A 104,983-nucleotide genomic window follows, 5' to 3' on the forward strand; every position below is an offset into this window, starting at 1 on the left:
GTTTCAGTGAAATATGAGGTCATGCGTCATAATTTCATTATTCATTATTTTGGAAAATTTTATTATTGTCAAAACTTTCATTTACCTATCTTAATACTAATTACGGCATGTCCGTCCGTCTCTCTGTCCATGGCGCTATCGCGTTCAGCGCGGTGCATTATCGCGTTCAGCGCAGTGCGTTATCGCGTCTGGCGTGGTGCGATTATGCGTGCTTTCGCGGTGTGCTATCGCTGGTGTGCGCGAGAGAAATACCGCATCCAGCGCTGAAAGCATTACAGTGTGACTAACAGGTGCATCTCATCGTGATCGTACCAATTATAGGCCTATTTTCAAGACATGATTAACATAAAAATCATCAGTTATGGTAAGGCCTATATATAACCCATTTGCGTTCACATACTTTTATATACTTTAGACCAACAATTTAGCAGTTATGAGGCCCCAAAGTTTCCATATTCCCAGGATATCTGGAGGACCCCGGAAATAGGCCTATCACGAGAACCGCCCGACCCGAGAACATGAAATCTAGTTACCTATATTGTTGATGAAAGACAAGCTCAAAACAGGTATTAATGCTTAGATCATCATTAGTATTCATTACAGACATTTTGTAACATATTGAGAAAAAATGTGAATTTGTTTTTTAATAAAATGAAAAGAAATTTGCAATTTTTATAATCATGCACTAGAAACTTGATGAGGTTATCCTTAAATTTCTATTATTTACCACATCCTCTACCCCTACAACTAAGAATAACTGCTGATTAGGCACAAAAAAATTGTTGTGTTGTTCTCAACCGACCGACCCTAAATCCTGAAAAATCAGGGTCGGCATTTTTGTTTTTGTTTTTTTGAATGATGATTTTTACAGATTTGTTCAAAAAATCAATGTTTTTCACTTAAAATTAATATTTTATTGAAAGACTAGTCTTTAATTGATGTCTAACAGGTATCCAGAAGTCAAAATTAACAAATGTCCCTAAATTGGAGAAGCATTATTTAATATTTGTGGGGATTTTTAAAAACTGAAGGTTTAAAAAAAAAAAAAGAAGAAGAAGAAAAAAAAAGAAATCCGACCGACCGACCCAACTTTCCCATTTTCCCACTTGAGGGTAACACAACAATTTTTTTTTTTGGCCTTATGATCAGCAGGGGATGTCAGATATTTTGAGAGTTTCAATTTTGATTATTTCCATCTCAATTTTCAGATAATTGACTTTTTTATGCAAATAATGAATGTTTTGGTCAAATTGAAAAGGTGATGCGGGCAGGTGACAACTAATAATTTCATTACATAGGCCTATTAACGCTCCCGTATCATGACAGGGCATTTATATCCAGCTACTTACCACTTTGTATTGGCTTCAATTGCTTGTGGGACTTCAAAAAAATCCTTCAAATTTAAACAGGAGGTGTAATGAGAGTGGTCGGCTACTTTTTATTTTCAGTGTCGCTTATATGGCCCATTCTTGAAGGAGTTGGGATTTGTCAGTGCCATTGTGTGTGGAAGGTCTATCAGGTCTTTAGATTCTTCTTGGGAAAGAGGAAGATACATTATACACATCTATCTTGACTTGGCGAAGTTTGTCCACATCAAAATCTGTTTAGCATATAAAGTCCGAACTTGTGCCATCATGCCATTTGCACTTGTCTGCAAGCGGAGCGTATTTTGTTCTCATACGTCAGAACGGCACCGCTCCGAGTTGAGTTGAATTCAACTCCCAGTGGTGCTGCTGCCGCGGCAAAGCGGTGGAGTGATCAATATCGGCTTGCCGCTGGTCACCGCTATAGCGTTTCTTATGCCTGCAAAAATTCACAAAAGGCCACATCAGTCATGCCCAGCTGTGTGTACACCGTTCTATATCAAACCAGGGGTGCTGGGGGCCCAAAAAGTCCCCTTTTTGACCCAAAATGTCCCATTTGCAATTGTAGCGAGCAAAAAAATGAAAGGTTTTGTATGCCTTTTTGGTCAAAAAAGGTCCAAATTCCCCCCCCCCTTGTCCACAAAGGTCCAAATTTTGAAAAAAGTCCACTTTTTCAAAATTAGCCCCTTCCTCGGGTCTTAGGCAGGATTTTAAGGTTTGGGTGTGTAAATTCAAAAAACTGGGTGTGTAAATTTAAGAATTGTGTACAATAGGCCATGTGGGCAAAAATGGGTGTGTATTTACAAATTTGGGCGTGTAAAACACTCCCTACAAGCTGGCTGCCTAAGCCCTTGCCCCCCCCATAAATCCAGGTTATGGGCCTGGTTATGAGTCCCACCTATTGCGAGGTGATCCGAGTATAGCTGATGAGTGATGATTTGTTTTGCAATTTTCAGATTAACCTGGTCCTGGATTGCCCTGGAATGAAGGCATCAACTTTGTGGGCAAAACTCAACCAACCCATGCTTCACTACTAATGACTCATGAGTCGATGACCACCTCAGGCTCAGCGGTAGATGAAGAAGAGTTGCAACTCTTAAAAGAAGCAGCCTTGGTTTACTTGGACCAAACATCTCAGTTGCCTCTGATAAAACAGAGATGTGAAGAATATATTCATAATAAAGAGGTAGGCTTTTGACTCGCTCAAATTCAAAGATTAAAAACCGACAGAATCCAAAAGAATTCAACTTCAAGTGTAGGTTTCATATACTAGGGACTCCCCAGCAAACACAAAACGTTTTCGACATCATTCGCAAAAGGTTATAAAAGGTTGTCGGAAAACGTTTAAATGTCGGGTAATATAAAGGGTATATTAAGAGTATAAAACAGTTTCATAACCTTAAAAAACATTTTTTGATAATATACTGCTCAGCAAACAAAAATGTTTTACAGAAAACGTTTAAATGTCGGGTTATATAAAGGGTATAAAACGTTTTGATAACATTCCAAAAACATTCTTGAAAACTTGATACAAAACATTCTAAACAGAATGTTATTTTGGGGTTGATAAAATATTTTGCGAAAAATGTTTGCCCAAAATGTTTGCAATAACGTTTTAAAAATGTTTTCATGACCTTTATATAACCCGACATTTAAATGTTATTAAAATGTTTTGAAAAAACATTTTAAGAACATTTATGTGTTTGCTGGGTTCAAATATTTTAACATAATGTTATTTAAGTATTGACAAAATATTTGGCAAAAATGTTTGCAAAAATAGTTTACAATAACATTTTTTGAAAACATTTAAAAATATTGTTGTAGTGTATTTTTCATACAAAAGCGTTTTAAAAGCGTTATCATGACCTTTATATAACCCGACATTTTAATGTTCTTAAAACGTTTTTACCTAAACCAAAAGCCAAAATATAACTTATTTAAAACGTTTTCAAAACGTTTTTGTGTTTGCTGGGTCATGATCACCTACCTCAGGATCAGCGGTAGATGAAGAGTTATAGAATTGCTACAAGAAGCAGCATGCATTGGTTTAAAAGGACCATACATGTCACTTGCCTTTGATAACAGAGATGTGACGAATATATTCAAAAGTGGTATGACTTTAAGCTCAAAAACCTAAAACCAAAATAGAATTCAACTTCCAGTGCAGTTTTCAGGAAAATAAAGAGCTAGGCTATAGATGAGCAAGACTTCTGACATCAATGCCTGACAGTATGCGCACGCATCATCACAATTTCCATTGTTTTTTGCCTGGCAGTATGCACGCACATCATATTTTGTTCAGGGCTCGTGTTTTTAAAACTCCCGCCACATCACAATAAGACTATTGAACAGTGTAGTGGTTGCATGGGGTTCACTCAAGCATAAAGATATACCAGTCCCTTGCCTTTGTTGATAAACATTGAGGTCAACTCATCTATATGAGTATATTTTGTATCTTGTGATTGTAATAAAAAATACTTTGTGCATGATTTTATTCTACCCTGGAGAGTAGTTCTCTAATTATTGATTGATTGCCCAACATTGTGTGTGGTCGCACTTTAGAGCAGGGGTTTCTAACATTTTTCAGTTTGGACATGAGGGCCAGTCACATTGTACATAAGTTTATAAATAACAATTACATGATTCGCAGCCCACATTCCCAGAGCCTACATTGGGCATGATCTCAAAGTTCAAATGTATCTTGTGCCTGGGCCTGTGTAAGGCCGTGTAAAATTAATATTTTGGTTCTCGTCCCTCCCTCCTCAATTTCTGGGATTTGTCAGATTTTTTTTTTTTTTTTTTAGATTTTTCAATTTTTTAGACTTTGGAATGATTTATGAAATCTTCATACATATAAATAAGTTTATTAGAGAACAAGCATCACTTCCAAGTCTTTTTGTGGTACTCTAGGGGTTTATCCTCAGAATCTCACATTTGAAAAAAAAAAAAAAAAAAAAAGGGTACAAGAATTGAAAAAAGAAGCGGGAGAAAAAAAAAACATATATAAAAAACTGGTGGTCGGGGGGTGAAAAAAAAAAAAAAAAAAAAAAACACCTCCCTCCCTCATCAATTCATGAAAATCCTCTGGACGAGAACCACAATGGACGAGAACCAAAACATTAATTTTATACGGCCTAACTTCTTTCACTATAAATAATTGGGGATTTGTTATCTGTTTTTCCCTTAGAATGTCTCAGCTGGTGTGTTCTTCTTCATGCTGACTGTCAATCCCTTACAGATAGAAGGTATGTCAAAAGTTTGCAGCTTGCATTTCACCTTGTTTGATTTACACACAATTTTTTTACAACTTTAATCACTGCATGTATGAGCTTGTATGTACATATACTGTACGTAGTTTAATGTTGATCTTCCAGAAGTTGATGTACAGTATCATGAAATGTTAATGCCATCTGCAATTTGTAGATATAAAAATCCGGATAAAATCCTGATCCTTGATCTCTCTCCTTATCATGCTCAAGTTCTTTTCTTATTATGTAGGTCTATATCATGTATATGGATGCATTATTCTTCCTTTGTATTCTTTCTTACCATGCTTACGTCTTTGTTTAATTCTTTCTTCTTTCATCATCTTCTTGTGTGTCATCATCTTTCTTTGCTTTATCTTGCTTCTTTGTCTTTGTCTTCTTTCTTTCAATCTTCTTTATATCCATCTAATTCTTCTACTTGAACATATGGAAAAGTTGAGTGCATTTGCTCAGCGATTGTCATGCACGCCGCTTAACCATGGGAAATCATGGGTGAATTCCCTCTCTGCTGTTCTATCTACCCGCATGCTGCTCATGTGTTGATAAAATTTACACGAACACGCCCGGAATTAGCATGTTAAAAGTATCTTTATCAATAAAAACCTCACTTCAAAGATTTCTGATGATGAGAACAGGGTGTCTTTTTAACTTTAAAGCTTATTATTACGCTCAAAATTCTGTGCCGTCAATGGAAAATGTGCTAATTTTTCACTTTTTTCGGGGGCTACTCGCGTTAAATGTAACAGCCAATTAAAGTGACAGGACTTTTTCTAAGAACACAGCTGGTTTATTGACCTACTTGAGCTAAGGATTCTTGTGATATAAAACTTGTTTTGATTGGATAAGGGGAACAGGGTGACATTTGGCCCTAAAATACGTTGACAAATCAGCCGATAGCTACTATCGAGCATGGTGAACCCGGATGTCTATTGACCGGGGTCATTGATCGTCAATAAACTCCCTATGCATGATGTGCGTGCATGCATGCATGACGATAGGTCATTATTGTGCATACTCATAGCACAGTTGACTGGTCAAATCTTTTCTGCACGAAAGTGGGCCTAACTTTTCCATATGTTATTCTTCTTCCAAATATAATTCTTATTCATCTGTCCCTCTTTTTCCTCCTCCTTCTCTTTCTCCATGCAACTTTTCTCAATACATGCAGATACCATCCAATGAGGTAATATTCTGTTATTTTCAGATCCTCTGAATGATGTTGTTCTCCATAATCCCAAGTTAGCAAAGAAAATCTTCCAACAAGTAAGTAATCAAAATTGATGAGATTCATGCTAAAAGAAACGCAATAGCCCCGGCATTGGCGGCACCAGGAGTTTTTTGGGGGCATTGAGGGGCAAAGCAAATTTCAGGTGGGGAAAAATCAACAAATTTTCCTCAAAATTGCCGCTAAAAGAGAAATTTTTTGTAATTTTGGGTTTTTACTGGGGGAAACGGGGGTGGGGGAGGGAGCAAGAGTTCTACATTTGCCTCCCCCTCCCCCTGTGGCGCCGCCACTGAGCCCCTGCAATAGCAAGCAGGGAAACTGAGAACAGACAACTTCACAAAGAGCTACAAAGTATCTACCATTTTTCACCCTGATGTGGCAGTGTTGTCAGTGCGCATTTCATTGGGCGCATGCAACTTCATTCACTAATATTTGCTCACAACACTGGCCTACACGCGCACACGCTTAAAGAGCTTTAAAGATGCCTGCGCGAAACAGCTGCCTCAACGCGTTGACATCACTGTCACATCAGGGTGGAAAATGGTAAATAGTCCATTTGACTTCTTCAAGACAGTAGCTTCTGCAAACACACAATGAAAGGTGGTGTGTCTGTAGGGCCCATCACTACTTTATGATGCATCGCAAGCTACAGATGCTCCCGATCACCTTACCCCTCTGCTCTTTGGGTCTAAACTCTATATCTTAATTTTGTCTATTCTGAAAATATTGATCACTTGGCAAATGCTTGACAAATTAGCAAAAAATCTTGCTAAAGTTAACTATAATTTATAAATCCTGTCATGCCTGTTGGCTTAACTTTATTTTGTTTAGTTTTTAATGTCACTAAACATGCTAAAAAACTCTTTTGTTTTCTTTGTTGCAGGTATGCCTGACTACAATCCAATGCTTGTCATTACTTCCAGGTGATATAAAGAGCAGCCAAGTCATTGTCAACCTAAAAATAACACATCTACCTCCTTTTCAAAGGTTTGTACTTCTACATAAATCACTTAATCCTCTTTTGGGGTTTTCCTAAGTGAAAAAGAGGAACAGTCCTTCATTCAGTATAAGGTAAATTCAAACATATAGGAACAGCAAAAAATGATGCAAATTTCACTTTAAATTTTTAGTCTATTGTGATAAATATAGACCTGCAAAACCATGTACAAGGTTTTGTCCTCATCAATGTCCCTCTTTTTGACTTTGCCCTCCTGTTTGCTGTACCCCATGAAAAGTTCTGGCAATGCCACTGGACAAGTGACATTTATTACACTGTCACAATATAATGGACCATTTTAACAGCCTTTTGAGGATAGACACCATAGGCGTACATCCCGGGGGAATAGGGGATAAATCCCCCAATATTTTGCTAGGGGGGATGGTCCATACAATAATCCCCCATGTTGACACCTGTATGTTGGTTTCTGACCAAATCAACCTCATATTTGGCCATCTTAGCTCCAAAAGTGCAATTTTTTGCATGCTTCACGTACATTTATTCCACTTTTACACCATATTTCATAAGTTTAGCTTCAATATTGCTAAACTTTTTGTACACTTTGCGCGCATTTGTACCATAACCTTATTCTGTTGCCAAAAGGTGCTGGATTCACTGTACTTCAAGCATTTTTTCCCAACCCCATCCCCGATGTCAAAAAGAAATCTATATGCCACTGATAGACACTGTAAAGCAGAAATGTTCCTGTGATTAATTTCTTTGTGTTTTGGTAATTTCAAGCTGACGGTGGTTTTATTATCTATAGGCATTGACAGTTCCACAACCTCTTTCTAAACTTCTTGGATGAGAAGATAATAGAAGACAGATATTGAACCGAAGGCCTACATATGTAATTACAACCCAGCAAAAACAAAACGATGTACAGAAAACATTCAAATGCCGGTTTATATAAACATGATAAAGGTATAAAACATTTTGATAACATTCAAAAACATCTCTTGTTTAAGAACTTGCTGCAAAATATTATGACATAGGTGATGCAATCAAGCAAAATGAGTCGGATGTCGGGAATATTGATTTTTAGATATAATCAATAATAGTATTCAACTTCCTTTGTATTTTATTGTTCTGAGCAACACTAAAATGGAACCATTAGTCTAAAGCAGTATACAGACTTTTTATTGTACGTACAATATTGTATGTACGTTATTAAATCTATTGCCATTCTATTTCCAGTAATGTTTAAGTTCTAACGAATGTTTGATGACGTAAAATCGATAATATATTTCTGCTAGATATTGTATGTAACATATTATCGATTTTTCGTCATCAAACATTCGTTAGAACTTAAACATTACTGGAAATAGAATGGCAATAGATAAATAACGTACATATTGTACATACAATATTGTACGTACAATACTGGAGTCTGAAGCCCGCTTAATTATGATGGGGTTTTCAGCAAAATAAAGCTCTGAGAATGGCTCATATAATGATATATTGAAAACGGAATTTTGATTTTGATCAACATCAGACTCATTTTGCCTGATCGCGTCATCACATATGACAAACAATTTGCAAAAATCATGTCTGCCAAAACTTGAATATTTTTAACATTTGGCAACATTTTCTTGACCTTTTTTTATATAACCTGCAATTGACCATGTTGACTACTCTACATGTACCTGACATTATTTTTACAGCTATCACATACATCCATTGGACTTGGCTGCATGTAGGTTTGATTCTCGTTATTATCAATTTAATGGAATAGTCATAAGTATGACAACACCAACGGAATACTCGTAAGTAACACCACTTTCATTCTTTCAATTATGAAAACTTATGAAAACTTTTTTTATGATGCGCTTTCAAAGTATAGCAAGAGTTTAATAATATGACAGGCAAAGATACTGCAGCAGGATTTAATAATAAGGGGAAGAGGTAGCCAAATTGTGACTTTGCATTAAAAGGTTTCAATGCAATCTCCTCAGTCTGAGATGGGCATCCATAGATAAAAGTGTCTACAGTCAAATCCGAATTCGGAAAATGATTGCGAAGTGAGCACATTTCTTGTAAGTGCAATACCCGGTGCGGCGTTACAGAGCGCTCATGACGCGATGTCGATGACGTGTGCATTTAGGGCACTCATGACAAGATGCTGTCTGTGGACTATAGAGGCGATCACATTGAAATGCATTTGAGGACAATTGTGCGTATTATTGCGGAACCTTCTTCTCGTGTAGAGTCACCAAATCTCTCAACTGATATTTCTGACTGAAGCCAAGAATGTTGTATTAAACAACTGCTGATACCCATTTGGATGACTTTTTGTTATTGGTATATTTGATTCAGTCAAGTGGCCAAATATAGATGCCCTGTGAGTGAATGTGTTGGAGCAACAGATAACCAGTACATCAGGCTACATACAGCAGGAGCCAAGGAGACCAATACCATCAGGTAATTACACCCATATTGGAATGTGACTCATGGGGACTAAAATTGTCTCCTGTACTTTGTTGTTATTCATGTTAAGCCTTTGGCCAATGGAGATTATATCATTTAAAAAGGTATGATTTATTGCAGTGTCAAGAAAAATTACGATGAAATATGGGGTAATGTTTTTTGGGGTTTTTTTTCTTCAAAAAGTTAATGAATTATCCAAATTTTTATGGAACTTGTTATCAAAAATAATTATTTTGTTGCTGAATGGTTTGCTTTCATTTTGGAAGGAACCTCATACTAGTTTTGATTTATAGAATTGACTCTGTGATGGAGCCAGGTTGTTTTTTGGGGGGCATTGAGGGGGCAAAGTGAATTTCAGGAATCAACAAATTTTGCGCAAAATTGCCGCAAAAAGTGGAAATTTTCGTAATTTTGGGTTTTTACTGGGGGAAACAGGGGGGCAAGAGTTCTGACTGGGGGAATTTGCTCCCTCATGCCCCCCTGCGTGGCACCGCCACTGATTGACTTCACATCTGCACTGCCAAATGTTTGCTGTTTCATTACTTTCCCTTTTTGCATTTTCTTCAACATCTCTAGGAGAGATTTTCACTGCGTATACTGTGGTTCTACACTCATTGAAGATGTCAACTGCAGAGTTTTAGGAGGTACAGTCTGAATACTTTGAATTACCTTTATATTTATAACATGTAGGCATACTGGTTGTACATTACTTGGCACATGCTTTAGGGAGCACAACACTAAATAAGCATCCCATAGGATAATGTGTGATTTCGGCCTACTTCAAGCGTCATTCCTGGCATCCCTGCAATACTTGGCAAAATAAATTTGGTATCAAATTAAAGTTCTGTTTCTAGCTGTTTCTGTAGATTCCAAAACTTTTGTCGGCATATATCGATGACCGTTGACTTTTTTCGCTAAAAAAAAAAAAAAAAAATAAGGTCTAAAAATATACAAAACACACCACTCACATTTCAAAATCGGAAGTTGTCTTAATCCACCACAGAGAATTTTGAGATAAACTGTCCGTTTTTTTTCTGCATGTTATCATTGAAGACACTTGTCAAATTCATATGAGCTGATATTGAGTGATTTATAGTAAACATGTCGGTAGATATGGTCGCTACAATCTCATATTCACTATGGACTATATTAGCCGAATTTCGTTCTTACATAAAATGCATATAGTGATTTAGTGTTGTGCCCTCTTTACTGAAGTTAGGGCTGACATTACTTGGCACATGCTTAAGGTGCGCTTCAGACTCCGTATTGTACGTGCAATATTGTATGTACAATATTTTTCGTGACGTCAGAAAGTATTGCACGTACAATAAAAAGTATGTACCGGGAAAATATATATTTTGCCACAACGATTTTGAATTAAACATGTTATTTGTGATATCTTAATTCCCCTAGAACACCACAGTTAAGCGTCCGAAATTGTAAGTGGGTTTTCTTTTATTTTGCCTCATTATTTCGTTAAAATTACTCGAAAACCCTCCTAAGAGTTGTTACTAATAAATATTTCATAATTTTGGGCAAAGAATAGCCAAATAGTTGACCGAAATCGTATATTTGCACCAATATTTGACTGAAATCGTATATTAGCATTACCGTCCCTTCGTGGCTTTATTGCAAGCCAAAGTGCTGCTAAATGTGAAACGAGATTACTTGAAATATATATTTCAGAGTTGAAAGAGTTTCAGCTACACGAACATATTTCTGAATATGTCTCTCTGATTGGTTGATTGTCAAGAGGATTACGGCATCCTCAAAGCCTCCTGCTGTAATTCTCTATTTGATATCTATTATAGGACCGATCTTTTGAAATCCATACAAGCGTGTCAAATGAAATAGTCTCGAATCATTATTTGTGCACGATACAACGTTGATAGGCCTACCGTACGTCATATTTCGGAATTTTATTGAAAATAGGCATAAATTATATTGAACAGGTTGAATGCTGGCAAAAGTAGACAAAATAACTATGGGTCGATTTACATTAATCAGTGTCCTGGGCCTGGGTAACATTTAGGACTCCTTCGCATTCTAAAACAATACTTCACCAAATGTCCTTGCTTTCATTTTCTCATTTAATTTGTTTTAATTTTAATTCATTTCTATATCCACTGGCTCTGTGGTAAATCCGGCGGTATTGCCAAATATTTCTCGTCCGTTATCCGTGTTAATCTATTTATTTATTAAAATCCTGTAATACAATGTATAGGCCTAGTGTATTTGATAACAAAGTTGTTTTTATTTTTGATTGGAATTTGGGGTTCCATAGCTTTACAAGTGGTCTGTTTTTACACGATTTCATATATAAAATATGTTTGGGCATGGCGGAATTAGTATATGATTAAAAATAGACATACTCTTAGGCCCCCTTTTTTAATGTTTGTACATTATTAATATTAATATTAATATTAATGTACAAAATGCAAACGAATGTATATATTTGATTGTTTTGTAAACATTAAATTTGATGTTTACTCATAATTATGTCTGGAAAGTCAGGGATAAAACTAAGGAGTATATCGGTATTTAGTTTCCTGGGAAAGTGGATCAGATGAGCAGTGAGTAAAAACATTCCCTCTAAATGTTTATTTTATTTTTATTTGTTAATGAATTTATTAGGCCTACTGGTTAAGTGCAGAAAAAAACCCAAACGCACTCTAGGATTTTTCATCAGCAGCAGTAGAAATTTCTCTTGCATAGATTTTCGGGTGACCTCGCTTGGATTTAGCAAACAATGAACCGTCAGGGTTATAGCTCGTTATTTAATCTGATTCAACTCGTCAGTGGCACGTATATTTATTGGACGTGCAATACTTTTTGACGTCACAAAAAATATTGTACATACAATATTGCACGTACAATAAGGAGTCTGAAGCGCACCTTACTGAATTATTTCCAATTCACCTTTTTTTAATATCCTCATTTGACTGGTATGCAGTGACAATGTGTGCATCCACAATGACATAATACCTATTTCACTTGTGTTCAAGGCTTTCAAAAATTACCGAAATGGCCTATTGGGTAGTAAGTACCTTATAGTTTAAAGATTATGGTCTAGGATTTCACTTTTTCCTGATATGCCATATGCCCCCACCCCCCCAAAAAACCCTGAGAACTCTGTCTCTACAGGACTTTCTAAAACTTGCAACATATCCGTCACATATGTATAGCATACACAGCGTAAGATATAGTCTACTTGATAATGTTATCCAGGAGCGTGAGTTGGTCAGATCTGCAAAGGTTCCAGCTATGTTTGTAGGCATGGGTGCCGGGCATGGGTGTTGATGCCTGAAAAGTTGCACACATCATGATGGGATAGCAGATGGACATATAATTAGTGCAGGGATGCAAGTTGTCAGGTTTTTGCCTGAATTCAGGCTTTTTTGTAGTCCAGATTGACATCATTTGTTTTATTTTCAGTCCGTTTTAGGACCATTCTGCTCATTTTTACACTGTTCTTCAGGCTAATTTAGGCCTTTTGTCAAAAGTGGACTTTCATCCCTGTTAGTTGAAAGACCTAGCAAGAGTTTACTTTTGCGTAAGTTTTGCTTTTGCCAGAAAACAGGTAGCGAATGCATGGGATATCAAGCATAATGGTTAAAAGAGGTGGTGGCCGGGCCACTGGTGCTATTTTCATTGGAAATGACATTTTCACTCATATCAAATTTGCTTTTCACTGCTCAGAGTGAACATTAGTTAGTGGTGTGTGTAGTATGTTATTCAACAACTCTTCCTATACCTTTGTACAGGAGCCAACCGTTGTTAATCCGTGATGAATCCACAGTCCAGTAGCGTATACGCGAACGCAAGGTTACGCGTACGTGTTACGCATGAGCGCGTAAAATTCGTCATGCCTGGAATATATGTGTAAACATGAACTCGATCTCTTATGTTGGCGATACAGCTAAATATTACCGCTTTATTCTTTAGTTTTGTTGCTGATATCAACAGAGAAATACCGCGATCTTTTTGTAAGGTTGAGTGGCAATGACAAAGCGGACATTCGAATGAAAGAATCATGTAAATTAGACATCTTTAGCTTGTTTCGTTGTTGAAAGGGATTCAATCATGTTTCACCGTTGTTCATCACCGATTAACAACTCGCGTCCGGCACGTATGCATGATTTACTTCGCTCGGGCAAGTAAACCACTCGGACGACGCGGATGCATCGTTGTTAATCGGTGATGAACAACGGTGAAACATGATTGAATCCCTAATTATATCATACATAAAACTTGCCTTCATGTATAATTATTTTTATATTATGTATCTAAAAAAGCTCACAAGTACTTGTTTAAATCACAGAAAAAGTGGTGGTAGAGATGATAGAAAGTACATGCTTTTCACCAGAGAACCAAACTTGTGTAGCACGATACAATCAATCGATGAGTGTATTTTTGAGAGGTAAGTATTGTTTTATTATAATTGTTTGTGTGGGTTTATTTTATGTTGGTTGGGTTAGATCAGGCCTTCTCAACTGGCAGTGTGCACGCCATTTGTGGTGCTTGGAGCCTGGCTTGGAGTCAGTCAAAGCGGTGCATGTTCCAATATCTGTGGGTGCACAAAGTGGCACACGAAGTGTGCACGGTAATTTTAATAATTTTTTTCAAAAATCATGAACAAAAAAGGGGTGAAAAATACCCAATCTGAGCCTTTATAAACCCTAAAATCAAGGAGCTTCTGGGGTGCTCACTCCTTCCAGAAGGCGGGCCCCTAGACTCCACCCAGTCGTGCACACACTCCCTCACAAAGTCCTCCCTTAACATGTTGGGAAGTCATGATCACTAACATATTCTAGTACTGGCAATTGAGATCTAGTTGAGATCGACTGTGTTAGATGTTGGAATCAATTGTGTCTTTCCCCCTCTTCAGTGGCGTGCGCAGCACAGAGAAAAAGGGGGGCCAGGTTGTTCAGTTCCCCCCTGCCCCCCCTGCCACTGCCCCTCTTACCTCCCTATGGGTTGCTGGCCGCCCTGATTTTTAAAGCCACATCGTAACGTTTGCTGAGGAGGCGCCTGAATGTTTTTCAAAATTATGTTTTTTTTACGTGATTATAATGTACTTCACACTACGACAGCAAATACCTTTTACAAATATGCAACAATCAGATGTTTCATATTTGTTTAGATTTTGTGAATCATCCAAGGGACCGTTCACAGACCCTTGTTAGGGGTCTCTGATGCAAAAAAAAATTCATTGCAAAAATTTTTCGGGCCCCTCCTTTTCAGCTCTCAAAAATTTTAGGGCCCCTCTTTTTGACATGAAAATTATGGGTCAACCCCATATAGAAAATCATATAAATTGATGGTCATTTTTTTCAAGCCCCCTCCACCCTTAGGAGGGTCAACATTTTTAAGGCCCCCTTATTGCATCAGGCCCCACCCTTAACAAGTGTTTGTGAACAGTTCCTATTGATCAGAGGTGTAAGTCTTCCGGAAATTCCCGGAATTCCGGAAATGTGGCAACAAAAAAAAATCCGGAAATGTAAAAAAAAAAAATTTCCGGAATTGGATGATGATAATTGGTCATAAAAAGAGCAAAAACAAATTCTGGAAATTTGGCGAGGTGCTCGCTTTAGGCTCGTATGTTTTTCAGGGAGTGGATCGTTACCTCACTTACACCTCTGTAATGATAGTCCCTTTGATGTGATGTGTTGTAGATACTCTCATGGAAGACATACAAATAGGCGGCAGTTACACTGTCATTGGGATGCCTGTTAAACAGATGACGACTAATGCTAAAGTGTCTATTTCATTCGAGGTAAGGAAGTATTTTAATGCCATAGGCTTCAACATCAAAAGTCACAGTTTTGAGATATTTTCTCAAAATATCAAGAGCTATCTCAAGAACCACTGGACCAATACTAGGCTTGTACTCATTTTAATGCATTTTGCATGCTGATTCCAAGTATGGTCATGAATATGAACAATTCTTAAATTGTTGAATTTTGAATTTTTTTTTAAACCTGTCGTCTGCAGTCGACACCAGCGTGGAGAGAGTTAATGTCTTTATTTGGGAGCAAGTTTTATGGTCATAATTCTAGGTTTAGAATAGTGGTCCCCACCTCCAACCATAATCCTAGGCCTTTACCCTAATGTCTTAATCCTAACCCTAAAACCTAACTCTAATCCTTATCTCTTGGGTAGTTCCAGTTACTCTTAACCCTCTAACGCGGGTGTCAACTGCAGACGTCAAGTTTGACACAAATTTTAAAACTTGAATTAACAGAGGTGTACATTGTCATGACCATATATGGAATCAGCATAAAAAATGCATTAAAATGAGTACAAACAAGCCTAGTATTGGTTCAGTGGTTTTTGAGATAGCTTAAGCTTGTGATATTTTGAGAAAATATCTCTTTTTATGCTGAAGCCTGTGGCTAGCATGCAGAGCAATAAGTCTTGTTGCTTTCAAAGTTGGTTCCTTCTTGGCGCAGATTTGCATAAGAATGTTTTATGCATTTCAATTTTGCCTACTCTAATCACAAAATATCCAGGGGGAGAAATTGCAGTATTATTTTCGTAACGTGGCACACAAAACATGCAAAAATGTGCGATTTCATATTAATATGGCCCAACAATAGTTTTGGCCTAAAATAGGTCTAAGTGAATATGCCTACCACAAGTAGTTTTGGTAAATTTTTTACTATTTTACTATTCAATTGAAAAAAAATGTTGCATCAGTGTAAATGTTGAAAGAATATTTTACCCTTGGTATTTTACATGTTTTGGATTAGGGTAAATCAAATCATGAAATTATGGAGAAAAGAACTTGTCATAATTTATCTGTAAAATAAAAAAAGATTATCTTTGTTTCATTCTTTGTTACCTGGTGAGTAATAATGCTGTGCCAGAGAGTACAATTTGAAAATTAATGATTAAAATGTCTGTATTAAGATTAGAGTTTATATAACACATATAATTTTATAATAAAACTTTTGTTTAATATTGTTTTACAGGCAAATAATATTTATAAGGTAAGATGCTGTTGTTATAATATCCCGTATAATATATTCTACTTTGAAGTTATTATTTGTTGATTTTATTTCATAGGGTTTAATTATTTGTGTCCAACCACTCTCTATTCTTTTCATCCTCTGTCATTAAATTTTTCCTTTTCCTGATAACTTCAATTTGGAATGATAATTTAATGCCATAAACTATGATTTTGGTCAAATTTTAATTTTGTTATTCTTTGCCAAAAATTATTATATAATATTAGTAACAACTGTCAAGGAGGTTTCCTAATCATTTTAAGCTGAAATAATTAGGTAAAATTAAAAAAAAAACCACTTAGTCGTTTGCCTGTGGAGCACTATGTGGGAACTGACGAATAAAACCAGGGATCTAAGGTAATTATTATAAAAACTCTAAATTTTACTGTAATTAAGACTTAGTCTTTTACATGGTATTTTAGTACAGCATTGGACATTACAATCATGCTAAAAGTAGAAATTCACGAAAAATTAAGAGCGCCGCTGTGGAGCAAATCACACATTATGGCTGTAATTAAAATATGTTAAATGAATAAATGTATATCATTTGTCAAATACCCATATTGGCTTAAAAACTTTTGCAGACACAGACACCACTGTTCTCTTCATTGGCCGGTGAAATTCCAACTAGCCTAAGTGATCTATACAGAGGTAAATAAAAAAATGAACGTCTGTGATAGTTGAAATCAAACAATTAGGTTATTCCATTACAAATCCACACTCCCCCTGTAGAAGATTTGGGAAATATCTTTCACAGGGGGAGTATGAATTTTAAATGGAATTACCACATAAACCAACTCTATTTGAAACTCGCCCTCCCTATGTGGAAGATTCAGAGTGAATTTTTCTCAGAGGGTGTATGAAATTCAAATAGAGCTGCCTAATGTGTTAATTCCATTTGAAATTTATACTCCCCCTGTGCAATATAATTCCAAAATCTTCCATAGAGGTAGTGTAGATTTTAAATAGAATAATCATAATGCATATTTAATTTTGATATTAAGAGGCGTGTGACCCTAAGACTTTTTTCATCTTAGAGAAACTTAGATTTTTAAACTCATAAGGCCTAAAAAAATTTTTTGTTTGATTGCCGTAACCCGACCTACCCTAAAATTAGGCCCGACCCTAACTTTTTTTTTTTTTTGCAAAAAAATAAATAAAAATAAATAAATTTTGAAAAAAAGAAGAAAAAAAGTTCCAAAGCCTTTATCAAACAATATTTACAGCTTAAAAAGTAAAAAAAAAAAAAAAAAAAACTCCCGTCATACTTACCCTAATTTTTTTTTTTATGTTACGTAATCAAACAATTTTTTAGGCCTTATATAGTACATAGATTGTACATCTAGGTGTTATTCCAGCTAGCATTAAAGAGTTCTGGTAACTCAATATTTTATCCCACTTGCTGTGAATGTCTTTGAGGGCAAAAAAATCACATGGCATAGCACAGCTGCAGCAAAGTGTCAGGATAACATTCACGAAAAAAAGTATTGCACTGATCAATATGCATAAATTAGCGTCGCATGCAGGTCCATAGCCCGCATTTATTTTGGTGGGGTGCTGACTTTCAACGTTTTCTACAGAAAAGTGAACCCTTTTTCCGGATTGGCATGGGGGGGGGGGGCATGGCTACAGCTTTGGTTGCATGAGTGCAGTGCAAACTTGAGCATAGTGGCCAAACCTTGAAAAATATAATAATAATTGCATGAGAAAGGATTTCAATATTGTTTGCCACATGTCTGTTTCTTGACTCTGATAACATTGATTCTTGAATTTACCACGATACCCCAGATCGTGTGTGTTCACCATGGAGCTTCAGCGCCAGTTTAGCCTATTTATTTGGTGCAGATATTTTACCACCTGGGACATTCCACAAGCTAAAACTGATCATGCTGCTGAGTCTTGTTGATTCTATGGACAAAACAAAGGTAAATTCCCCAGGAGGTCTTTGGGAGCTAACAGTAACAGCGTACCGGTAAAAGGGGGTCTTTTGGAGCTGTGAACCAGGCTGTGAACAAGTAAAATGGGGACTTTTGGAGCTACCAACAGTCAAAATCAAGGGTCTTTCTTGGCCTTTTGGTTGAAAATTACCTAAAAAAACCCAGAAATATGAGGAATGAGCAATTTTTGGGTCTTTTAGAGCTTAAATTATAAAAATCAAGGGTCTTTCAGAGCTCTATTTTGGTCAAATATAGGGGGTCTTTCGGAGCTGCGAAATACAAAAAGGGGGGTCTTTCTGGGGGAGCCTACCCATATGGTCATTTGTGTTAAGTGTCCCCCGGTAAATCATGATCAAGAGAATTGCCATTCCTAATAAAGAAAATGTCATCTCTAAAAGATTTTTAAAAAGAACTGAACCACAATGCTCTCACTTCCAATGGCACACCTAGGTTTCATTATCATTGAGGTATAGGACTTTTTATTTTTAAGGAGAAGAGCAGGTAAGGCAACTATTTGATTATATTTCTACATGTTCATACTACATACTCTGAAAATTTTAGAAAATTCGCACGAGTCCGTTTTTTTAAAATCACATTTTTGTTCCTAAAATGGGGTTATAGCGCCCTCAACGGGCACTCTCTCCATAGAGCTACATGTAAAGACCAGTTATAGACAAAATGGCCCTAAAATAAAACGGACTAAATTTAATTTCTTCAAATTTTGCATATGATGTAGATTTAACATCTGGAATGTAATGCAAGTGATGTCGTTGCTGCTCTTCTAAATTCATTTTTAAAATGTCCGCCCCAGACCAAGGTGGGCAGGGTCCAACAACCCTCATATAACAAATCTAGCTCAAAAGTTGACCTTAAGTCATGAGTATGAGTTTTTGTACCCAAATATTCAAAGGTCATTCTATGAATGTACAAGCATATTGGGATTAAAGAACTGTGTCCAGATGGATGAGCATGTTTCAGACCCTAACATGTTATTATGGTCCACTTTGTTGTGACACTTTGTCGTCTGCTTCCGTGTCACAAGTCGTCATCTGCTTCACATATTGTCGTATCTCAAAAGGCTGCCTGCTGTGATTTTTATTATCATTGGTGCATAAATTTATATTGCTATTTTACATTTCAGCATGCGTCTTTCTTTTATGAATGGACATGAGGATGTAATAGTGTGATAATACCTCAAAATTAATAAATAAAGTTACTTTTACAGTGTATCTCATCATAATTAGATGACAATAAGAAAAAAATCACACAAGGCAGCCTTTTGAGATACGACAGTATGTGATGCAGACGACGACTTTTGACACTTAAATTACATGATATTTTTTTTGTCTGGTTGGATGTGAACAGGACACAGAAATGGCAGACAGGCTACACATCTATGTGACTGGCAAGGACACATTGGCAATAGGCAGGTTACTGATGTATGGTGCATCATTTGTTGATAGGTCAATTCGACATTCAGCTGGGTTACCGCTGATGGCGACTGTTAATAAAGATGATCATGGTACAGGAGCATGTAGTATTGATGGTAGGTTACTATCTGAACTTATATTATGCCAGGGTTTGGGTTATGATGTATCAAAATAGACCTTCTCATATTGTTGCCCTAGCTGGGGTCATTTGACCAGGGGTGTGAGAGTTCCTCTTTTCAGCTGATTTCCTCGTTTTTGTTGCCAAAATTTACACCTTTTCTTTTATTATCAGTCCATATTTGGCATTTTTACCCTGATTTTACGCTGTTTTTCAGCGTTTTTAGTAATTTTCCTCGTTTTTGGTTTGTGGCCTCTCACACCCCTGTTTGACAGGTTGTGCCCATTTGAAGTCATCAATATAGACCTTGAATCAATTGTATTTATCACCTTGTGTGCTCCTATTCTAAGTAACACTGTGGAAGAGTGCATAATCTGTGGAAGTCACTTTTCAATGGTGCAAGAATTGTCAGCTGCTGATGGATAATGTTGCAGCATCAAGGACATGTTTTATTCTGTTTTCAATAGAGGTTATCTGTGTTCTATAAGCTGCATATCCTATCAGCGACTGCTATACCTTGTTTAGGACTTTCAAAAGAAGTACCTGCATGTGCAACCATGACTGTTTCAAAATAGCCCGCCAAAGTCAGGAAGGTAACTCTGAGGTCGTGCATTCAATTGGTTTGAATGAGGAATACTACGGGAACCGGCGCCTTTTGTTAGAAGTCACACATGAGTGAAGTGGATAACCTGTATTGAAAAGGCGTTATCCATGGTATTCGCTACTTGCACGGTTCCGCCATTATGCACTATGTGCGGGGAGAGCCTCGAACTGGCAGCATACATGAAAGGAAGAATTATGTAACCTTACACAGAACATTATGACTAGTTCAATTCCCATTCATGTATGCTGCCAGTTCGAGGCTCTCCCCGCACATAGTGCATAATGGCGGAACCGTGCAAGTAGCGAATGCACTCCCCAAGCTCTAAATAAGGTCCAGTTCCCCGATCTATTGCTTCCTTTTGTAGGTGGTTCTCTTCTCCTTGCACATGAAGGTATTTGCTTATTAGGGGATGTTGCTAGGTTCAAGAAGGATATCATTGAAAGACTCTATCATGGTAAGTACTATTGGGCTGTTCCAGGTGAAATCCGTACACCTCATATGGAAGACATGACCTTAATCTTCCACACAGTGTGTATAAATTTCAAATGGGGTTACCTGAAATCTACACCCCCTGTGTGGAAAATTGATGCATTCATGCACAGGGGATGTATGGATTTAAACTGGAAAGTCCAAAGTGGCAAAAAACTCTCCCAACTAAGGTGCTCAAAAATTCCATTTTGTGGACAAATTATCTTGATTTTGAATAAATTTGCTTAAATTGCCATATCTCAACAGTGCAAGATGATAATTTCACCATACTTTTGGCAAACACTTTTTCAAAGGCAATATACTGTAAGAATACAAAATTATTTTGACTGTTGACTTGTTGCTTGCTGTGTGCTTCACATCACTGAAACTTACTTTGCCCACACAGTTTAGTTCTATGCATAGCCATCAAATCCTGCTATACCACGACTTAGCATGCTTAGTGCATAGGTATATTAAAACAATAAAATGTTTGCCAAATTCTCGTAGTAGACGATAATAAAATGTTTATTTGTTTTCCATTTATAATATTTATACATTATGTAGCAATGGAAACAAGGAAGTTGACGATAGAAATTCCCAAGAAATACAGCGACCAATCCATCCAGCACCTCATGATGCCAGTCAAATGCACAGTCTGGGCCTATGGGGAGAAAATGGCTAACAAAAGTAGTGTAGATGTGTTTGCACCTTTGGTAAGCTTGCTGTTGTTTGCTTGTTTAATGCACTGCATGCTAGCCATAGGCTTCAACATAAAAAGTTCTAGTTTTGAGATATTTTTTCAAAATATCAAGACCTATCTTTTAAAAGAACCACTGAACCAATACCAGGCTTGTTTGTACTCATTTTAATGCATATTTCATGCTGCTTCCACATATGGTAATGAAATAAACAATTATGGAATTTTTGGAAAAAAAAGAAACTTGTCGTCTGCAGTCGACACCCGCGTGGAGAGAGTTAAAATCAAGTTGAATTGGATACTCAAAACATGGATATATGACTACACTGGGTTTCGGAGAAGAACGGCAGTACCTTGCTCAGATTGACGCGAGCGCCCTGTTAATGAGAGCGACATATGCGGAGCTTTGCATGTCCGTCAAGGGCGCCGATCTGCGTCGACCAACGTTTGGGCACATAATTGGCCAATCAGATAATAGGTCTGTTGCTATGATTGTCAGACGATTGATTCAGCCAATCAGAACCCCACGTCTGTGGTTACTCTCTGCACGCTCTCAAAATGTAAACAACTGCTGTTCAAGTCTTCTCTGACAAAAACTGTAGGATATAATATTGGTTCCAGTTGCACCACATACACCCCCTGTGGAAGATGTGACTTTCAATATCAGATGTGATTTTCCACACAGGGAGTTTGATTTGCAAATGGGGTTACCTAAATGAGTGACTCCATTTCAAATATACACCCCCTGTTTAGGAGATTAAGGTCATGTCTTCCATACAGGGTGTATGAATTTATTTATTTATTAACTTTCAGCCGAAGCCAGGCAAAGCCTGATAGTGCTCAGAGGCTATTAAATTAAAGGGATGCAACCGAATATGACAGGACACGGATATGGGAAGAGGTCCGATTTTACATTTCAACTAAAATATTCCAATAGCAATACTTGCAGTGTGCATCATACTTTATACCCATTCAAGACCAAAGTTGTACCTAATTGTTTAGGCCTATAGACCAAGTATAACAACTTTTCAATTTGCAGCTTTCAGAAGCGTTGCTCCATCTACCCCTTGGCCCAGGGAAATATACATGTTTGGTTTTATAATGTTCATAGGCCTGTTTAAGTGTGAGCTCTTGCAGACATGTCTACTCTACCTATTGATATGGTAGATATAAAAACTTTCTATTGTTCAATTTGACACAAGTGGTGGCATAGAGTCCCCTCCTCCACGTGGGATATGGTCCTCTCCCTGTCATAACAACAAATACCCCCCCCCCCCACCCCACCCCAAAAAAGCACCACTATTTACAATGTTAGTCAACACATACAGGTTATTTCATAAAACCCATAATAACAGAAGATTTGGCTGATAAATTGACTAATTGATTTGAGTAAGTGATCAACAAATATGCCCATGAATCATTGGTAAAATGATCAATCTGTTTGTTTCAATCCACAGGAACCAAGTAAATCTAGTACAAGTCTACTAGAAGAGTAAGTATATAATAGAACAAAGAATCTTGCAGCATGTTTCTACTGAGCTAAAGGTTGCCAGGGTGATGTGAATGTGAATGCAGGGTGATGCAAGTAAAAGCTCAAAAACCTCACCACCTATTTAACGGTATAATATGTGCCATCAATCATTTTCATGTCAAACCATGTATTAATTTGTTCAGGTAAATGTAAAATGATGCATTTGTCATTTGTTGAAGAATTTTAATTCAAATTATCTTCAAACTCTTTGTCAGATTATGTGACAAACAGTTTTTAATTGTTATTCTGTTATATAAAAAGAATGAGAAAGAATGACATTTATAAAAGAACACTTTATTATGATAAAGTTTGCCGATTTAGTTAATGAAGCACTGGCAACTTATTGCATTGTTAGAGGTGAACAAAACAAAGCTGCCAATTGTTTGTCCCTTCTCACATGTTTGATCTTGCTTCTCTGCTTTCTACCAGCATTTAAAATCTAAATTCTTAGACAAAACAAAATTGCACATCCTATAGAGGTTATCTGTGTTTTATAAGCTGCATATCCTATCAGCAACTGCTATACCTTGTTTAGGACTTTCAAAAGAAGTACCTGCATGTGCATGAATGTTTTAAAATAGCCACCCAAAGTCATGCAGGTAACACTGAGGTCATGCATTGAATTGGTTTGAATGAAGAATACTACGGGAACCAGCCCTTTGTGTTAGAAGTCACACATGAGTAAAGCGGATAACCTCTATTTACCCAAAAACAAATGCACAGCACATAGCTGTCTGACAAAATATTTCTGAGGCAGACCTTTTTTTTGGCCTTCCATTTAAATTATATTTTGTCATTTAGGAATTTTTAGGTATCTGTTTAATGTTCACTCAATTGGATGGATAAGTCCTTGTACAGTGTTCGAAATATGCCTCAAAAAGTTACAGGCCAGCCGGGCTTGATCTTGAAAAGTTACCGGCCAGCCAGGCCTGCAATTAGATGCCAGTCAGAAAAGTTACTGGCCAATGGCCGGCTGACCGGCCCTATTTTGAACGCTGTCCTTGTACCTGGTAAATTGTTTTGTTCCGTAGGTGTTTTTCATTGACTGTGTCATGCAGTAGCAGTGATAGATCTAAAGATGATTATGCTGAACAGTGTCTGTTACACCACACATTGAGACAAGCCATTTCTGATGAAGATGGTGATGACCAATTTCAAGATGCGGAGTGTCTCCTTGATATGCAGGATTTAAAACAGGTAAATACTACTCACTGACTTCTTTATCTTAACCATGTTAACCCAAGATTCCCCACAGCAATATTTTAATTGAAAATTGTGACCAATCAGAAAGAATGAACTACCTCTGATCACTTGTACTGTTGAACTGCCTCTGGTCACCTCTACCACTCTGATCACAGTTACTGTTGAACTACCTCTGATCACTTGTACTGTTGAACTACCTCTGATCACTTGTGCTGTTGAATTACCTCTGATCACTTGTACTGTTGAACTACCTCTGGTCGCTTGTACTGTTGAACTACCTCTGATCACTTGTACTGTTGAACTACCTCTGATCACTTGTACTGCTGAACTACCTCTGATCATTTGTACTGTTAAACTACCTCTGATCATTTGTATTGTTGAACTACCTCTGATCATTTGTACTGTTGAACTACCTCTGATCACAGTTAACTGTTGAACTACCTCTGATCACTTGTACTGTTGAACTACCTCTGATCACTTGTACTGTTGAACTACCTCTGATCATTTGTACTGTTGAACTACCTCTGATCATTTGTACTGTTGAACTACCTCTGATCACTTGTACTGTTGAACTACCTCTGGTCGCTTGTACTGTTGAACTACCTCTGATCACTTGTACTGTTGAACTACCTCTGATCATTTGTATTGTTGAACTACCTCTGATCATTTGTATTGTTGAACTACCTCTGATCATTTGTACTGTTGAACTACCTCTGATCACTTGTACTGTTGAACTACCTCTGATCATTTGTATTGTTGAACTACCTCTGATCACTTGTACTGTTGAACTACCTCTGGTCGCTTGTACTGTTGAACTACCTCTGATCACTTGTACTGTTGAACTACCTCTGATCACTTGTACTGTTGAACTACCTCTGGTCGCTTGTACTGTTGAACTACCTCTGATCACTTGTACTGTTGAACTACCTCTGATCATTTGTATTGTTGAACTACCTCTGATCATTTGTATTGTTGAACTACCTCTGATCACTTGTACTGTTGAACTACCTCTGATCATTTGTATTGTTGAACTACCTCTGATCACTTGTACTGTTGAACTACCTCTGGTCGCTTGTACTGTTGAACTACCTCTGATCACTTGTACTGTTGAACTACCTCTGATCATTTGTATTGTTGAACTACCTCTGATCATTTGTATTGTTGAACTACCTCTGATCACTTATACTGTTGAACTACCTCTGATCATTTGTATTGTTGAACTACCTCTGATCACTTGTACTGTTGAACTACCTCTGGTCGCTTGTACTGTTGAACTACCTGTGATCACTTGTACTGTTGAACTACCTCTGGTCGCTTGTACTGTTGAACTACCTCTGATCACTTGTACTGTTGAACTACCTCTGGTCGCTTGTACTGTTGAACTACCTCTGATCACTTGTACTGTTGAACTACCTCTGATCACTTGTACTGTTGAACTACCTCTGATCATTTGTACTGTTGAACTACCTCTGATCATTTGTATTGTTGAACTACCTCTGATCACTTGTACTGTTGAACTACCTCTGATCATTTGTATTGTTGAACTACCTCTGATCATTTGTACTGTTGAACTACCTCTGATCACTTGTACTGTTGAACTACCTCTGGTCGCTTGTACTGTTGAACTACCTCTGATCACTTGTACTGTTGAAGTACCTCTGATCACTTGTACTGTTGAACTACCTCTGATCATTTGTATTGTTGAACTACCTCTGATCATTTGTATTGTTGAACTACCTCTGATCACTTGTACTGTTGAACTACCTCTGATCATTTGTATTGTTGAACTACCTCTGATCACTTGTACTGTTGAACTACCTCTGGTCGCTTGTACTGTTGAACTACCTCTGATCACTTGTACTGTTGAACTACCTCTGGTCGCTTGTACTGTTGAACTACCTCTGATCACTTGTACTGTTGAACTACCTCTGGTCGCTTGTACTGTTGAACTACCTCTGATCACTTGTACTGTTGAACTACCTCTGATCACTTGTACTGTTGAACTACCTCTGATCATTTGTACTGTTGAACTACCTCTGATCATTTGTATTGTTGAACTACCTCTGATCACTTGTACTGTTGAACTACCTCTGATCATTTGTATTGTTGAACTACCTCTGATCATTTGTACTGTTGAACTACCTCTGATCACTTGTACTGTTGAACTACCTCTGATCATTTGTACTGTTGAACTACCTCTGATCATTTGTACTGTTGAACTACCTCTGGTCGCTTGTACTGTTGAACTACCTCTGATCACTTGTACTGTTGAACTACCTCTGATCATTTGTACTGTTGAACTACCTCTGATCATTTGTATTGTTGAACTACCTCTGATCACTTGTACTGTTGAACTACCTCTGATCATTTGTATTGTTGAACTACCTCTGATCATTTGTACTGTTGAACTACCTCTGATCATTTGTACTGTTGAACTACCTCTGGTCGCTTGTACTGTTGAACTACCTCTGATCACTTGTACTGTTGAACTACCTCTGATCACTTGTACTGTTGAACTACCTCTGATCATTTGTACTGTTGAACTACCTCTGATCATTTGTATTGTTGAACTACCTCTGATCACTTGTACTGTTGAACTACCTCTGATCATTTGTATTGTTGAACTACCTCTGATCATTTGTACTGTTGAACTACCTCTGATCACTTGTACTGTTGAACTACCTCTGGTCGCTTGTACTGTTGAACTACCTCTGATCACTTGTACTGTTGAACTACCTCTGATCACTTGTACTGTTGAACTACCTCTGATCATTTGTATTGTTGAACTACCTCTGATCATTTGTATTGTTGAACTACCTCTGATCATTTGTATTGTTGAACTACCTCTGATCACTTGTACTGTTGAACTACCTCTGATCACTTGTACTGTTGAACTACCTCTGATCACTTGTACTGTTGAACTACCTCTGATCATTTGTACTGTTGAACTACCTCTGATCATTTGTATTGTTGAACTACCTCTGATCACTTGTACTGTTGAACTACCTCTGATCATTTGTATTGTTGAACTACCTCTGATCATTTGTACTGTTGAACTACCTCTGATCACTTGTACTGTTGAACTACCTCTGGTCGCTTGTACTGTTGAACTACCTCTGATCACTTGTACTGTTGAACTACCTCTGATCACTTGTACTGTTGAACTACCTCTGATCATTTGTATTGTTGAACTACCTCTGATCATTTGTATTGTTGAACTACCTCTGATCATTTGTATTGTTGACCTACCTCTGATCACTTGTACTGTTGAACTACCTCTGATCACTTGTACTGTTGAACTACCTCTGATCATTTGTATTGTTGAACTACCTCTGATCATTTGTACTGTTGAACTACCTCTGATCACTTGTACTGTTGAACTACCTCTGATCACTTGTACTGTTGAACTACCTCTGATCACTTGTACTGTTGGACTACCTCTGATCATTTGTACTGTTGAACTACCTCTGATCATTTGTATTGTTGAACTACCTCTGATCACTTGTACTGTTGAACTACCTCTGATCATTTGTATTGTTGAACTACCTCTGATCATTTGTACTGTTGAACTACCTCTGATCACTTGTACTGTTGAACTACCTCTTGTCGCTTGTACTGTTGAACTACCTCTGATCACTTGTACTGTTGAACTACCTCTGATCACTTGTACTGTTGAACTACCTCTGATCATTTGTATTGTTGAACTACCTCTGATTATTTGTATTGTTGAACTACCTCTGATCATTTGTATTGTTGAACTACCTCTGATCATTTGTATTGTTGAACTACCTCTGATCACTTGTACTGTTGAACTACCTCTGATCACTTGTACTGTTGAACTACCTCTGATCATTTGTATTGTTGAACTACCTCTGATCATTTGTATTGTTGAACTACCTCTGATCACTTGTACTGTTGAACTACCTCTGATCATTTGTATTGTTGAACTACCTCTGATCATTTGTATTGTTGAACTACCTCTGATCATTTGTATTGTTGAACTACCTCTGATCATTTGTATTGTTGAACTACCTCTGATCACTTGTACTGTTGAACTACCTCTGATCATTTGTATTGTTGAACTACCTCTGATCATTTGTATTGTTGAACTACCTCTGATCATTTGTACTGTTGAACTACCTCTGATCATTTGTATTGTTGAACTACCTCTGATCATTTGTATTGTTGAACTACCTCTGATCATTTGTATTGTTGAACTACCTCTGATCACTTGTATTGTTGAACTACCTCTGATCATTTGTATTGTTGAACTACCTCTGATCACTTGTACTGTTGAACTACCTCTGATCATTTGTATTGTTGAACTACCTCTGATCATTTGTATTGTTGAACTACCTCTGATCATTTGTACTGTTGAACTAGCTCTGATCATTTGTATTGTTGAACTACCTCTGATCATTTGTATTGTTGAACTACCTCTGATCATTTGTATTGTTGAACTACCTCTGATCATTTGTACTGTTGAACTACCTCTGATCATTTGTATTGTTGAACTACCTCTGATCACTTGTATTGTTGAACTACCTCTGATCATTTGTATTGTTGAACTACCTCTGATCATTTGTATTGTTGAACTACCTCTGATCACTTGTACTGTTGAACTACCTCTGATCATTTGTATTGTTGAACTACCTCTGATCATTTGTATTGTTCAACTACCTCTGATCATTTGTACTGTTCAACTACCTCTGATCATTTGTACTGTTGAACTACCTCTGATCACTTGTACTGTTGAACTACCTCTGATCACTTGTACTGTTGAACTACCTCTGATCATTTGTACTGTTGAACTACCTCTGATCATTTGTATTGTTGAACTACCTCTGATCATTTGTACTGTTCAACTACCTCTGATTACTTGAACTGTTGAACTACCTCTGATCACAGGTACTGTTAAACTATCTCTGATCACTAGTTAAATTACCTCTGATCATTTCATCTGTTTTGACATACTGTCGTATGACGATTTTTGGGCTAAACTTTCAAAATCTGTGAATGAAACTCTATATTTTCGCAAAGTTTTGAGACCTAAATGTAATTAGTTAATGAGATATGGCACTAATTAGTGTGATACGACATGGTTGGTTTTAATGTAACCCCCCCCCCCCCAAAAAAACAACAATGTCATTCGAACATTTTGACAGTCGTATCATGATATGTCGCCATAGGCCACCATGTAACTGCAGTTGCCTATTATTTTGACATACTGTCGTATCACATGACGTATCATTATTAATACATAGGTTGTCAAATTATGCATTATTTTGGCATATTGTCGTATGAGTTTGCAGATTAATTCTAATTAAAGACTGAATGAAACGTTTGTATTATGTTGAGAACAAAGACAGATATATTGTTGATTAAATTCTTTGATAATAATAAACACATTTTACTTTGGGGCTCTCCAGTGGGTCTTCAAAAATTGGAAAAACTTAAAATACGATTTTCTCAAAACTGCATTTTTCGTCATACAACAGTTTGTCAAAACAGCGATGACTTGTACTGTTTAACTACCTTTGATCACTATTACTGTTGAACTACCTCTGATCGTTTGTACTGTTGAACTACCGCAGATCACCTGTACTGTTGAACTACCTCTGTCTGCTTGTACTGTTGAACTACCTCTGAATACTAGTACTGTTGAACTACCTCTGATCACTGGTATTGTTGGACTACCTCTGATCACTAGTACTGTTGAACTACCTGATCACTGGCTGAGGACATTTTGAGGAAGTTATTAGAAGTAACATGGCATAAATACAGCCATTTTGTCATTACAATGTTGCAGACACAAGACAAATTTGTATAAAATGGGATGTATTTGACTTTGTGTTGTTTCAGTTCCTTAAGCATGTATCTCACATTGAAGTAAAGCTATCAGTTGCAGCCAAGAGGCTCATTAAGGGATACTTTGTAGCCAGTAGGCGAGTGAGATCATCAGGAGTACATGGAATGCCATTCCCACAGGCAGCTGTGCACACATTGTAAGTTGACTCAATAGACCTATTCAAATCGAAGTTTTCCGAAGTTTGTTATGGATGACGCTAACGCAAATGCAACTATTATGTCTGAACACAAATCTGCATGAAAGACACGGTCAAGCGTTGGGTATGGCTTGTAAAAGAAATTGATATTTATATTGCAAAGACCACATGACCAAATCAAATGTGCCGCAGACAACAAACATTTGCATTTTTCTTTCGTTTACTGTCACATTGAGAAGTGCCAAAAAGTGTTAGTTCAATACCTTTAGAAAATATTTGTGATGACTCATGTTGACTTTGGCTAAATACGTTGTATTTTCACTCAAAAGAGTATGTGATTCTGCTTGATTCATTGTGCACCAATTTGACCCCCTAGCTTACTGAATTAATACTGCGGGTTTCCGATCTTGATTTGAAAAGGTCTATACTTTTAGCTCTACAATCCAAAAAGGCAGTAAAGTTGTCCAGCCAGGGGCACATTATTGTATAGTTGACCAATCTGGTCTATATTGTATGTGTTAAAGAAAATAGACAACATATGTGCCCATCCACCACAAACTGGTCGTAAAGTCTGCATTTTCCATTTTGAGATACAATCAAAAACAGTATATGGATCTCTATGTAAAATATATTAAGAATTTGACCTTTGATGAACCATAACTTCACTTCCAGATGTCCGATGAAGTTGGCTGAGGTGTCATTTTGAAGCTGAAATTGCATTCTTTTAAAATCTGCAATAAACAGAAAATGATCTAGAGCCGACTTTACTACCACTTTGTGGTGGAATAGATGGTCACATATAGGATTTGAATGAATAATTCGCGATGTTTCTAGTGAGATATCACAAGACAATTCTCGAAATAAAATATATAAATATTAATCCGCGATGTTTAATATAAGGCCCGTCGATTCCAAGCTGATCAAACTATAATTAGTTTATTTCTGTCTGTCTCTTATTTGGGCAACTTTTGTAGCCTAAAGTTAAATTTAATTAATATAATTATAAAATGCATTGTGCCTCAAAGTTAATTGTCACCGTTGGTTCTTACAGCCCCTACAACAATACCATGCTGTCTTAATCTTTATCAATAACAAAGAACTTTAAAAAAAATGGTTTGTTTTGTATCAATTTCAAAAGGAGTGATTTATCCAAGGCCCATGCAAGACTGAATATGCGACAAGAAGTATCAGAGCAAGATACAGTGCTGGCCATTATGATCTATGAAGAAATAGTCACTGAAAGATTTGGTAAGTAAATTTTGACTAGTGCGGAATGTGGTGGTTTTTTTATTTGTTTTATTAATATTATTATTAATGTGTCAGTACAGACTTTGGGACAAGCGTTTTGTGCAGAAAATTTCCGATGTCTGTTGCAAATGTTGGAATAGTAGACAAATAGTATCACTGCTACAAAATAATTCTGTGTTGAAAACTTCAAAACTTGTTGAAAACTTGAAATCAAATAGGTATTTTGAGTTTTATTTTCGCCTTTTGTTAAAAATTAAGACATAAAAAATGAATTTCTTGATTTTCAAAGAGGACTATGTGCATGATTTTACTATACTCTGATCAGCTCTTAATAGGCGGGACTCATAACATCGTGGATTGATATAGAACGGCGAACACACAGCTGGGCGCAGCAGTTACGCGAACTGCGCTTTGCGTAAGTTGGAACTTTATTGTCTCGCGCACTAACAAAAACCGAATAATTTCCGCCTATTAAGAGCTGATCATAATATAATGCGCACGACAGCTTTGAGACTCAGGATTTAATTAAGATGGCCTCATATTATAATTCTCATTTCTTCTAGGCTTTTCTGTTCTGAGTGTACAGCCACGCCCACATTTCAGAGATGATAACATAACTGCTTATATTGGTCCAGAGGTAAGGAACTTCATGCAGAACTTAAGTTTTGATTAATGTTACATATTGTACAGGGCTTTTAAGTCAGTTCTTGTTTCCGTTTTACACCTATTGCAGCAATTCCCAAAATTGTGGGTTTGTGACCCTTTTGGGGTCGCGGCCTCTTCGAAAAGGGGTCGCGGGACTTGGCTGATAAAATTTAAAATACATCTCTGTGCATTTAGCATTAAAATTGCAAATTTTTGTGCGCATTTGTCACGGTTAAGTCATTCTGGCAGCCGGTCAGCAGGACGACTTTTTGAGATTTTGCCTGGTACACCCCTGATCAGTTTTGGAAAGTAACAGAATTTGTATAATGTTGTGGGTCACACCATTTTTTCTTATGAAATTTGGGTCATGGGGATTAAAGTTTGGGAAGCCCTATCTAATTCTGCCAATAATGTGTGCCAAGTAGCTCCATGTGAGTGCTACATACACAAACCTTTTAACGCACAAACTTAGACGCCAATTATCATTTGATTCTCGGGCTTTGCCAATATGTATGCCAGAGGTACACTCTTTGGTTTCCATGTATGACAAACAAATAGGTGGCCTTATGCACAGGGCAACTGTGAGCCCATTCTCTTTGGTTTGAATCTCTTGATTGATTGCTTGATCTTTTGATTGATTGTCATATTTTCTTCATTTCGATCCAGAATGATGCCTACATGCAACAGTTTCACATGCAGCTAGTTCGTTTCTGCAGCTCCCACGCACCGGATTTTGACATACTTGAGGCAGAGTTATAATCACAAGTGTCATCGCAAAGTAACCAGTGTTTGTAAGCTAGCTAATCGGGAATGTATTACAGCAGGGAAAAGCAACCATTTCTATCATGCCCCAGACTGGAATCGTTGATTTTATAAGAACTCAACATGCTCATTGGGCCTGCTTATACAGAATATAATACTTGGTAGCCATGGCCACAATGCAAGTAAATTATTGTACCACACACAGGAAACATGAAAATACAAGTGTGTGTGTGTGGTACAAAAATTAACGTAAAAGTTCTTGCGCCAGATGTGGTGTGCTCCAAGTCTTAGCTAAGACTAAATATGTGTATATTTTGTTGATATTTATTAAAAGAGAATACAGATAATATATTGTTATGATGACATTATTCACTGCTTTAAAAATATATATATTTAAGTATAAAAGTAATTGGCTTTCAGGGTATGCACAGAAACCATTGCAAGGTGGCATGTACATTGCAGGCTAATATTTTATGATTTAGCTTAATCAGGGGGACTCAAGTCCACAAAGCCACTCACTGGTAGTGGCGATGGAAACATTAAAAATTAGAGGTGCCAAGCATATTTTATGCCTTTTTTTCCTGGGCCATTTGCGCATGAACAAATCAATTTCAGATTATTTTAGCTTAAAATTAAGATGAATTTTGGGATTTGATGGGCTAGTGCATGAGAAAGATGCAAAAGTGTGCAATTTTACCCTAGTTCCATGGCTCAAAAAAGTGGGGAATTTGGGAAGTACAAAGATTCAAAATTGTGCAATTAAACATGTGTTTGAAGGCCTATTGTCTGTCTCACTTCATGGAACAATTGGCCCTCGTTAACAAATTTGATGTCCCATGTCAAAACCAGACACTTTTGGGCAGGATCGTTAATGGAGAAATAACCAAAAATCTGCCTGGGGGTGATTTTTTAACAATTTTGGTTTGTTGCTTAATTTGTGATGTTATTAATGTTTAAAATATTGTCTAATAGTTTCAGATCGGAATATAACTGGGATCTTGTATTTTTGAGACATTTTCAAGGTAATTCCTACTCTCAACATTGTCAATAATATTTTAAAAGGCCGATATCTCAATTTCCAAATTTATAATACCATAACTTACTTAACTTAATATATTCGCTTAGGAATGTCCGATTTCATTGTAAGAAAAGGGTGTTATGGAGCAAAATATCTCTGTATTTAAGATATAAAAATGGCCTCAAAATTGATAACCTGCCCAAAAGTGTCTGGTTTTGACATGGGACGTCACAAATGATTCTGTACTTTGCCAGTTGGTAAAGCATCTGTTGTGATTAGTCTATGGTATTTTGTTATGTGTTTGAGAAGACAGTAAAATATTGAAAACCTGGAACTCTGTGTCAATATCATTTATTTATTTAATTAATTCCAAAGTTGTATACAAAATTGATTTGTGATACAAAATATACATTATAAAATACTTACACATACAATCAGAATAGGGTCTGAATCATTAACTAGGCCCTCTAGAGGATGGTGAGGTTTGAGGGGCAGCAAAATTTTTTTAACAACATATCTACCTCTCAGGCCTATGAAGAGAGCAGCAGATTGTGAGGCGCCTGCTTCTGCAGCGGAAGACACTGCAGAAAAATAGCCACTGCATCTGTCGTGCCAGTAAACACCTGCAAGACGTCGGAGTATATGCTGACCTTCACGTGGCCCACTGGCAAAACAACTTGTTAGCCCCTTGCACCAGCACTGATCACACAACCACTTGCATACAAAACGACTGCTCAGTGCCAGAAGTGGGTAAGTGCAATAGCTGCCATGTGTAGATGAGTACAATATACTGTGTGTAAATTGCCAAATGTTCACAGGGCAGCTATTGCACTTCCAGCACTGAGCAGTAGAAAAGACTGCCTTTAGTGATGCATGGATCAGTTTATTTATATCACACCACTATGACCAAATGTGTCACAATCTGGTCCACTATAAGTTACCATTACTAACTAACATTACATTACTAAATTACTAAGTCCCTGGTTTCAAAGTTATGATTTATATGTCATTTTATTATTATTATTTTTTTTTTTTGCTCCTTTTTTGGATTATTCAACTACCCCATGTAAACACACCTGTTCTTACATCAATGCACATGATTTGATACCCCACTCACTGGAGCACACGCATCAATGTCATTCTCAAGAGTAAGCCAAATGGACTTGTCCTCAAGTAACAATTGCAATGTTTTTTTTTCATTTAAGGTTGGTCTGAAAATAGCGGGGTTTTTTTATTAATTTTTAAAAACTAGATAAAAATATCTAGGAGCCGTTTTTTTTATTTTTTTGTATTTTGAAATCTGGGCAAAAATCAGAGGATGTTTAAAGACATTCCCACAACCCAATGGGGTTTCTGACCTTGTATGTCTGGCTTTTGTACACATGTGGTACAGTTGACCATACCTTGCAATGGAATTGTGTGCAAATATCTGGTGTTTTCATCCTATTATTTAACATTCAAAACATCGAGACTTATGAATAAAATTAATGCAGTGGGACAATATGAATGTTTCCTGTAAGAAAATCAAATATCAGTCATAAGTCTCAACTATTAGCTCGTTGGCTGCAGTTTTAAAATTACCATTTTGTGTGTGTGGCAATGGGGACTTTGCCTTTAAAATTAGGTTATATTGATCAAATTTCCCAATCATAGTGCATTGTAGGAATGCCTTTAAGCCTCCTCTGGGCAAAACTCTGGCTTTTTTATGATTTTTTTGAAAATTCAGCATTTTATGACCATTTTGAAGTGGGCCAAAAAAAACGTTTTGGGGATTTGGGGCCAAAATGAGCATTTTGGCCCAAATTTGACCTCACAGATGAACTTATCAAGTCTTTGCCATTCTAAAAATGTAACTTTTATATACTTTAGACCAACAATTTAGCAGTTATGAGGCCCGAAAGTTTCCATAATTCCAGGGTTCAGACCAACCTTAGGACAGTTAGGCCTAAAAAGTTTGATTGGCTTACCCGAACGACCCTAAAAATAGGTCCGACCATAGACTTTTCTTATTTTTTTGCAAGAAAATTAAAAGTAAAGAAAAAAAAACGAAAAAAACAACAAGGCCTATCATACGCAATTTACAGCTTAAAATGTGTGTAAAAATGTTAATATGAAAAAAATTGCGTAATCGACCTACCCAAATTTTTTTTATGTTACACCAATCAAACTATTTTTTCAGGCCTTGGGACACAAAGCAAAAGATTGATGAAGTCATATAAACTTATCTAGTTGTCAACACTGACCCCATTCTTTCGTTTGAAGCGAGACCAGAAGCAAGGTAAAATAACACTGCTGTTTCTTCATCAATTGATTGATCTGTTCCCTGCCTATTTAAAGAGGAAGCCCCAACACAGCAGTTCTTCTGGTGTGAACTAAACCTGCCTTGTTATCAAATTATTCAGTGTTAAGGTTATCTCTGAATTTGACAGGTGCTAATTGATGTTTTAATGTTATTGCATCAATTAGTCAACATGTCAAATTCAGAGATAACCTTTGCACTAATTAATTTGATAACCAGGCAGGTTTGGTTAACCCAGAAGAACTGCTCTGGTGGGACTTCCTCCTTAACATGACTCCATTATAATAGTCAATCTTATATGATAATACAAACATGGTCCCAATCAAATAATTTGTATTTATTAGTGAGAAGATCAAAGGTCAACATTGGGACTCTACGCGGATCTAAGCGGACAATTTCATCAAATTTTGATGTTGGTCTCAAATTTTTGTCTTGTTATAGTAATCCACAAAAAGAATAGTTTGCACTATGTAAGACATTTTCTTACCTACAAAACACAGCAAAATAAGTAACAATCAGTATAATTGGGTGAGTATTGACCCATTTTGCTGTGATACCTAGGTAACAAAACATACTTATTTTGTATTATCAAGACTTTTGTTTATCAAATCGGACATTTTCTGTTTTTTACCCATGTGAAGCCAAAATGCCGACCATGAACCTTTTTGCTTACTACTGATAAGTCATAAGTAGGTCAAACTATGTATATTTTATGAGCCCTTATGACCAGGGGAATGTTTTAGAACTGGTTAAACCAAATCAGAACAATTTGACTTTGGATCCTTGTGTAAACTTTGACCCTGGATATCTCGGAATTCTCAAGGGTGACCAATGGGCACCAGTTATATTCTCATTCTATACATTCTAGATACACCTGAGATGTCAATGCAAAAGCATTTAATGTTAGTCACACCCAACTTTACAATCACAACCAGGTTCTACCTGACTAGTACATCCACCTAGGCAATGGGCACTTCTATTGCAATATAGGAGGGGGTATCAAAAAGTTTTAGAAATCACCCAGAAGTGAAGGAGCTATATCGATGAAATTTTGTCAGTATAATCACTGGTCCTTATGTACATTATGGTCCAAATATGGTCTCATAAGTATGTTTACTTCCTTTACAGGTGGCGCTAGATGTGCTCCTTCACTTCTGGGTGATTTTAAAATTTCTTTTCATACCCCCTCGTTCAACAAGTAACTCCATGGAAAATTACAATGGCTATTCCAGTTGAAATCCATACACCTACCCTACACCCACTGTAGAAGACATGGCATTAATATCCCAAACAAGGGGTGCAGATTTCAAATATTTTAAATGGAGTCACACATTCAGGTAGCCCGTTTGAAATTCACACTCCCTGTGTGGAAGAGTAAGGTCATGTCTTATATTGGGGTTAGGGTGTATGGATTTCAACCAGAATATCCCATTGTGTGAATTGGGTTCAAGTCTCGGATCCTGTTTACACAAGAGTATCAAGTTGACTTCAGTCAAATTTGAGCTTTTAAGCTCAAAGCTTTTACCCTTAAAAGGTTGGTCTTAACCCTGGAATTATGGAAACTTTCGGGCCTCATAACTTCTATTTTTTGTTATTAATTTTTAAAAACTAGATAAAAATATCTAGGAAACATTTTTTTTTTAAATTTTGACCAACTTCACCAAAAATATTTGAAAATTAGGACAAAAATCAGGCTTTTTTATGATTTTTTTTAAAATTGAGCAGTTTGGGTGCAAATTTCTCAAAGTTGGTCTAAATTCAAAAAATAAAAAAACTGTTCCCAGATATTTTTATCTAGTTTTTAAAAATTAATAAAAACAAATTTTGGCCCAATAATTTTTTTGTTACGTTGAACGAAAAAGAAGTGGGTTAAAAACCTGTTTTTTGGAATTTTGGTCCAAATTTGACCTCACAGATGAATTTATCATGTCTTTGCCATTCTAAATATGTATACTTTTATATACTTTAGACCAACAATTTAGTAGTTATGAGGCCCAAACGTTTCCATAATTCCAGGGTTAAGACCAACCTTAACTTCATTTGTGTGTAAATAGGATTGTCATGCTTTGAACTCAACTTCGGAAGCTAACTTGTAATGACGACCCTGAACAACTTTTGTCAAATTCAAAATACGAAACTAGAAGTCGAGTTTTATAAGTATGAGCAAATGCGGGTGTAAAAGTGTAAGCTAATTTTGTTTGAGTCGATTACCTTTGTCGGTTTGGTGTACACGGTGTAAGCATCCCATAAAAAAAAAAATCATGCTATAAATCCTTAGTTGCAATATGAATTTGATGTCGCAAGTGAAGTCAACTTCTCTCTCAGATGTAAATGGGTCTACTCCCTATTCCAGAGATTTACAGCACTATTGTTTTTGCCAATTAGATCTAAGTAAAAGATTAGGACTTAGCTATGTTTCATTTGGCAAAACAAAATAATAATTTTTTCTTTAATTCTAAAATTTTTTCTGGAATCAGGGGTAGATCTTATGAGTGATATCATTTCAGTGGTATGGAAGTACATGATCTCCCACATTTACAATAATCAGTTTATAAATTATCCCCATGAGAATTACCTGCCGATTGGCCAAAAAGTAGTTTTCATTATCAATTAGAGCAATCAGCAACATTGTTAGAATAATTTCACCACACAAAAAAGTTGGGGTGAATTATTTACAAAGCTCCATTCTGATTGGTGATTAAAGTGAAGATATCATGTAATTGACCAATCAGAGGCAATTTTAGATCAGCGGATAGTGCTCATGGGTTTAACACAGGTCTCATCATCAGTTTATTTATGTTTTATTCTTCCAGCAGTCTTTTCTTTTCTTCTTGTTGTACCACCCCCACTTCCACCACTTCCGCCACCAAACCAGTTGGCGGCCATTTCTGACAGGTCCGGCATTTCTTGTTTTTGGTTTAGCATGCTCATGTTTTGCATCTCCTGTTCAAAGAAAAGACAAAAATATTTGAAGTTTAAAAACCACCTACATTCAGACCTGAAAAATAGCTGAAAATGCTTCAATAAAAGCTGAAAAACAATGTGAAATTGGGGGTAACATAAATCAAATTGGGCTGAAAATGAAAGAAAATGCGTAAATTTGAGGTTTCAGGTTTGTACTTTTCTGACAATTAAATGCCAAACAGGTGTGCCGGGTTACAGGTTGATGGTCCCCTCACACACACACACCTCAGGCTGTACCTCTTGTAACTTGACCCGTGCTACCCTGCTCTGTCATATTGACATATCAAAACAACAAAATTATTGTACCATCACTTAGCATTACATGTACATACAACTGGCAGATTTGAAACATCAATTTTTTGTTTTGCTAGGGATGTGTCACCAAGAATCTGAAAATGGACCTATATTAACACATTCGGCAAAATTTCAACGAAAAAGTGAAATCTGGGCTCCAGTTCGATGAAAATGGGGTGTTTTTAAACCAATTTTCTAAGAATGTCCTATTTTTAAATCAGAGACCCAGATTTTTGCTCAAATTTAACACATTCTGCAAAATTTCAACAAAAAAGTGAAATCTGGGCTCCAGTTAGATGAAAATATGGTTTTTTTAAACCAAAATTGACCAAAAAGTGGGGCTACTGTTACACCACAGGCCCAAAAATAAGACTCATCTTTGCAGCATCTGCATATGATCATTTGTACTGAGAACTGAGAATGTTGGCATTATGATTATATGAAATATTGCTATGTGCGTACCTTTTGCACTTCTAAATCTTGTGCGTTGCATTTGACTGTTGACAAGCCTAGGCATGATCCTAAAATGAGACCCATATTTGCAGAATCTGCATATTTGCAATAACACCCCGGTACACAGTGTTGGCATTATGATATAACAAATTGCTATGTACGTACCTTTTGTACTTCTGGATCTTGTGTGTTGACTAGCCTAGGCATGATAACGATGAAGATTAAGGGGACTACCATCATTAGTACCTGCAACAGACAATACGTCAAAGTGCTTCAAGCATTTCAGCCTTTCCTAAATAATATTTCAGAGATTTCGCTTCACATTATCAACGACATGTAGGTTACAGAGTCAAGTAAGTTTGCTTGAGAAGCATGCTGTTAGCATAAGGATTTAAATAGTTATGTTACCATCAAATCTTCACCCTCATAATCTCCCAATTTAAAAAGTACTTCAAGAGTTCAGGAGCACAGTGAATGGGGGGGGGGGCAAAATGAACACATTTTGCGCAAAATTGTAAAAGTTTTTGAAATTTTGGATTTTAACTAGGGGGCAAGTGTTCTGACTGGGAGAATTTACCCCCACATGCTGCCACTGCTGATGCCTAACAATGTTTGCAGAAAATCTGTTTAAAGATTCAAACACCTGGAAACATTTCTCCCCCATTCCCTTTCTGTTTTTATTTTTCTTATGTTTTGTCAAGATAGAGGTCAGCACCTATCCATGGTAATCCGTTTTTATCACATTCCATTCCTACCATTTTTTTCAGGTGCAAGTCCTTCCTCAAACAAAGTGTTTCGATATGAAAAAAATATCGCGAAGAAAGCTTGACCCCACAAAAAAATTTGAAGATCACAGAACAAAAGAACAACAAAAGAATCACTATATACAGCCTTCAAACAAACATAAAAACATGGTCATGACACAAAATCACCATCCAACATTTCTAGAGATTTAATTTGTTTGTATTGCACCTCTTGGGGTACACCTTCAATAGAAAAATTGCCGGAAAATGGTTTGTGCCATCCCCCCATTAGGTCGGCCCCCCCATCATGGTCGGTGCTCCCCAATACAATGACTCATGCTACGTCACTGCTAGTGGGTCATTACTGTCTCACAAGAACGTTAGATTGTATGGCAGTAATGTAATGGAACAGACCATTAGTCTGATGGGTCATTGGTCCAAAAATGGTTCAAGTTAGGATATTTTAGGGTTAAGGTTAGGGTTAGTGTTCACATTATGATTAGCGCTAGGGATAGGGATAGGGTCAGAGTTAGGATTAGAGTCCGGGTTATGGTTAGGTTTACAATTGCGCTTAGGTTGAAATTTAGGCTTAGGTTAAGGATTAGAGTTTGGACTATTGGCCTGTAACCATCTGATCAGATCTGATCATGTGTAACACAGCTTACATAATGTGACACGATCTGCTCCATGGGGGCCCAAAGGAGGCATTTTTTGAAAATTGAGTTACTATAATTATCAACATATATATAAACATTAGGCTATCATCATAATACTGAAAACACCAAAGGTCTAGCATACTTGGTTCTACAGTTATGAAGTTTTGTGATGTGTATTTTCTTATGTATTTTATTGCTTTTTTTTACTCCATATTTTTGCCTTTATCTCAATTTCAAATTTGCTGCCTTTGGCCCTCCATGGAGTAGATCCTGTCACATATTACAATTATTGCCAGACTTACCATTGGATTCTTTAACATATCTGTGACATGGAATTTTCTCTCGTCTCAAAATAGCCCGCTTTTAGTTTGGTTTTGAATTTCAATGGATATGCCATCTGTGTTACTTGTGTGCTCTGTACATTGTTCACCTTCCTGGCCCGCATCTTGCCCTTTGTTGTGATATCGACCCGCGCCGGCTCAAATACGTATGTAGGGTTGGCGATTTCCACGACATAGGAGCCAGATGGTAAGCCGTTGACTTTAAACGTCCCGTCTTGTCTGTAGAAATAACATTTCAATGGATATATAAATGCTGTATGAGGGGCACACTCTATCACTATAAAGGGTCTTTAAAATAAAATGGTGAATCAATATTTCTGAAGATAGCTGCCATTTGTTTATGATGACCCAAATATAATAATATTCCAGGTCATCAAGCAGCTGTGGAGGGCAGCACTTATACTTATTGCGCTTTATGCATGTCACAGGCATTAAGTCGGGCAACATAGGTGGAAGCGGGAGGGACGCAGGGTCACCCCCCCCCCCTAAATTTTTAGGTTGGGGTCTGACCTAAAATCATTAAAAAAAATAAAGCAATAATTGCTCTCTGCATCTTCCTTTATAGCAGGAAAAAGATTTGGTCCAATGCACTGGCCCATAAAATATTAGCAAAACACAAACACCTTCATTTGGGGCTTATAATAGTCTGAAATTGAAAGAGGTCCTAGTAAAACTGGAACAAAATATGCTTGTCCCCTGCCCCCCCCCCCCCCCCCCACCTAAATTGTAATACTTCTGCCACCACTACTGGCAAGTGCTTAAAATGTGAGTCTACGCGAGCCTCCTCTTACCCACCTAGTGCACATGACCTAGTTTTCTGTTTCCAATGTTGAGTTAAAGCATGGAAGACGTAGAGATGGTTAAAGTAATCACATCATTATTTTGCATAGAATATGTTAGAGGAGCGCCCCTTAAGCCAAGGGAGGCTGAACATGGTACATGTTTACCTGAAAAAGCCAACATATTTTCCTCCGTCTACCAAGATTCTTGTAAAAGGCAGCCATTCAGATATCTTCACTCCAGGATAAGCCACCTGTACCTTCCCTGTAAAATGAAAAGTTTCAATAGCAGGGTTACAACAAACAGCTAGTGCCCAGTGTATTATGTGCCGCGGTAGAGTGTAAAGGCCCATAGGCAAGATGTATAGGGGTCAGGGGATGTAGGTAGTTGTATTAAATATAAATTTCCAATGTTTGAGGACTTGTTCTCGGGTTGTAGGAAGTGCTATAGGGTGTCTCCAGTGTAGATTGTTTTCATTAGTTTATGTCGCAAATTGATCAGTCCCGTTGTTGCTATGCGCCTCCGATTGATTCAAATAGCGAGTACGCTGACCCGTGTGATATTGTGTCATATCACACAGGTACATGTACATGTAATTAATATTGTTAATTGACAACCTGTTTGACCTATCCATATATTCATACATTGCTTACCTGTGTTTTCATATCATATTTTGTGGTGAAAAATTATTACAATGTGATTTCTTTGTTCCGACGGCCAAGTACAGATGTGAATGCACGATAAGCTGTGACAATCGACACATACACAGCACTTTTTGGAACTCGCGGCTCCCTGGGAGTTTCAGTTATTGGAACTGGGATGCAGGAAGTTATAAAGCCCTTGAAACTTGTTTTCTTGTTACACGTCACTTTTTTTCAGCTCATAATGAGGCAACTTTTTCATTTAGAGAATAAAGGTTTTTAGCCACTGGAGTGCATCTATCGTCTCATATAACACGGGCCACATCCTTGTTTTACGCCAAAAATAATAATTTCTCCCATGTTATATGAGACGATAGATGCACGACAGTGGCTAAAAACAATACAAATGTACATTTATTCTCATTCTTAAACACATCAATTCAAATAGAAATATCATAAGTATTACAACAAATGTTAATAAAACTAAATCCTACATTTAACAAGGAACTGCCTAGGGCTTAAAATTGATCAGTTCCGTTGTTGCTACGTGCCTCCCGATTGGTTCAAATAGCGAGTTCACGTATCGCGTTGATGCATATGCGCTGACCCGTGTGATATTGTGTCATATTACACAGGTACATGTAAGAACCAATAAGATTGCAGGAACATTCTCAAGTGTTTTTAAAAGAATTCTTAATATTCATTATTTTGGATAGAACTTGGAACTATCTCAAATGCATCAAAATCAGTGAAGCATGACCCCATGTAAAACAATGCCGATCACGACGGGTATAGTGCTCAAATGACACGTCAGTGAATTGTTAGCATGGTTAATCTAGGCGGCGAGTGGCGTTCATTATCGAACCCCAACGGTTTTAGCTTGTATTTTTTATTATTTATTAACATAGGCCTATTTGTTTGTGATATTTCAAGCATTTTAAAATTTCAAAATAATCCCATTCAATTACACGGTTGATGATGAAAATTTACTGAATTTAGAGAATGCACGTCATTCACCACCTGAGTTTACGTGGTGAACTAGATTAGACTGCTGCCCTCAGTCGTCAACCGTCTGGATTGATGACTGAGAAAACTACGTGGAAAAAAAGTGACGGATTTGGAACAGGATTCCTGTGGCATAGAGCTTACTCGAGAACTCTAGCTTCGAATTTGCACACGATAGTTACGCATTCGATGCTAGAGTACTTTACATGTACTATGGTTTTTCGGTCGGACAGCGGTGCAATTTTTTACACCGGTTATTTATTCTGTTAATGTTGAAATTTGGATGAAAGTTATTTCGATGAGTCAACTGTATCTTTTGAGCAAGATTTGCGTATTTTGGATAGTCTAAAATTTTGCGGAAGTGTAATTTTAGCAACATTTTTGATGCAATCGCCTGTTGTGATCGGCTATGTTTACTTCTGAACTTCCATTGCTTTACACGGTGTCATGCTTCAGCAAATCTGACTAGATTTTGAATACAAAGGTCTCTAGCCTAGAATGTGAAGCTATCTGTGATCAAATTCTTGGCTAGAGTTCTCGAGCAACATAGAGCATGCGCAGTTGTGTCCAAATTGACCCTTTGACCGAGTTTGTTGTTTTTAGAAGTTCAGAGTGAGCGCAATTATGTCACAGCGGCGTGGTACACGGGCGCCGCTAGTCAGTCGCGCTACGGCGCACAACCTGGCAAAGTCGCATTGAATAGTTTTCTTTCAGAAGTCCGTCATGATATGGACTGTAAGATAATCAGTCGTCACTACGAAGCATGCACAGTACATGCGAAGTGTAGACGGCTGATTGGAATTAGTCTAGAACTAGATACTGTAAACAATAAATTGTCTAAAACAGGAAGCTTATTTATTAGCAATGTTAGTACAGATATTGCACTCACCTTCAATGGAGTATGTTTCACCTTTGTCGTTACTTTCGCCAGCCTCCTCGCAAATTGCAAGTTTCAGGAATAAAAAGGATACAGTTAAAACACAAGACAACACGGACTTTAAGCGAACTGACCACATTTTGACGGCAGAACTTTAAACCCAAAACACAGAAATGCGAAACTTTCTTTAAAGAAACGTGGCTGAAAATAGTGCGACCTTTCACCTGCTATGGACAACCCTGATTACATCATGATTGTGGGCGCACTCCACTAAATTTAGTACTCTCAGACAGAGCCAATCTTTAGGCCTAAAAAATTGTTTTTATTTATTTATTCGTTATTTATTCAGGAAATTCCATCAATACAAATGTACTGGTCTCCCTGGAAGACCTGATTATAATTCTATATACATGAACATGATAATAACAAGATAGAAATATATATTATACAGTATGAAAAAAACCAGACATAGGCCTAATACAAAACAAAATGCAGGAAATGCAGCAATGTTGAGCTCAAATTATTATACAAAACTTACAGACCAATTGCATTTTTGAATTCACCCAAACTCATTGAATTAAAATTGATACGAAGATTTGGAGGAAGCTTGTTCCAAGCAACTGAAGATCTGTAAAGGAAAGTTTTCTTTCCAGAAGAGGTTTTCCATAATGGAACAACCAAGCTGTTTTGAGATTGACCCCTTGTACATTTAGAATGTGTAGAATGAGTGAAGGTAAAATTAGAAGAAAGATACTCAGGAGCAATTTGTGTGAGACATTTAAAAGTTAAAATAAGTAATTGATGCTCCCATCTACAGTTAAGTTTAACCCAGTCCAGGTCCCTCATCATATTGCCTACTGAAGTTCAGATGTCCGCGGAGAGCAAAACACGGGCTAGCCTATTATGCAAAATTTGGAGCTCATTTTTGTGACAGGTTTGATTGGCATAGGCTAACCCGACCGACCCTAAAAATACGCCCTTTTTTCTTATTTTTTGTGACAAAAAATGTAAAAAATTAAGAAGAAAATTTGAATTAAAAAAAATGAAAGAAAAAAATTGCCGACCGACCTACCGTAGGCTTTATTATCATAATTCCAGAAAAATACAGCACTAATTTTTTTTGATTTCTGAATATTATCCTGTTTTGCCAAAACATAGCTAAATCCTAATCCTTTAGTTAGTCCTAACTAGCAATAAAAGTCAAATTTTAATATTTGGCCAATTTTTGGAAATAAGGGGGCTGGTATTTTCTTCGGAAGGAGGGGAGAGAGGTCCCAAATAGGCCTATGTCGGTGACCGGAGTCAATTTTTTGATGTCCCCCCCTATCGTGGGCAATTTTTTTACGCCCCCCCCCCCCCCTTATCTTGGGTATTGGTTGTTTTTGGCTCTTTTTCAAGAAACTAGGAGTTAATTAATGATTAGGATTGAGCTATGTTTCATTTGGCAGAACTTGATAATATTTTTTTAATCCCAAAAAATTAGTGCTGTAATGGGGAGTAGGCCTAAACCCTAATTTTTTTTTAATGTTACGCCAAACAATTTTTAGGCCTTACTATAGAGCCGATCAACTTCTGTTGATAAGGGACTTTGCAATAATTATGAGTCCCCCCCCCCCCACCCGAACGGCCCACCAAACTCAGCCTGCCAGAAAGTTGCTCCCCCCGGCCTGCCAAAAATCTTTGCCCCCCCTTTACACATGCCAAATTTTTGGATCCCAATTTGCAAAATAGGCCTATATAGGAAAATATATAGGGAAAATATGCATATCAAAGCGTTTCCGTACTGAGAGCGTTTTATTTAAAAGGTACAGCTTGCCAAAAATGTCTTGCCCCCCAATTTTACCCTCCGCCAGGCTGATAATTATTGCACAGCCCCTTATGGTGATGGTACAGGGCAGGGGCGTGGCCAGGGGGTACCGTGGGGGCACGGGGATAAAATATGGACGGCAAAGAGTACCAAAAATTAAAGCAAATTTGACTTTACCCCCTCACCATGCCCACACTGAAGGAAAAATAAAACCCTGGCTAATTGTGGAAAATGAATTAACACAAGCACTTTGGAAAGGGGTCGAAAACTACTAAAAACGCTGGGCAGCCACTTAACACAAATGATTTCCCCGACCAAAAGACCCCACCACATCCCCCTTTATGGTCCGCCGCTCCAGGCCCCCTAAACTAATATGACCCAAATAGAGCTCCGAAAGACCCTAAATTGGTAAAGTTCCAGCTGTAAGACCCCAAAATTTCTCACTCACATTTCTGTTGTTTGGTGGTTTTTTTCATGTGATTTTCAACCAAAAAGTCAAGACCCCATTTTACAGGTACGACATCAGCTCCAAAAGACCCACCACCTCAAAATTTCGGTGGCGCATACCCACCAAAATGTATGATCAACCCCCCCAAATTTGAAAAAAGTCCCAAAATTTAAGAATGTGTGAGCGTAGCGAGCAAAAAAAACAGGTTTTTACCCTTTTGGGGACAAAAAAGGTCCAAATTTTGGAAAGAAAATCACTTTTCACAACATTGCCCCCCTACCCTTGGAAAAAAGTCCACTTTTTCAAAATCAGCACCCCCCAAATGAAATCCTGCGTACGGGCCTGATGATCACTACACCACCCCCCACACACACACACACACCCTACCATACCAGCAAAGCTAATTTTACATCAAGCTGTTTAACATTGCAAAAAAAGCACATCATTTCAAAAAAATCCTGCAGCCAGCTTGCATGCCAAAAAAATAAAAAATCTAGGTATAACCTAAATATCAAGAAAAATGTCTCTTGGCTATAATATTTCAACATCCTGTATAAACTTTAATGGTGTTAATGACGTTTTAAGCAAAATCCTTGTTTATGTCGGCTTTCCAGGACAACTTGACCTTAAAAACCAACAAGAATATGGCTGGGAATATGGCTGTATTTCAACATCCTGTATAAACAGGGCCATATTTATACATTTATGATTATAAACATGTTTTAGCACTTTTTGAGCATAATCATAAGCCGATTCATAGAATTCAGGATATTACAAGTACTGCAGCCAGGATCCTATTTTAGGATCCTAAATAGTTTAGCACTCCCTGTAGGTCTGTATGCCCGGGGGCACTCAACACAAATGACCATACGGGTATGCTCCCCGGAAAGACCCCCTTTTGGGTTTCGCAGCTCCAAAGACCCCTATATTTGACCAAAATAAAGCTCCGAAAGACCCTTGATTTTGATAATTTCAGCTCTAAAAGAGCCCAAAATTGCTCATTCCTCATATTTCTTGTTTTTTCAGGCGATTTTCAACCAAAAAGCCAAGAAAGACCCTTGATTTTGACTTTTCGCAGCTCCAAAAGACCCCATTTTACTTGTTCAGAGCCCGGTTCGCAGCTCTGAAAGACCCCGTTTACCGGTACGCCGTCAGCTCCCAAAGACCCACCACCTCAAAATTCCGGGGGAGCATACCCACCAAAAATTTTTGATGTGCCCCCCGGGTCTGTATGCATGCCTTACAAACAATTTGCACCCCGTAGTTCTGTCTGCCCTCCAAGTCAAAATGATGTTGGTTTGACTTTCAAGCAGACTGATTCAAGACACATCCGGGAAACACTAGTATACATGTTATATCGGCTGATTTACCAACAAAGCCATAGCCAGGGGAGAGGGAGTAAATGAGTGAGTGATGCACCCCCCATGTCAATCCGAACCGAATAAAAGGGACCACTTTTTTGTACAAAACATTGAAAATCAGGCGTTTTTTTGAAAAAAAACATATTTTGCGAAGGTAAATATGCATTGAAATTTGCCATTTCAAGTTTTTTTGAAGGAAAAATTCACAAAAAGACGCCTTTTTAAATAGCCCACTGCACCCCACCCCAAAAAATCCTGGCTACCTACCGGCCGACCTGTTTCCAGATACTACAATGTTACGAGGGAGGCAAAATACTTTTGTGGGGGAGGTGGAACATATGGGGGGATCAAAAAAGTTTGGGGTCCTAAAAAGGGGATCAAAAAAATTCAGTCCTTAAAAAAAAAGGGGGGGGGTCAAAAACATTTGAGGGTAAAGGTCTGGAGTAGGCCTATTACAAGCCATGCACATTGCGCGCTCCGTGCACATAAATGTTAAGTATTCAATTGTGTACTCTCAAGCTTCAAATCAACAAAATTAAAAAATCATGCCAGTATTAATAGGGGGATTTATAATTAAAGGATATTTTAGACATTGTATCTATCTAAATACCTGTCATATGAATACTTTGGAATAAAAGTAAGTTCAAATTAGATTTATTTTATAGTGTTTGTTATTTTTTTGTCTTACAGACATGAGGGGATAAAAAGACCCTAAAAAGGGGGGGGCAGGATCAACAATTTTATTTGTGTTCAAGTCACCAACTTTTCCAACCACCCCCACCTAAGTATTTATGAACACTCCGTATTCTGGGACTGTGCAATAATTCTGACTATATGAGCCAGGGGGTAAAATTGGGGGGGGGGGTGCATTTTTTTGGCATTCTGAAGGAGGGGGCAAGCGATTTTTGAGTTTTTTGGCAGGTCGAGGGGGGAGCAAGAAATTTTTGGCACACATTTAAGGAGCACCTTTTAAATAACATGTTCGAAAAATGCTTAAGAAAATACTACAGAAACGTTCATAGGCCTATATATGCCTGTTTGCTACGGTCGCATCACAATATCGATAGACCATCAAAGTGTGCAAATTAGAAACCCAAAATAGGGGTGGGAGGTTTTTTGGCGATTATTGGCTCCTTTACTAATTTCCTATCAAAACAACCCTGTTCTACGGTCACATGATTGCACAATAGCAATGTTATGCAGTTTGACATAATTTTAATAACAAATAGTTGTTGGAATATATCTTGGGCATAATCGATCAACTTTTCAGGCCTATCGCTCTCTTTGTTTTATTTTCACCGGTAAAAGGACAGAAATTCTAAAAGCTTAAATTGAATTAAAAAATTTCTAATAAATTATAGTTTGACAAAAAGTGAACACCTTGGTCATGTTAGAAGTTGTTTTAGGCATTGATTAAATTCTCAAGCATGTAGCTCTTTTTGTTTTCCTGTCCTTTCCATTTTTCACACGTTACGACGATTACAAAAATTAAGGGGTAGAGGTAACAAACCGTAACATACTACGAGGGGGTATCAACAGTGTTTGAAATATGCCTCAAAAAGTTATCGGCCAGCCGGGCCGGCAACTAGATGCCAGTCAGAAAAAATTTTAAAAAAGTTACAGGCCAAAGACGCTGGGTATCAAAAAGTTTTTGAAATCACCCAGAAGTGAAAGAGCTATATTGATGAAATTTTGTCAGTATAAGCACTGGTCCTATATGTACACTATGGTGCAAAATGGTCTCATAAGTATGTTTACTTTCTTTACAGGTGGTGCTAGATGCCAGTAACCTGCTGCCCCAGTTACTGTGCATAAATTGCAAGATGGAGAAAATTGAGGCAATCAGCGCAATTAAGATCCTGCTCTTGAAGGGTTACAGTCCCCAGAAAATCTATGATAAAATGAAAGCTGTCTTCAGTGGTGATTGTCATATGGCACTATTGCTTTTTGGAAAAGGAATTTTTGTATCATCATAGATTTTTAGGGCACTGTAACCCTTAAAATGGAACTTAATCGTGCTGCATGCTTTAATATTCTCTATCTTGCTGGTTATGCGGTTACATAGGCAGGTACTGGCATCTAGCACCACCTGTAAATAAAGTAAACATACCATTTTTGCACCATAGTGTACATAAGGACCAGCGATTACACTGACAAAATTTCATTGATATAGCTCCTTCACTTCTGGGTGATTTCAAAAACTTTTTGATACCTCCTCGTATTTATGCATTTTTGTTACTGGGTATGTAGATTCAAAATCTGCCTGATGCCAAGAAGGCGCTTGAGCAAATTTGAGTTATTGAGGTCAGAGGTCAAGTGAGGAATTAAATTTTAAAATGCATTAATCAATTATGTAATATCACCTTCCTTTACTCTCATTAAAAAAGCCAATGGTCATATATCTCTAGAATGCCTAATTAATGAGGTTTAAGTAAGTCAGAGGGTTAAATTTGCTATGTTTGCGGAGTCTATATTTAATGTTACTTTCTATAAACATATAAAATTTATAATTTTTATACACACATTTTAAGTGGTATAAAATTGCGTATGATAAAGGCTTTGGAACTTTTTTGTTTCTTTTTTTTAATTTTATCTATCTTTTTTTAATTTTTTAATTTTTTTGCAAAAAAATAAGAAAAAAGTCTAGGATCTGGCATATTTTTAGGGTCGGTCGGGTTACGCCAATCAAACAAGTTTTTTAGGCCTTGAAGAATAATTCTCATATAACAAATAATTTAATACTATAAAAATTCAATTTGGAGCATTTTGAAAATTTGACACATGACATTGTTATTGTACACTTTGACCTACACCTCATTAATTATGCATCCTGGAGATACACGACCATTGACTTTTTTTATTCCTTAGGACCAGATGAACAGCTTGTGATATTTTATAGCTTGATCAAAGCAATTTCAAATTTTCAATAACTCAATTTACTTAAGGGGTGCCCTCTTGGCACCCGACAAATTCTGAATCTACTCCCATTCCAGAAAAATACTCACTAATTTTTTGGGATTAAAAAAATATTACCAAGTTCTGCAGAATGAAACATAGCTCAATCCTAATCATTCATTTAGTACTAACTGGAGATAAAAGAAAAAGTTCATTATTTTACTAATTTTGTGAAAAGAGCCGAAAACATGCATTTTCGGCATGTTTTTTAAATCTTTTTTTGAAACTTGATAATATCTTTTTAATCCCAAAAAATTAGTGCTGTATTTTTCTGGAATGGGGAGTAGATTCAGAATCTGTTGGTACCAAGAGGGCCCCCTTGAGCAAATTGAGTTATTGAAAATTTGAAAAACAATGTTTCCTGTTTGTTCAAAAAACCATGATTGTAAACAAATTCATTGAGCAAAATTGTTTGAAAATGGTTTTATTTCCTTCATGTATATACAATGGGACTTCTAAGCTAAACCGTTATACATTAGCTGATATTTGGTGTTGACAAATTATCACTGTATTATTTACACCTAGTTATGCCACGTCTGTAAACAAGTCATTGTACAATGTACAATTCTTATATTTCAGCTTGCTCCATTACCAGTGGCAGCACTACAGGGTGGTAGGGGGGGGGGGCAAAGGGGCATTTTCCCAAAAAAAACATTTTCTTTCCCCTCCCCCAGTTTCCCACGGTCCCACCTCCCCACTTTTAAGACCTTGTCAAGCTAAAAACTCAAAATTACAAAAATTTCAACTCTTTTTGGCAATTTTACACAAATTTTTGACCCCCCATTCACTTCCCCCCAAAAAAAAATAATAAAAGTTCCTGGCGCTGCCACTGTCTATTACTAGCTCCCAAAAGTCCAACCATAAACCACATTCATATAATGGATTATTCCAGTCCAGTCGCAGTCCTCACACCCCCTCTATGGAAGACATGACCTTAATCTCCCACACACGGGGTTGTACATTTCAAATGGAGTCACCCATTGGAGTCACCCCATTTGAAATTCACACTCCCTGTGTGCTTGATTAAAGTCACATCTTCCATAGGGGGTGTATGGGTTTCAACTGGAATAGGTCAATGTTCATACAGAATGTTCATACCAAGCAAAGGTCATGCTTTGTGTATTTCTTGTATAAACTTGCCCTTCGGCACATTTGGATCAATTGCTCTGGGCAATTGCTATGATTAATAACTTGCCTGACAGCATTTTCCACTAGCCAAGACACTCATACCAACCAACACTCACGATTTATAGTTGTCATTTTTTATGAACTTGCCCGCTGGAACATTTGGATCAGTTGCTACAGTTCACAACTTGCCCGGCAGCATAAATAGATGCCATTTACCAGGTTCATCTTACAACTAGATATCAAGGCAAGCAACATGTATATTGCAACTTGCCCCAAGCATTTACAACTGTAAATTGAGGGGTTTATAGTGCAATAGCTGCCCTATAGACATTTAACAATTTGCTGCATTCTATATTGTACACTACACATAATAAACAGATGACACCTGGCAGCTATTGCATATATGAACTCTTTTCCACTACTAAACTCCCATGGAATTACAAATGGCCAAGTGCCAAATTTGTGTCCCAATTCCATAATCAATATCAGCACTGATACACATTTCTGGAGCAAGTTAAATACTCCATGTGATGGGCACAAAGTCTCTAAAATAGTTTGTACATAAAGTTCAGTACTGGAAACTTCTCTTGGTCTGAATGTTGTCCAGAATTTCTTGCAATTGTTCATCTTCAAATCTTCCTTCCAGACTGCAGAGAGGAGAAAACAAAAAATGAGGAAAAAATGTCAAGCTGAGACAAATAAAAGACGACAAACTTAAATTCAATCATGGACCAGTTTCTGAGATATCAGTATTATCACAGATCAATCCATATCCTGAAGTTTTCTATATATTTCTAAATTAAAGTGGAAAAAGTGCCCAACTCCATCAAAACTGTTTTTGAGATATTAAGAAAACACTTAATAGTTGGAAAAGTTTTATAGACAGAATGTTTTCATCTTCAGGGCACCTTTAACACATGAACATACAGTATTACATACATTCAAAATTATGTTTCCATGGCAATGGTACAGGTCTTCAGGTCTTAATACGGGCTGGAGTTGGGCCCTTCTTCCACTTATATAATGCAAGTGCCAGTTCCGTAAGCAGATGTGTTATAAATGGCTAGGCTACAGAAATTTGGTTATGCATTAATCGCAGAAGTAGAAGCATGTATGTAATATGTTAGCAAGAAAGTTTATTTTAGTGAAAAGCAGATTTCATGGATGAACAAAATTCTTCTTTAACCCAATATTTGTGGATTTAAGGGCCCAACTCCATGGTCAGTATGCACAAAAAAGTTAGACCGGGTCTAAAGTTAGACCTGGTCTAAGCAGAATTTACTTCCACCTGGAATGGACCTTTATTCTTATTTCCTTCCTAATGTAGCTAGCAAATTTTAAAGATTTAAATGCAAAGTTCAAAAATAATACAAAAGAACTTAAGAAAATGTAAAGGAAAATGTCCTTTCTCCTGGTATTAAATTCCACTTAGACCAGGTCTAACTTTAGACCCAGTCTAACTCTTTTGTGCATACAGACCCATGGATTTGGGAATCTCTTCCATGAAAACCATGATTAAGTGTATGTGGAAAACTATTTAGAGAGTGATTTTTGGCTCATCTTTCACACACAAGGAAGAACAGTCTGCTGGCAATAAAGTGCAGAGTCTAACTCATTTTTGTAAAACATTGGAGTTGGGCCCTTTTTCCACTTAGGTATTCAATTTGATATTTAGCAAAGGCTTTTATGCCAAATGACCCTATATGACAGTTAGATAAGCAGAATTCTCCACTACAAATTTAGCAATAGTGTATGACTCTCACCTTGGTATGAGTGCTTTGGCTTCCTCGGCATTCTCTGGACAAAGGTTGGCTAACGATGCCAACTCAAATTTGTGTAATTGGTATTTTTGTAACAACCTGAAATTAATAGAGCATAGAATATTGATAAAAATAGTGACAGTTTTGTAAAAACACATGAACAATCCGGAAAGTAAAGTTCTGAATAAGTGCTTTTATACTCTTTAAGTTGAGATAGCACATGTTTTTCTCTAAAATGTTGCAGTCTGAAATTAAAAATGATATTGTTTGTTGTACCATCACAAAATACAGTCCATGTTTTACATTCGACTTTTTTTGGGGACACCCTGTACATGGAGCTGTCTGGTCCAAGTCGCTTCAAAAGAGAGATGGGCACCATGACCAGTGGATAGTATGAATACGAGCATAAACTTAACTTTTTTCTTTTATTTCTTTACTTTAGGCCAAAAAAATTGCATTGGAGAAACAGGCTATTGCAAAATATGGTAGGGCGGGCAGATTTATTTCCTTTTCCACTTCTTCTAATACATGTATATTGAATATATGAATATACTTGATCTCGCATTCAAATAAATCACAAAATGGTAAAACAACATAAGGGGTATTACACCCATCGATAAATTTTGTGTCTATTTTTGCATTTTTCTCAAAATTAATCACACACTGGTAGCGAAAAGTTATGTATATTATTGGGGCAAGGAATCCAATTACTACACTGGAATTTCAGTGACCCAAGGCAAGCGGTTCGTTATTTATGATACTGAAATAAGGTACCGCTAGGATGTACCTCATTTCCTATCATATGTAATGAACCGCTTGTCTTGAGTCACTGAAATTTCAGTGTAGTAATTGGATTCCTTGCCCCAATAATATACATAACTCTTTTGTTACCAGTGTGTGATTATTTTTTGAGAAAAATGCAAAAATAGCCACAAATTTACCACAGGGGTGTAGTACCCCCTTAAATTGCCAACTCTGAAAAGTAAGCTTTATTTTGTACCTACTGTGTTCTGCGACCACAATTTTCCATATTAATTGTATGAATTACTTTTTGAACAGCAACACCGCATAGCACGGGTTTTTTTTAATTTATTTTTTGAAAAGTCTAGGGTCAGGCCCAATTTAGGGTAGGGTGGTTTACTCCAATACAACAATTATTTTGCCATAATTACAAGGTGGTACTTCAAATATGATCCTAAAATACAATCGAGGTTTAGAAAGTAAGGGTGTGAGTGAGTCCCGGGAATTCGAGTCCCGCCGAGAATCCTATTACCCTGCCCGGGTACCCGAAATAAAAAAAAATTTAAAAAAACAATTTTGGGCTACCCGGTTACCCGCCCGAAAAATGCACCGGGTACCCGGGCACAAAATTACCCGAAAATCACACCCCTATTAGAAAGCTTACCCTCTAATGTCCGCTATAGTTTCCCTATTCTTAAGCTTACCCTCTAATGTCCGCTATAGTTTCCCTATTCTTAAACCTGAAAACCTTTCTGTGTAATTTAACGTCTTCATGAATACTTCGCTGAGTTCTTGCTCCTCCTCTTGGCTCTCATTCTGCTGCTTCCGATGCTCCAAAAGCATCCTCACCTCGGAGTTCAACAGAGTTTCAGCTTGTTCAAATTCTGTATAAATAACAATCAACAGTTAGAAATTAGACACTATGGACCACAATGGCCTCAACCCAATGGCATAGTCCAATAACCTCAATTAAACAATCATAATGCACAATTTGACTTCAACTTGCAGAGTATGAGTTTTTGTACCCAGATTTTCAAAGGTCATTCAATGAATGTACAAATGTATTGGGGTTAAAGAACTGTGCCCAGATAGATCATAGATGAGCATGTTGGGGATCCTAGTGAGTGTTTTGACTAGAATAGAGCCAGGGACAGGCAGTTTGCTAAAACTCTAACCCTAAATCCCTATTTAAAAAGCATGTAAAAATGAACTGTATATATGGTTCTTCCCTGCAAGGCTCCCGCTGGACGCGAATTCTGTAAAATTACATGTAAAATATACCTCACTAAAGGTTTGGCTTACAGTTGGCAAAAAAACATAAAAGACTCTATATAACAGCATGCATTGATATATTAATAGAATTTATTGATTATCATCGATATATTGACAGTCCTTGACCTATAGGCAAAATATCTAATTCTCGAGACCCAACTTGGGTACGCATTGATATTATTTTGCTTTGAGCGTACTACGCAAAAATCGCATGCTTACAAACTTTTGAAAATTGACCAATGATGGTTTGAATAAGGTTGTCGCTAGGCAAGGTTAAGGTTCGGCCATGTATGTCGCGCGATCGACAATCGTTTTATTCAACGAAAAGAGCGCTGATGCAGAAGGTACATCCTCTCATGATCGAGAATTAGATATTTTACCTGAAGCTTTATGAATTTTACGCGAACAAGCGTGAGTTGGAACTTATTGATGCGTGCAGTAAAAACCGAATGATAGATTAAAAACACATAGATTGGTTGGAATAATGTAAAACACTTTTATTTCACTGCAACTTAATTTGGCGATTTCAGCAAGAAGTCATCTTTTTGTGGCAATTCAATTTCACGAATTTGCATCCTCTTGCTATGTAAATTGTAAAACCATTATTTTAAAATCAAACTATTTAGCGGCACTGAAAAGTTTCATCTGTAGGATTGTTCGTGAAATTATTCAACTTTTGATAGGCAAATCCAGAGATTAAAACTTATATGTTTCTTAGCTTTCGATAGTAGAGTATGCCATCTTGATCACAGGTGCTTTCCAGGCTCACTGCATCTCCTGCGGACTTACTGATTAAGCACACATCACATCGTAGGAACGAGACTACCAGTGCCCGCGGGAGATTCAGTGAGCCTGGAAAGCACCTGTGATCAAGATGGCATACCCTGCTATCGAAAGCTAAGAAACGTATGTTTTAATCATCAAAAGTTGAATATTATTTAGCTGCAATTTAGCAATTGAAGGCGCTGCAGCAAAATTAGCAAAATAGCGACATTAAGTTGTTTTACAGTATTCCATGCCTGTGCCCTCTCCATACCTAAATTCAGCTAACGATGTACAGACCTGGCAACATCACTAGTCATCTCATAGATATCATCATAGATTGATAAACACACAGAACAGATTGGAATTTTCCATGTTTGTAGTGTGCCCTCTAACTTAGCGTACTCGAATTCAGCTGACGCCGGTACAGCATTCAGATGGTGAGACCTAGCTAGTGACATTCACATTGCTCATCTTATGTGCGACGTTTCTTTTCAATAAAATACGTAGGTATGCTAGGTGAATTCAAATTTGCCATCAAACTGCATCATTTTATATCAAATTAAAGCCCTTGAGTAAACAAAGCCAAAACTGAAAACCCTTTTTTCATAGCACGTTCCGTAGCAAAGTTACATCTTGTCAAAGATTGACTTTCATCAAACAATGCAATGTCAAAAAGATTCAGCTAGCAAAATTCCCCAAAATGGCATTTCGGGGGTGTTTCTAGATCTTTTGTCTCATTATGATAGCAGGTTTTTTTAATGGAACTGCTATCAAAATCCCTCTAAAATTCCATGAGCGAGTGTCTTATCACCATAAAAAAATCATATATTTGGGTCAAGTGAAGTATACTGTAGTGTAGAAAACATATTTATGTAGGTTTCCTTCTTCGGCCAGTTGTTTTAAATTTCTATGTAAAAATGCATTGACATTTTCGGCGAATTTGGCTGACTAGCAAATGTGTTTGCCTGGCAACATGATCATCTTTGATGTATGTATGCATACAGTGGAAACATGGCATGTTGCCCATGGGGATCGACGCTAAGCATGTAAGTCAAATGGCGCGTGAGCAAACTAAAAAAATAGCGCAAATAGCGCGAGCGTACAGAAAAGAAAGTCATGCTAGGCACTTTTTATGTCGCCAGGTCTGAACGCGCTAACGCTGCTGACACCTGTACTGGTGACGGTGTCAGCTGAATTTGAGTATGCTTAGAAGGCACAGGCATGGAAAATTCCCATCTGTTTACGTTTACTTTTATTTCTTAATCTCTGTAGTGCTCTGTATACACAATTGTACATGATGCATGGATAAATTCATTGATATTGTCGACAAGGTTTCAGAATTCGACAACCGGGTCAACTTAGCGAATCTAAGCTTCAATATTATCCCATCTACGATATAAACAAATACATAAAAAGTCACAAACCCTTTGGAAACTTAAGTTCTGATGCATCCTCTTCTATTTCTTGTTCCTCTTGCCCTGGAATTGTAGCCATTTCATGCGTTTTTGTCTAGATTCTGACCGTGCCGCTGTATTGTGAACAATCACAAATCAAGTGCAGTCATTAGTTTTTTTTAACGTGCTGTCTAGAGTCCGCTTTGTATGTTTGTTGATGTTTCAAAAAGTAAAATATTTCCTATTGTTGTATTAAATCTAATATTAATTACATTATTTATTATTTTAAAAAATATAAAAGCTTTCTAAATATTAATTTTTTTAATTTTATGGCCGAATAATGAAAAACTAAATTTATGTAAGGTGTTGAAATTAAGCATATTTTACAACATCTGCACGTTATGTTCAGAACACCGAAAAGTTCTGATCTGAAGTCATAAAGATCGAGATACATGTAAGCTTACATTTTTAATTTAAAACAGAACAGAAAGCTATTTTTTAAAAAGCTGATACTAAAAAAGGTCAACTGAAGCAGAGGAATGGATTTGTTGGGGAGTATATTGAGTTCGATGGAAAAGCCACCTTCTGTTGGGGACAAGGAGAAGAAACTTGCAAAAGGTAGGCCAACACAAACAGAATCAGAAATCAAGCATTGTCAAGCTTGGGCTTGCCTGCCCTTGGCACTGCCATCATGATCATGCATGTGCCAGATCAGAATTAGATTAGAATATGTATCATGATATGACAAAGATAGATATCATTATGGGACACATTTTTTCCATCCACCATTCCGTTGTGGAACAATCTTCCACGATCAGCTGCTGAGGCCGCCACCGTCATGACCGTCAAGCCCCGTCAAGGCAGCGAGGGGACTATACTAAAATGCAGTAAACCTTTGACGAGCGCGTATTGTAAGGATACATCATGTATTTACTGCGTTGCACGCACTTGTCTATGATTGGCTGCTAAGGCGATTTTTATGAATGAACTGTGCGCCGTATGAATGAACTGTGACCCTCACACCAAGGACCTGTCATCAAAGATCGACATGGTGCAGAGACGCGGCCAGGTTTGTCCTGTCAGACTACCATCCCAGACACAGCGTGACACAGATGCTAAACAAACTCCAATGGCAGACTCTGAGCGAATGCCGGGCACATAGCAAAACCATCATGCTCTACAGGATCGTCCATGGCCTTGTCGCTATTCCATGTGGTCCACCCTATTTCCATCCATCCACTTGTGACGCAACAAGAGGTCACCATCTGCAATTCAGACAACATCACTGCAGAATCCAGTCCTACCAGTACTCCTTCTTTCCAAGTGCCATCTGCCTGTGGAATGTGCTCCCAGCTTCAGTAGTGTCGGCCCCGTCCCTGGAGGCCTTCCGAGCCGGTTGAGCCCACTGCAGCTTCATTAGATGTGGAGAGGACTTTTTACTCGCACTTCATCACCAATCTTCACCTGCACGCCTTCGAATTTGTGTTTCCGCTCGCACCCTTTGCACCGCACACAGTACGACAATACTCGAAAGTTCAACTTTTAAGAGGGATGTACTTACTGGAAGAAAGAAAGAAAGAAAGTACGCGTTGTTAGCGCCGAATTTGCAACATCACGGAAGTCGCGCTCGTCAAAGGTTTGCTGCATTTGAGTATAGTCCAAATTTCAGTCCCAGTCCCCAGAACAAAATATTATTAATTTCTGACATGATCGTGTTCTGGGTCTGAACTGTTTCCATGCAAAATCTTGATGGCAAATTGGACAAAAGAAGCACATGGTTCTACTTGACAGCTTTTTAATTTCATGTTACGTGAATCACGCTATTGTGCATGTGTGGGCCATCCTTCTGATACTTGAGTGTTTGGACGAGCGGAACGGTCTTTTTGTCTACCTGGGCCTCTCTGTTTGTAAACAGACGAGGAGGTCAAAATTGTCATCCTCACCGAATCTGAAAGTCAGCGTAATAATGCGGCACTCTGAGGGGACAAAATTAGGCCATGAAATAGTATTGCAGCGCGTCCACCCAAACTAGTTCCAGTAACTGTAAACTGACTAAACTCGGTGTAGATGTCATTATGTTTATGATAAAAGTCTTGCTTGCAGGCAGTGTTCGAAATAAGTACTTATCCTCTTGTCCTCTTGTCCAAAAATCACTGGGGACAACCATATTGAGCTATGTACTTATCCCCTGGACAATCACTATTACCTCCTAAAGTATGACACATTATGGGGACAACCAAAATGTATTGAGGACAAGCAGAATTTATGCTTTAGTTATCCTCGGGATAACCTCCAGATTTTCCTTATTTCGGACACTGCTTGCAGGACTACCACCCAAACACGCTTATCAAACTGAAGTGTTTGATAAGCGCTGAAGTGTTTGATAAGCACTGTAATTTGCCACCTCAGTGCCTGTGATTGAAGTCTTATCCGATGCACAGCATGGATTTCGCCAGCATAGATCCTGTGGGACTCAACTGATAATCACATTGGATATGACCTGGCCAAAGAATTGGACAACAAATCCCAGATTGATGTGATTCTGCTTGATTACGAGAAAGCGTTTGACAAGGTCTTGCATCGTCACCTCTTGAAGAAAGTTGAACACTACGGAGTCCATGGCAGTACCCTTAACTGTATCAGGGACTTTCTTACCAACCGATCCCAAGTAGTCGCTGTTGATGGTAACAAGAGCTCTGAAGCGCAGGTGACATCTGGGGTTACACAAGGAAGTGTTTTGGGCCCTCTACTCTTCGTCATTTACATCAACTACCTTCCAGATTGTGTGTCTGCCTCTACAACAAGACTGTTCGCTGACGATAGCCTTATCTACCGGAACATTACATCTCCAGAGGACTCGGTCGCTCTCCAACGGGACCTTGACGCCCTCCAGAAGTGGGAATCTGACTGGCTGATGAGTTTCAACGCCTTGAAGTGCCAAGTGCTACGTGTGACTAACAAACGTAAGCCCACTCTTGCATCCTACTCCATCCATGGCCACAGTCTGGAGATCGTGAACTCGGCTAAGTATCTCGGCGTCCATCTTGATTCCAACTGAGCTTCAACACTCATATAGACACCATCACCACAAAGGCGAACTCAACCAAAGCTTTCCTGTCTCGTAACATCAGCCACTGCAGCCAGAAAGTCAAGGAAGCAACCTACACTACTTTCATAAGACCAACTGTGGAGTACGCAGCACCTGCATGGGACACACACGCACAGCGTAACAACAAGAAACTTGAACAGGTGCAACGAAACTCTGCCCGCTTCGTCATGGGAGACTACGAGAACAAGCAGCGTAACCTCAATGCTCCATCATCTCAATTGGACTACCTCACCCATCACTCTTCATCCACCAGAGGCAATTCATCTAGATTCATGCAGCCTCACACCAACTCTTCAGTGTTTGCAAACTCCTACATGTACTTCCTACGTACCATCCGGGTCTGGAATAATCTTCCAGTGGATCCAGCGGAGTACCAATCTCTCAACAGCTTCAAGATCATGTTGAGGGACTGTCCACTGAAGTAGTCTCACCACCAGCCTATTTTTACCCACAATTTGGCACTTGCCATCATTTTCATGCTGTTGCTCCGGCTCATGCTCACCACGTAGTGCGTCTATATACATACATACAAAAGTTTCTTAGGACGCAATTCGCCAAAGCAACATTGCTGTGTAAAGATCTCATAGACATGTCCAACGACTTTGGTCTCGAGCAAGTCGTGGTGGGTCCCACGAGGGGAGACAACACGTTAGATCTGTTTTTTATCAAAAACCCGTCTCTGGTGATTAAATCCACCATATTACCCGGCATAAGTGATCATGACGGGATCCCGTTGCTCCTCATAAACTCTAAACCCTCCACAACTAATCAGAAACCAAGAAAAGTGTACTTGTATAACAAAGCCAATACCACAGAGCTTAAAAACGAAGCTCAAGTAATCAGTAACAATCTCATAGACCGTATTGATTGTGATGGTCAAGAGGTTGATGTAAATGGTCTGTGGAACGAGTTCAAAGTTAATCTGAGCTCGGCGGTTGACAAACACGTACCTGCCAAAGTGGTGCGAAAGAGACAGAGCACCCCATGGATAAGTCATAACTTAAAGTGTTTACATAAACGCAAGCAGAGAGCATACAATAGAGCAAAAAAGACAGGTACCCAAGAAGACTGGGAAAAATTCCGGCAACTGAGAAAACAAATTAAAAAAGCATCAAGAAAAGCATACAAAAACTACATAAACAACAAGTGTTTTGACTCAACTAAACAGCTATGGAGCTTCATAAAGACTCTGAAAAAAGAGTCTACAGGTATCCCAGCACTATTAGACTCAGACACAGGTGATCTGGTTGTAGACAGCAAAATCAAAGCAGAAATATTGAATAGACAGTATCAAAAGCAATTCACACAGGAGAGACTAAATGATATCCCAGTAGAGTCGGAAAGTAACATCCCTGACATGCCTGATATAATAATCAGGGAAGAAGGAGTGACCAAACTCCTGGCTGGTCTGAGTCCCTTCAAAGCAGCTGGACCGGATGAGATGACACCGTGGGTTTTAAAAACAACAGCTCATGAGATCAGTCCATTTCTCACCAAGATGTTTCAGTTGTCTTTGGATACAGGGGTAGTCCCCCAAGATTGGCTCTGTGCAAACATAACACCGATATTTAAGAAGGGTGACAAATCTAAACCCTCAAATTATCGGTCAGTCAATCTGACATCAGTGTGTAGCAAAGTTTTTGAACACATACTCCATACAAATATAATGAATCATTTGGACACACACAGTATACTTTGCAAACAACAACATGGTTTCCGTAAAGGTCATTCATGCGAGACACAACTGATCTCAGCCATACATGACATAGCTATGGAGCTAGACAACAAAAATCAAGTCGACCTGATAGTGATGGACTTTCAAAAAGCGTTTGATAAGGTGCCACACAGGAGAATGCTTTTAAAGCTATGGAGGTATGGAATTAGAGGTAAAATCCATAAATGGATTGAGTCGTTCATTACGCAAAGAAAGCAGCGTGTAGTGATAGACGGAGAGTGCTCGGAATGGGTTGAGGTAGAATCTAGTGTGCCGCAAGGCACGGTCACTGGACCTCTAGATTTCCTACTTTTTATAAACGACCTCCGGAGGGCATTGAAAGCCATGTTCGCCTTTTCGCGGATGATTGCATATTGTATACCAAAATTGCTGGGCCAGAGGACGCTAGCAGACTACAAAGGGACTTGGATACATTGACAAACTGGCAGAATACATGGCAAATGGATTTTAATGCTCAAAAATGTTTTGTTATGCGTTTCACACACGCCAGATCACCTCATATATTCTCATACACACTAAACAATACAATACTTCATGAAACATCATCACATACATACTTAGGGGTAGACATCAGCAACAATTTAACTTGGAACTCACACGTAGACAGAATTTCAGCAAAAGCAAACAGATCTCTCGGGTTTTTAAGAAGGAACCTTTACTCGTGCCCAAGGCACATCAAGGACATGAGTTATAAAGTGCTTGTGCGCCCGATGGTAGAATACTGTTCGCCTGTATGGGACCCCCATACTCAAACCCAAATCAAACAAGTCGAAGCAATCCAAAATCGTGCTGCACGATTTGTAACTGGTAATTACAAAAGGAGGTCAAGCGTAACAGCGATGAAAACAGAACTCGCATGGGAGAATCTCAGCGACAGGAGAAAAACAACAAGACTAACCATTTTTCATCAGGCAATCGCGGGTCACCTCGCAATCCCAGTGCAAAAGGCCCTGCGTCCGGTCAAACGGAGTCTAAGGCACACATCACCTTCAGCAAATAACTTCATCCCCATAACCACAAACAAAGACTGTTTCAAATTCAGCTTCATACCAAGAACCTTAGTTGATTGGAACAATTTACCAAGTAATCTTACAATAATCCCGGACAAAGAAAACTTCAAAGAGGCAGTTAAAGAACATCTCAAGACATCAGCAGCAAGAAAGTAACAACAAAGCAGAAAGCGCACCACCACATCCTGTCCGGTTGACTCCTTTGCAATAGAAGGGGTGTTGGACAGTATACGTAAAGAAGAAGAAGTTTACAAAAATAACATGAGCAAAATACATAAGCAATAACAACCAGAAAGTCAGAACAAGTGTGTTTTTAAGAGTTTCTTGAAAGTGATTGTAGATGAGGCTCCCCTGATGTGTTGTGGTAGACCATTCCATGCTTTGGCAGCAACAACAGGAAACCTGTGTTCTCCAGCAACAGAGTTGAATCTGTCAATTTCAAGACGTGAAGGATCATTTGAAGATCTGAGTGGGCGAGCAGTAACATAATAAGAGAACATTTGAGCAATATAAGCAGGTGATTGATCATGAAGTGCCTTGTACACAAGAAGCAAGATCTTAAAAGTTACTCTGTGTGCCACAGGAAGCCAGTGCAGTTTTGATATTAATGGCGCAGCTTCAGTTCGACGACCAACAGCATATATAACACACGCTGCACTGTTCTGTAGGCGTTGCAAACGGCTCATATTCTTAGATGACAGGCGAGTATAAAGCGCGTTGCAGTAATCAAGGCGTGAAATGACCAAAGCACGAACTGTGTGATGACATGTGTCTGAATCAATAAATCTCGGATTCGCCAGATATTTCTGATGTGGAATAAAATACAGCGGCGAAGGTTGTCAATGTGAGAATTGAGTGACATTGTGCTATCAAAATAGACATGGTGATGTTGCTTCTGATGAAGAGATTCCTACCAACATTCAAAGATAGAATAGACATGCGCGTATTTGGGGGGGGCTTTGGGGGCGCCAGCCCCCCAGGGTGAAAGTAGGGGGCGGCAAAAACGATGGGGCGGCAAAAGGAATTAGCAAATAAAAAAGGGCACAAAAAATTGAAAAAGCATTAAAAAATTTGGAAAAAGGTTGCTTTTAGGGCGCTACACCTTTGTTTCCAATGGACATTTTATTGTGAAATGTCATTGTACAAGGAATACATTAAAAAATTCCACATAGCCCCCGAATGAAAAGTATTTAATTATCTTTGTAATCACTCAAAAAGCATTTTGTGTGAATTTTACATCCGAACTAGAGGCTATTACATTTTTACGAGCCTTTTTATTTTACATGTAAAGCCTATGGGGGTGACGATTAGAAATGGACGGCAATATTGAAAAACCCTCATTTTGGGCCATTTTAGACACTAAAATGCCCATAAAAAAAGAATAGCCTCTAGTCCGGATGTAAAATTCACACACAATGCTACCTGAGTGAGTACAAACATAATTAAATAAATTTCATTCGGGGGCTATAGCAAAAACAAATAATGTCCTATACCTTCATGGTTTTTTTTTTTTTTTTTGCTCTTCACTTTTTCAAACGACCGTGAAAAAATTGGGTCAACCTTTTCGGGCTGATAAGGAAGGGGCGGCAAAATTGTTTCTTCTTCAGCCCCCGGGGTTGGGGCGGCCACGGTCCGCCACTGATAGATGTACATGTAAGAAGTACGCGTATACAATTAACTCAATTTGCATGCATGCTTGAAGTTAAAAGACATATTGAAACTGAAAGACTGTTAAAGTTATTGAAGTATTTGCATAAAGAATAGATTCCTATTTAAATGTTTAGTTTTCACTGATCACATTGTCATGATTGTCCCCTTTTAATTTAGATCCAAACAAATGAAATCATGGAGGTTAGAAACGAAGTCGGAGAAAATTGCTTTTTTCATGAATTCTAATTCGCGGGTGGCAAGGTACAAGTATTTCTAGAGAGAAACATCCCACCATTGCATTGGTTATCATGTGGCTGTCTACTTGGTACCTGGTACTACAGTAGTACTGGCCAACACTGGCTGGAGTCAAACAGTCAGGGTGGTATCTGTGCATGTTATTTTGCTCAAGCTTGATCAATTGCTTGTTACTTTAATTTTAAAAGCATAGACATAGATCCGGGGGTAAATCCTGTACATTACGCGTGGTAAAAGTCATATGGACTCCAATTTGCCAAGCATGCTGTGCGGACTAAACTTTCCTTGGAATTTAATGTAATGTGATTTTTCATTTGATACAGAACGAAAGAAACGAATGGAAAAACTCCAGGAAGAGGACAAGAAAAGGAAGACAGAATTCCAAACCAAAATTGAGAAAGAGGTTAACGATTTTATTAATGACAGCACCAAGACGAGGCACAAATATGAACCAATGGATAACATATACCGAAGCATAGTGTAAGTGACATAACATTAGGACTGGGACAAGTTCCCAGGAACTCAGGAACGGTGGGTACCTGCCCATTATGGTGGTACTACACCCCTGGCCAATTTTGTGCCTATTTTTAAATTTTTCTCAAAAATTATAGTGCATTGGTGACAAGTAAGATATGTTTATTATAGGGGCAAGAACTACAACTACTGCACTGGGAATTTTATTTCAGCACAGACAACAGTTGTGGAGTTACAGTCAAAAATAAGGGAAAACCAATATTTGATCAATAAATCAATAACTACTTCTCTTGAGTCACTGAAATTCCAGGGAAGTAACTATATTCCTTGCCCCTATAATATACATAACTTTTGTTACCAGTGTTTTATTAGTTTTTGAGAAAAATGCAAAAATAGTCACACATTTATCAAGGGGTGTAGTACCACCTTAAGGACCATTGATACTGGGGATAATAATCAAAAAATCAACTATCCATTAATATTGATATCGCCGATATCACTTTCTGAAGAAAATCGATAGTGAAAAAAAAAAGTATTGAAAAATTGGGGGTTCAAGGGCTGAAATTTAGCTCCATAAGTCGCTGGAAGGTGGCTGGCACATTTGTGAGTCCAAATGGCATAGCACTCCATAAGTCAGTGGAAGGTGGCTGGTGCATTTGTGAGTCCAAATGGCATAGTGCTCCATAAGTCGCTGGAAGGTCGCTGGTGCATTTGTGAGTCCAAATTGCATGATGCATACTGTTACATAGGTATGGGTTAAATTTATGGATGAATGTAGAAGATACAAACAAAATGTAAGTAAAATTGGGAGGAAAATTGATTTATCGATTTTTAATCGATATTGAGTGGCCAATATATCATTTTTTTCTAAAATCCTGACATTGATGGACCTCCTTACTGTCCCTTATGTACCCGGTGCGAAGTACCAGTACGGGTTACCCTAATCTGAAGGTTTGGGCTGCAGCCATTTTGTATCCTTGCCCGGCGCCTCAACCCATAGGTACACCACTGCATGGGGCTGTAAGAAACTTGCAAAAGTGTTCCAGCTGATTTTGATCAAAATTGTAGGTTGTGTATTGTGTCATTTATCAACTGTATATTATTATTATCTACCTATCTTTTTATTGCAGGCATGAAGTTGCAGAAGTCGCTGGCTTAACTTCTTTCTCATTTGGTGAATCGGACGACAATAGATATATTATGTTATTCAAAAAGGTAAGCGCACCTTCCAACCTCTGCGATTTGAATGGGCTAGCCCAGTTGAAATCCATACAGATAGAAGACATTACCTTAATTTCCCACATGGGGGTGCAGATTTCAGGGGTTGTATGGATTTCAACTGGAATGGCCAATATTGACTATCTTTAGACTTCATGTCCTCCACAAAAAAGTATCAAATAAGCACAACTTGAAAGAAGATAGAAACAATTGGGTTTCAGGGGTTTGAAGTTACAAATATAGTTAATCAAACTTTTGGTAAGACAGATTATTTAAGTATGACATTTAACCAATATCTATACTGCTAATATGATTCATTACAGGAATTTGCCCCAACAGATGCTGAATTGGAGGCATACAGGAGAGGAGAGGTGGGATCCAGAGAAAGCCAAACAACTTGCCAAACAAAAGGTATGATTCCTGACAGAAACTTCTTTGAATGAAATGATATTTAGGTCCAAACCTGCAGTGTTCACTATGAGACAGGGTCTTAGCTAGGATTTGAAAAGTGCCCGTTTACTGCTTGTCCAAAATTTGATCTTGAATACAAAAACCAGACCTCTGCCCCTTCAGTCTGCTTAAAAAGCTATTTAGTATAGCCTTGGTTTGTGTGTCTGATCTTGTTTTGGTTCACAGAACTTATTCAAGCATTGTTTTTAGAATTAAGCATATTCAACAGGTCTTTTTGGACACTAGTAATGAGTGACCCCCCCCCCCCATGCCTACCCACCCTGGTGGGAGAAAGTTTGCCTAATTATAACCCAATAAGGTGCCACAGCATTGGTACCACTGAATAATCACTGATTATCGCCAATTTCTTTTCTTTTAGGAAGCAACAGAAGAGGCCGACAGGCAGTCCGCTCTAACAAAGAAAAAATTCACACCATCTAGTAATTACCGGGACAAATACAAGCATCTGATAGGAGAAGACAGTGCCAAAGAAGCCGCCCATAATCTAGAGCCTAATAAACAATTTGGATTTGGTAAGTTGACTTTGTATAATACAGCGTGTCCCAAAAGTAACTTAACATCGTGAATTTGCCATATCTCAAATATTTCCTACTTCATACCAAAATGGAGAACATATTCACATAGATTGATCTTTTAGAATTATTCTGATACCAAAAACAGCATTATTGATGACCCCTTGACCTTTCTGTGCAACAGTACATATTTGTGTATCAAACCCACTAAAGCAAGCTCATTATAAATTATGTTCTTTTGTCATGTTTGTTCAAGCACATGAATGATGTGCTTCCCTGAGCAATAGAGTTAGTTCACTCCCTGCACACGCTACATTTAGGTAAGAACATTCATGGATTACATGTCCTAACATAAGCGTGAATGCTGTTCTAGATTATAATTAGGATATATTGACAATATTAAAATTTACTTTAAAACAATTTAAGTGAAGATGAATTTCCTATAGATCAAGAGATTCAGATGGTATGGTTCTTTGCCGAGACAACGTCGGACAAACTCACTCAAGCAAAATTTAAGGACATTTTAATGGAAATTATGCACCCAGCTGAAATACAATCAAGCAACTAGTGCAGAAATTCCTATCAACTGGATCTGTTCATGATCTATCTCGAGCAGGACGTGGAAGAACAGGAAGATCGACTACAAACATCGATGTCATACGAAGAGCGGTGGCGAAAAGCCAAGACGATCAGTACATCGACTTTTAATGGAGAACAACGTACTTCATACAACTGTTCATCGAATCCTCAGAAAAGATCTTAAGCATTTTCCATTATATAAAACCCAGATAAAAATAAAATGAAGATTACGCATTGAAAACAAACAACAAACAAGCAATCAAACAAACACAGCAAAATTAAACAAAACAGATATTAAAACGATAACATGTTATATCGTGTTATCACGTCTCAAATGACGAGACTTATTTTGCGTTTATAAAAGTGGGTTTTACGGTACGGTAGATATCCGTTAATTTCATGCCACAGGGCCATGACCACATAGGCATGTTTGGTATCATAACATTTCTAAAAGAATTATCTACATACTGTGCAATTTTTGTAACAACACTATTAACCCAACGCAAGTTATGGCAAATTCACAATGTTAAGTTACTTTTGGGACACCCGGTACTTAATCTAGAGATTGTAAAAACATACCCTAAATAGCATTTTCCCTTTTGAGCAAAAAAACACCCCTAAACAGGAATTTAGCACGGTTTGCAACAAATTTTATCCCCTAAACAGGATTGTATCTGAAAGATACCCCTAAGCAGGGTTTTATCTGAAAGGGCACCCTTACAGGTTTGCAACAAATTTTACCCCTAAACAGGATTGTATCTGGGTTTTTGATAAAATAAACATGTTTTCGTTTATAATTTTCTAATATTGGGAATCCCCAAAAGGAGTTGAGCTGAGGAAATATTGCAAGGAGACACACTTTATGAAATAGCGGGATCATTAAAATGACCCCTAAATGCACCAACTAGAAGTTAAAAAACAACCTGTTTTCTTGAAAACAGGCGTTTTGACGGGTTTCATACAAATCTCGTTCATTCTCTGAAAAGGACCCTTAATTCACATTTTTCTGGTCATACATTTCTACATTGTGAAACTTTTATGGTCCCCTGGGGTTAGCCTCATCCCATGTGGCTCTTTATTTGTCAGAAGAGATCACCGATGGCTTTTTGACTGCTCTTCCATAATCCACTGTTGCCTTGTATAGTGTATAATTTTGTAATTAGATAATGGGAATAAAGTCGATTGATTGATTGATTGATTATTGATGTAAACTTTCTCTCTATTCTCTCTGCAGTTCCAAGTGAAAATAAGAAGGATAAGCGATCAGTAGAAGAAACAATGAATGCCATCCGAGCCAAGAAGAAACAGAAAGTTGAAAGTTCAGAATCCGATAACCCAAGCACATCATGATGTCACTGTATACAAGCATTGAACTTTGAACTCTGAAGTACAAAGAGCGGCTCATTCCCTGTGATGTGTTAGTCAAGGTATTCTGCATTTACTAACCCCATTGCAAAAACACTAGCCAGGGAAAATGTACTAAGCTGTGCACAGCGGATATGAGCTGATGTTGAACATTTGAGTGATATCGAAGAGAGGTTTATATGGACTAGGATGTGATGTTGTTTACGGAAAGTGTGTACTACAGGATATCAATAGCAACTCTTCGGTTATTTTTTAAAATTGTTGAAACTCAGAGGATAGATAAATGTTGATTGATGTGCTAAGTTTTTGTAATGATTTAGGGATTCATTCATATAGTTTCATGATTAAATGAGTTATAAACAATGTTTAGTCAAGAAAATATGTGAATGAACACCATTCATGCAGAGTCAACCATTATGCTGTTATTTTCTTCCACAACTAAATATACAGTAATTTTAGACTAAAACTACCCCATTTTCCTTTCTTGTTTCTCCATCACCAAGCGAGAGAAAACTTTATTTTATTTTGTTTGGACGTGCACAAACATTGCTTGCCCTTTGTGAAATAGTGCACTACCATTTGTACGTATGCCTGACTTACAAGTGCACATGTGTTATATAGTGTGTCTCGTCTCAAGTTAAGAGTTATGCCATATTGTATTTTGCTGTGGCAGATTCAGATTGATTCAGATTTATTCATTTATGTGGTTGCATTTCCAGCGTATGGACAACTAACACTTTTACCTGTGTGTATACACCCCACGGAATTAGCTCACACAATTCAAATCTGCCACAGTAAAATCCAATATGGTGTTATACTCTCAACTTGAGATGAGACAGACTATTTATAATAGCATGGTTTGTTTATGACCTTAAAACTGGGAATTAATGTTGTTTATACCCAGCTCTCACCAATCATGCATGTTGATATTTGTGTGTAATGAACATGGAATGAACAGTTATTAAATATTCACAAACAGATTTGTTTAATTCTGCACTGGTGTGAATGTAGTTTCCCCCTTTTTTATTCCAGCTTCTTGCTTTCTTTCACACTCCATTGTATATTCACATGAAAGCAAAGGTCCAATTATTTAGATATTAGCACATACAGCCTGCCTTGATATGATAAAAAAAATTGTTTAAGGAGCAACTTTAAAATGGTGGTTGCTCCTTAACATACTACTGTAAACGTTCGCCTAATGGCGCACCTGGGCTCCTTCGCCTTGGGGTAAATTTCATATACATATAGAGAGTTCCCTCCTCTAAAAATCTCAACAAGAATTCTTGCATTTCACAATACGATGGGCCGCCAGCGGTTGCTCTTGGCAGTCAAATTTTTGACTCCAGAGTCGACATTGCCGTTCTAGCTGCTATTGAATTTTCAATGAGTGTGATAATAAGTATGTTGAAAACAGCTCCACAAAGCATTCCCTGTAATCAATAGATAGAAAATGGATCTACTATAATTGTGAATTGTTGTTTTATTGTTCTGCATTCACATGTAACATCATTATAATGACATTTAAATCCACAATGATGTATATTCCTGTATTGTATTTGTATTACGCGGGCTTCGGATGTCGACATTTTCCCATGATGCACTGCATATTTTGGCCTCGACCCAGCAACCGCATCGTATTGTGAAACGCGAGAATGAAGGCTACGTGCCCTTATTTGCTGGTGGGATTTTTAAGGGAGGGCACTTTTAGTTTAATATCTAAAATTCCAGTTATGTCAAGGGAGCCCTTAGCGCCATTAGGCAAACGTTTACGGTAGTTGTGTGACCTTTGTATCTTATTTACTTCACTAACATGTTACTTCCATTTGCCCTAGCACTGTCAATCTTTTCAATGACCTTCACATGGTAAAATGATATAACTTGTAAAGCCAATAATAGGAAGATACTTTCTTTGCTAAAGTATGTGTCATATAATGGGCTATTCCATTTAAATACACACTCCCCTTGGAAAATTTTGGAAATATCACTACAGGGGAGTATGAATAGCAAATGGAATGAACACATTCTAGAGGTAGCTCTATTTGAATTTCATACACCCTAAGTAAGTAAGATTCAACATGAGTCTTCTACAGAGGGAGGGCGAGTATCAAATGGAGCTGCCTAAAGTGTTCCAAAATCTTACACAGGGAGAGTGTGGATTTTAAATGGAATAATCAAATGAACCAGACTATGGCAAAAGATGATAACATTGTTTTTATCACCTTGTATATGACAATTTTTTTCCATGTGAGTAAAATAGAAGTAGACCCACAGCTATGGCAAAAAGAAGCAAATTACAAGTGATCCAAGTAAAAGATATACCCTTCTACCATATTATTACGGCTGATTTTATCTACCGTACTGACGTGAATATAGTCTCACCCCGTTTTTGGGTGAACATTTTTCAAAATTGGGGGTGGGACTATACTCGAATTTAAAAAAAAAAAAAAAAACCTTTTTAAATTTTTTTTAAAGTTATTTATTTTTTCGGCTTTGGAGTGTCCCTGGACCTAGACCTAAATGCTAGGATCATTCATGGTTGATTTAAAAAAAATAATTATTGTAGGCCTATGTGTTTTGAATAAATTTGTACTCATGTCATACTCTATTAACCCTAACACTGACCCATGCTTTTTGGTATCGGAAGTCAGAGAAGATCCGAATTTTTCAAGAAGAAGAAGAATTTTGACTTGGCACCCCGGGATTGAACCTTTGACCCCTCGCATGCCAAGCTTAACGATCGCGGACCGGTAGCTGCTCGGGTTATTGCTGCCCGCCAGCAATTCCGTGAGCATATTACACTTCGGGTGATTGCGTCATCGCAGACCCTGGGATGCATGCATGTTATGAATTTTTCATCGTGGTATTTTGTGGTTTTTACTGGTGTTAGGGGTAATGGACCCTCTAATCTGGAAAAATACATCTTTTTTAACCCTAACACTGACCCATGCTTTTTGGTAACGGAAGTCAGAGAAGATCCGAATTTTTCAAGAAGAAGAAGAATTTTTGACTTGGCACCCCCCGGGATTCGAACCTTTGACCCCTCGCATGCCAAGCATGCCATGTTATGAATTTTTCATTGTGGTATTTTGTGGTTTTTACTGGTGTTAGGGTTAATGATTTCAAATGCATACAAATTTTTTTTGCATACAAATTTTTTTTGAAAATTTGGGGTGGGACTTTACTCGAAGGTGGGACTATACTCGCGTCAGTACGGTAATTTGATATGTAATATTTAGGACTGTTGTTGACAAGCTGTTGTCAACAATATTGTCAACAAAGCAATTTTCCCTGATTGTCGACAAGCAGGGACCAATTGTTGGGGAAAAAATTGTCATTAAAATATTAGAGATAACCAATATTTACCATGAAATAACTGCATCAGACTCAGGGGGCCCTTAAAATTTTTGATCCTCCTAAGGGGGAGGGGAGCCTGAAAAAATGACCACCAATTTTCCTGGGAAAATTGAGTTTATATGCTTTTCTATGGGGTTGACCCATAATTTTCATGTCAAAAAGGGGGCCCTAAAATTTTTTGAGATCGCAAAAGGGGGCCCCAAACATTTTTGCGATGAATTTTTTGCATCAGGCCCCCCTAACAAGTGTTTGTGAACGGTCCCTTACAATCCCAATATTCTTATGCTGCGTGTATATAGGGTATCTGGTAATATTTTGATGTAAATAAACAATGTATAATGTGGTCTCTGAACTTAATAATTATGTTGGCTTTATTTTTGTATTGCTTTGTCGACAACTTGTCGATGTCCGATCTTGTGATTTGATGATTTTTGACAATGAAAGTACTACTTGACAACAGCCCTAGTAATATATACGCTGGCGAAGTTACGTAATTAATCGGATTAACTACCATAGCAATAGGTCAAAACAATTTTGACCTATATCGCGCTGCACTACAAGCAGGTTGAACTAATCACCTGTGTATGTATGCAATCATAGATTGAATACAATACTGGTCTTTTCAAAGACAAGTGATCAGCATGATATGGTTCAAAGCAGAGGTACCAGCGTGAACGTATCAGTGCAGCGTGGTATATTCAAAAATTGTTTTCACCTATGGCTATGGTAGTTAATCCGATTATTACGTAATTTCGCCAGTGTATTGTATGGCATTGTTTGTTGAAACAGTATTTCCTCATTCTGTGCTTATGTGGAGTCTCAAACATTGGTCATAAAATAAATTAATTTACTTTTAAATATTCAGACTCGTCTATTCTCAGCCTCACGAGTCAAGCAACTGCTGGTCTTTATCATAAGGCTATTTCAGTTGAAATCCAAACATTGTACATTCCTATGGAAAACGTGACTTTAACCTTCCACACAGTGGGTATTGATTTCAATGGTTCACTCATTCAGGTATCCCCAGTTGAATTTCACACTCCCTGTGTGGAAGATTAAGGTCATGTCGTCCACAGGGTGTATGGATTTCAGCTGGAATTGCCCATGGCCATAGTTGGAAACAAAAACTTTTAGAAAGAAGGAAAAGTCTAATGCAAGCAAGTCTTAGTTTCACTGCATTTATTTACGTCATAAATACTTGATATACAAATGTGTTGTATCACAAAAGGGAAAAAATAAGGAGTTAGACCCAGGAATCACAAAAGTAGGTTCTGATTCACATATATTTTGGGTGAACATAAAGGGGCCACATTAAGTGAACCAGAAGCCACTTTCAACAATTGTCTTTGATGAACTGTACCTGTTCATTATACATGTAAAACAAAGTTCTATGGTCATCGCGAAGCCATGAAAGAGCACTATAGAAAAATACTGCTTGTTATGTAACTTGGTATCTATTATAAAATTATATTTAAAACTGAACAGGTTTTCATGTTTTCTGAAATGGCTCCTAGCTCCAACTTGTTTTCACCCCGTGTACACATAGATCTTTGTAATGGAAGCTCAATTTACTAATTAACTTTTAACAAAACTGAAAATATGTGATTCCAGGATATAAAATGATCCAAGATCTCTGTTCTACAATAGAGATATGAGAGCAGTCACTTTATACAAAAATTACTTCACAAGATTATACAGTACTATGTTTGTAATGTGTTCAAGCAAAAATGAGTCCTATGTCACTTAAAATTAATTTTTAAGATTTTGCAAATATTAGAGATAAATAGCAAGAACTCTGCCATAAAAGTTCATCAGGTAATTAAAGAATACTTGCAGCTTCATAAAATATGAATTTCTTAGAATACAACAAGTCAAACAGACTGGTAGCTCATAGTCCAGTCGGGACAAAATAACTTATATTTATGAAAACTCTCTTAAACATAGCTTTGGTATAAGTTTACGGATGGGATAAAATAACTTAAACCACATTTTGGTTGATAAATACTTTAGAATGTGGTGTGGTATAATAACTTATATTTATGAAAACTCTCTTGAACATAGTTTTCGTATAAGTTTACGGATGGGATAAAATAACTTAAACCACATTTTGGTTGATAAATACTTTAGAATGTGGTGTGGTATAATAACTTATATTTATGAAAACTCTCTTGAACATAGCTTTCATATAAGCTTACAGATGGGATAAAATAACTTAAACCACATTTTGGTTGATAAATACTTTAGAATGTGGTGTGGTTATATTCTATTTACATTACTCTTTGGGTTAAGATTATTACACAGTTCCTTTTTCATCTTTGAAGCATGCAATTTGGGCATATAATATAAATAACAAGTTAAATAACACATTGAAATATAAGAACCTACTTAATGACATTACTTTTCAATATTTATCAGACATTTGAGTGTTTCTATTTAAACAGGAATTCCTACTTATATTTATCTTGTTTGGGGGCTTTTCACCTCAACTTCAAGACTGAGATAAAACTATGAATTAATATGGATAAAGTATAGCTCATAGAATCTACAAGATGCATTATGTCATTTCCATACAGCATCGGAAATACAGAACAATTGCCAATATAGTGATGTTTGTTATCTATGAATGATTAAGAGTAATATAGGATTAGAACAATTGCATTATATTTTTCAACTATGGATACTGAAAAGATTGTTTAGAGATTCTATACAAAATATTCTAACTGCACCACAATACAGAAGTAACTATTTTCTCTTCATTTTGAGGTAAGATTTTGTCTTTATCAGATTGGTTTGTACTGCTTCCGTAGCACATCTATGCTTATTTCAAAAATTTATATATCTAAATTTAGGGCATTCCGCTTTAGCAAATCTCTGATAATACCTCTATTAAGAGTAAACATATATCATAGCCCCTTGCATAACAATACATCATGGTTATACACGTGTGGCAGATAAAGTTATGGTATAAACAGTAAACAACTGTTGCTATAGCAACATTAACAACATACTCAGCGATTGCATGACGTCACAGCTGGTATGATAAAGATTGTCGATGATATCATAGCCCCTTTCATAACCAGTGGTAAAAAGATATCATAATCCCCTTAACAAAAAGATGGTTATACACGTGTGACAGATAAAGTTATGGTATAAACACTAAACAGTAAACAACTGTTGCTATAGCAACATTAACAACATACTCAGCGATTGCATGACGTCACAGCTGGTATGATAAAGATTGTCGATGATATCATAAGCTATCATAGCCCCTTTCATAACCAGTGGTAAAAAGATATCATAATCCCTTTAACAAAAAGATATCATAGTCCCAAACATTTCAATCAAATAAAACAACTCAAGGTTGTGCATGAAAATCTTTAAATACATGCACACTGTACAATTAAATATTTGTTCTGATTAAGATTAGTAAATCTATCTGTCTGATAAAGAGCTGAAACTATTGTGTTATCAAAGCATTGATTTGCTTGCATTAATTCTAGATTAACTTAATCAAAACCAGGTACCTACATCTTGAATGTAGGTTCATTTTTGCTGGTGATTAATATTGTTCTGAAAAAGATGTGTGTCACACATCAAAAATTTAAGGTTAGTTGAATTTGTTGTGCTGAAAGTCAGTTGAATCTTTTAGAAAAAATACCTACATTTAAACTACTTTGTTCAGAAATTGAAGTACATATTTGCTTATGAATACACCTCTGTGAGTGCATAATATTTACAAAGTTTCTAGTAAAAAAAAAACACATCAAAAATTTAAGGTTAGTTGAATTTGTTGTGCTGAAAGTCAGTTGAATCTTTAGATAAAATACCTACATTTAAACTACTTTGTTCAGAAATTGAAGTACATATTTGCTTATGAATACATCTCTGTGAGTGCATAATATTTACAAAGTTTCTAGTAAAAAAAACACATCAAAAATTTAAGGTTTAGTTGAATTTGTTGTGCTGAAAGTCAGTTGAATCTGTTAGAAAAAATACCTACATTTTAACTACTTTGTTCAGAAATTGAAGTACATATTTGCTTATGAATACACCTCTGTGAGTGCATATTTAATATTTACAAAGTTTCTAGTAAAAAAAACACATCAAAAATTTAAGTTAGTTAGTTGTCAGTTGAATCTTTTAGAAAAAATACCTACATTTAAACTACTTTGTTCAGAAATTGAAGTACATATTTGCTTATGAATACACCTCTGTGAGTGCATAATATTTTCAATGTTTCTAGTAAAAAAAACATCAAAAATTTAAGGTTAGTTGAATTTGTTGTGCTGAAAGTCAGTTGAATCTTTTAGAAAAAATACCTACATTTAAACTACTTTGTTCAGAAATTGAAGTACATATTTGCTTATGAATACACCTCTGTGAGTGCATATTTAGTATTTACAAAGTTTCTAGTAATGTATTCTTTACATTATGAGATATATATACATATATATAGATAATAATAATGACAGGTTTAATACAGCACAAATGCAAATTGCAAATGGCTATAGATATAGGCACTATACACTCAAGAAACAATCTAAAATGTCTTTGAAATACACAAAAATGTAACCAAAGAATTATTTCAATTATTTATTTTACAAATAACAAGTAACTTTAAGTTTGCATTATAGGCATTAAATCTGTATAAAATATTACTATATTATACAATAATTTAAGTTTATCATTATATTACAACATTATACATTAATATAACTACATGTAGTCATGTTAAAGGGACATTTCGTGGTTTAAGCATCCTCTTTTAGATATCCTTGAAAAAAAAAGCTGTATTTCTAAAATTCCAGTTGATTCAAGACATTGCAGTTTTACACATAAATTATATGTACATGTATTACTAGTTGTGAATATTTTCAGTGTTCCATAGGCCACTGTTTGTATTGTATGTCTGTCTGTCCAGTGGACAGACAGACAGACACCCAGACAGACAGACAGGGGGATATGAATAAGATGGTGTCTTTGTCTGATTCTGCAAGAAGTTATGCACACAAAAATTAAGTACTTTCTGATGGTATGAAAATTTTAACTTTTTTGGAGTAAGTTAGGTGGATGGTCATCACGAAAGGTCCCTTTAACCCCCTGAGCACTATCTGCCGATCTAACATTGCCTCTGATTGGTCAATTACATGATCTCTTTACTTTAATCACCTGAATGGAGCTTTGCAAATAATTCATCCCAATTTTTTTTGCGTGGTGAAATTATTGTAACAATGTTGCTGATTGGTCCAATTGATAATGAAAATTTCTTTTTGGCCAATCGGCAGGTAGTTCTTATGGGGTTATGAACCTATAGCTTTTTGGAGCAATGCAGCGGTAGTAATACCTCCAAGAATGTCTAATTGAGATATGGTAACACCGAGCTGATTGGTTGCCCAGTTAACCATCTCCAAGGCAACCAGTGAGTCCACACCATAGTTGATCATAGGTTGGGTAACATCAATGGCGTCTATTGGCATACAGAGTAGGTCAGCCATCTTGGATTTGATCCCATTTTCCATGTCTTCTTTACCGATGGCACCGTCTGCTTTGTCGGTTGCCTTGCTGCTGGTTGTTAGATGGTGAAATTTTAGCATGGACTTGTGGCAGAATTGCTGAGTTGAACCCCAGGCCTGTCAAGGTACAAACAATAGAAATACATGTATAACATCGAAGGAGCAGGAAATAGTGTAGCAATCATTACAACAAACATGTTTGTTATTTTGCTGTAGATTAACTTTGATCCAAAATTGACCTTTCTGTAATGTGTTCAAAATATGTAGTCTGCCAAAATAATCCTATTTTTGAATATTGGTCTTCTTGTATAATTACTCCCAATTCCAGAAACATACAGCACTATTTTTTGGGGGTGGGGTTAAGCAATCATTACAGGTATGAACGTTTGGACAGTATTTATTTTTTGCACATCAGACATATCGAATTGCATTCAGAAACGAAGAATGTCATTCTGATATCAAAAATTGATTTTTGAAATTCGCAATTTAATACACATTTTATGGCAAATCATTGAAAATTGATTTTTGATATTTAACAGTACTTGAAGTAAACTTTATAAATCTGATGTTTGAAAATTTTGATTCAGATTAAAGATATGGATTTTTGTTCCCAAAACACCCAAAAAATTAGGTCTTTTTGGGAAAAAATCCATATCTTCAATATGAAAGGTCAAATTTTCAATTGACCGTCGGCTTTTCCTCCCTGCTACATACACTTTAAGAATATATCATTAGATTTATATAATTTATCGAGGACTGTTATATATCAAAATTTGAAAAATATCAATTTTTATAATTTGTCATAAATTTGTATTATATTGTGATTTTCAAAAAATGAAAATTATTTGATATCAGAAGGACATGCTTCGTATTCAGAATGCAATTCGATAGGTCTGAGGTGCTCTCATCCTAATAAACGCTCATTTTGGAACCCTTAAAAACATATTATCCTGTTTACAATATGAAATATAGCTTAATCCTAATCCTGTAGTTGGCAGTGTTCTTAGGGTGATTTTTTTGGTATGCTGTGACAATCAAACCCAGACTTGTACTTTCAGGTTATGCATTCTAATTTTTGGAAAACACATTTTCCAATATCTTTTATAACCAATTATCAAAATTAGCATAACATATTAAACTTATGAGTAAAACCATTGCATGTTTTGGGGCATAATTATTTCCTCAAATTTCAAATGAACTTGTATTGCCAGTTAGAACTAACCAAAGGATTGGGATGTTTCAATTGGCAAAACAGGATATTTTTTTAATCCAAAAAAGTTAGTGCTGTATTTTTCTGGAATTAGGAGTAGATTGTATTATTGTTTTGAGAGTATGGGTAGAATTAATAGCAGAGTTGAATTTTGTAGCGTTTATCAAGACAGCTTAAAAGCTGTGTGATGCTCTCTGAAAGAAAGGTGTCCACAGCCACATATGTTGCTAATGTGAAAACTTGTATCTTGTTCATCAAAATAAATTGCTAAATACTTTTTGCTTACCTGATTAGCTAAGCACACGACTGGTAGATCTCTCTGTTGAAGTAGTCTTCCAAGAACATCCAGAAACTCATCTACATGAATCTGCAGATTTCCTTCGTTGCCAGAACTTTCACCGTATCACCTTTGTCCTCCAAGTACCCAGCCCCCTGACTGGTGCTAGTTGAATGGAGAGAGCTGGTAAGCCTTCAGAATGGCGCTGTTCAGCAAGACCATCTAAGTAGTTGTTGGCAGCACAGTATATTGGTTGTGCTGGATGACCCCAGACAGCAGAAATAGATGACAGAAGGAAGAATATGTCTAGATCATCTTCCTTGGTCAAAGTATGAAGGTGGTGAGCTCCAGATGCCTTTGCACCAAGGATACGATTTGTTTGTTCGTGGTTTATCTCAGAAAAGTTCTCCTCTTCAATCACACCAGCAAGATGGAAGATACCTTTAATTGGTGGAACTTTACTGTCATCACGTAGACTGTCCAGCATAAGCCTCACAGCTTTTTCATCGGCAATGTCTATTTGGTACTTGTGTACTTTCACTCCATTAGTTTTCAGGTATCTCACCATTCGTCGTGCTGCTGCAGTTCTTGGGCCATTGCGAGATACAAGGACGACGTGTCTTGCGCCATTGTCGCAGAGCCACCTGGACAAAGCTTGACCAATTCCACCATAGCCACCTGTGACGATATATGTTCCTGTAGCTGAAAACTGTTGTACAGCTGGTTTCAATTCTTCTGGTTGGAAGTCCTCGGATACATCAAACACAATCTTACCAATGTGTGATCCCTTAGCCATGAAGCGGAATGCATCTGTCAACTTCTCCATTGGGTACACTGATGTTGGTATTGGACTCAGTTTATCTGTTTCAAATAAGTTGACTACTTTCTGCATCAGCCGTTGAACTGAGCTGGGACTCTGTCGCATGAGTATATCCACTTGACAAGAAATGAAGCTTTTGTTTTCCAGTAGAGCATTCATTGAGAGGTTGGAATTCTGTAGAATATCCCGTTTGCCAATTTCACAGAATCGTCCACATGGAGCAAGAACTGACATGCTTGTAGCTAATAGCTTGCCTGAAAGGGAGTTAAGGACAACATCCACACCTCGACCTTGTGTAAAGCTCATGACATCATCATAGAATTTGGTTGATCGTGAATCACTGACCATCTCTACCCCAATTACATCTCGTAGATATTGCCGTTTCTCCTCTGTGCCAGCCGTGCAGATTACTTTAGCTCCCTGCATTTTGGCGATTTGAATGGCTGCCAATCCAACACCACCACACGCAGAGTGAATCAGAATTGTCTCATCTGGTTGAAGATTAGCACGTTCAACTAGGCTCATGTAGGCTGTTACAAACACCACTCCAATTGAGGCACTTTCCGTCCAATCAAGTTTCTGCGGTTTCGGTGCTGTCAGTTTTGCATCACATATAACATGAGAAGCAAAGCACTTTTGTTAAACGCAATCACTTCATCACCAACTTTCACATTCTTCACCCCAACTCCAACTTCTTCTACAATTCCAGCACATTCAATTCCAAAAGACGGGTGCGATTCTGATTCTAATCCTTCCAGCAGACCCATCGACATCATAACATCTTTGAAGTTCAGAGGAGCTGCTCGTACATAGATCTTGACATGGCCTGGTGGAGTTTCTAGACTACCAATATCGTGGAACGCAAGATCATCAATAGATCCACTGCCTTTCTGTGAGACAACTTGTTCCACTCTCCAACTTGTAGAAACTGTTCTGTTGGTTTGCAACTCTTGGTGAACAATACGAGGACCACATCGAACTCCCTTTCTGATGACAATTTCTCTCTCCGGTACATTTGGTTCCTTCATCAATTTCATCAGTGCTTGAACGTTTTCTTTAAGACTGCAGGTTGTATCAAAATCAACTGAGTAGATGGGAACATTTGGGACTTGGTTGCTGACGGCTCTAGCCAATCCAATAGCCAAGGATGCGTTGGGATAGGCAGATTCCTTGTTGCCTCCTTTTGTTAACACCCAAACACGCTTTACACTTTCTGGATAAATCTCAACTGCTTGCAGAAGCTTCACCAGAGCATGTAGTTTACTATCAGCATCACTGTAGATATACATCACTTCCATCGGTGAAGAGGTGTCACTGAAGAGATTCTCAAATTTTTTTTCTTCAGAAAATGATCTGATGTCAATATCTCCCATGTAGGCTGTCTGAATCTCGTTTTCAAATTTGTTGTTGATTTCTCGGACAATCATCAACTTCGCAGAGTCATTCTTTGCAATGATAAAGTCATTGTCTCTCCTTTGTGGTAGTTTTCTGTTCTCCTCATTCTTTCGTCCAACTACGACACTATGGAAAAACTCCTTTGGTGTAGAAGCTGAAGTGACATCACAAAGACCAATACTGCGCATGACATCAACCCAGCTCTGACGGTCCAACCAACATCTTTCTTTGCGGAAGTCATCAAATACCCAGCACACATCCAGAGCACCAAACCACAATTCTGTCAAGAAGTGAGTATTCGTACCCTCTATGATGAACATGAGGCCATCTTGAGTGAGGAGGTTGGCCATGTAACCTGAGCTTCTTTTGACATCAATAGCGGCATGTAGGGTATCTAAGCATACGACAATATCAAAACTGCCTGGCACAAATCCCTGTTCTGCAATATCCTTCTCGATATCAATCTGTTTGTACTGGATGAAGGGATACATTGATAGATTTTCTTGACCTTGTTTGAAGAATGTAGCACTGACATCTGTGAATACATACTCGACTTGATTGGACAATGCAAGCTCTTTGAGTGGCTCAACGATGAAGCGGGTTAGGCCACCAATTCTTGCTCCTAGCTCCAAAATCCGAACCACGCGTTTTTGCTTTAAACCTTCCATCACAGCTTTGTTGATAGCCTCTGCTGCTGCTTTGTAATGTACCCTTGTGCTGAGAGAATCGTAAAAGTATCTGTCTAACCCTTCCGGAGAAAACATGATTGGAACAGCTACCTGTGGATCTCTAAAGGTGTCTGGAAGGGCTTCGCCAAGACTCTTCGTAAGACTGATCTCCGCATCCAGCTCTGGACAGTGCTTCTGGACTCTTTCCATGATCTCTGGTATTGCATCATATGGTATATCTTTGACTGCAGTAGATGATGCGATAGTTTTGAAACGGGTGATATATTTCTCATAGCTTTGTCCTTTGGATCGTTCTTCTTCTGGAACTGTTTCTAGCGCATGTCTGATGTAGGATGTACACATTCCTTCAATGTCATCAAGTACTTCCTCAGCACGATGAATAGCATCCATCTCATCATCATAAGTGGAATCAAGATGAGACGCCTCAAAAACATCCTCGATGACGGATGATGGCAGTGTACAAGCTGCGATTGGTTGCCACTGAGTCGTGTAGATACACGTATCAATATCAACATCTGAATGACTACCATGAAAGTTTTGGGCTCGAAATCCTGTCACTTCAGCTAAGATCTTACCACTCTCAGTAGCCATAGTGATGTCAGCAGTCAAGATAGTGCTGTCACAGTCAACGATATTGGTGTAAACAAGGATTGACTGTCCTGTTGGTAGAGCTGGGTTGGTCATCTGGAGGGAGTCTATATGGACTGGTAGGTACATCGCTGTACTTGGACCAACGCTAGCCAAAGCAAGTTGGAAGGTGGCATCCAAATGAGGAATGGAAATTCTCTGATTGGAGTCCGTGGTCGGAGATAAATAGGCTATTGACTCGCCATCACCCATGAAAGCTTTCTCTACCATCTGAAAAGCAGGACCGTAAGATAGGCCAACTCTCTGCATCCTTTCATACATCTCTTCTTTCGTCACCTCTTTGTCGCATCTCTCTATGATCTTCTCAACTGGTAGTGCCTCTTCTTTAGACCCTGTATCCGTTTTGGTGTCTACGATAGCATTGCAGTGACTATTGTTTTCGCATTTGACTTGTACACGATCTCCTTCTTTGTGAAGATCTAGATGGAGAACGCCTCTCTTGTCACTATCTTCAGGCCATGGTAAAACCCTAGTGAAGTTCACATCTTTCATACATGGAGCTTCGGTGTCTTTGAAACTCATCTCAGTGATGAACTCTACATAGCCTGCTCCTGGGAAGACAATTCTGTCGTCCACCACGTGATCAGCTAAGTAGGGGAAATTGGTCATGTTGATCTTGCCATTTTGTCCTTTGAATGATCTGTCATCAAGTCCTAAGCGTTGCTTCTTACGTTCTTCCGTCTCCAACCAAAAGCTTTGATGCTGCCATTGGTATGTTGGTATCGGTGCCCATTCTGCAGCTTTCTTCGTGATAACATCCCAGTGAAGATCTACACCAGCAACGTAAAGACTTCCCACAGCTCGCTGAATGGAGTGCAAATCATCCTTGTCTCTGAGGCTAGAATTGACTGTTGAAACACTAAGCTGTGGATCTATGGATCGGACAATCTGCTTCACACATGAGAGCAGTGTGGCCGATGCAGATACTTCTAGGAATATATCAATGTTGGAATCTTGAAGAAGCTCTTCCACTGCAGGTTGAAACAGGACGGCATTGCGGATGTTGTTCCACCAATACTCAGCGTCCAGAGCGTCTTGGTGATAGTGGCCAGTTACCGTAGAGTAGAAAGGAACTTGACGTTTCCCCGACTCTGAGGTAATGATACCTTGCATTGCTTGGTTGAAAGGCTCTTCTATCGGATCCATTTCTGGTGTGTGAAAGGCACAGGTAACACGCAGTTGCTTTGCTTTGCCAGGATTTTCATCAACGATGGCAGCAATCTCATCACTGTCTCCAGCAAGTGTGATAGCGCCAGGACCGTTGATAGCAGCGATATAGACATTCTGGTGCTTTTGACAGATGGCTTTGGCCTGTTCTACAGTAGCTCGTAGTGCAGCCATGCGTCCCGTTCCCGTCAACTTTGCTTGTTCGTGACTTCGATGGTATATCACTGCAATCGCTTCTTGAAGAGTCAAACCTCCACATGCGTAAGCTGCTGCCACCTCACCTAAACTATGACCTACAACTACGTCAGGCTCTACTCCCCAATGTGACCACAGCCGGTACATTCCGATCTGAATGAAGAGGATAGCAGGTTGGATCACCTCAACGCTTTGCAGAGCATCTTCAGCAGATGTGAATGGCGAAGTAGCTTCAGTGATATCTCGGCTACCAAATAGACCACATGACTTCAGCACTGACCATCCACTTAGTTCCTTGAATAGCTTGTCACATTCAACAACACTGTCATGGAATACCTGCTCATCTTCAAACAACTTTCGTCCCATGTCGATCCATTGCTGCCCTTGCCCTGGAAAAACAAAGCAGATTTTCGGTTTGTTTGAATTCGATGTGCCGGTCACAACTGACTCGGATCCCAAGTCCTGAGTGAAAGCTAGAGTAGCGTTGCGGAAGGTTTCAGCAGAGTTTGCTATGACAGTCATCTTGTATGGATGGTGATCCCTCCTTGTTGCTTGCCAACCTGTGACGGAGAGGGCATCCTTGTCACATTCAAATGACTCCCATTTTGCAGCAAGGTCTTTGAGTGCTTCGGGTGTTTTTGCAGATAAGGGAAGAACAATGGATTTGCCTTCAGACTGAGATTCCTTTCCGAAGGACCAGCCAGACTTTTCTTTTGGCACCACATCTGATATAGGTGCTTCTTGGAACACCATGTGGGCAACCGCACCAGCAAAGCCGAAACTGTTCAACCCAACAGTAAAAGGGGAACCGTCGTCTTGCATTTCTTCTATCTCTTTTTGAACTTGAATATTGAGTTCATCTTTGTTGATCTTTGGGTTAAGTTCATGAAAATTGATGGTTGGAACCAGCTGTTTGTTCTTCAACATCAAAGCTACCTTGATCGCAGCTGTGATCCCAGCCGCACACTCGCTGTGGCCAAAGTTGCTTTTTACAGACCCTATTTTGATTGGACTTTCTCGTCCTGCTCCAAAAGCTGCCCCAATAGCACTTGCTTCTATTGGATCTCCAACAGGTGTGCCAGTTCCGTGGGCTTCTACGTACTGCACTGACGACATAGGTACATTGAATCTGTTGTATACGTTGCGCATGACCATTTCTTGTGCTTCTGCGGATGGCATAGTAAGACTCTTGCTGAAGCCATTGGCAGCGATGGCGCTTCCTCTAATCACTGCATAAATGTGGTCTTTGTCGGCCACTGCATCATCCAGACGCTTAAGTATAAATGTACCCCATCCTTCACTTCTTACGTAACCTTTGGCGGTGTCAGAAAACGGGCAACATTTGCCTTCTGGACTCAGTACCCCAAGTGCGCTGAATCCTACCGTGACTTCAGGAAGAAGTAAACTGTTGCAGCCACCGGCAACTGCTGACGTACACTCTCCGTCCCATATAGCGGAGCAAGCCATATGCAAGGCAGTTACAGAAGATGCACATGCTGTATCTACTACAGTACTTGGACCACGAAGATTAAATGCGTATGAAATACGATTTGCTACTGCAGAATGTCCGATACCTGTATGTGTGTATGGGTTGGTCAATGATGTGTCCATTAACATGATGGGGTAATCCATCATGCCAACGCCTATGTAAACACCGCAGCTTTCTCCCAATGTATCGGGAATGATTCCTGGAAATAAAAAATAAAAAGAGATAAATAAAATAATTATTATTAAGTAATTGATAAAGAATAGAACCAATCAATCAATCAATCAGTCAAGCAATTGGCCAATAAATAAATAAACAAACAACTGATTGATTGATTGATTGATGATTGATTGATTGATTAATTAAAAAACAAATAAAATTCTTTTTAGAGCCGGTCAAGGAAAGAAACAGTTTGTCACCCTTGACCATGATGTGAACCTGGGACCCTGCGCATACTGATGTGATAGATTTGTTGTTGATGGATGGTGATACTATTTTCAACTGGTGTGGCTGCTGTTCCCTTAACTTTATGTTACTGTTGATGTTTTCGGTGTTATGTTAAAATAAAGTTGACATACCTGCGTCTTGGAAAGCTTCATATGTTACTTCTAGAATATGACGCTGTTGTGGATCCATGGAAGCGGCTTCTCTTGGAGAAATCTAAAAAATTGTATTAAAGAAATTGTGTTATAGAGAGTTTTGCTGACTAGGAAACAAACAACATTGTATGCAAACTACAACAGGGACTACTTCTAAACATGCTAATCGTGTTTCTAACTTCTTCTTTTTTTAATCTGGAAAGACATCTGTTTTTAGACAGCGCGGCCAAAACAGAGCACTGAAAGAACCTTGATTTTGATAATTTCAGCTTTAAAAGCCCCAAATTGCTCATTCCTCATATCGAAAGGTTTGGCTACAAAACGATACTCTTATAAATGCATCTGTGCACAGTTTCCACCTTGATACACCTGAGTACACAAATTTATCTAAGCACAGTGAGTCTAGCAATGCATTGTCTCTACACATCCTGTGTTTACACTATACGGTTGAGTGTATAGCATTACAAGAGCTGTGTGAGCTTCTAGCTGGTGACTAGTGGAAAATACGGCATCTGTGATTGGTTTTGTCAAAACCCCGATAGCTTCCTTCATCGAATCAGAAAAGTTTTTATATCGAACGAAAGCTAACACTTCCCGCTAAAACACCTTTTTCATTACGTCAACAGATGAGGCAATTCATTTTTAACAAGGCGAATAATGGTCAATCTGTTGAAAACGGCATATTCACGCACAATTTTTGACCAAGATAGGTTTAAAAAGTCAAAAGGTTTTACAATATTTTGCAAATCTTATGTCATTAAATGAAAGAGCACACTTATATTGTCTACACTGTAAAAACAGTGTTTAGCGATTAACCACTTTTCTAAACACAAACCACTTTGTAAACATGTTTTAAACATCATGTGTCAAATTTTCAACATTGTCAGTGATGGTGTTTAATTTTAAACATCTGACATCCATATTCTAAACATAACGTTTCTAAACACATTCTTGCCACCACTTTCTAAACACTGTTTTTACAGTGTATATACTAGATTCGTTGCAATGAGCAATGACCATGATGACCAATTCTCTTCAAATTGCAAATCTTGTGCAAAAAGTTATTATTTTCGCCTGATTTGTCTTTACTTAAAGAGCGCTTAGAAATTAATACGCATTTCTGGGTTTTTTCACACGCGATTTTAACCAGAAACCAAGAAAGACACTTGATTTTGAAGACGAAAGACCCCCCCTTTTTTTTTTGATTTTGACCGAGGAGCATACCCACCAACAATTGATGATGTACCCCTCCCCCCCCCTCTATCTTCTTACCTTAAAGAATGTATTATCGAACTTGTCGATATCATGGATGAACCCGCATCTTTTAGTGACCATCTTGCTGTGATTGGATTGGTCTGGGTCATGGAATGATTCAATTGACCACCGGTCTGGTGGGATTTCTGTAATCATATCTCGTCCATTGACCAACACGTCCCAGAATTCTTGCGGTGTGGTCACTCCACCTGGCATACGGCAACCTTTAAAAAATGCACATGCACATTTTAGACAGATTAATTTACACCAGGGGGTGAGGGAGGTTGAGAGGGGGGTCCGCTGTTTGGGGGGTCTTGAATGGGGAATCTGAATCGATAACTCTGATACGTAATCGATTTGAAGAAAATCCCATAGGAAAATTGCCGATAAACTGAAAAACGACCTGTGCCCCCCCCGAATCCTTGTGACCAGAGGAACACAATTTGAACAGCTTTGGATTTTGTCCCTGTATAAAGTTACCTCTACCCGCCCGCCATCTGCCCGCCCGCCATCTTGGGGGTGCGGGGTGCGACCGCCCCGCCCCCAAATGTGTAAAAGTATACAAAAACGGTCCGAAAATATGACAATTTGCGAGAGTAGCGAGCCAAAAAATCAGGGTTTTTACACTTTTTGGCCAAAAAGGTCCACATTTTTGAGGAAGAGTCCACTTTTTACAAAATCGCCCCCCCCTGGAAAAAAGGTCCACTTTTTCAAAATCAGCACCCCCCCCCCCAAAAAAAAATCCTGTGTACGGGCCTGCTTATTTCATTATTGTAAGCCTCTAAATCGGAGTTTCTGGCGATATAAACGAACATCCCTGTTCAATAGTTTACCAAAATATTAAAGCAAATTATACCCATATTTGAATGGAAAAAAGATTGTCACCCCACTACATCAATACATCATACATGAGCAAAAAAAAAATCTTGGCCTACTGTCACTAAAACAAAACCACTCCCACTTGGCCATTCCTCGTGTATAAACAGTTCCTTTTGATTCTTAGCATCATATCATAAATAAGGTTCTCCAAAAAGTAAGTTGCCCGGCATAAAACATTTTGGTATAATCCAAAAACTATACTTGATCAATTCTCTTTTATAGTTTTTTTGGGAGAAATTTATATCTTCATTCTTCAATACGAAAGGTCAAAATTTTCATTTGATGAACGGCTTTTCCTCCCAGCTACATAGGCCTACAATTTGAGTACATATCATTAGATTTATAAAGTTTACTTCGAGGACTGTTAAATTTTAAAAATATCATTTTTTAATAATTTGCCATAAAATTTGTTTTGTATCACGAATTTCAAAAAATTAAAATTACTTGATATCAAGAAGGACATTCCTCGTATTCATAATGCAAAGTTGTCAGACACACGCCTATGTAGAAAATGCAACTTTTTTTTGGTCGGAAATTTCATAAATGGCTGTATTTCTCAATGAAGATTATAAAAAGTATCAACAAAAACCCGTTCACTTGATGCATAACTAATCATCAGTCTATGTTCCCAACTTTGAAACAATTTATCGGGTAGTTTTTGGATTATACTAAAAAGGTCTTAAAGGAGGACTAACTTTTTTGGGGGCCGTATATTATTATACATGCACATTGATACTGTAAATAAAGGTGTTATTCTGATCATGCATGAAGGATCCCGGACTAAACTATGATTGGAACTCGCCCAATTTCTTCTGGGCAGGCCCCTATTATATCCCAGTTTCTCCGTAATTTCCTATGATTCAGACCCGGGATCCCACATTCTTATCAAATAGTTTAAATGAAGCTCTGATTCTTATCCGGTCAAATTTAACGTGAATTTTTGCCCACCATTTTTGTTCAATCTTGCAATTAAAATACTGGTTACAAATCTAAAATATGACCTGGTATGCCTACATGAGTTTTCTTCAAAATAATACATACTTAGTCTCTCAGTTTTTGCCAATCCTAACGTAATTTATAAAAGACATTTTAAGGGCTGGGGTATGAACGTTTGGACAGTATTTTTTATGTGACATGAGTGCATATCAGACATATCGAATTGCATTCTGAATACGAAGAATGTCCCGATATCAAATAATTTTGATTTTTTTTTATTCGCGATATAATAGTAGGCCTATACACATTTTATGGCAAATGATCAAAAATTGATATTTTTGATATTTAACAGTCCTCGAAGTAAATTTCATAAATCTAATGATATGTACTAAGTGTATGCCTATGCAGCTGGGATGAAAAGCCGACTGGCGATCAATTGAAATTTTTTCCTTTCGTATGGAACTTATGGGGTTTTCAGTTCCCAATAACACCAAAAAAAATTAGGTCTTTTTGAGAAAAAAAAATGTATATGAAAGGTCACAATTTGCAATTGATCCTCGGCTTTTCATCCCAGCTACATACACTTTAAGTACATGTACATATCATTAGATTTATAAAGTATAAAATATCAAATTTTAATAATTTGTCATAAAATTTGTATTATATTGCGAATTTCAAAAAATCTAAATTATTTGATATCAGAAGGACATTCCTTGTATTCAGAATGCAACTCGGTATGTCTGGTATACTCTCAGCTCCCACAAAAAAATATGTGAAAATGTCGAAAAACGTTAATATCAGATCCCTTAATGGGACGAATAACACATTTGTCCCACTCATCCTTTTCCAAAAGAAGCAATATTATTGTGAACAATGTATATGTTTGCAAAAAGCCTTTTCAGCCCCCCCCCCCCACCAGAAGTTGACAACTTTTTGGGTCCCCGTCCCCTGCAAGAGGTGGCAAAAACTTTCTTACCTCTTGCACCCCCCCCCCCGGAATTCTGAACACTCCCTTGCTGAGAATGAAAGTTATAATTCCACATTTTAATCGAGTTATAAATGGGCAAAAACATGCATTTTTACACCAAAACCGTGTCTTACTAAGCAATAGTCCATTTTCACGCTAGTTATTCACAGCTTTACAAGAAAAAAAGAATGGCTTCTATTAAACTTTAAGCATTTCAGTACTCACCAATTCCAACAACCGCAACTGGGCATTTTTCGTTTATCCGATCAGAACTCATGTTATTTTCTTCAATATGTACACTATCAAAATAAAATGATAATAAAAACGATGAAATTGTATTTGTCATAAAGGAAATTTAAGTAGAATGAAAAGATTAATACAAAATGGAATGAGAGAAAGAAGGCAGAAATGAACAAAGAATATATTTGGAGACAAAATGAGAATTTAAAAAACTTTTGGGAATTGGGTCGCATGGTAGGCTAAAGTCTGCGAAATAAACACTTTTATAAAGAATCTGTTTCACTAAATTTGTTTTAATGAAATATGTAATGCATACGTTAATAAATGGTCGTTTAAATATTCCAAGTAGCATTATTGTTATGAAAGAAAACACTAAGTAACGGAAAAGAGAAACCAACGAAAAAATTAGAAAAACCAAAGAGAAAGGATATAAAGAAGAAAGAAATCCATAAGGAAAAAGAGAAATGAAGAAAGAAAACAACACGTCGGTAGAATATTCGACAAGAAATCACAATTACATGGATATCAAAAGTTTGCTGAATTTTACCAAATATATTGAAAATAAATAAAGTTGGGCAATTTCGGATAGTTGTGGTTTATTTGTAAATGAAGTCTTATGAAGAACACTGTAGAATGTGATATCTACTGATCAAGTTTTGTTGGTGTTTGGAGTAAATGCCACGTCACGAAAAGTTTCATATCTACACACTGTTTTGGCAGTCCATGCAAACTGAACACGTTTATTAACTTAGCACTGTGTTTCAAGTTTGTTTTGTAGATTTTTGTTTTATTGCGTGTGTTGTTGTTTGTTTGTTTGTTTATGGTTTTTAGTTTTTAGTTTTATTTTGTTGTTGTTATTGTTGCTGTTGTTGTTGTTGTTGTTGTTGTTGTTGTTGTTGTTGTTGTTGTTGTTGTTGAAAACCCGGAGATATTTTGATTACAATCAAAAGCAAGATTTGGATCACCCTAGACCTAACGTAAAAGCAATATTCTGTTAAATAGAAACGTTATAAACATTTAATGCATTGTTTTTAGCACGATATTGGCGAAATTTACATATTTAATAATGCCTCAAATTCCACCTTAATACAATCCTTGTTGTGCGGCGCGTCTATTTTTGTTCGGGTATGCCTATATCAGAGAAGATGCTCCGATCCGCAAATTGCATTCTTGAATCGCTTCTATAGATTTATAATAACCCTGCGATGAGAATGGACTATCCCATACGATCTATAAAAAGGTCGCTAACACTTTTGGTGATCCCACATTACTGATGTATGACCCACATCTATAATTTGGAATGGCGAACCTCATCACAGATCCTGGAACTGTGACCTCATCAGGTACGAAACTTGAAACTTGAAACTGTAAGAAAAACTTAAGGTGCTACACCCCTTGATATATTTGTGACTATTTTTGCATTTTTCTCAACAATAAAAAAATAATAACACACTGGTAAAAAAAAAATGTATATTATAGGGGCAAGGAATTAAATACTACACTGGAATTTCAGTGACTCAAGACAATCGGAACGTTAATATTTAATATTTATGATAAGAAAAGAGGTACCGCTAGTTCTTAACATGTATATAAGGCCTAAAATAATTGTTTGATTGGCGTAACCCGACCGACCCTAACAATAGGCCCGACCTAGACTTTTTTTTCTTATATTTTTGCAAAAAATATATAATAAGTTAATAAAATAATAAGTTGAAATTTAAAAAATAATTACAATTTACGCAATTTACAGCTTAAAATGCGTGTAAATTTTTTTTTTAATTGCCGACCGACCTACCCTATTTTTTATGTTACGCCAATCAATTAATTACCATAGCAATTTTTGAATGTATTCGCCGGCGAAGTGACGTAATAATCGGATTGACTACCATAGCAATAGGGTAAAACAATTTTTGAATATATCGCGATGCACTATAAGCAGGTTGCACTCATCACATAGGCCTATGTCTGCAATCATATAGATTGAATATAATACCGCTCTTTTCAAATATACTAATCGTACAGGTGCGAGTGATCAGCATGCTTTGGTTCAATGCAGAGGTACCGCGTGAACGTACTAGTGAAGTACGATATATTCAAAAATTGTTTTAACATATTGCTATGATAGTTAATCCGATTATTTTGCTTAATCTTTGATAATCAATTGTGCAATGCAGAGTTACTGCGTACGTCGGGTGCGTGGCGATACATTCCCGGAGGGGGTTCTCCCTTGTTGAAGGTATACGGGGATGTGCCACGGTTTTGGGGTACCTTTTCAGCAATTTTATGATATCGATGGGTGGGTTTTCAGTGAAGACCAATGCGCCCAATTGGGCGCATTTGGGAAAAAGTGCCCCTAAAAGCACCCAATTAGGGCAAATTTTGGTGCTTTTTGGGTGTTTTTTGTGAAAAATTGGTATACTGATGGGTGACAAAAACAGCAAAAAGTAGGTATAGAGAAAGTCAGCATCCGAAAGTCTGCGTGGCACATCCCCGTAAATTTTTTTTGAAGAACCCCCCCCCCCCCCCGGATACATTCAAACATTCATTTATTGCTACTAAAGATGATTAATCCTGTTACGTCACTACTTCTACGGCAAATATTCACCTTCGTAGTGTGACGTCAATATCGATCGTTGCCAAGTCAACTGGTTCACACTGGCTGTGTTCCGAACCACGATCGAACTGACCACAACACAAAGTCAAGGGGTTGCTAACAACGGGTAGGCCCACTGTGCAAACCAAGCATGAACCAGTAACTATAAGGTAGGCCTATGACTTAGGCTAGCTTCAGACTCCGTATTGTACGTACAATATTGTATGTACAATACTTTTCGTGACGTCAAAAAGTATTACACGTGCAATAAATATACGTGCCACGACGAGTTGAATCAGATTAAATAACGCGCTATAACCCTGACGGTTCATTGTTTGCTAAATCCAAGCGAGGACACCAGAAAATCTATGCAAAATAAATTTCTACTGCTGCTGATGAAAAATCCTAGAGTGCGTTTTGAGGTTTTTTCTGCACTTTACCAGTAGGCCTAATAAATTCATAAAAAAATAAAAATCAAATAAAGATTTAGGGCGAATGTTTTTACTCACTGCTCATCTGATCCACTTTCCCAGGAAACTAAATACCGATGCTCCTTAGTTTTTCCCTGACTTTCCAGACATAATTATGAGTAAACATCAAATTTAATGTTTACAAAACAATCAAATATGTGATGTGTCATGTCAAAAGGAGACACTTTTGGGCAGGTTATCAATTTTGATATTTTGACATATCTTACATATAGAGATATTTTGCTCCACAACGCCATTTTCCCCAATGAAATCGGACATTCCTAATCGAAGATATTGAGTTCGTAAGTTATGATATTATAAAATTGGAAATTGAGATATCGGCCTTTAAAAATATTATTGACAATGTTGAGAGTAGGAATCACCTTGAGAAATGGCTCAAAAAATAGAAGATGCCAGTTATATTCCGGTCTGAAACTATCAGACAATATTTTTAACATTGATAACATCACAAATTTGCAACAACCCAAATTGTGAAAAAAAATCACCCCGGGCAGATTTATGGCTATTTCTCCATTTACGATCCTGCCCAAAAGTGTCTCCTTTTGACATGACACGTCACATATATATATACATTCGTTTGCATTTTGTACTTAAATATTAATATTAATAATGTACAAACGGCATTAAAAAAGGGGGGCCTAAGAGTATGTCTATCTTTAATCATATACTAATTCCGCCATGCCCAAACATATTATATATATATGAAATCGTGTAATGGCACCCAAATTCCAATAAAAAATAAAAACAAATTTGTGATCAAATACACTAGGCCTATACATTGTATTACAGGAATTTAATAGATGGTGCATTTTAATAAATAAATAGATTAACACGGGTAATGGACGATAAATATTTGGCAATACCGGATTTACCACAGAGCCAGTGGACAAAGAAATTAATTACAATTAAAACAAATTAAATGAGAAAATGAAAGCAAGGACATTTGGTGTTCAAAGTATTGTTTTAGAATGCGAAGGAGTCCTAAATGTTATCCTGGCCCAGGACACTGATTAATGTAAATTCGACCCATTGTTATTTTATCTACTTTTGCCAGCATTCAACCTGTTCAATATGATTTGTGCCTATTTTTAATACAATTCCGAAATCTGACGTCTCAATGTTGTATCGTCCACAAACTATGATCCGAGACTATTTCATTTGAGGGTTGTATGGATTTCAAAAGATCGGTCCTATAATATATATCGATTAGAGAATTACAGCAAGAGACTTTGAGGATGCCGTAATCCTCTTGACAATCAACCAATCAGAGAGACATATTTCAGAATTATGTTCGTATATTTGAAACTCTTTCAACTCTGAAATATATATTTCAAGTAATCTCGTTTCACATTAACACGTTTATGGATGTATTGGGATGATCATAAGTAGGTCTATAACATACACCATCATAACATGCCTCAACGATATCAACATGTAAAAAGCTGTTGCAAATTCATAACACAATTAACGTGTTATAATGTATAATGTTATATGCCAAAACTTTAAAAACCAATGAAAATATCAGTATCAATCAAATCAAAACCAGAATAAATACATAGGCCTACAAATAATAGGCCTACTTAAGAAACTGACTAAATCAATATATGACTAAATGTCAGTATAAATGAATCGCTAAATCAATTAATCAATCAGTAATCAATCAATCAATAAATAAATAAACAAATAAATAAATAAACAAATAGGCCTAAATAAATAAATCTATAAATAAATGAATGTGCCATTTATATTATTATTACAATTTTAATATTATTAATATCGTTAGTATTAATAGGCCTTTTAATATTAAGTACAGTTGAATACAAAAGACATGAAAAGATGTTCATCATTCCGTGCACGAACACTCACTAAATTTACCACTCTTAGAAATTTGGCAACTACGTATCAATTAAGCAACCAATGATTGTAGCACAATATATATTTTCCCGGTACATACTATTTATTGCACGTGTAATACTTTTTGACGTCACGAAAAGTATTGTACATACAATATTGTACGTACAATATGGAGTCTGAAGCGCGCTTTAGGGCCCTATTCGGCTTGCCTCAATGAAGCGGAACAGTTCGCACATTTAAGGGGGTACTACACCCCTGCCCAATTTTGTGTCTATTTTGCATATTTCTCAAAAATTATAGAGCATTGTTGACAAGTAAGATATGTATATTATAGGGCAAGGACTACAACTACTGCACTGGAACCACAGCAGCAGTTGTGGAGTTACAGTCAAAAATGAGGGAAAACCAATATTTGATCAATAAATCAATAACTACTTGCCTTGAGTTGATGAATTTTCAGTGCAGTAGTTGCAGTCCTTGCCCCTATAATATACATATCTTACTTGTCACCAATGCGCTATAATTTTTGAGAAAAATGCAAAAATAGGCACAAAATTGGCCAGGGGTGTAGTACCTATCTAAATTACAATTTTGTAGACCTATATATAAGAAATATCACAATATAAATACTGATCAATCTACATACCTGTATAAGTTAGCTTGTGTTTTAGCCCCATCAAACTTCTTTTGGCTCTTTCTTCGATAATGAGATATTTTTGAAAAGTTCAAACTTTTTATACATGTTCTACGCATGCGCATTGTATCGTTTTTAAATCCTCTTTGCTATAGTGACGTCAATTTCACAAATATGTTGTTCGCACGTATACCATGTATACCGGATCTAAATTCGAAATGAGCTTTATTGACATCATTCCAACTCATGGAGCCTTGCAGACATTGATATCTTATCACAATCCCATAGTATTTACATAAATCGGATCTTGATATATTTTTTTATAATTATCTATTCTATTTACTGATTAACAAAAGTGTCATTGTCATTTATCTGCAAATGATAAAGTGTTTTACCTTTAATTACACGATAGCAAATAAATGAAATACCTCAAGTCCGGGATCCCATGTTCTTTTAAACTTCTTATCTCTATATAGCCTGCAACTATTATTATAATTAACTGCTGGTGAAAAAAAAGGTGATTCCCCATCCAACTTCACCTGCGAACTCCGCGGACTGTGAACTGGTCAATTTAAGGGTAGACTAAGGGGCCGTCCATAATTTTCGCAATTTTCACTTACGTACAAAGCGTAGGCCTACGTAAGAGGGAGGGAGGGGGTAAAAATCCTGGGCATGTGTACGTAAGAAAAATGGCGATTTGTTTGAGCAATAAAAAAAATGAAAGTGAAAAATTGTGGTATTTTCCAATATTTTATTCATAAGTTATAACTAATTGACCTAAAATTGTTCAATTCGTTTTAACAATTTCTATAACATGCCATGCAAACAATGATTTTCTCTTTAATTTTGAGTCTAATATGAATACCGTAAAACCCCGTCTACAAGCATATATAGTGTTTTTTATAAAAGCTTAATTAATTCGAAGCAAGCGTTAATATACCAATACAATTGATCGGTCTTAAAATAATACTTGTTTGTATATGCTTGGATCCGTAATTTATTTGCTCAAACTCCATAATGGCGACTGGATTCATGTAGCTTTCATCAGAAGCACACTATATGCTTGTAGACGGGGTTTTACGGTAGTGGTCCTATTTTACATTTATATATGCTTTATATATTTCATACCAAAATACTTTTGGATCAATGGCAGCAAAGGCTCTAGTGTGGATTGTCACTGTCCGACGGACAAAAGACATGAAACCCACAGTTTAATTGCAAGAATATACACCAAACGTGACAGAGATTTCCCCTGGTTTCCCCTATATTTGATGTGATCCCGGGGGTTCTTAATGGAAAAGAGAATATAGGATGTTCAGCAGATTTTGGAGTACATTTAGTTTAGATTCGGGCTGCATTTTAAGCTATATTTCACTTTATTGATGGCTTTTGTTTTCCTGAAAATATGATTTACAAATGATATTTTTTTTCAGTATTTCTCAACTTATCTGTAAAAACATTAATCCAGAACCAACTGTCCTCCTGGAACACTATAGTAATACTCTAAACTCTTAACCCCAACCCAACATCTCATTATTAATAGGCCAACTCGTGGAAATCCTTCGCCATTTTATTTGTACGTAGCTCGAGGGAGGGAGGGGGTAAACAGTTACGTACGCTTTGTACGTAAGTGAAAATGGCGAAAATTATGGACGGCCCCTAAGTATTGTTGGCCGAAGCAGCCATTTCATTATCTAAATCAATATTGAACAGTAACACTTTGATGTTTTGCAAAAGTTCATTCTACCAAGCATGGTTCGCAGGTTTTTGCCACAGGTGGAAAAACGCGGTTTTAACTGCGGTTAAAACCGCTTGGCAAAAAGTTTTTGCCGGCAAAATGGCAAAAACTAAAAAAGCGATTTATAGTTCAGTTTTTTCATCTCAAAACAAATTATTAAGTTACAAAAATAATTTACTGAGTGTAACAAGGCCAGATTTTGTAAGTAACATATTAAGAAATTAAAGGTAGGCCTATGCGTTTTCATTGCTCAAGTGCATGTAACCGAAATGTGGCGTGTATCAAATTCAAAACGTTTTCATTTTAAGGACTTGATGAGAAAATATTAAAATATTTTCTTTGAATAAATGGGATTTCTTTAAAAATTTGCTGTTTTTCAAATAACGGGCCATCATAGGCCCTATTCATTGTTTCTCAACATTATTTTTAGTGATTAAAACGTCCGAGTGTAATTCTAAAATAAATTGGACTTTCCACCAAAACGCTGTGAGCTACGTTTAAACCCATTTTTAACACATGCATGTTATTTGAAAGAAGAAAAACAGAAATATCAATGTAGTTTGCGGTTTTTGAAAGGAAACACTCATAGGTTTTTAATAATCACATTAAAAATCTTGATGTTATTATAGCATTTTTGGCATAGAAAATGTTTTGAACATTGCAATTTTGACCGACCATGTTAAGACTGGTGGTAGTACAGGCTGTATAAAAATGTTTGGTACTGTATCTGCGGGTACTCAATAACTATGCTTTGAAAACACGCCCCCCCCCCTTTGCATCTAATTTCGCGAAGTTTTCAGGATAAAACAACCCTTTTTTCAGGGATTTCGCGACTTTTTTGCCTTTCAATAATGCCCCTTTTTTCGCTAAAACGCGAACGACATCTGATACCCTTTTCTGACGGATCATGAAACTGAGATGAGTTGTGCTTAGGATTAGTCACTGAAGAATAAGGGACCGTTCAAAAACAATTATTAGGGGGTCTGATGCAAAATGGGGGGCCTGAAATTTTTTGACCCTCCTAAGGGGGCCCTGAAAAATTTGACCACAAATTTTCACGGGAAAATTGAGTTTCTATGCTTTACTATCGGTTTAGACCCATAATTTTCATGTCAAAAAGGGGGGCCCTGAAATTTTTGAGATCTGAAAAGGGGGCCCAAAAATTTTTCGCGATGATTTTTTTGCATCAGGCCCCCTAACAATTTATGAAGAGGCCTTCCATGTGACGTATCATCCCGTAAATATGGCGGAGTACTCAAATGCATTCAACAAAAGCATGATTGCAATCTACCGTGACAGTTCGTCTCACACACATAACCCTGCACTACGATCAAATAGGTTGATGACAACATTTGATTGAATGGACTGCACTCCGCCATAACTACGGTGAAGGACACCGCTTCAAATCCTTTGGAGCCAATCGATAAACGAATGCAAGGCCTCTATACAAAATTGGAAAAGTATACAAAAAGTCCCAAAAACTCAGGTTTTTTACGCTTTTTTGGACAAAAAAGGTCCAAATTTTGTCAACTTTTCACAAAATCTTCCCCTTGGAAATAAAGTCCACCTTTTCAAAATCAGCACTCCCCCCCCCCAAATGAAATCCTTCGTACGGGCCTGTATGTGATGAGAAGTACCTTTTTTCATATTGCGAACAAGTGGTATGGAAACTTAAAATACCACTTTTGTGTGTTTGGCGAATCGCGTTTCTTTATCTGAAAATTAATATATTAATTTCGCGAAATTTTCGACGAGCATGAGTACCCGCGGCGCGCGGATACACGGCCGTGACAACCCGGGATTGACAAGCCTGTTCTTCGATATGCAACATTGGATCCTCTTGAAATGCCCATGATTTACAGTTTTATGACCTTTCATGACATTAGTTATCTATAAAATAAGGTAGCTCCTTTATATGTTGCATAGGCGTAGATCCCGGGGGGGATGGGGGGGATAAATCCCCCCCAATATTTTGCAGGGGGGATGGTCCATACATTCATCCCCCAATGTTGACACCTGATAATGGGTTTCTGATCAAATTAACCTCATATTTGCTCATTTTAGCCCCAAAAATACAAATTTTCGCGCGCTTTGCGCGCATTTATTCTTCTTTTACACCATATTTAATCAGTTTAGCTTCAAAATAGCAAAATTTTTCGCGCGCTTCGTGCGCATTTGTAACATAAACTTATTATGTAGCTAAAAGGTGCTGGATTGACAATACTTCGAGAATTTTTTTCAAACTCCATCCCCCCAATGTCAAAAAGAAATCTACGCCACTGATATGTTGTATTTTGCTGTGGTAGTCTTGTCCATAATCACTGGAAACTGATGGGTACCAATCATTTTGATACACCCTGTATGCACGTGTACGTGATATCGAACCATATTTAATTGGAATTAACCAACATAACGTTACTGGGAATAGAATGGGATAAGAAGTCAGGGTAAGAAGTCTTTATTTCACATTTATATGTTCTTCTGCGAATGCTGTTGCTACGTAGGTTTATGATTAAATATGATATGGCAGAAAGGCATAACCTGCCGGGGAGGTGGGGGACTCCCGGGGGGACTCAGCCGTTCAGTTTTGTAAAAATCCTTTCGATCCAAGCCGGGGTAGGCCTACATGTACAAAATCACAAGGCACGCAAAATACACTGATTTTGTTTGTACCGGTGCTGCGTGCAAAACCACATACCTTTGCAAAATATGATATTTTGCATATGCAAAATTACATACTTTCCAAAAGTATGTAGTTTTGCATATGCAAAACTACACACTTCGGCAAAAAATGTAGTTTTGCATATGCAAAATATCATACTTTACGGTCACTATGAAAAAATACATGTTTTGCTGCGAAACCCCGTGCAGTTCGTGTTTGTGAATAAGGGCGCATGTCACAATGATTGGTAACTTTAAATTTTAAAAGGCAAACTATTGCGGATAGTGTATGTAACAAATGAATTAGCAATATCTGTATCTGTCTCCACAATCCTAAAGTATTAGCCCGGGAGTATTAGGCTACATATAATATAAATTATTCTTTGAAAGTAGAGAATATTATATTAGTGACCGTATCCATTCTGCCCCTAAAGCCGATACCGAGCAACACATAAACAGCCTTGACCTGCGGTTGTCTAAATTCTGAGGGATTTGCATGCTGGTCAGGTAGAAGATAAACAGAGTGACCTTCAGCTTCTCCGTGTTTGGTCAGACCTACCGTATAGGCGTAGGCTGCATGGGGAGTGTATCCTGCATAATATAAATTTGTGTTCTTGTTCAAACCTGAGACTAGAGTGTACGCTGCATGACTGTATGTTTCTGTTTTCAGGGATGATTATCCTAATGTCTAAACAAGAAATGTCTTTAAAAAGACAACACCATGGATGAAATTCATGTTTCATAATTTTACATTGACAAGTACTTGGAATGCTAGTAATTTTTTGTGTGTAGCACATGCACAACTAACCGGGTTGGAAATGTTGTTACCACGAATACCACCAATGACATAATATAAGCTAAATTGAAAAATGTGTGTTAAATAGGTCTACATTTAATTTATACTTAATTTATACTTGTACAAACAAAGGGATCAATGGAAATCACATCCACCGAGTTTCGCATCAATCCAACAATCTATATTCAGACGACTTTGTGATTACGTTTTATGACATGACTTTGAACATTCTGACAATCCAACAATATATACTTACCCAGCAAACACAAAACGTTTTCGACATCATTCGCAAAAGGTTATAAAAGGTTGTCAGAAAACATAAAATGATGAGGGACAGTAATTTGGTAGTATGCACCCTTACAACACACATCGCGCGGTGTTTCTTTATGCAAAATCAAAGTTATGCAAAACATGATAGTGTAAGTAGGCCTATGTAGAAATGAATGCTATACCGGGGTCGTGACATAACCATTGCCTATTGAATAACAATTGTCGACGTATGACCGCGTGGTAAAAACGTGATATTAAAGGGTATATCTATTGCAAAAACAAGTTTAACTCCATTCGAAGAGAACAATTGAATACCTGAGTGGAAGAAGGGCCCAACTCCATCAAAACTGTTTTTGAGATATTAAGAAAAAACTTAATATTTGGAAAAGTTTTATAGGCAGAATGTTTTTACCTTCAGGGGACCTTTAATACATGAACATACAATATTACATACATTCAAAATTATATATGATGTTTCCATGGTAATGGTACAGGTCTTAATACGAGCTGGAGTTGGGCCCTTCTTCCACTAATATACTGCAAGTGCCAGTTCCGTAAGCAGATGTCTTATAAATAGCTACAGAAATTTGGTAATTATCTAAATAGAAGCATGTCATATGTTAGCAAGAAAATTTATTGTTGTGAAAAGCAGATTTCATGGATGAACAAAATTCCTCTTTAACCCAATATTTGTGGAAGAAGGGCCCAACTCCATGGAGTTGGGCCTTTCTTCCATAAAAATCATGATTAAGTGTATGTGGAAGACTATTTAGAGAGTGGATTTTGGCTCATCGTTCACACACAAGGAAGAACAGTCTGCTGGCAATAAAATGCTGGACCTAACTCATTTTTGTAAAAAATTGGAGTTGGGCCCTTCTTCCACTCAGGTATTCAATTATTACATTACAACAGGGATATTAGATATCCCTGATTACAAGTTGACACTCGTTGCAATTTTTTCATTCGTATTTCTCCTGATAAAAGAGAAATTGTGTTGGTAAAATGCTGGCTCGTAACCCGTTCGAAGCGAAATTGATTTCCAAGGCAGCGGACTGATGACGTACATCACGTATAGTTGGCTTTTGCTACGAAAAAGGAGCCCAATGACTGATAAAAATTACCCCCTTTGGTCAATTACACTTCCAGCTGGACAAGCCCACCCCAATGATAAACCACAGCAGACAATCCAAAAGATAGGAAATTGTTATGTAATAATGTTATTATGATACCTGTTGGCACACTTTTTACCTAGGTGGGTTTACACCCACCTAGGTATTCTTTTTTAGTCCATTCCTTCCGC

The 104,983-nt window shown here is 37.5% G+C and overlaps 5 protein-coding genes across 6 annotated transcripts; 2 read left to right on the forward strand and 3 right to left on the reverse strand.

Moving 5' to 3' along the window:
• Window positions 1-2,325: 2,325 nt before the first annotated feature.
• Window positions 2,326-33,949, forward strand: LOC140160813 (minichromosome maintenance domain-containing protein 2-like). 2 transcript variants are annotated; one of them, XM_072184122.1, is made up of 21 exons: window positions 2,326-2,550; window positions 4,552-4,609; window positions 5,835-5,893; window positions 6,739-6,842; window positions 8,517-8,618; window positions 9,169-9,273; window positions 9,856-9,923; window positions 13,601-13,699; window positions 14,955-15,055; window positions 16,254-16,271; window positions 16,874-16,940; window positions 18,078-18,214; window positions 19,592-19,772; window positions 20,743-20,832; window positions 21,411-21,559; window positions 23,001-23,035; window positions 24,106-24,271; window positions 30,140-30,282; window positions 31,421-31,530; window positions 32,094-32,167; window positions 32,842-33,949. In XM_072184122.1, exons 1-21 carry the CDS (start codon window positions 2,401-2,403, stop codon window positions 32,932-32,934), a joined length of 2,109 nt encoding a protein of 702 aa, XP_072040223.1. In that variant the 5' UTR covers window positions 2,326-2,400; the 3' UTR covers window positions 32,935-33,949. The 2 variants fall into 2 exon arrangements, with proteins under 2 accessions (XP_072040223.1, XP_072040224.1); XM_072184123.1 differs by lacking the exon at window positions 20,743-20,832.
• A 347-nt stretch (window positions 33,950-34,296) lies between these two features.
• Window positions 34,297-45,242, reverse strand: LOC140160814 (endoplasmic reticulum membrane protein complex subunit 7-like). Its single transcript, XM_072184125.1, is given in 6 exon segments — window positions 34,297-39,197; window positions 40,131-40,211; window positions 41,667-41,701; window positions 41,704-41,924; window positions 42,653-42,749; window positions 45,021-45,242. Coding segments are annotated over 6 exon segments (714 nt in total). The 5' UTR covers window positions 45,148-45,242; the 3' UTR covers window positions 34,297-39,044.
• A 6,745-nt stretch (window positions 45,243-51,987) lies between these two features.
• LOC140160815 (DNA-directed RNA polymerase II subunit RPB4-like) lies at window positions 51,988-58,812 on the reverse strand. Its single transcript, XM_072184126.1, is given in 4 exon segments — window positions 51,988-53,354; window positions 54,471-54,566; window positions 55,873-56,092; window positions 58,670-58,812. Coding segments are annotated over 4 exon segments (465 nt in total). The 5' UTR covers window positions 58,740-58,812; the 3' UTR covers window positions 51,988-53,275.
• Window positions 58,813-59,071: 259 nt separating this feature from the next.
• On the forward strand, window positions 59,072-71,995 carry LOC140160816 (sperm-associated antigen 7 homolog). Its single transcript, XM_072184127.1, is given in 7 exon segments — window positions 59,072-59,257; window positions 66,722-66,878; window positions 68,003-68,087; window positions 68,414-68,460; window positions 68,462-68,501; window positions 68,920-69,073; window positions 70,887-71,995. Coding segments are annotated over 7 exon segments (678 nt in total). The 5' UTR covers window positions 59,072-59,178; the 3' UTR covers window positions 71,003-71,995.
• A 7,118-nt stretch (window positions 71,996-79,113) lies between these two features.
• LOC140160817 (uncharacterized) lies at window positions 79,114-98,270 on the reverse strand. The gene is given in 9 exon segments (XM_072184128.1): window positions 79,114-80,001; window positions 81,381-81,478; window positions 81,481-81,528; window positions 81,531-82,826; window positions 82,829-87,973; window positions 88,350-88,431; window positions 89,643-89,848; window positions 92,632-92,705; window positions 98,231-98,270. Coding segments are annotated over 8 exon segments (7,257 nt in total). The 5' UTR covers window positions 92,684-92,705; window positions 98,231-98,270; the 3' UTR covers window positions 79,114-79,671.
• Between the last annotated feature and the right edge of the window lie 6,713 nt (window positions 98,271-104,983).

This window comes from Amphiura filiformis, chromosome 9, assembly GCF_039555335.1.
Source record: "Amphiura filiformis chromosome 9, Afil_fr2py, whole genome shotgun sequence".
In the NCBI taxonomy this organism is placed as follows: domain Eukaryota; kingdom Metazoa; phylum Echinodermata; class Ophiuroidea; order Amphilepidida; family Amphiuridae; genus Amphiura; species Amphiura filiformis.

Coding starts and splice junctions, on each gene's coding strand:
- LOC140160813 (XM_072184122.1), top strand. CDS start 2,401: ATGACTCATGAGTCGATGACCACCTCAGGCTCAGCGGTAGATGAAGAA. Junction 9,274..9,855: donor AAGGAGACCAATACCATCAG/GTAATTACACCC, acceptor CAACATCTCTAG/GAGAGATTTTCACTGCGTAT. Junction 30,283..31,420: donor CAGGCAGCTGTGCACACATT/GTAAGTTGACTC, acceptor CAATTTCAAAAG/GAGTGATTTATCCAAGGCCC.